Raw genomic sequence first — 144,179 nt, forward strand, 5'->3', positions numbered from 1 at the left:
AGTGATCACCTAATTAAAAGGACTCAAACAACATAGTAATCATTTTGGGTTTAGTGTAAAAAGTGTAAGGCAGGCGCAGAACATTAAATTCTTATAAGAGCTTTCCTTCCAACATGAACAGCTTTATCAGGAGATGAGTATAGACACAGAAAGGTGGCTTACAGACTTGAGCCTGACTGACTTGCTCACATATACACATCCACCATTAGGTCCCAATGTCAAAAGCAAAGTTCAAGACAGGTCTGGAGATGCAGGCTTTACATCTCAGCTATTGAGAGGCTGAGACAGGAGGAATACAAGCCGACATCTAGCCAGGACAACTTATTGAGATATATCCTTTCTCAAACTAGGAAAGTAGAGAAACCTGAGGATACAGCTCATGGTAGACTCTCGGCTTAGCCCTAGATCCAATCCCCAGTATTGCAATGATTCAATAAATAAAAATACAAATGTAAAGCTAAAGTTCCTGCTTTTTATTTGAAAACTCATGGCTTTGCACTCTTTGCATCAAGTTAAATGGAAAAATACAGAGGGCTGATGTTTGGATGAGAATTCTGATAACTACTTACTTTTATCAACATTTTTCTTCATTTTTCTGATAATTAAGCCACCAAATTACTATTATAAAATGGGTTTTTGAAAGTACAGTGAAGTGTTGAGTAAGAAAATGTGTTAAATACTTAAAGTGCTAATTTCAATTTTTATTCTGATATCTTGATTTCTTTTATGAAATGTTTTACTTTGCATAGTTCAGACATCATGGTCCACTCTGTGTGTCTCCAGAAATATATGAGAAGCCTTTGCTACAGGACACAACAACCCTTCTGCTCACAGACGTGCCATAGTGTTCATGTCCACATGCTTCTTTCTGGGCATGCACACTTTGGTGACCACAAGATTTTAAATGACAATGAGAAAGTCTCAGTGTAAGTTTTAAACTCACACTTCTTATTATTTCCTTATAAATAAATTGCTAGAGTCCCAGTGTCAAAGAACCACTCTTAATGATGCCATTTTATTGGCAGCTATTTGCCGCATGATTCAAAGAGGCTTTTCCTGGATCAAATTTTACAGGAGCCCAGACCTACAATAAATCCATCTTCTGAGAAGTCTCACATTCTCCCTCTGTGTGTTGACTTAACACGCCATGATGTCTAGCTTGCTAGACTAATTGGTCACTGAGTCAAGAGTTAAAGCACCATAGTTAGACTTTCCTGAGACCTTAAAATCACAAAATCTATTTTTCTTCTGAGCTTGTTTTCACTTGATGATTTATACTCCACAATTGATAACGTAAGTCGGACATGAGCTATGAGTCCTGTCCAATACCCAAAACAATACTTAAGACAATAATCGGAACTTCTCAGCGCTCATACTTGTGTACAGAAACCAAGCTGGGTGACAGTGAGATAAAAGTAATATAAAAGGAGAACATGAACAATTATGGTAGTGTTGTTTAAATTCACACATAGGGGAGGAGGGAAGATGTTTTAGCAGTTTAGAACATGTACTGCTCTTCCAAGGGACCCAGTTTTATTCCCCAGCACACACGTGGATCTTCTCATGTTAGCTTATAACTCCAGCCCCAAGGGATTCAATGCCCTTTTTTTGACCTTTGCAGGCACCTTCATGCATGTGGTGCACATAAACTCACCCAGGCACATACACATGTACATAAAATTTAAAAAATAAATGAACAAAGCTTTAAAATATAGAAAAGTCCTCAAGCCATTTTTAGTTCAGTAAAAGTTCAATACATTAAAGGACTTAGATCTTGAACAAAAAATTGCATTTACTTTAATCAATGAAATAGGAAAAGCACCAGATATTTTATTTTTCTCTTTAATTAATGGCACAAGTGAAATTTACTCTAGAAATTTCAAAGTTGACATTGAATATGAATGCAATATTTATTTCAATTTACTGGTAGTAAGAATTAATCTGCTCAGGCAATAAATGAACCTGCAAGGAATATTGCTGCTTATTCCTGTCAAAAGGAGCATACAGAAAAGAAATATGTTGTGGAGCAAGACAACCAGCTAGCACAGCTTTGGCAAGCTAAGCTGAAGCTAAATGCCAACTTCTCAAGGTCTTTGAAAGGAACATTTAGATAAGTGGGCACCAAGGACAATGCTTGGCATAAGGGAGAGGCACTGATAAATTTTAATTGTTAGCTCTCACAAATTTCTTTCACTATTTGCTAAGATAATTTGAATCATGTTTGAGACCTTAGCAGTTTGAGACTGAGTTTTTAATATGCCTTTAAACATTAATACATAAAGGTATAATACTATAAATGGCTCCCTGCCCATTATTATTCAATTTGAATGAAGTATTTTTCTCCTCCTAGGGTGAACAATCTGACCTAGATTGTAATTTTCTATAAATCTATCTACTTCGTTCCTGAAGTCAATGACAACCCAAATCTATTTCCATCTATATCAATGTAGGTGAATTTGTTCTCATGCTGGAAAGCTGAAATATATGATGTCAAGATGAATTCTAAAGCAATCACTCATGTTCAGTTTTAAAAAAATGCATAAACCTATCAAAGGTGCCGGCATGGGTATTAGCGGGAGTGACCACAAGCATGGTGTGAATTTATGGTTATTGTTCTGCCTTAACAGAAATATGCTCCCTCATCTCATCTATAAATCTCTTTTAACAAATTATGAGAGTCTATTCAATCTATAAAAATGACAGTTTAGTGTACATTGAGACTAATGTCAACATGAGAGAAAAATAAACGTGCTCAGTAATCCATAGTTCATATGTCTGTCAGACCTTCTAGATGCCAACAAAGAAAAAACTTATTGGCCTTCAACTAACCTGTGCTCAAATTAAAATTTCGATCTAACTAAATATTACTCCTAATATTTCTTAGTCTAGGAATATTCTTATTATTTGAAGTCTCTAATAGACTCTTTTATAAATATCGAGGATGATCACAATGTTTTATAATACATCAGCTCTATGAATTCCCATGGACTACCCAAGTCTGCAAAGTCCCAAGAGTGAGTAGACATTATAATTTTGGAAAGTTAACACAGTTAGGATTTTAGGAGTCATTAAAATCTAGGGCCAAGAGCTCAAATTCTAAACTATCAAATAATTGAGACTTGAGATAAGGAATATGGTACAGTGGACACATACATCTTCCTACACTTCAGTCAGTACAGTGAATAGAGAAGGCTCGAAAATGAGACTATAATAGAAGTGTATGTATCACATTCCTCAATAAATCAATCTTGGAACCTGCTGACCTGCTCTGAGTATGAGATAAGAAAAGCATTTTTGTACTCAGCCTTCATTTTCACAGGCACTGAAAATATCAATAAGGTGATGGAAGTTTACCAAAGAAGCATTCATGCAATCCAAGAAGGAACAGGTAATCCCATCATGAGAATGTACCATTTGTTTGTTTGGGGTTTTTTGTTTGTTTTGTTTTGTTTTTTTTTTTTCAGTCCCAGGATGATCAATTCAGTAAACCGGTATGAAAAATGGACTAAAATTCTTCTTCTTTTAATATCTAGGGATCTTGAAGAAACTTATTGATTGCATTGATAATGCAAACAGATTGAAAACTAAGAGGAGAGAGATTCTTGAGCAGAGTAAAGACTGAATCACATGGCAAATAATTTGTATTCAAAAACTGTTCGTGAGGAATGTTTCCATGTGGTTTGGTTTTGGATGATACTGTTATGAGAAAAACTGGAAATCTTGCAGTCACTCACAAGAAAGGGAAAATTAAAGCACGATAAGTATAATCAAGAGAAATAATATCAATAAGGGCTCTGATATGGAACATTTTCAAAAAGGGAGGGAGTAGAAAAGAGAAACTTGATGATTAAAGAAGCGTGGAATTTAACAACTAGAAGTTGCTAAGTGACCCCAAGGAAAACAGTTTGTCTGTAGTAATGGGTAAAGAAAATAGACCTCATTTCCCGAAGAGAAATGAGTGCTAAAAGCATAATGACTATTCTTTCTGTAAGTGCAATGAAGCGGGAAGGTTTTTAAAACAGAGGTCTGGAGTTGTTGTTTCAGGTATGAAACAAACCTGAAACAACTACATACACAGAGAAGACTTAAAACACTGCAAGCTTGTAGGTAATGGACAGACCGAGGCGGGGGAGCCAAGAATTGTCAAAGGCTGAACAGCAACAGCATCCTTTAAGAAGACTATTGGCAGTATGTTCACCTGCCAATGGAAGAGATATAAAGAGAAAGGAGAACATCTGAGACAGAGCAGAAAGAAATTGAGTACATTTTGTTAAACTTCTCACATTAGAAAATAGTTAAGATGGCACTCTTAGATAAAGTAAAATACACTACACCTAGTGACGTTTGAAATTTAAAAACACAGGTAATAACTTTGTATCAGGAATGTCTCATGAAACTTTGAGATGTACTTATACAAAAAAAAAAAAAAAAAAAAAAAAAACAACAACAACGAAAAACCCGACAACAATAACAACAACAAAACCAAATGCATTGGTTGTTTATCTGAAATTCAAATATTTGTACTGAACATGCAGTTTCAAAAAGTCATTTATCAGCCAGGTGTGGTGGCGCACATCTTGAATCTCAGCACTAGGGAGGCAGAGGCAGGCAGATCACTGGGAGTTCATGGCCAGCCTGGTCTACAAAGCGAGTGCAAGACAGTCCAAACAAAACAAAAGCCATTTATCTGAAACACAAATTTAAATGTGTATTTCCAGTATTCTTATATGGTAAACTGGATTTGAAATAGAATTGTTAAGTACAGGTTGTCTAGTAGCCACTAGTATGCTTTGGAACCAGATAACATTTCTATCAATGACAGGACACGGTATCAATGAAGGTTTGAATTCTAATTCTGCCACTTGTTGACTTTGTGATCTTCAGCAAATTTGTCTGGCAGAAGAATGAAATGAAACCTGTTAAAGGAGGTTTCAATTTCTGTGAAACCTCTGAGGAAACCTGTGAAAGGAGACTTTGTACAGTAACTCTTGAAGCAAGAGTGTCACCTAGTGGTTATGCAGCCAATAGTGTACAGCTAAGATCCCCTGGATAACAGTGGCTAGGCTTTATCCACGCAGAACTTGTTGAGCATAGGTCAGTGGTGACGCCAATAGCGAGCAATGGCTTCCATAGCCTATTGCATCAAGTACTTTCACTGCTTCATCAAGATAACGCATATTCCACCTACATGGGGCATAGTACCTTCCACACTTTTCTACTTTCTCTTGACAGTCTAACCAACTGTTGAAGAAATCTACTTCTGCCACTTGGGGGATTTTAACTATGAAACTAGCTGTGTGGATTTAGGATTATCATAGTTTTTACTAACTATATTATTCTCTGGAAACTGGCAGAAGGACAGGAGGTGTGGGCAGAGCTGGAAATATGAAGCTTGAGGTTTTACTCAATTACCAGCTTCGATTTTTCCCTTCTATTTAGGTTAGCAGTTTCTATTTTCTTTCTCACACTGTCAAGAGACTATATGATTTGGAGGCAGATGGAGTCCTTAATCCACATTAAGATATAAATATCCTAGTAGAAAATTTGTTTCTTTATTAATTTAAGACCAATATCTACTCTCAATATCGTACTATGGCTTCTGCCTCAAACACAAAGAGGAATTTTGTGTTTTCAAAAAGGAATTATTAATACAGCAGAGTCTTTGCACTCCCAAAAATATACAGAGAAGTTAACTGTCCCAAGTAGCCTCTGGGGAAATTTTACTTAGGCTCAATGTAAATGTACTTCTGAATATTCTAGATAAGAATAGACTAGTGATTAACAGTTAAGTAAACTTTGCATTGAAGCTGGCAATATGTTAACTCAAATATGGCTTGAGACTTATTAATCAATGACTAGTAAAACTATTTCCTGAGTTCTCTTGTGAGAAATGCAAATATATCGAAAATAGGCTAGGAACATTCCTTCTAAAGAGCCAGTCCCTTTTTTAGATATGTTTTTTAAATCTCAGTGATTTTCAATTGCCACATATTTCTGTGTCTTACGGCCCTTGTATGTTTTTATTTTCCACTCCAGAGTTCCCTTCGCCTAAATCTTTGACAAGTTTTCTACAATTGACACTGTTTCCCAATGGCCCTAGATGCTGGGAATTCTTAGTTCCCTCTTCTGTTTGCCCCTGACAGGGAAGAGTGAGGAGCTGAATGAGGAGACTTTAGAACTTTATTAGTTCATGATAATATTTCTGAAGTCCACTCTAAACATGAGTGGGGATATATTTCCACCAGTATTTTTTCCCATCTGTTGAAGGGAAAAATGCTCATGTTTAAGGCTTAAGAAAACCTGCTAGGACTAGAGACAGGAAACAGAGATACAATCCCTCTATATAGAAGTCCCAGGACCCCTTAATGGAGCCAGTGCTCTTAGTGCCCAAAGGATCTGTGGGAAATGAGGTCATAGGTTCATGCTGTGCCTGTTTGCAAGGCATCAGTGAGTGCCATGAGAAGAACTAGGAACACGCAATATTAGGCAGTTTCTCTTGAACTTGTCTGTGGATTGGCTGCCATAAGAATGGCTCCCTTGGGGTGAGCTTCAAGTTGAATATGTCTGAGAAAATTGAGAATTGCAATGACTGCTTAGCAATATCAGCATGTCTAGTCATCGAACGGAAAATTGTTTCCACACATGATCATTTCTCATTTGAAAAAAATAAAACAGACTTCTCATTCAGGTTTGACTGTTTCATTTAAAAGCATTTGACATTTCAACACTTAACATCCATGTTCCCCCATGAGGCTTGAGAACAGACTAGATTATGAATCTGAAAAGGAGTTGAGAGTGGGTGCCCACCACGTCCAAGTCTATCTGCTGCACTTCTTCAAAGCATAACAGAAGAGTTGCGCAGTGTTCACACTCACAAGAGCACGTGTGCAAAGAAACCCCTGACACAGAATCCAGTCACTGAAGCTGCCTGAAGCCCATCCTAACAATAGTGGGCTTCGCGCTAGTTTAAAAGGAAATGGGTCTCATTAAACCCAATGATGTCATGGAGTTCAAGAGCTCCAAATAAAATCTTGACCGAAACTCCACACTGTGAGGGTTAGATGTCATTTTAGGAGAGAAAGAACAGTTATCAGAGCCTTCAGAGAACTGCAGATTGTATTGAAGGAGACAAAATTAAATCAAGTTCACTGTGAAAAGGAATTCGAAATCCACAGCCAGTCAGCATGAAATCCATTCTCCTTATATGCCATTTAATGCATTTAAATACAATGTCACTAAAGCTTCAAGTGTAATACATTCTTGACGGTGGGAAAGAGAAGATCTGGAGGATAGAGAGAATAAAAAGGAAAGGCTGTAGCAGCGCTTCTAAGGCAAGGCTGGGCAAAAGAGCTAGAGTGCAGTGGGAACTCACTGAGAAAGGTCAGGTGTATTTAAAATGTAACACATCCAAGCAAACAAGGTGGGAGTGTTTTGCTTTTACTGAGGTATAGTGTGATTTGGGGAAAGTTGCTTTGCCTTTGAGACTCTCGGGAACATATTAGCATAAAAGTAGAGAAGACCTTGGGTTTCAGGGCGCTCTCCAGCACACCCTAAGGGGAAACCGCCTACTATCCTTTCACACTCTTCAGCAGCCAAGTAATTCACTCCGTTTTCCATTTATGACTCTTGTTCTTCCCCTGGGCTCATCTTGTGTTGAATTATTGCAAGAAACAGTCTGATGGATCCTAACTAGGCTGAAATAAATTAGCCTCTGTTTGATAGTTTGTTCTTCGTTAAAGTCCCACAAGGATACCAAAAAAAGAAATTTTAATTAAATAAAATCAAGCAAGACTGGGAAAATATCTTGCCAATGCAAGGCCCTCTCCACCAACTTGGAATCATTCCCAATATTTCTCAGTTCTCCCTGTGAACATTAAGCAGCATTCTTGGCTAGAGCCACCAAGCCTTAATTTGTTGGTTAATGACCAGCTTTCTTGGAATCACACAACTAAAGAGTCCCAAGAGATCACATCACTCAATCATCAGTATTCTCTAAATAGTTTTTCCCTTTAAAAAAAAAAAGAAGAAGAAGAAGAGCATTTCATTCAGAATGAAGGCTCTGGGAGCCTTCCTCCTGGCATGGAAAGTGTCTGCATCTTTCATAATACTCAGACGCATATGTCTTATTAGCAGACACCATAGGCTTCACAGCACAGCCCAACCAAGTATGTCTGGCGGTATCTTCACTGCTTCTTTCTCTCCTCTTGCTTCCTCAGGCATTGTGGTACTCTGTTCTCCAGATTGTGCCACCTTGATTTCTTTAGTGATTCTCAAGTTTAGCAAAACTCGTTCAACCAAAATTACAGATCGTATACCATGTGCCTCAGAAATTCAATGTACTAAACACAGAGGATGCTCCTCAGTACTGGAAGCAATATAACATCATGAAAAACAACTTTTTCAACAATGAATAACCCTTTTCTTAAAAAGTAAAGTTTGCAACCAGCAGTAAGATACCTGCTGTCTACTTGATAACAGACTGATATCTATCCCAAAACATGATGGATCACAACTCTGACTCCTAATGCAAACTGCCATATTCAAGATTTTTTTAAAAACACATAATAGACATATTCATTTGGTTAGAAATTACTCCTCTCTAAAAATGCATATATTACAAGCATTTACTTTTGTAAGTACTTACATCAGAACAGTGACACACTTTCCATTGTCCAACTTTTAAAAGGCATAAAGAGAAAAGTTAACTTGAGATTGGTTGATTACTCTGAGTGAGTAACTCTAGCCTGAGAACAATTTCTCAGTTTGGGAATCTTAAGATAATTTTATTATACTCTATAATAAAATTACACAGCATAGTTGATGAAGATTAAATACACCTAATTTTGTAAAAAAAAAAAAAAAAAAAAAAATGATGCAAAGCCCAAGACTATGTGACTAAGAAATTTTAATTAGATTTGAGAAGTCCGAGGTGGTGGTTCCAGATGCTTCTCTGGGCTCCAGTTCCTGCCTTGCAGTGAAAAAGAAAAAGAATGAGGGTAGCCTAATATGTGTTTCCAATAACATCCTGTAAGCATCTTTAATTTTCTGTATCTAAAACTAATTCTTTATTTCCTACCTACACCAAACCATTTTCTGAACCTTTTACCACTATGTGACACCCACACTTAGTGATAAATTTTATTCCTATACATAAGTCCTACACATAACTCTTACACATAAGCATTCATGCCATTGCTTCTGAAATAACGGTCCTTTAAATGTTATCTCTCATGTTCAGCTCCTATCAGTATTATCTCACCTATCATTTACCCCACTCAAGGGATAGACTGTAGGGTCTTTTCCTCTTTTCTTAAAATTTCCCTTCTCTTATCTCTCACTATGTTACTGTTAAGATCAGTTTTTCCTCTTCCTAGCATTCATTATAAACCAACTAGTATAGCTTCTAGAAATTCAAGGTACTGCCAGGGACAGCACAAGCATTGTGTAAGCCTCACTGGGCCAGGCTAAAACGCTCTCGTGTATAAATTCACTTAATCTTTACAATAACTTCCCTGATAAAGGAGTTCTCATTCGGTGCCACAGATATAGATGTGACAGAAGCCCAAAGAGGTTAGGGGCAATGCATATGGCCCTACTGCAGGATGTAGAGCAAAACATGCCAGAAACTAGTGGGAAGAAACAGGGCTCCAATCAGATGTCAATAAACTCCAGAGAGTGTAGGGTGGGAATTTCAGGACCCAGACAGAATTGTGTGATTTGAATGTGAATCATCCCACACAGGCTTATGTTTTTCATCCCACTGCTCTCCAGCAGGCGGGGCTGTCTGACAGGTGAAGCCTTGCTGAGGAAGTGGGGCAGACCTTCAGCAGTGTCACAGGCCAACTCCACTTCCTGTCCACTTTACTGCTTCCTGACTTCAGATGCATTGTAACCTGGTGCTCAAGCCACTGTGCCTTCCCTGCTAGGAGGAACAGCATCTCTTCACGCTGTAAGGCAAAATTAACCATTCTCCCTTAATCTGCTTCTGCTTGTAGATTTAGTCACAATGACAAGCAATTGGTGCAGAAAGTGACTAGATAAAGAGGACCATGAAGAAAAGGTGGCAGGTAGATTAGAGACCTGTAAAAAGGACAAAACAGATGTGAAGAAAATTGGACTTTGTTCGGAATTTAGCTAGAAGAAGCTATTGAATGTCTTTATGCTTTCGTGTATAACAACTTGTTTATAATAAACTGAGAGTGGCAAAAAAAAATCTTAATATGGAGAATTTATAATAAACTATTAGAGTTATGTTGAGAAATGCTACTAGGAAATAAAAAGAACATGATTTATCTTTTACATACAGTGGTGTGTGTGAGACTTATTTAAAAGGCAACATTTATGGTGGAAAACATCAGAATGATGGTTGACTTAAGAGGGCAAGGTTGAAATTTACTGTAAATTAGGGCTGCCACATAAAATATAGGCTTTGGGGATGAATTTGAATTACAGATCAACAACAAAAAATTTCTAATAATATAAATACAGTGTATATATTTTCACCTGTGAAATGCATGAAGGGCTGTGAGAGGAGTTTCTAAGGTGGTGGCAACACTGCACACCTAATAAGAGCTTCATAGTACATCTGCAAAAGCCATGTAGATTTAGGAATGCAAACATTAATGTAAGAAAGGCAATGGAGAAACTATTGAACGTAGTGATATACTTGCTGAATCATTGGAAGTGAAGCAAGCTAATTCAACAGGCATCCAAAGTAAGATATATTGGAAAAGTACATAGACAATTAGATTTTCTAAGAGTGGGTATAGTTCAAGAGCAGTCATTCTATGAAATGGGAAATTGAAGGAAAACACTCAGTTCTGTGGCAAAGTAAAATAGGAAACCTTGCAGACTTCACAGGAAAATTCTTAGAACTGATAAATACTCTCAGCAAAGTAGCAAGATACCAAATTGGCATGCAAAACTCAATGGCTTTTCTATATATGCAATTTATATGTATATATATGTGTGTGTGTGTATAGATATAAAATCAATAAGTTCACAGTAGTTTTTTAAAAATTTCCTAGGCATAATCCTTGCCAAAGGAATGAAGAAGTGCTATAATAAAAATCTTTCAAAACACTAAAAAAAGGAAAAAAGACAATAGGAATAATATTAATTTTGCAGGTTCCACACCATGGCTCTGTTGGATCAATATTATGAAAATAGTTTCACTATCAAAAGCAATCTTTAGTCAATAAAATTTATATCAAATTCCAATGACAGTCTTCACAGAAAAAAAACTTAGAACTCATACAGACATAAACACACACAAATATACTTATATATATATACACACATACAAACATATACACACATAAACATATGCATGTACAAAACAAACACGCACATACAAACACAATATACCCTAAGGCTTGTTTACTAATGAACACAGAGTAGTTGTAGTTGACTGCACAAGATGAAGCTACCCAACAAATCCAGTGTGCATGGGGCAGAGCTCCTGAGGCTCCACACACACCTAGCTGAGGAGCTACTGGAATGTAATGACCACTGGAGAAAGCAGAATCATTTATCTTCATGTATGTCACCCCTAATATGTTACAAGCTGCATGAATTAGACCCAGTGGGATATAAAAGAAAAGAAAGACAGTGACATAGAGGTGTAGGGGGCACTTGTTGGAAGAATCCAGGGGGAAGTGAAAAGGGAGAGTTGTAGGATAGATATGGTCAAAATAAATTGAATATTTGTATATGATGTTAGATTCATCTGAAAAAAATCCATGAGAAATTACTGAACTTTAATTTTTCCTAAACTACACATAATGTGTGTGTGTATAAATATAGAGTTTCAATTAAGTTATGCCACTTGGGCTGACAGACAATTAAATTACAGAGTGCTGTAGGAATGAAGAAACAGAAGGGAAGGGCTTTAGTGTTTGGTGGAGGAGCTTGCGACTTTAAATATGGTGGCTGGGAGAGCTTATTAAAGAATGTGAGAAAGCTACTGAGGAGCGGACAGCAATCCAGGCAAGGCATTTTGTGTCCCAAAATATGTACAGTGACAGACACTAGCCAAAAGAAACACATGTGAGATTCCTGGTTTTGAGCAGAGCGGAGCTATTCTGACTTAATGCAAAGCACCTCCCAAGCAGGCAGCAGTTCCCTGAGACCCCATCCTCGTGCAAGTAAGTTAGAGTGATGTCTTCTCTACAGGAGGCATCAATACATAAGTCTTGGGGACAAAAGGACCGCCAGTGGCCCTTCATCCATCCCTATGTGGAAGGACCGTCCTAGGAACCTCGAGGTTATTTGTTGTACTTGGGCCTCCCACAGCCTGAGAAGGCTCCCACTGTTCAGTGCTGGGGTTGAAGTGTAAGCTGCTCTGGGACCTTCTCAGAGAGAAGCGAGACCAAGTAACTTCTGGCCATGTGTCTCTCTCACAGAAAAATAAGCTAGACAAGGGCCATACAAAGAGGTATTTGAAGTAGACATACCAAAAAGAAAAAGATAAGGAAAAGGAAAAAGACATACCAAGAATATTTGCAAGTATTATTTATGGCTTTTGAAAGCTTTACCGAGTGATAAAAATCTACTTTCATTAGTACTTCTTTAGTTTAAAATTAAATCTTCAGTTTAATAAATATATTAGCACATTAGATAGCGTTTTAACATAGAACTTTCCAAACAGCTAATATCTTTCATGATTTATTACTTTAATTATAGAAAAATAATAATTTCATCAAATTAATTGGGTCTTTGACCTCTGAATCCTTTTTGTAAACTTGTTAAAAAATATTGAACATAGCCAGTACTTGCGGCCCACCTGTAATCGCATCCTAAGGATGCTGAGGCAGGGCTGGAGAGATGGCTCAGCTGTTAAAGACCAGGATCGCAACCAAAAATACAAGGATGCTCAGGCACCAGTATCTTCAGTTAGATTTGTTTGTGTTCATACATGCTACAGTGAGCATGTGCAGGTCAAACTCTTGGGGTGTGGCAGTAGGCATCACCACACACTGAGCTATCTCGCTGGCCTAGATCTTGAATTTGAAGTCAGTCTGTACTGCATAGTGAGACCCTGTCTCAAAGGAAGGAAATATGGAAGGAGGGAAGGGGGGAGAGAGGAAGAAATAGGGTTAGGATAGGAAAGCAAAAAGATGAAGAAGAAAGGATTGGCCATTTAAATAGAAAAATATTCATGTTGGAATATATATAGACATATGGACACAAATTAAGACTCAGAGGTGTTACGTGAATTATGTCTAGTCACTAGAGATATCGTCTCAATTAATAAATGATTCTAAAATTGACCTCTGCTTGAAGCTATGTTCTCAAAACACATGTGATAACAGTTTATAACAAGCAAAGAAAGAAATATCCTTCTTGTTTTTACTCTCCTTCTGAGGTAAATATGGGTGAAAATGGGAATCCTAGAAACCATCCATGAGAGAGAGAAAGGGGAAATACATCTAGATAATCTGCAATTTTTTCTTCTAGTGTCTGCAACTTTAGATAACAACTGGCCATAGCTGTTAGAAAATAACGACATTTTAGAGTGTTTCTAATCCCAGCAGCATTTCAAGTGTATTACAATTGTTAGGGAGATACATCATCCTTGCATGCATCACACATTGTTTGATTAGTGATTCAGAACATTGGGGAGCCCCCGGAACAGCCTCAGATGCATCCTTCCCAAGTGCTGTTTCTGTGGTGACAGTTACGCCTAATTACACATCCAGCAGCACTGCATATCTAGATATCAGAATGCTTATGTTAGAACCATAATATCAGAGCTATGATGCCAGAACAATGACGTCAGCTATTTCATCCTTTCTACTAGATTCTGGGCTGGGCTGTTAGCTCTCCATCTGCTCAACCATTGTTGCTTACAATGTTTATAGGGCTCTCTGCTTTACTCTTTCCAGATCGATGATAAATATCCCACATAAATATTATTCTCATCGTGCTCTATCATGCAAATCTGATTTTTACTTACCATATTGCTTCCAAATTGTTTCTCATTATCCTCTATTATGCCGAAATCTCTATGAAGGCAAAGTCTTGTTAAGTCTTTAAAGTCTTGTAAAGTGTGTTAAGTCTTGTTCATTGTTACAGATTTAAACCAGAGAACTACAGGGCCTGGTAGATGGCAGTCCCTCGGCAAATATTTGTTTAATAAGTTAATAAATAGGAAAAGAACAGTCTTAGAGAACTTCTGTTCTTCTTTAGTTATGTTGAAATTAAATAACCTGGAGATACAGGCCAAAGGTGAAAGAAGTGACAGAGTCAGTGATGGTTCTGGTGTGATGAGTGAAAGTAACTAACCCGGTAGGTGTGAGCGGATTCTTTCCTTAGAGAAAAGGAGGTACTTGGAGAGAAGAGAATGAGACCTGGTTAAGAATTTCCCATGAACTCTAGTTTTTAGTGAAAATCACAGAAGAGAATTTAAGTAAACAGGTAGGCAAGAGGGATTAACCTAAAGATGGAATTCCAGGGAAACAGATGCCTCATGGGGACGGAATCTGCGGGAAGGAACAGCCTCCCAGAGAAGCCAGGTGACCAGAAGGAGGGAAGCAATGACCTTGGAAAGAGACTTCTGTGGAATGATGAAGAGAAGCCACGCTGCAGTGACCTTCACATATGAATTAAACATGGCAGCAAGGGTAGAGAGAGGGAGCCTAGGTCTGCCTGTATATCACCTGAACTTCAAGAAAATACCTGAACCGCTTGTGGAGGAAACAATTGTATAGATGGGTGGGTGGATAGGATTTTCTATCCAGGAACAGGATGAGGAATAGATTGTGACTGAAGTCACAGGATTAAAATGATAGACAAACCATGTTTAAACAGTATAAACTTGATAAAAAGTACTTCCCTAATCAAATACAGTTTACTGAGTATGTTTTTGGTGACTTGTGTTTAGTGAACCCTGTTTTGTTCTCTGTTGTTTATTTTTGGTCAAGGTACATTCTTGTTTAATGGAGCCTTCTAAAAGTTACCTTGAGGTGGCTTTGTTTGAGTGGGACGTGAAATTTGTCCTTCAGAATTGAGAACCTTTGCTGTGCTCCATAGATCTCACTTGCCATTTATGTTAGAGGTAACTTTGATGCATAAAGAAATGTGTCCTGAGTTGAACTTATAAAATCCTTCACAAGAAAGGTGGCAGTGGGATAGGTATGGAAGAAGAGGCTCCACTCTGCCTTCTACCCAGGGGACCATCAAAAATCAAGTGAAATAATGTATTTTTAAGGGAGTTTAAACATAAAATTGTGATTAACTTTCTTACAAACTAGACTGATTTGTGATTCTCAAACTTAAACAAACCAACAAATTACCCAGAAGGCTACGGTCACAGAAACTGCCTGGCACTACTTACAGTCTCTGGTTCAGTGGTCCTACGGTAGGGCCAGAAAATTTGCTGGATAGTGCTGAATGAAAATCACACTTTAAGAGCCATTGACTTAGGCAAAAGGTAACATATTTTTTTATGTTTTCTTTTCCTAGTTTTCTCTTTTTCCTCAAAGAAAATGAGGCAACTTCTCATTTCAGCAATTTTCCTCACACTGATTAGTTTCTCTTGGGGAAGGATTTAAGAATAAAGACATCAAAGCTCTGTAAACAGTAATAGTACTGGGCAGTGCTACCCGTGACTTTCCAGACTTCTGCTCATTCTTAAGCTAAATGAAGATGCTATATCTTATCAACAGGTATTAGTAGCTGCAAACAGCTACCCAGCTCTAATAAGTATCTCTCTTTCAACACTGAAATGATCATCAGTGAAACTTGTTTCTCCATTAAACTCTCTTAGAATTTTCCAGAAAAGGGAGGTGGAACTCATAAAGTGATGGGACCAATCAACATTCATATGTCATGCAATTTAATGTTTTCCTGTGTTTAAATTTGTAAGCCACTAGGGGAAAAAAAGAACATCTAGAAACAACCATTCAGAGGCAGATGACAATGCTTTTTTATAATTGAGTAACTCATCTTCCTTGGCTTAGTACATTGACAAGGGTTAGGCAGGGAGTAGCATACAGGTGGAGCATGAGCTGACTTTGTGTAGAGCAGACAGCTGGCCCAGGGAGGCTCTGCATGAGCATCTCACCTGCTCAACTCTTCAACAATTCCAAAGACGTTAGGAGAGCGCTGGTCAAAGCATTGGTAGGAACAAAGTAGTATCCGGAGAGGTATCAGCTGTAGGTTTTTGCTTATCTTACAGTTCTAAAAAGAAAGACTAAAGGTCAACTTAAGATAGTCCCAAGCAGTAGAGTTAGGGGTGGGATTATTTTGTTTGGTGTTAGAAAAAGCTGAGGATTACCTTAAACTTTTGACTCTACTGCATCTACCTCCCAAATTTTAGGACCACAAGCAAGCGTCACTAAGCCTGATTTGTCTGTTAGGTTTGAGTAAAATATCCACTTTCTCAGAAGTTTCAGAACATTGACTTCTAAGGAACATACTATTCCATTTAGAGTGAATGTGTTCTTTTACCACACATAAACAAGTTTAACCAAATGAAAGAGGCGTATTTAACACCAACCAAAATTTAAACGACATATTTAAAATGTTTTGTTATTCAAGAAAGGATTTATCTGTGTGTAGCCCTGGTTGTCTTGGACTAACTTTGTAAACCAGGCTGGCCTCGAATTCACAGAGATCTATCTGCCCTCTGCCTCCCCAAGCACTGGGATTAAAGGTGTGCACCACCACACAAAGCTGATAAAAATGTATATATTATTTTATCCAAACACTACAACATACTCTGACCATATGGTGCTAAGGATGCCAGTAAATACCACACACTCTACATGAACTTGATTCCTTTTGAAAAGGGTTTTAATTAGCAACCAGGAAGTATACTGAACAGCTTCCTGATTTTGCCCATCTTCCATATAATTCCTATATTAAAATTACTAGTGTTATTTGTACATTTTCTGTAATGTTCATTAAGACCATCACTGGGTGGGTCTCAGTCAAGCTAATCAATACATGACTTAAGGTTTTCCAAGTATCTCTCATCATACTTCACCGTGCATAAAACAGATAGTCAAAAACTCTACCAGCCACCATAATGCACACATATTAAATAATCACAGCCCTGTTTGATCCCCACCATGGCAAAAAGGTGGAAATTAAACCTCTAAAGTTGACCTAGCACTCACTGGAGAAATCCAAAGCAGAGACATATGAGTAGAGAATTAATTGGTTAATGACACTATTTACATTCACCATAAAAGCTTCTGGCAAACTTCATCACAAACAACATGAGATATCTGATGACTGTTCTGTTCACTTTTCCACCAAAAAAGTTTGAAATCTTATCAAGATGTTTAAAAGAATACCATCCACTCTCAAGAGCAACCACTTTCTAGTGCTGTCACTGTATGAGTGGGAGAACAGAAGTCAAAGGTCACAGTATTATCATCCTCACACTGACAGTGACTAGGAAGAGCTGTCCTGACCATACAATAGTTTGGCTGTAGAAGCCTAATGTTTTCCAACAACAATGTTAATCAATCAGCAGGTCTTTCCTGGTCTCCCTAGTGAGCATCTTTCCTTTGCCTTTTTGGTGCTTATTTCCCACACTGATGGCACAAGAGCTCATCCTTTCCGCCCCCTCTGGATAATAAGTTCTTCTGTCTCCTACCTTCATACACACATTGGGAGAGAGCCATCCATTCCACTGGCTGGCTCAACCAGCTTTGGTCAACAACCTTCTAAGCACTGTGATTAGTCTAGCATAAGCACACAGAAAAGAAGTAGCTAGTAAAGCCAGAGAATATCAGCTCTGGACCTTTGGACCACTGACAGAGGAGCACTCCCTCTTCTGAAGGGCATCATTTAGCAAGTCCCTACTTGAAAATAAAGGCAAGATGAAGAATAAGCAAAGAATAAGCAAAGAGATAAATAGAAAAGGATGGATAATAATTAATAGATGACAAATTTGGGGTCCTGATCTAGCCAGACCCATTCTTTACTACTTAAATATGTGAGCTTTGTTTCTGTAACTTACAACCAAGAACATGGATAAATTATAAGTAACCTAAAATTTACATGACATTAGGCAAAGTGCCAAGAATATAAAAATACATAGCAAATAATCCCTACCTTAAGAATTTTCTCAGGATTTAGCTGGAATAATAAGAAATAAATACACAGAAAATAACTAGAAAAATATGGCTAGGCTGAGTAGTAAGTTCTACAATGACATAGAGGAGGAGGCACCACCACAGGCTGCATGTTAATCAAGTGTTTACAACATGAAGGAAAGGTGAACTGGTTTCAGAAGGATGACTTAGGGCGTGGTTACCTGCAGGGGAGTCAAAACCATTTCTAAAAGGGTGAACTTTAGGACAAAAATTCAAAACTATATTGAGCAACTTGGAAAAAACCAGGAAAACAATAAATGAATCACAAAATAATAAATCATGTGCTATAAGCAAGAAAACTATTCTTATTTTTATAATGATAGATATATAGAAGGTTTTAGGTCTCCTGTAGGATGGCATAGTATCACTTTAGTTTGTGTTAGGTGAATGTTGAAATGATAGCGTGAGATCTAATGGCAAAAATCAAAAACTTAATGTGCCTTTCATAAAGTAGCCAGGCCTCTGGTCTAAAGAAACATCTGCTCCATTATGGCATATTAAAAATAAACCATACCACATCTATTTTAATCAGCACTTATTTGAGACACTAAACAATTAATATAGCCATGAACCAAGAGATCATCAGGAAAAAGCAACATAAATCAAGGAAGCTATATGTTGGTGCTAGCGTGCTTTGTGCAAGTTTCTCCACGAGGGGAGAGTTTATAATAGAAACTCTTAATGGTGTTTCCTATTTCATCTGTGGTTTTTGCCATTTCCCTTGTGTCATTAAAAAACTGCCTGGGAAGAGTTGGGGTTGGCTCTTGCCACAACCAAGAAATGCAAACTTTCTTTATCCCTTCTCAGGGTAATGATTATTTATTGTTTAGCTGTTTATAATAGAAATGGATTGTTTACTTTGTACAAGTTTATTGTGAAAATGTCATTACCAGTTTTGCAGCAAACATAAACTTTGCTCTTTATTATTCTCTAATAATTTCTATTTGTGATACAATACTTCTCAGGGATATAGAGTGATTTCTGGAAATTATACTGAGAAAAAGAATTTGACAATTTCCTGAGGCTACAATTTTTCATATAAAATCATCATCTTCTGTGTTGTTTGTGAAAAAAAGAAATTCTCCAGTATGTTTCCAATGAATGCCGCTTTAAGTCCTTCCACTTGTAGCATCACAGCAGCTGTGTTTGCTGGTATGACACATGCCATATGAAATGACCATGTTACAAAGTAATGACAGTTCTCTTTCCCAGAAGCACCCTCCTTCATACAAGTGAATTAAGAAACCTTATAACTCTGTCAAAAATAACCATGTTGGTGGCTAGCTGATAAAGAGTAAAACACAAAATGTTACCATATAATGAGGGAGAAAATGCCCCAACTAGACAATTTATCCCGAGGAAAACCTCCAGTGGCAGGAATAGGTTGTGTATTGAATCCCTGGCCAAAGGAGTCCCATGGATCCCCTTAATATCACAGGCTAGGTTCAAAGTTGTTGGCTGCTCTCCACAACCTGGCAGTAAGGCTCTATTATGGAAGGCAACACTTATGTATGCCATTGAACGTGGAGAATTGGAGCTGGTACCTTCACCCCTGTTGATTAGCATTCGTGGTGTTAGAAGTTATTCTGTGTACTACCAGAGGAGAAAGCTCATCATCAATATTACCTAGCAAAACATGTGACCTGCAAGAGTGGCTTGCCTGCATGCTGTATTCTTTTAGAATTGTACCATTGTTATGGGACATCCTGGACAAGACAGCAATGCCTGTGGGTCAGTAAAGGGCATAAGGACTCTGGAGACATTTGCAGAAAACAACATCTGCTTTATTGCATGTGAGCAGCCACTTATATAGTGGAAGTCTATTGACTTTGATTGGTTAGCACATTACCTCAGACTGGAGAGTGACCGCCGGGGTCTCTGTGTGGAAGAAACACATTAAAGGAGACCTGAACAGTACAGACCCATGTACAGGTAGTTACCCAATACTCATGACACTCACGCTTCTCCAGAATGTTCTGACTTCTAGGGCACAGTGTGTCATGTTTCTTATTTAGAAAAACAGTGTTCCTAATAGGCCACCCAGCTATGTCTTCGTTTTCTCTTACAGAACTAAGTTGCTTGTCCCTTTTTGTTTTCTTTTTCTTCTTGTTTTCTTTTCTTTTTACTTAGCTTATATTTTATCTATTTATTGAGGGATAAGTTTCCTAAGAAGAATGTGTGAAAGTATTTACCTCTTATTACATAAATGTCAACCAAGAAAATTCTATAAACAGACTCCAAAAACATTATTATTAGACACACAACATCCCCATGCCACTTTAGTGAACACACCTATATATGACTGTGACAGGAGGCTACTCTAGATGAGGGGTCAGACGCAGATGATGGAGAGAAAGATGCTGTAGAAGAGAGTTTTAATTTACAAAGGGATGTTGAGCCTTCAGATGAGGAAGTAGACAGATGGGCTTGAGAAGTTCTGTGCTCTCCCTGAAGTACCAAAACTGTAACCCAGTGGACTCAGAGCATTCTTCTAACAGAGATTATCCTTAATGTGTATCAGATGCTTAAATAGGGGTTGAGATGCCAAAAAAAAAAAAAAAAAAAAGGACCTACTGTTATAGAAAAAGAAGATAAAGAAAAAGCTGTTGAGATATAAAATTTAAGATCTAGCAACTAGACACATTTTATTAAAGAAAAAAATGAAAGAAAGGAAGGAAGGAAAAAAGGAAGAGGGAGGAGAGAGAGAGAGAGAGAGAGAGAGAGAGAGAGAGAGAGAGAGAGAGAGAGAGAGAGAGAGAGCACCAGAGCACAAGCCTGCAGATTTGTAAGGCAGAAATGCAAATCACGTGTCTTTTTCCAGCGTTTGGTACTGTGGTAATAATGGATTTCTCCCTCCTGGAAGAGCTTTCTCTAAATGTAGCTAACTCTTTGTGATATGTTTATTATTGCATCTAGAATTCTCTGCTTTGTTGCCATGGATGGGATCGCTACTATCCTACTATAGCATGCAAACTTGGGTTGTTATTCATAGGAATTTTAAGGTCTTAGTTTATTATGATATTTCTCGTGAAAATAAAATAAAAGTGCTACTGACTGAAATTCTATTCCTAATCAAAACCCCTGTTTATTGAAAATTATAGTGCAAATTTAAGCTTAGTGGCTCTAAACTGTGATTCTTTTTTGTACTATTTATTTTTATTATAATTTATTCACATTGCATCCTGATTGTAATCCCTTGGCTCTTATCTTCCTCTTCCTACCCTCCCTCAGTCCTCTGATAGGCGGGGGTCCTCCTCCCCAAACATCTGACCATAGCCTATCAGGTCTCATCTGGACAGCCTACATCTCTTTCCTCTATGTGCCCACAGGGCCTCCCAGCCAAGGGGAAGTAATCAAGTTTGGGGCACCAGAGTTCATGTCAGAGGCAGTCTCTCACTCCCTACCCCCCATCTTCCCAACATGGAGAATGAGCTGTCCATCAGCTGCATCTGAACAGAGGGTCTAGGTTCTCTGCTTGCATGTCCTTGGTCAGTACATCAGTTTGTGCAGGCCCCCCATGGTCCAGATAGTCTCCATATGGAGCTCCTGACAACCCCACCCCGACCTTCCAGCCCCTAACTCTTCCATACAACTCTGAGTACTTTGCACAGAGTCCAGCTGCCACACCCGGCATCTGTCCTGATCTCCTGCTGGGTGGAGTCTCTAAAAGGACATCTATATTGGGCTGATAACCACCTATGAGTGAGCATATACCATGTGTGTCTTTCTAGGTCTGGATTATTTCACTCAAGAAGATCTTTTCTAGTCCCATCCATTTGCCTACAAGTTTCAAGATTTCCTTGTTTTTAATAGCTGAATAGTATTCCATTGTGTAAATGTGCCACAGTTTCTTTATCCATTCTTTGGTTGAGGGACATCTAGGTTGTTTCTAGACTCTGGCTATTACAAATAGGGCTGCTATGAACATAGTTGAGGAAATGTTTTTGTTGTATGGTGGAGCATCTTTTGGTTATATGCCCAGGGGTGGTATAGCTAGGTCTTGAGGTAGCCCTAGTTCAAATTTTCTGAGAAAGAGCCAATTTGAGTTCCAAAGTGGTGGTACTTCCATTGCTCCTCCTAGTTCAAAACGCTCAGAGTTATGAAAACTAGCATTCTCTTAGAGCTGCAGTTGTGTTCAATACATGTACTCAAGCCTCAGACACTCTGCAGTTTTAGTCTTTTTGTTGCAGAAATGAGCTTCATCTGCCCACTGTAGTCCCTGTTTCCTGTCACAGCAGCACTTTGCTTGAGCAGACAATCCTTGCCCTTCTATTACTGTCACTTTGTGGGCCTTTACTTGTGACATTTCTTGCAGAAATCAGCGAGCTTCAAGAACTTTCACTGCAGAACAGCACCATCCACAAATGGCACAAAGATTAAGCTGAATGCTAGGGAGCCTGGCCCATGATCCTACTATGGTCTGTGGACCCTCTCTTTTGTACATCACCAATGTCCATCAGTTTACATGAAAAATAACATTTGTAGATGTGGTTAAGGACCTTGAGGTAAGCAGTTTCTCCTGAACTATCCAGATGGGCTCGATGCAATCAGTTTTCTCTGGAGACAAGCACCCTAATAGGTTATCCAGTCACAAGTGGACAGCCCCAAACACATGTACATCTGAACTATACTAAATAAATTCAGTAGGTTGTTGGGTGCATGTGTGTATATGTGAAGAGATAGACAAATAGATGATAGGTGGATAGATAGAGAGATAGATAGATAGATAGATAGACAGACAGATAGATAGATAATACATATATCTAGCAACAATATAAAAGATATGAATTTGAGAAGAAAGAAAGAGATGGGAGGAATTGAAGTTGGAGGGGGAAAGAGAGTGGTTGAAATGATGTAAATATAGTATTTGTGTATGAAATTACCTCAAAAAATTTATGTAGAAGATAGAGGCAGGAGAGAAGGTCCAAATGATGCAATATAAAAGGACAAGATCTATCAGCATTGGCTTGAAGATGTAGAAAGGGCCAGGAGCCAAGAAATGTGAAAATCCTCTAGATCCTAGAAAAGGCAAAGCAATAGACACACATAGCCTTTCTGACCCACACAGCCTTGATTTCAGCTCAACGAGACCCATATTGAATTTCTAATATACTGAAGTATAAAACAATCTATTTTGTTGTTCAGATGCCAAGTTTGTGGTAACCTAATATAAAATAGATACCAACAGTGGTCTCATGTTCCAAATTAGCAGGACTTTCAAAAGTATAAAGCCTCCCTCTCCGCATGGAATCCAGATATTAAAAGATACTTTGCTTTAACCCTTTATTGATAAGATGAGGAAAGAAGTCCATATAATGAGAAGGCAGATGACTTAGGGAAGGCTCATCGCTACAGACCCAAGAGGACTAGAATCCAAGACCACTAAATTGTTGACTGTCATAGTACATCTCCAAGGATCCTTCACTAACAAGTAGTTTTGACCACCCATGCCGAATAGTCTAATGACATAACAGTTGGAGGGATGTATATATGAAGGCCACTGAAATGCTGGTCCCAGCCTGTGGTTAAGCACATTCACTTGAATTATCTAGACCTCTCTTGGCAATCAACATGTCTAAGATGGAACATACTCATTTGAGTTTTGTAGATATCACTTAAAATGTCAGCCGTCAGTGATAAAATTTGGGCAGTGCTTACAGAAAAGACTCCGCTCTAGATACATCTTTCTCCTTTGTATTCCTCTCTGACATTCTTCATGTACAATTGCCAATTTTTGTGATCTTTCTCGGGATGTTTCCCACCTTCGTTGTATTTCCATTACTACATGTTATCTATGCAGAAGACAATCACTTCAAGTTTTTAGCCCCTTTCTTCTTCCGCTTCAACTAATCCAGCACTCACTGCCAAACGATTCTAAAACATACCTTATTTTTTTTAATCATTAACTTGTTTGTACTCACTAGACTCCACTGACAGCTAAGGACGAGTCCATTCTTCTTAATCTATTGTGTGACAGGTTTATATAATTTGCCCCAGTTTTTTATAAAGTCTCCCCCTCCCAAATCTACTAACCAATCTTATTGCTTTACTCATAGCTCATGGCCATGCTGTTCTCTGGCCCTGACCTCTCCTCTCTGCTTCCATAATCAGGCATCTGAATTCCCTATTTGAAGAATGAATATCCATCTGACATGGATGTCCTCTAAGAGTCTTCACTCAGCTGGGGATCAGGAGAGATGCTGGGACTCACTATTAGAACTCCAGGTGAGAGGGGTATGGGAAAATGGGGAGGTATATATATAGTTCTACTCTAATAGGCAGTATTGTGCCAATACAACTCAATTTTAATACAAGGTTTACATACAATACCTTGAGAATGCTATTGCAAGCTGTATAGGATATTATACAAGTTAATTGTTCGTTGATCAAATCATGGGCATATCGATTACTCTGTCTATTTTTGTCACAAGAATATACATCCTAGGTGTAACAGATAGATACAGTTCTATAGAAAAATAAGGTAAAATAGTTAGATAAGGTCTTCAAAACCTCAGAGACATACAGAATATAGCATTTAAAGACATTTTTATTATATTAAAGGTATATTTACAATGAGACAGGTCAACTCCTGGCAACACCCAGCCTACCTCAAAGAAGATAATGAGCATCAAAGAATGGCTTCAAATGTGGCAAACAAGCTACTGGGCAAAATGTCCTTGTTTCTGCCACAGACAGAAATCTACCAAAAATGGGCAAGCTTGGATGCAGGTAGGGTCGACTGTCAAACTCTGCCAAGACAAGGTAGGCAAGCCTTCAATAGTTCCTGCCTCACAAATATATCTGTCAGATATATTGGGCTACAAGGCTGAAGATGATGCTCCAATGTTATAGAGAGTTCTGACTTATCAGGCAGTAAACTGTCTCTATAATTTTTTTCATTTTGGAAGCTGATAACCTGCACTTCTGTTTCGCTCAGGTGATTAAGTTTTATTCCTTCTCAAGTCTATGATGGGGTGGAAAACAGATAGTTTAGTCTTACAATTAAGTTTAGTTGGTTAGCAGTTGAGATGTTTTCAGATCTAGATAGATGTTTTAAGTTAACAGAGATGAGATATTATTGATATTGATTTTCATTTAGAATTTTAGATGCACCAAGATAGGAAAGATGTTTTCTTCAAGGTTGGCAAATATAAATAGCCAAAACACTGGTTGTTTCATGGTTCTTCTTGCTGTAAGTAGTTTATTGTATATATGTGTAATAATATAAATGTATTATTTAATAAAAATTTTAAAAGATTTTAAAATATATTTTGGACTGTTGTAAAAGAAGAAACTGCAAATAAAACAGAGTGAGCCACCACTGGGCTAACTGGTCTTCACTCCATTTCAATTCTGCCCTCTGCCACTCTGCATAAGACTGCCTTTTAACTTTCTTGTAGGAGAATCCAAGTTTTGGATTAGGAACACCTTTGAATGAATAAGCTAAGGCCGACTACAATTTCAAACCTTTCCAAGAAACAAAGATAGCAATGTAATTATAATTCTATGCCACCAGTTGAAGAACGAAGGAGAGAAGTCTCTGAAAGGGAAAGGGGACTCAGAATTGTCAGGAATGAGAATGATGACAGTATGCATGGATCCCTTTATGCTGTGATCATCTTCTGCTATTTTGTGACAAATTTAATGTGGAAGAAGAATTATTGTCTCAATTTTCTGAACAATAAATACATATTACTTTCATGACCATTTAGGACTTGAAATGGGTATGCTTTCTCATGTACTTGGTGTCTAATGCACATTAAATTGACTAACCACTGCACAGATGTATTAAGAACCACATTTACTTTCATAGCTGACTAGCTGAAATGATCAGCTTCATAAATGAATGTCATCAGTGGTATCTTAGCGGTAATAACTTTTTATAGAAAAGTAAGACTTTACTCCATAAGTAATGAGTAAAGTTATTAAATGTAACATAATAGCATGTCTCATTACTGGCAGATTGTCATGAAAAGGAATTAAGGTTAAAAGGTTTCATTTATTTTCGTAAAATAGATGAACGTTTTCACTCACTTATGCTGAGACCTCCTCACGCAATCTCTTCTGAGGAGAGTTTTAATTGCATTACATCACTCAACACTGGCCTGAGAGTTCATGTTCCAATCTGTTCCTGCCCTAAACTCTTCAACTTTAAAGGAATCTGGGGAGCTGGTAAGTTCAACTAACAAAACTATACAAAATGAAAACTCTCAGATGAAGATTTGGGGCACAGGATCACTCAAGAGTTTGGAAAGAACTTTACAAGTATATTTAAGTTACTTGATCAAGTGTGGCCCAAGTCAGTAGTAATTAATGGAATTAACCTGTTACTGTTTTAAAGATTCCTGCTGAAATAGCAATCAAGTTGAAGTTTCTTTATAAGGCCTAACAATTCAATTAATTACAAGATTTTGGGGGAAAAAAAGCATGAACTGAGTAAATTTTAGCACTGGCAGTTAAGCGACATTTTTTATCCATTACTTTCAAGTTCTCATCTCAGTATTTAGGAAGGCAAGCATGACATAATTTTACATTCACCTGAATAAAAGCCATTTCAAGTTTATGTTTTGGGTTTTGTTTGGGTTTTCTTTATCTGTTTTTCTACAACTACTTTGGAAATCAATCTGGCCCTTTCTCAGAAAACTGGGAATAGGGCTACCTCAAGACCCAGCTATTCCACTCCTTGGAATATACACAAAAGATGCTCCACCACACAACAAGGACATATGCTCTACCATGTTCATAGCAGCCCTATTCATAATAGCCAGAACCTGGAAACAACCTAGATGTCCCTCAGTCGAAGAATGGATTTTAAAAAACTGTGGTACATTTACACTAAGGAATACTACTCGGCTATTAAAAACAAGGAAATCCTGAAATTTGCAGGCAAATGGATGGAACTAGAAATGATCATAATGAGTGAGTTAATCCAGACCCAGAAAGATACACATAGCATATACTCACTTATAATTGGACACTAGCGCAACAGAGATGTCCGCTGAAACTCTTCACTTATCCAGAGATTGGGATAGATACTAGGGCTTCCTATTGGGACTCTAGGTGAGAGGGGTAAGGAAGAATGGGGAAATAGAAGGATCCAGAGAGTTCTAGAAACCTACAAGAAGATCATTAAGGCTGGAGGATTAGGACCCAGGTGGGTCAGCTCAAACTACTGTACCAACCAAGGTCAATGCATGCATTAAACCTAGAACCCATGTCCAGATCTAGCTAATGGACAGCACATTCTCCACAATTGTGTGGAGAGCAGGGACTGACATGGACATGAACTCTGGTGCCCCCTAATTGACCACTTCCCCTTGGTGAGGAGACCTGGAGATACTCAGAGAAAGGGTAAGCAGGCTACCAGGAAGAGACCTGATAGGCTGGGATCTTATAGTGGGGGACAAAGTCCCTTTCTGTCACAGACCTAGGGGAATAGGATGAAAGAGGGAGGGAGGGAGAAACGGGAAGATACAAGTGAGGGGATAACAAATTAGATGTAATCTGAATAAATTACTTAAATAAAAATTTAAAAAAGAATAAATACTCGTTTTGAGTTTTTTGGTTTGGTTTGGGCTTGTTTGATTGTTTTTGTTTTTGTTTGTTTTGTTTTGTTTTTTGTTTTTTCATTTAGCATCTCCCTCTTTTGAATGCAAACTTTGTGTGAAGCAGAACATTCTGTTTGCATGACAGTAGCCAGACACTGGCACTATCAAATGGGCTCTCCAGTCATGACAAATATTTACTGTAAGGGCCAGTGCTCGCCACTTGGAAAAGCAGTGTAACTCTGGAGGCTATTGGAGAGCAGCTGTTCACTGTCTTAGTTAGGATTTCTATTGTTGTGATGAGAAACCATGACCATAGCTACTGTTATAATGAAGAACATTTAATTGGGGGCTGGCCTGCCACTGTCATCATGGCAGGAAGCATGGTGGCATGCAGACAGACATGGTGCTGGAGAAGGTGCTGACAGCAGGCAGCCGGAAGAGAGAAACGTGGGGCCTGGTTTGAGCATGTGAAACTCCAAAGTCCACCCCAAATGACACTCTTCCTCCAACAAGACCATACCTATTCCCACAAAGTTAGGCCTCCTAATCCCTGTCATGAAGCACCACTCCCTAACGACCAAGTATTTAAACATATGAGTCTATGTGGGCCATTCCTGTTCAAACCACCACAATCACCAACATGGGTAATATCATTATCACCACCTCCAGGTATTTTTCACACATTTCTACACAGGGAACACAGAGAGGTACAAATAATATATGCTCTAATTGTCCATCTGGCCAGGTGCACTATAATCTCCATTTTTTTCAATTCTAATGTTAAATAACCTAAAATGTTGTTTATAATGATAATTAATTCATAATGAAGATGTTAAACATATAATAGTTGTTCACTGTCATATACTTAGTAAAGAGTGACTTTAATTTCTTACATTTTTAAAATTTTTTGCTGTGATAGATACTGGGACCACACACTAAGCAAGAGCTATTTCAGAGTTACATCATGCACCCACATCCTAATTTTTAATAGGGTTAAAAAAAAAAAATCAATGTTGTTTCATAACAAAGGAAACTATTTTCCACTTTTCTCAAAAAAAAAAAAAAAGCTAAGATTCTCATGCCTTTTAACTATAAGCTTATCGGGATATATAGGTATCTAACTCCAGATTGCCAGTTTGACATGGTGATGGGCTGAGGCAGGAGGATGTAGGAATTCAAGATCAGCCTAAGCCATATAGCAATTATAAGACAGCCAGAGCAACACATAAGATCTTCTCTCAAACAAACAAAACCCAATAGCAACAACACCAATAATTCTAGATTTTGAGTTATTCTCCCATTTTGCTCTAAAACCATCCTTTCATATTTGCCTAGCTTATCTTTCAGTTCACTGTCATTTCTTTGTGATATTTTCCTCATTTATAATTAGCTCTTTTCATTTATCTGTTATGCATAATTTTACCAAAATATGATTACATGTGGATTTGTACTTTTTTAATTCTATAGACACTCAGTGTGTACACCATGTCTTTTTTTAATTATTTGAATATTTTCTGCCATCAGCCAGAATCAAAGTGTCCAGTTTACTTTTGGATTATAATATTTTTAACCCATACTACATTCTTATGCCTTTCTGTTATTGGTTTTATACTTTATAATATACTTTAGGCATATTTAACTAGTGCAAATGAACTCTAACAGCCCTTCGAACTTTTTAATAGAAATTTTATAAATGCTAAATCTTGTCCCACTTTCTTTTCTATTCATTATTTCTTTGATGATATCCAATGTTAACATAATGTGTGTATGTGTGTGTCAGAATCCTATAAAATTATCTGATTTATCTGCCACAAATACCCATGGCTCTATGCTCTACAAGTCTACAGGAGAAAATCCTTCTTTCAAGAGCTAGAGCGGTTCCTCTGTGATAGGAGGCCCTTTGTTCCCATATGGCTTTGATCTTCAGCACTGAAAATAAGTTGAAGATAGAGAAAAAAAGAGGAAGGGGAGGACGGGGAGAGAGAGAGAGAGAGAGAGAGAGAGAGAGAGAGAGAGAGAGAGAGAGAGAGAGAGAGAGCACCCAGGCAGAGGCAGCAGGCCTTTCCACTTTCACATGATTAGCTTCTGATATGTAGACAGTCAATGGAACTAACTGTATAACCATCAATCAATGCGCATGCTGCCACACAGCAAAAACAAGCCCTAAGGTGATATGAGAAATCAGGTGTGCTGAAGGCTTAATTCTGTTACCTGACAGATTGTTTACTGAAAGCAAGATGTCTGGCTTTGTTTGGCCTTGTTATCGCAGCCGTGAAAGAGACAGTGAAAGCAAGTCACAAAGCTAGAGTGAGAATTTAAATTTCTTTCTCTTCTATTTCCACTCCTATTTGTTCTCTCAACTTGAAGCTGTTAGTATCTCCATAAATACCATGAAGTTCTGAATATAAGTGATGTCTAGATCCTCAGAGGACAGCCACGGTGAAGCAGGACCACACTGCTATGGATGAGTTCAGGGGAAAGAAATACCAAACAATGTCAAATCTAAAATAATTGGGTGAGAACACTCTAACACCTAGGCCTGCCTATTGTTAACTAAAATGAGTTTGTCAAAACAGATGCCGAACTAGATATTTAATTCATGTGATAGTTTGACTGTCAATTTGCCACAAACTAGAATTACCTAAAAGGGGAAGTTTAATAAAGGATTGTCTGAATTTGTTTAACCCATAGGCATAACCTATGAGGGATTTTCTGGGTTTGGGTGGTTGATACGGGAAGACCCAGCCCACTCTGGGTGACATCATCCCCTGGGCAGGAGATTATGGATTGCCAAAGAAGAGACACCCAGCTGAGCCACCATCAAGTAAGCAATCAAAGATACATACGTGCATTTGTTTCTCCCTGCTCTTAACTATGGATGTGGTGTGCAGAGCTATTGAAGTTCCTGCCTTGACTTCCCCCTGCACGATGGACTGTAATCTGGAATTATAACACAAACAAGCCTCCTATCTCCTGTGTTGATTTTTGAGCAAGAGAAATGGAACTGCAACAGTGTAATAAAAGAACAGCCAGAATAAACCTGCTCAGTGCACAGCTGCGCTTTTCAAATGCACTTTTCTGTGTGGTTCTGTCGCTGATTTTTCTTTTCACGGAATCCTGCCTTTGGCCAGCTCATTACAAGTTAGGAAGAAAGGCTGCAGAATGAAGCCTCTGACCCACTAATCTCATGTTTCTAGCATCCAGCAATCTTAGAAAACAATGTGCTGTTCTCAAAGCCCCCAGGTCTGTGGGGTAGCTTTTTTTCTCAGTTAACCATAGCTTGCAAAATTAAGCTCAAATTTCATATGCAATAGCCTTCATATCTCACGCTGCTTTTCTCTAACTGCGTCTTCCATAGCTTACCCCATGAGTTCACAGTTCTCAGGGAGCTAATTATTTCTACAGTTCCACCTTTGCTCGGGCAGTTGCCCACTGTTCCATCACGAATGCCTCCTTGTTCATCAACGCACATTCTCAAATAGTGTATACTATGCTGAGTTTAATCTTTATTATTGTACTAATTCTCCCTGTCCCAAAGACAAACACTCTGCTAGGCTGCCAAAGTTGAAAGAGCAACTTCAGTTGAGATGCCATTATAACGAGAATGTAACCAACCTGTCTCTCCTTTCTCAACCATTTACTATGCAATGCCCTTACCTGCTATGCTAAGCAGTATCTACATGGCCACTTGAATCCTTCGCCACAGCCCTGTGAGACAGGAGCTATTATTATTGCCTCTAAACAACTAAGGAAGCATCGCCTTGAACAGGAAATTAAGATGACATAGGCAGTAAGTTTTGTGGCTCACCATCAAAACTAGAGTTTCTGATGTTCCTAGGACGAAGTGATTTCTTTTTGGACCAGGATTCTACATTCCCTACAGCAGATGGACTACTATATATATCTGGAATATTATAGGGAAAAGTGAATTTGAGTAGATGAATAAATGACAGCAGAAGGCTCTTCAACACGATTGTCTTAAAGACACAGTCGCGTAAGTGAGGACTGGGCAGGCTGGGCTGCCTAGTTCATCCTTTCAGGTTGAGCACAAGGAATGACACACCCAAGTTCCTCCCTCTGGTCTCCAGTTGGAAACTTTGAGAACTTGGCAAAGTTACTGAACTTTTTCAAACTTAGGATTTCTCGTCAGTGTCCTGGGGTGTTTTAGACATTAACTGTGGTATTCCAGGTGACAGCACAGAGTTGGCTGTGGTTATTTTTATTAGCTGGCAATTTCTTCAAGAAAGACTTGAAATGAAACTAGCAGTTCATCGAATGATTTTGTGAAGGAGTCTGTCCAAGTTTAAAAAAAAAAAAAAAATGAACATGGCAAGTTGTCCCAGGTGTTCTGAACATAGCCAGAAAAAAGCAAGCTGTTTTGGCAACTTCTGCTAAGAAATTTGGCAAGTTTTACTCTTTATAGTTCCTTTGACTGTAGTGATCCATTCCAGACGATATTGTGAACTCTTTCAAATAGGTTATGCATGTGATCAGGATATTACTCCCATCTCAAGCAACAGGACACATTTCTATCTTCATTTTCCTAATGATGATCTTTTTTCTCTTTGTATCTAGCATCAGGCTGCTTTGGGCCTTTCTTTCTTTTCTAGCAATTATTTATATGTTCTTTTCTTGTGTACACGGTTAGCACCAGGGTTAGAATGTTTTCAAAATCATGAGACTATCCCTCATTGGCAGCAACTCAGACATATTTCTCTCAAGATACTTTGATGTAAGTTCATTAATAATAATAAAAAGAATAGGAGGAATTAAAGTTGAAACTCAACCTCTTTGAGTCAGTAAAAAAAAATATGTACTGGGCCCTGTGCTACTCAGTTTCTGTATCATACTAAACAGAGAAAACCAGCATGACTCTGCTGCGCTTAGGTGTGCTGGCAGAGACAGATAGCAAAAATCAAGTAAATAGATAATTTCAAGTTTTGCTAAGAGCCCTGAAGACTCTAAAACTTTCTACTATAAACACTGACTTAAACTAAACAAACTGCAATGGATGTTACCACTTCACAGATTTTTTTTTGGTAGGCAAAGATGTTTTACAGGCATTAGGGCACAATAGACATGTAAATGAACCGAGGATGTGGTCTCTGGTTAACCATTTCCTTCCATTTGTTTTTCTTAAGCACAAGTGGATATGCCTAATACAAGTGGAATTTGTTTACAGATGAACAAAAAAGAAAAAATATTATTCAATTTGCTCCAAAGTACTTCCCAAAAGCTCTTTTGAACTCCTTGTATAAATGCTCATGATGGTGGCATTATGGGTTTCTTAGGAGCAATTTATGTAAGGAAGGACATCCTCTTGCATTATGTGTCTTCTAGTTCCAATTAATCCAGGCAACATAACCCTACAGGCTTGGCCAGGGACTAAATCCTTCCTCAGTAGTGTGTCTGTGATATGGTCATCTGGGTAATCCCAGGTCCAAATTGATGACTAACACTAAAAGGGCAATAGGAGTGGAGTAGAATAGAATACTCCAGAATCAAACAAAAGAAGAAGAAGAAGAAGAAGAAGAAGAAGAAGAAGAAGAAGAAGAAGAAGAAGAAGAAGAAGAAGAAGAAGAAGAAGAAGAAGAAGAAGAAGAAAAACAAAACAAACCTGTCCCCTGCTAGTAACTTGACATTGGAGCCCCTGGCTTCCTGATCCCCAAGACAATAAAATTCTGTTGTTTAAAGTCCCAACACACTAAACTTTTGTCTGCAAGTAGAGAAAAGTATCATTAATAGTGTCAGGAGTTGGCTCTCTCCCATGGGATGGGTCTCAAATTGGGCCAGTCATTGGTTGACCAGTCTCTTCATCTCTGTTCCATCTTTATGCCTGCATATCTTATGGCAGGACAAATTTTAGGTCGAAGGTTTTGTGTGTGGGTTATTTTCCCTCTCTCCACTGGAAGTCCTGCCTGGCTACAGGAAGGAGCCACATCAGGCTCCATATCTCCCAGTGCTAAGAGTCTCAGCCATGGTCACCCTCATAGACTCCTGGGAGCCTCCCCCGCCCCATCTCAGGTCTCCAGCTAGTTCCAGAGATGCCACCCAACTAACTTCCACTCTCTCTACCAGCCATACACAACCTGCTCTCCCCACTCCCTCTCCTACCTCGTTTCCTCCCGCCATACACCTCTGATGTCTATTTTATTTCCCCTTCTGAATGAGATTCAAAAATCATCCCCTGGGGCCTCCTTGTTTCTTAGCTTCTTTGGGTCTGTGGGTTGTAGCATGATTATCCTGTACTTCATATTAAAATCCACTTATAAGTGAGTATATACCATGTATGCCTTTCTGGGTCTGGGTTACCTAACTCAGGATGATATTTTCTAATTCCATTAATGTGCCCATAAATTTCCTCAAGTTTTTGTTTTTAATAGCTGAGTAGTATTCCATTGTGTAAATATACCACATTTTCTTTATCTATTCTTTGGTTGAGTGACAATTAAGTTGTTTTCAGTTTCTGGCTATTATGAATAAAGCTAACTATGTCCTGACATAAGATATGCAGGCATAAAGATGGAACAGGGATTGAGAGACTGGCCAACCAACGACTGGCCCAATTTGAGACCCATCCCATGGAAGAAAGGCAACCCCTGACACTATTAAGCAAGTGTCCATGTGGTATAATGAAGCATCCTTTGGGTATATGCCGAGGAGTTGCATAGCTGGGTCTTGAGGTAGAACTATTTCCAATAAAGAGAAAGCACCAAATTGATTTCCAAAGTAGTTATACAACTTTGCACTAGCACCAGCAATGGATGAGTCTTCCCCTTGCTGCACATCCTCACCAGCTGTGATGTCACTGTTGTTTTTTATCTTAGCCAATCTGACTGGTATAAAACGGAATCTCAGAGTTGTTTTGCTTTGCCTTTCCCTGACAACTATCCTTTGAAAGGCTTCATCAAGCAGCTAATGAAAACAGATGCATAGACCTGCAGTCAAACATTAGGTGGAGTTCAGAGAGTCTTGTGGAAGAGTTGGGGGAAGGATTGAGGGAGCCAGATGAGACAAGGACATCACAAGAAGACATGCAGAGTCAACTAACCTGGACCCCTGGGGGCTCATATAGACTGAACCACCAACAAAGAGCATGAATGAGCTGTAACTAGGTCCCCTACACAAATATAACAGATGTGAAGTTTGGTCATCATGTGGGTTCGCTAACAGTTGGAGCAGGGAGCGGTCTCTGACTCTGTTGCCTGCCTATGGATCCTTTTCCCCTAGATGGGCTGCCTTTCCTGGCCTCAGTGGGAAAGGATGTACTAATCCTGCTGAGACCTGAGGTCCCTTGGTAAGCTGATACCCACAGGAGCCTCCCTTCTCTGAGGAAAAAAGGAGGGAGAACCCAGGGGAAGGGACATATGAGGATGGGATTGGGAGGAGAGGAAGGAACTGGGATGTAAAGTAAATAAATAAATTAGTTAACTAAGAAAAAAGTCCAAACAAACTGACGTATTACTCTTTTATGTCATAATATGACATGATTAATAGGTACATGAGTATTCATTTGGTTTGGATTGGTCTGCCCCTTTCACCAGGTGATCATCTACAGAATACCAGGAAATGCATCTGCCATCTATTTAAGATTATCATCAAGTACTATACTCTGTCGTCCCGTGAATGGCCAACTGCTTACTAATACCAGACAAGAAATTATAGTGTCAAGATCAAATGCTGGGTGGCCTAGAACATATGTAGGAAATCTAAGGTTCCCCAGGCACTGCCCATTCCACACTTTGTTCTTTTGACATGTGAGCTACAAATGCTTTAATAATTTTAAGTGATTGAAAAAAAAAAAAGAAGAAATAAATTTCACAACCTGAGAACATTATGTGAAATTTAAATGTAAGGGTCAAACTCGTTTACATAATGAGGACAGATGTCCACCTGGTACAAGACAGTTACATAGTTGTGATAGAGACTGCATTGCCTAACTCGAGTGTTATTTGGTTATATACGGTGAAAGACGTCTTCTGAACACTCGTGGACAACTTGCTTCACAAGCTATGTGATCTGCCCAAGGAAAGTGCCACATGTGACATGGGCCAGGTATGGAGGTGTTGGAGGAGAGTTCTAAGTGCTTGTGAAAACACCCCCAAAAAACAAGACAGCAGTCTTGTGACCTTGTGACCTCAGTTTCTTCAAAACACAGAAATGTTGCTTTTGGAATGTGTGTTTATGCTTCTTCCAGGTGCAGTGAATTGGAGTGAGTTTACTTGAGATTAATCATTACTGCTTGCTGTTGTTATCCAATTAAATGTTTAAACTACACATTAAATGCCTCTGTGGAAAAATATGCTTTTTCAGCATGCACATTGTCCTGTGACTGTAGACAGCTTGAACTCATGAGAACTTCACTCAAGTGACCCTCAGAGTATAAAGTGCCCAATGCTCTGAATAAAGATGGCTGTTGCAAGAGACTTTAGTCCATCTCATTTATCAGCTCCATTCTCCCAGGTGCTGGGGCCTCTAGTTAAGATTTCTTAAATTTCCATCGAAAGTAAAATGAGCTAGTGAATTTGCAACCTTTGCATCCCACCTGATGAATAGCAGCAGGTATGTGCCGCCATGCCCACTATTTATAGAATTTTGATGGAATGTATGTATTACAATAAAGACTTTAAATTCAAATAACATTAGGGATAATGATTATAACACACTTATTTGAATTTGCTTATCATAAATGCTATCAAAGAAGTCTATCCTTGGGTACAACTATCATTAGTAAGGACAAAAATATGAACCCTTATGCTTATATTCAGACAAATGGCACACTATTTACCTTCCATGGAGGAAAAAACTGAACACATTCCAGCCACTCAGATAAAAAGGGTTTTGTACACACTGCACATTTTTTGGCCTTGGAGATTGTGTCTTTGGTTTCTGGATAGTTCTCTATGTCATTCAAAATCAAAGGGTTGTTTTCTTCTAACTGAAGGAGGACAAATCTTGCTGCTATTTCCTAAATTAAAAAAAAAAAAAGCATTTTTAAAATTAACTCAAACTTACATATTACATTAATTCCTATTTTATTTAGCTCAAAAACCATGTCTAATTAATTATCACTTATTAATATAATATTCTACAACATATAAAATGGCATATTGCATGTGGCTGCCATTGCAAAAAGAATGTCTTTCACAAATATAAGAAGTGTGGGTACCTTCTACAATATTTATGTCTCCTACATATAGAACTCCAAGAGATAATAAATTTATATTATCTGTTTAATAAAATTAGATGTAATTTTTGTGCCTTTCATTACAATAAGCAGGAACTGCAAAACCATTCAAGCTGGAGTCAAAAAGATCCAATCATATCTGTAGGCTCTGAGTTTTGAGTGTCTGACAACCTGGTCAAACCTGCATCAGTTAAGGAGCACTAGTGTCTGTAAGCTAACTCCTACTTGCAGTCCTTGTTAAGCTTGGCCATACTAATGTGCAAAAAAGTTGACTTCATCCAACAACAGTACCAAATACTAAAAAAGTAATAAGGAAAGAGAAGTTGCCCCTCACTAGTACCATGAACATCATCAAATTAAAGTAAAACACAGCATATGATATATCAACTTTAATCTTCACTGACCTAGCAAAGGAAACAAGCATTTGCCTCACTCCCCAGATGTACCCCAATCCAGTAAGTCAGCATAGCATAAACAATGCTTGTGTTTATGAAGCAATGGGTGTTTATATAACATAGAAATCCTGTACCAATAGTACACAAATACTGCTTGAAATTTAAACAGTGTATGAGGACAGTTTATTTGGGACATATTTTCTTGACCCAAATGAAGGGTTTTCTAATCGTCCATATCAAGCTCTGTTAGTCATTATTGGGAATCTATACATATCAATCCTAATTCATGCTAATTGAAGTCTTTACAAGTATCAAGAACATAGAATTCCTATGAACTTTTGTGGGCCACTCTTCACCACACCTATGCTTGCCAGTGGAGGACCACCATCACACAGCAGAGCTCCCTGGGCTTGTGCTCCCTGTATGACTGATCCTCCACCAGCATAACCCTCTGGGTGGGACATGGCCAAGGTCAACAGAAAGAAGAAATCTAACAGCATGAATGCTATCATGATTCCACCCAGCAGAGGCTTAGTGCCACTTTTTCTCTGCCTGCTTCTGCAGAGCATAGTTTGTGATCAAAATCAAATGCTTATTTTACAGATACATCATTAGCTTATTAGACAAACTGGGCGGCTAGCTCTAGTATGCAGGAAATTCATGGACAAGGATTCACTTTCCAAACAGAAACAAGAATTTTCAGGGATACACAGACCTATAAATTGAGGCATATGGATTACTTTTACCATTCATAACTTCTGGAGCCAAATATGTTTGTTGGTTTCAATATAATGTTTGAGTATTAATATATCTGTAATTATTTATATTTTCCTTGAAGCCAACACATTACTTAGAAGAATAATGTATGTTGTTGAAATTTAATGCTTGGAAATGTGGATGTGACCAATAGTATCATTTAGGACACTTCTTAGATACACACTTTGTAAACTTTCAAAAACTATACTATTTAGTTATGACACCATTCCAGTGTTATTTTAAATCTAAGAAATCTTTCAGAGACATTTTATTTTGAATCACTTATATGCTATGTTTCTAATCCACTGTAAATTGAATGTAACTTCATGTGCATTCTTAAATGTTCTTACACATGATCATTTGAATTATATTATATATCCACAAATTACATCTATGTAAATATAAAGTTATAAAGCACTTGAAAACGACTGTGTAATGAGCTGCTACTGATTGGACAGGAGGCAGGACACACAGCATCATGGAAACGACTGTGTAATGAGCTGCTACTGATTGGACAGGAGGCAGGACACACAGCATCATAAAGCAGGGCTCTGGTCCATCATGTGAAGGGTTTCACACACTGGTTCAACAACGCATTGGCTGTGTGGCCTTGTTTGGACAAGTTCTTAATTTATCTGGTCCCAAATACATCTTGTGTAGAATTAGAGTTTTCTAGTGCTATGAGAGACTTTACAGAGCTGACATAGGCAAAGTGTCTGGCCTGTACCTTATTACCAGCATCAAATAACAGTTAATAAATTTCTGAGGTGAGGAAGGTTCTTAAGACATTTTGTTGGTACTGCCAGCACACTCCCACTGTGGGTTGAGGTAACCCTCACTTCGCTTTTAATGTTAACATAGAGTCTCACTAGTCAGTCAAGCCATCTTAGAAGTCACTTCATACCTCAGACAGGCCTTGGATTTGTGATGCTTCTGCCTCAGCCTTCCATGTAGCTAGAATTACAGACCTAAGAAACCAAGTATATACTCTAGAAATTCTCTATGAAGGCAGAGGCAGTTTCAAAGCTCTTTGCAACCTAAAGGAGTTTAACTGTTAACCAACAATGTTAACCAAATGTCTACTATAAATGACTGAGTCACCATTCTGATCAAAATTCATAGAAATTCTTTTTAAACCACTCAAATCATTTATATATTATAGGTAAAACTAGTCATTTATGCTATATGTCCATGCTATACATATCAATCAATGCAATATACATTGTTAACATATATACATATGTGCTCCTGGACCTTACATATTTGAAAATTAAAAGAAAGAAATGTTGTTCTAACATTCTTAGAGTTCTCTGAAATAAAGCTACTACATCAGATTAAATATTCATCTAGCCTCCTCCACAGTCAAAAGACAATCTGCCTACCCTTCTGTATCCTCTCCCTTAGCAACACTACAGTGTGGGATCTGGGGCCCAATGGTAAGAGTCTGTATCAATACCCAAACCCCAACACTATCTTCATGACTGTGAACAGTTAGTTAGTCTCCCTGGGGCTTAGTTCCTTTATCTATAAAAGGGCACACAATAAAGATACCTACCTCTTGATGGTTATCAAACTACTACTTTGTTCATAAGCACAGTACCTGTCCACAGAAACCTTAAAATAAGTAGCTAGAATCATTACTCTGCTATGCTTGGTGCAGGAGAAAAAAGAACAAGTTATGGAAGCTTAAATGAAATATGACAGTTTTACACAATTATTTTAATCAACTTAATTTTCAAATACAAATCTTCCATACAAAGCAGGAAATATTACTGGTTTTGAAAATAATAGGAATTTGAAAAAAGCTAATCTTCAAAAAAGGCAGTTCTTTTACTCTGCAATTTTATTCATCAAAATAATATGGTCATGAAAGAAATTTACTATGAATATGGTCAGTTTAGCCTCATTTGTAAAGATGAAAAGGGGGAACTATTAATGATCTAAACACCTAACAGTGAGAAAATACATGTGTCTATACTGCTTTCATGGTAAGAGAACAATTTTAATTTCTATCTGAAGCAATCTTGTATGTTCAGCCTTAGGCTTGAACAAATCTGGCAAATCAAAATTCATGATAGAGAATCACGCTCAACTGTGGGAGTGAGGACCCATGGCCGTTATCTTGCCTGGTAGTAAAGGAGTCCTGCAGGATTCTCCCCTGGCTCTTGTTTTGATATCAGTGACTAGTTTCATCAGACTGGACATGGTGAATTCCAGATCATATCCATGCACTCATTAGGAAGGGAGACAAGTGAGAATGGAACAGAAGCAAGAAAGACCCCACTAGCAGAGAAAAAAATAATACCCAGGAGGCTTAAATAAAAGCAAATTCCTTTTTTCTTTTCATCCAACAAAAAATTTCCACTTCTCTGCACTGAGTCAGCCTGGAAACCTGACAGGTTACCCTGGATTCTGTGAGCAACTCAAAACAATTACGTGGAGGATCCACACTCTTTATGAACGAGTGTTATGCATCTGCTGACTTGTCAAGAATGCTTTACATCTTAACCCATGGGTTTAGTGTGGAGGTCCGTGCTTATGAGCTAACCCTTCACCCGTAGAGTCCAGATGTCTTTAGGTTGGTTAGCAGAAATTGGCCGCTTCACGAAAAGTGGGTTTCCCTCACAGTAGAACTCTCTCAGCTTTAGATTCTGAAACTGAAAAGAAAGTCTTTATTACAAAGACAATAAACTTTACTTCTAAAGGCTCATTATAATTTAGTATGTACCTTCTACACTAGTATTCTAAGAATAGGAGATATTCTATCTGTGAGAGAAATTAAGAGTTTTAACTGGTCATGACCTTAGAAGGCATTAGTCATATCTCCCATATTGAATAGCTAAGGAAACCTGCTTATGGTCACAGAAAGAGTCAATAACAGAATAAGGTCTACTAAATCAAATTCTGGAAACATTTGTAAATGTGTGTTAGAAAACCAAGCATGATTAAAAAAAGAAACAATTCTAAAACATGCCATACTAAAAATATTAACTATTAGCCAGGCACAATGGTGCACACTTGTAATCCTCGCATTCAGGGAGGCAGAGGCAGATGGATCTCTGTGAGTTCAAGTCCAGCCTGGTCTACAAAGTAAGTCCAGGGCAGCCAAGGCTACACAGAGAAACCTCATCTCAAAAAACAAACAAACAAACAAAATTAACTATTGTCTTAAAATCTATTTTTCCTTAGTGAAGACAAGAGAAATAGAGAAACCTAAGTAGAACATTATGATAGGCAGATTTGGGCCCAGGGGTCCCGCTCAAACTAAGGCACCAGCCAAGGACAATACAAGTGGTAAACTTTAAACCCCTACCCAGATCTGGCCAATGGTCAGAACATTCTCCACACTTGAGTGGAGAGTGGGATATGACTTTCTCACGTACTCTGGTGCCTCACATTTGACCATGTCCCCTGGAGGGGGAGACCTGGTGGCACTCAGAGGAAGGACAGCAGGTAGCCAAGAAGAGACTTGATACCCTATGAGCATATACGGGGGGGGGGGGGTAATCCCCCTCAGGAACAGTCATAGGGGAGGGGAATAATGGGAAAATGGGAGGGAGGGAAGAATGGGAGGATACAAGGGATGGGATAAACATTGAGATGTAACAAGAATAAATTAATAAAAAAATTTTTAAAAAAAAACTAAAGATCTCATTATAAACTGTTATGAACAAGAAACGCCTGTGGCTCAGTAGTGTAGTGATTGCCCAGCATGTGCAAGACCCTGGGACTGAGTCTCAGCACTGCAAAATGAGGCGTAAAGCTGTGGAGAAATTCAAAGCTCACAGGGATACTTAGTCTATAAAGCAAATCCAAATCCTACTGGAACCTACTACTTAAATAGAAAAAGTAGAAATACCTCTGTGGTCATGTTATAGTTAGGGTGTCTTTCCTAGCACCTATAATGTAAGGAGCTACTTCTCAAAGACAAACTTCTTAGCAAAAAAACAAACAAAAAAGCAAAACCCAGGAAAAGAAGAGGGTATGTTCAGAGGCATGCTAGTAAATAGAAAGGCAAAGTGGGAATGGGAGAAGAGAGGGAAGAGAAGAAGAGAAGGGGTGCTGAGCTGGGTGAAGGGGAAGGGGAGAAAAGGAAAGAGAGGGGAGGGTGCATGATTAATAGTGCGTGTTGATTCAAAAGCATAAACACCCCTGCCACGACCGATTCAATTCACTGAACTGTAGAGTTGGAAAGACATGAAAAATCAACTCTCATGAGCCAGGGTAGGCTGGCTCAGTCACACCACTGCGTTTCGTGAAATTTATGGAAGAACTAAAGATTTATGTCATTTCACCCAAGGGTTTGAAATATAGCAATGATTAGTCAAATTTAAAAAAAAAGTAACTGACTTAATACATCTTTCTGGGGAATTGTGTTATTAAATTTTAGATGTTACAGCAAAGCTTATATAACATACATATGATTTTTTTTAAAACGAAGAACTCAAGGCTTCTTACTATCATACCTAATCCTGGCCAAACAACAGACATTGCAAATTTCTTGACTCAGTTTCAAGTATTCTACATGTCAAGGGACCTACTTTGAAAGTTAGAGCCAACTAACTTTGGGTGTTGGGTGTGTGAAAATGAAAAAGAGAATGTACTGAGCCTAATTTTCTACGCAGCTATTTTTTTTTTTTTTTTTTTTTTGTACTTCTTTCTGTCCTAGTAAATGGCAATGCATAACTGTACCTAAGTTCATTTTCATCTTAAAATAGGAGATGGAGAGAAGGCTCTGGAGGCAGAGCGCTTGCCATACAGCCAGGAGGACCTGAGTTTTGATTCTCAGCACCCACAAAGAGTATGCGCAGAAGTATACATCTGTAATCTTTGAGCAGGGAAAACAGAGACGGGAAAATCCCTTGAGCTCTCAGAGCAACCAGTCTAGATTGAGCTGGTGAACTCCAGGTTCAGTGAGAGATCCTCCCTGGAAAGATACAGTGGAGAGCAGTAGAGAACGCCCACTGTTGACCTCTGGCTTTCATGGGCACACATACATATGTGTATAATACAAACACATGTGAAAAAACCTGATTCAAACATGAATGTATCTGCCGATATCACTAATATATGTATATATTTTGCATTTATTTCCACGGTTCAAGGGCTATATACTTGCTTTTATTTTGTCGCTCTAGTTCTATCAAAAGTGATAACAGGCTCATAATGTGATCCCATTATGGATTACAGATCAATGACTCAAGAGCTCCCTCTGCCTCTGCCTCTCACATTCTGGGATTAAACATGTGCACCACCATGGCTGCATAGGAAAGTTATCTTAATGGAGAGAAAATTTAATAGCACATGTCTTGCAGAAGGAAAGTTTTATTAACCTAGAGTCACACGATCTCTCAACTTACATTAAGTATTCTTCAAAATAAACTCAAGAGCCTTTTTATTTATGCATTATTAGGCATCCTCCACCCAGCTTCTTCAGAGAACTAAGTATTTGGCTGCCCTAGTTACTCCACTAGGAAAATCAGCTGCAATTTGTTGTGTTACCAGGATTCACTATAGCTTCTCTCAGGTATTTTAAGTTTTATCCCTTCTCAAGACTCTGATGGGTTCAAAGACCAGATAGTTTAGTCTTTCAATTATGCTTAGTAGGTTAGGGATTAAGTTGTTTTTAGATCAAGATAGATGTTTTGAGTTAATAGAGATGAGATATGACAGATATTAATCTCCATTCAGAAATTTAGACCCAACAAGATAGGAAAGATGTTTACTTCAAGTTTGCCAAATACAAATGGCCAAATCACTATGAATGTAACATTTATATAATTCCTAATTGTCTTGTGGTTCTTCCTGCTGTATGTAGTTTATTTTACTCAGGTGTAATAATACAAATGTAAGCAACAGCCGGCAGACTGGGAAAAGATCTTCACCAACCCTACATCTGACAAAGGTCTAATATCCAAAATATATAAAGAACTCAAGAAGCTAAACACCACCAAACCAAATAACCCAATTGAGAAATGGGGCTTGGAACTAAACAGAGAATTCTCAACAGAGGAATATCAAATGGCTGAGAAACACTTAAAGAAATGCTCAACCTCCTTAGTCATCAGGGAAATGCAAATCAAAACAACTCTGAGATTCCATCTTACACCCATCAGAATGGCTAAGATCAAAAACTCAAGTGACACCACATGCTGGCGAGGATGTGGGGAGAGAGGAACACTCCTTCATTGCTGGTGGGAATGCAAACTACTACAGCCACTTTGGAAATCTATCTGGTGCTATCTCAGAAAAATGGGAATAGGGCTTCCTCAAGACCCAGCTATTCCACTCCTTGGAATATACCCAGAAGATGCTCCAGCACACAACAAGAAAATTTGCTCAACCATGTTCATAGCAGCCTTATTCATGATAGCCAGATCATGGAAACAGCCTAAGTGTCCCTCAGTAGAAGAATGGATAAAGAAACTGTGGTACATATACACTATGGAATACTACTCAGCTATTAAAAACAAGGAATTCCCGAAATTTGTGGATAAATGGATTGAGCTAGAAAATATCATAATGAGTGAGTTAACCCAGAAGCAGAAAGACTTAAATGGTATATACTCACTTATATCTGCATACTAGCCCAAGGGGCATGTCCCACGAAAGCCTTCACTTACCAGGAAACTGGGACAGAGGGGAGGACATCCTATTGGGACTCTAGATGAGAGAAGCATGGGAGAATGGCAAAGTAGAAGGATCCAGAGGGTCCTAGAAACCTACAAGTAGAACATTATGATATGCAGATTTGGGCCCAGGGGTCCTGCTCAAACTAAGGCACCAGCCAAGGACAATACAGGCGGTAAACTTTAAATCCCTACCCAGATCTAGTCAATGGTCAGAACAGTCTCCACTCTTGAGTGGAGAGTGGGATATGACTTTCTCACGTACTCTGGTGCCTCACATTTGACCATGTCCCCTGGAGGGGGAGACCTGGTGGCACTCAGAGGAAGGACAGCAGGTAGCCAAGAAGAGACTTGATACCCTATGAGCATATACAGGGGGAGGTAATCCCCCTCAGGAACAGTCATAGGGGAGGGGAATAAGGGGAAAAGAGGAGGGAGGGAACAATGGGAGGACACAAGGGATGGGATAACCATTGAGATGTAACAAGAATAAATTAATAATAATAAAAAATAATACAAATGTATATGTTAAAAATAAACATAATAAAAAAATTTTTTTTTAATTTACTGTAGCTTCTCAATGTCTCAGGGTGTGCCTATTCAGACCACCAGTATTTTAAGTTCAGTAAACATTGAGACAATTTTTCACTCTTTCCCAAGCCATGTCTGGATTTGGCCACATCTTTTGACACAACAGAGAATGTGGGGCAAGTGAACTGTGTGACTTGGGGAACTGGCCAGGAACAAGAGTGATGGGGAGAAGTGTCCAAACACTGAAAATCTCATCTTGAGACCAGCAAGATAAGGATCATTCCCTGCTTGTTCTGAACCTGCATGTCCTGGTGCACATAGTCCTGCAACCCCACCTCCCCCAACCCGTGAGGTAGTCACATAGCCTGGTTGCCAGGTTTCAGGTTAAAACTTCCTATTTCCTTATAAGGACAAGTCCAGCTAGCCCCTGGGTTCCTCTCCATGCAAATGGAGCATTCATTTTCACCAGCAGCAGCCAATGATGTACACTCACCTGAAAACCCCTTCCCACTTCCCCAAGGTCCATATAGACCTTATTAAAAAAAAAAAAAAAAAAAAAAAAAGACCTTATTCCCCGCAACAAAGAGAACTGTATCACTGGACGAGCTCTGTCACTGGAAGAGCTATATCACTGGAAGGGCTGTTACAGAGAAGGCTTTCTCCACTCCAGGCACTCACTGCCAATTGAGATCCTGCTAACCCATGGCCCAGCTAAGCATCCCTCCTTAGAGTCTAGCGTCAGTATGCATCAGTGCCTGGATGCCCTGAAGTTCAGAAGCAGGCCCCAGGCTCAGGAATGACAAGGGAATGTTCAGCAGACAAGTAGTCAGAAAAGGTCAAAGATGCTGCTAAACGTTCTACAGTACAGTACAGCTCTGGATAAAAAACTACCAAGCCAAATGTCTATAGTGCTCAATTTGTCGATCCAAGTTAAAGACATAAGAACAGAAAATGTCACGGACCTATCTGGTCTGGAGCCTCAATAGGCTCGGAAGGGAAGCTATGGTAAAATGCAAATCAGGATTTTCACATTTTTAATAAGAAACTTTGAGCCTGGAGAGATGGCCCAGTAGTTACGAGCATGTATTTTGCAGGAAACTTAAGCTCAGTTCCCAGCACTGATGTCAGGCAGCTCGCAACCCCATTTAGCTTGAGCCCCAAGGCATCTGACATGTTCTCCTGGACAATAAACACCTGAACTCAGCTGTACACTAGCACACATAAACACGCATACATATGCATAATTTAAAAGAATAAATGAATATGAGATCTGTGGCTGCTAAGGGGAATGGCTCTATGACTACAGTGCCCACTATGTATGCGTGGGGACCTAACTTTGGATCTGTAGCTCCCATATAAACACCAGGATGGCACTATGCACCTCTAATTCAGTGCAGAGACAGGCAGCTCTCTCAAGCTGACTGGCCAGCCAGCCTAGATTGATGAGCTCTAGGTTCAGTGACAGACCCTGTCTCAAAAAATAAGGTGAGAAAGGTTAAGAAAGGCAACCAATGCTGACCTCGGGCCTCTACACACACCTTCACATATGTGTATTCACACCGATGTGCACTCAATGACATGAACACACACGTTCTCCATACACACACACCCTCCCAAAAATGCACCTATGGAGAAAATAAAGGACTGTATCAGAAGATGGGAAAGAGAATAAGATCAGAAGAACCCAGGATGGTTGTTGAATGTTGTTATCTTCTCTTATGTTTTGTGGTCAGATGGCAGGAGGAATAACAGCATCCATAAATATTCGTGGGCATTCACCACACAGTCAAAGGACCCAGTTACGATCTCCTCAGTTTTCTCTTTGAAATAGAGAATAATATCATCTGCCTACCAATAAAAAGGAGGCAGGAAGAAAGTGATGAAGGCTGGAACCTGCATGTTTGCGGAGCGGAGCCTATGTAGAAATGGGCAAGCAGATTATACGGGATTGCAAAAAGATACTCTGAATCCACAGTAGTGTTTGCTCACATGAGCAGAGTGGTGCAGTTATTTTTAGCACTGCCATCCCTAGTTCACATCAGCTATGTGTAGTAAGGCAATATCAGAAAATACGGGAATGACACTACTAAATGTTATAATAATAATAACAACAACAACAACAACAACAGCTTGGATTGGTTTTGTGTGGACTAGACTGGTTGGAGAAAGAAACAATTCTATTAGATTATGAGCAAAAAGAGAAAGAAGGATGGACACAGGAAATTTCAGTAGCCTACATGAAAACACACAGATACAAAAACGAAAGGCCTGAACACAGGAAGAACATCAGTCAGACTCCATATTCAGGGGCAGCTCCCCAGACTCTGATCAGCCTAAGAAAGATGTCAAGATGTGGGAAAGGTCGAAGGTATGATTTAAGAAAGCAGGCAGAGAAAGTTCACGGAACCAGGGTGTCCTGATCACTGTTCTACTGCTGTGAAGAGACACCATGAACACAGCAGCTCTTATAAAAGACAGCATTTAATTGGGGCTTGCTTAAAGTTTTAGAGGTTTAGTCATTGTCATCCTGGCAGGAAGCACAGTGTCGTGCAGGCAGACATCGTGCTGGAGAAGTGGCTAAAAGTTCTAATCTGGATCTCCAGGGAGCAGGAAGAGAAAGCCACTGGATCTGGCTTGGGCTTTTGAAAGCCTAAAACTCACCTCCAGTGACACTATTCCTCCAACAAGTCCATATCCCTTAAAGCTTTCAAATAGTGCTACTTGCTGGTGACCAGCCACCTAAATCAAACTTTAAGAAATTTGTGTCAACTACCTTCAGCAGTTCTCTCTGCTCCTCCTCCTTCTTCTCCTCCTCCTCCTTCTTCTCTCTCTCTCTCCTCTTCCCTCTCTCCTCTTCCCTCTTTCTCCTTCTTTCCTCTCCCCCGCCCCTCTTTTCTCTTACATCAGTCTTGTCTCGGACACATATGTGAAAGTCCCATGAGCACATGAAGTTGAGTTCATTCTTCTCCTAAATTCTGCTTTTCCATTTTGTTCTCCACCCACATCAAATATGTCACTGTGTCCTATAAATGGATACCTTTTAATGTGTAGGGAATCTATCCTTTCTTTGTACTCCCTCACTATCTCGGCATGATGACCTTTTCCTCCCTCACGCAGCTGTTCTCCACCTCAGCCTTGATGGATGTTTCCTCTTATGTATATTATTAGGATAATGATCTGGAATTAGTACACGCTTTTGTTCCTACGCAAGGATTTTTTAATTAAAATATGGTTATAATATAACATATTCAGAGTACATTCAAAAGTCCTAACGTGTCATACTTGGCTCTTCTCAGTGTACTCCTCCCACCCGTAACCTGGCAAGCACTCCCATACTGAGGGTTTTTAGAGTTTTCACATCACCTCTCTTAACTGTTATTACTAGTTCTATGTTCTAAGTAAAATATGGGCCATCTAAGACTATAACATCACCTGTGTTCCCTCAGCCTTCACTACATGTGCTTGCCCTTTGTATAAAGAGCAGGGACAATCACCATGGAAAACTATTTCAGGCCTTGTTGCCTTTACGAACTATGTCTTGACAGCACAGGCAGGTGGAAGACCGGCAGAGGCTAGCTGGCTGCCTCACTGCGAAGGTGGGCGGATGCCGGTACAGTAAGTGGCAGAGAGATGGGAGACAAAGAGAAGCAGAACAGTTTGTGCACTCTGAAGTGACGCAGAAGTGTAGTGGCATTTTTGAGAATGTTGGTTTCTCTAAAAACACATAAATAGTTTAAGAAGATGCTTTCACGTTAATCCCAAGTATGAAGATCTGGGGCTGCTTTGGACTGTGCCTCAGCTGATTCTGATTTATTTCGTGCTTTAGAAGAGGTGTGTGTTTGCCAGCTGCAGATCGTTTCTGTGCTTATGTGATGTTTGGAATTCAGAAACTTTTCAAAGGGCATAGAAATGCTAGAGTCCCCAGAGGTGGGGTCAGTGGTTGTTGGTCATTCAGGGGGGTTGATTTTGGTTTGTTAGTAGTGGTGCTCAAAAAAGAAACAAATTAGATTCAGTAGTCTATCTCTCTCTCTCCCCTCTATCCTTCTCTTTCTCCTATAGTAAAAGTCCAGCTATAGGGAACTGGAGAGAGCGGTGAGGAAGAGCCGGATGTGAAAGGCCTGCACTGCCACCTGAGGCCATGGTGAGGGCCATGTGCATGGCCCTGCTGCAGCAGGGGTCTGTGTGGATGCCCCGGCCCATGTTGCCACCAAAGGTCATGGGGATGTCCTTGGTCTGGGCTGCTGCCTGCAGCTATGTTGATGTCCATGGGCCATGTGGAGCTGGCCCTGCTGCTCACCAGCCACTGCACAGTGGCACCAGTGATGTTATGGGCATGGAACAGCTGGCAGGCTGACCAAGTCAGCTACCACCCAGGCCCACCCCAACATCTATGAGCTGCTGGAGTGTGTGAAGAGGTTGGCCCAAAGTTGAAGGATTTCCATGACTCAGGCAAGCAGCAAAGCATCCATGAGAAGTCTCTGTGAGGGTCAAGTACTGATAGTGTAGCAGAAGCCAGAGGCTTTGAACGAGACCAATGACTCATTGCAGAAAACGTTTGCAACTAAAGCTTTTTGGGCAAAAGGATGTACTTCGGGACACACCAAAGCTTTCACAGTGAGATTTTTTTTTTCCTTTGAGGGGGAGGTTACAAGGGCAGAGGGTGGATATGGAAGTACTGGGGGAAGTGGGGTCGGGGTACATGATGAAAAATTCACAAAGAATCAATAAAAAATATGATAAAATAGAATTATCTTAACTTCATATTGCAAGCTCTAAATTTAGTATCAAATACACAGCAATTACTGATTATCTGGTAGTTGATTACTGATGCTCAATAAATAACTGATAAATAAATGAACATCAGAGAAATATAGCTCTACCTGGGCTTTCACAATTTGTAAAGTCCTTTCCCAGGCTTAATCAGTTAGTGCCAGGATTGATACAAAGCCACATGCTGCAGCAACACCATGGTGCATTTCACTAAGTCATGATGTCACTTCCGGCTAGCCTAAAGCCATGGGAAGCTCAGCAAGGAAAGTGTGCAGAAATAGTGCTTAATAGAGATGGGAGACAGGGACTCAAAGATAGAACTGATAAGCACTTTACATTAAATCACTACATGCTCTTGAGACCTTCCCAAAGCTCGTGAGGCTGCCTTGTAATGAGAACTGGGGTTTCTAAACAGACTTAGTTGAGAGAAGGATAAAATTTAAGTACAAAAACTATGACATCCAAAAAATTAAATTTAAGGAACACTTCTTTTTTTAAAAAAGAATACAAATAAGACTTGGCAGCCAATGGCAAATTAAACACAGAATGATAAATCTGATATATATATATATATATATATATATATATATATATATATATATATAATCAGAGTTGTGCAGTTATTTGGCTGGTGACATTATTTGTAGATAAGAATACCCAAAAAAAAAAAAAAAAAAGTCTATACCAGAAATCCCTCCTCTCTCACACTCTCCATAAGTAGTAGAAGGGAAAAGAGGCAGAGAGTGATATAAAGTCTTAATTCTTCATATCAGCCAAATAGCTGCCCAAGAGAGAATCCTTAGAGGGAATAAACAGAGGAGGCTCAGAGCCAAGCCTGGCAAAAAAGAGATAGCTGCACTTGCGGCCTATAAACACATGCAGAGAGAACAGGCAGGCGTCTTCTTCCAGACCAGAGACTTGACAGTACCTAAGTCTAGTTCCTGCCTTGCCTTCAACACTCTGGGCCTGGAGGAGCCTGAAGTAATTTAATGTAGATTGCTTATCAAGCCTATCTCTGAGTGAAACGCCAAGCACTCCACAGTGTCTCCAGTAACCTCTCTAAACATCACTGCAGCAATAAGTGATACAGAAGGGCTTTCTTGCATCACCTCACAGTGTCCCTCACATCCTTGCTTTAGAACACACTTCTGCCCTGCTAGGTCTGCTTCCTCTCTGTCCTGTCAGTGCCACTCACAACAGGGTGACTTCTTTACAGAGACATTCAGACCCCATCACTCATTGCTCAGAGCTATCTGACAGCCACTCACATCACTAGAAATATAATTCCTCATTATGGCTTTCCAGCTGTCACTATGTGTACCCTGCACTGGATCTCAGCCCTCATCTCCTAGTGTTTGTTTTCACTCTTGTTCTATTCTCTCTCCCTCCCCTAGGGTAAGATGGGCTTTTCCCTAAGCATTTACCTTCTGTTGTGACACTTTGGCCCCAAAGTTGTCCCGCTCTTTTAAGATGAGAATATGTAGAATAACACGTTAGTACTTTGCAAGTGGAAATCTCTTTTTGTCCCAAATGGGAAAGCCAAACAAGATCTCAAAAAGTATTTGGAGAAGCAACAATGAAGTCTTCTCCTATGGATCTTCACCAAGGAAAGTAATTCATTACATAGAGCAGATGAAAGAATAATTGCAAGAAATGAAAGAATGCTTTCTCTTCCTTGTCAAAATGCAAAGAACAAAGTTTAGAGCACCCACAGCCATACTGGGGAAAAAAGGATTAGGGAAACCTCTTTGAAAAAAATCACGTGTCAGGAAAAAAGGCTGAAAGTTATTCTTACTGTGGTGGAACAGCTCCTCTAGGAGGCCATCCAAAAGAAACCCTGCAGATGAGATCAGATGGTTATGAGGAAAATGCACTCCTTGGATTTAAAGAGAGCATTTATATATTATCACTAGTGGGGTTGCTCACTTGCGTGTCTAAATCTTCTGGCCATCTGTCTTTCACTTCAGCTGCCCTGAAATCCCTAATCATGGGACACCACAGCTCTCAGCCGTCCCTGTCCCCAGCAACCAGCAGGTGTCATGTGCAGAGCTACATCCTAGAGTTCAAAGATTCTCCATAAATCCCTCATCACCACCTTCCAGCTTCCCTCAGTGGCCCCTGGAAAGCTTACTGCTGCCAACATGCCCTCTGCACAACAAACGACTTCAATGACTTTTCCCAACTTTAATTCTTTTCCCAACTATGACCTAGTTCTCCCCAGAGTCACATTCTCTTTTCACTTGATCTTCACCCAGGACAATTTCACACACACCTAGGGCTGTCTCGTGGAAATATGACGGCTCTACATCGCACAGCCAACTGTGCACACACAGCTTCACTAAGTACGCATCATCTCACCAGCCCAAGATAGAAAACATGGCCATCTTAATGTTGGTATTTTCATGATTTTTTAAATGTATTTATTTATTCACTTTGCATTTCAATCATAACCCCTCCCTCCTCCCCCTCTCCCTGCTCCCCTATCCCAGGCTGCCTCTGCTGTCTAGAGCATGTCTTTCCCCTTCCACCACTCTTCAGACCTCAGCTTGGGTCACATCTCCTAGAGAGCCTTACCCAACCTGTTCAGTCTGTTCCCGACAGAACCAAATCTTTGTCTGTGAACGCACAGGCTTCTGTTCATAATTATAAGTTGATGGTGATAGTTGTTTGGCTAATATCTGTTTCATTATCACAGTACAGTTCAGAGGGAGTAGAGACTCTGGCTGGTTTCTTTATCACTTATTTCCTAGCACACAGCTTAACATATAATGTAAAATGTCAGTGTTGAAGAAGGGAGACTTACAAACCTCTTAACTACTAAACAACTAAGCTTAATTGTAAATTTAAACTATCTGGTCTTTAACCCCATCAGAGATGTGAGAAGGTATAAAATTAAATACCTGAGTATGCAGGGAGTGTAGGTGAGCAGCTTCCAAAATGAGAAGATGACAGAGACAGTTCGCTGGCTGAACAGTCACCCAACACTCTAAATAACGTTGGAGCATCATCTTCAGCCTTCTGGCCCAATATATCTGACAGACACATTTGTGAGGCAGGAACTATTGAGGAGTTGCTTACCTGTCTTGGCAGAATTTGGCCATCAACTCTGCCTGCATCCAAGCTTGCCCTTTTTTAGGCAGAATTCTGTCTGTGACAGAAATGAGGACATTTTGCTCAGTGGCTAGCTTGCCACAATTGAAGCCATCTCCATAAGGAGGTTCTTTGATGCTCATCATCTTCTTTGAGGTAAGCTAGTTGTTTAGGAGGTAAATGGCTTGGGGTCTGGGTAGATGATTTAAGTTGATAAAGAGGAGATATGATAGATATTGATTTACATTCAGAATTTTAGATGCAACAAGACAGGAAAGATGTTTTCTTCAAGGTTGCCATATACAAATAGCCAAAACACTATGAATGTAGCATTTATATAATTCCTGATTGTTTTGTGGGTATTCTTGCTGTAGGTAATTTATTATATATATATATATATATATATATATATATATATATATATATATATATATATATGTACATATATACATAGATATGTGTAAAAAATAATTTAAAATGAAATTTAGTCAGCAAATTGCCATTTATTCTCAATTCTAACATCGCCGCAGAAGAGGCTCCTCCCACGTACAGCAGTGTTCTATTTGCTTCCCCCACAGTTCCTGCCTCAGCAGACTCATCACTAAGGCACCAGCTTACTATCTACCCTCAGAAACTTAAATGCCTTGTCCCTGTTTTCCTGTCCCAAGCCCAGGATTCAGAATACTGCTTGGTTGACACTCAGCCACCTTGGGTAAAAATGAAAAAAAAAAAGAATGAATTCTGATGTGGATGCGTAAAAAGAAGGGCAGGGGGTTGGGGGAGACTTTAGAAGTCATTTGCCTTGTTTGAATTCCAGTTCCAAATTTAGTACCTAGGAGAACTTGTGCTGTTTATCAATGGATAAATATAGGTGATAATAATAGGCTATTTTAGGCTTTTTGGTTGGTTGGTTGGTTTTTTGGTTTTTCGAGATACAGTTTCTCTGTGTAACAGCTCTGGCTATCCTGGAACTCGCTCTGTAGACTAGGCAGGCCTCGAACTCACAAAAATCCGCCTGCCTCTGCCTCTCAAGTGCTGAAATTAAAGGCATGCACCACCACCACCCAACTATAAGAGGCTATTTTTATGGTAACTGTGATTATTAAGTAATATAATCCATCAAAGTGCTTAGAATAATATCTGTGGTAGAATAAACACAGAAGGTAGTTAACATTTTCGCTATTAAAAATTTCAAAAAAAATCAGCATGTGTTATCTGCTTACATTTGTGTTATAATAAAATTTAGTAGATATTTATATAATATACCAATATTCCTTAAGACTTATTTACAGTCCTGGCTAATAAATTTAATGATGCTCACAAAGTATCTTTAATGACAAAAGAAATCATGCTGTAACATTCAATAAGGTCAGCAGTATGCATATTATTTTTAAAGATATATTTTAAGACTTATTTAAGACTTATTTACAGTCCTGGCTAATAAATTTAATGATGCTCACAAAGTATCTTTAATGACAAAAGAAATCATGCTGTAACATTCAATAAGGTCAGCAGTATGCATATTATTTTTAAAGATATATTTTAAAGGTATTTCTTAAATATTAAAGCATAGATGTGTTAAAATGTTAATTGCAACAGTGGGGCTTTGTAGTTATTTGGTGTTTGTTTTATGGCTTTGTGTGATCCAGGGACTGAACTTGGGACTTTACACATGATAGACAAGCACCCTACCTCTGAGCTGTGTCTTAAGCCCCATAGTTACTTACTCAATTTTACAATTTTCTACATTTTCTAAATTTTTATTCTAAAAAATACTGATATTCCTTTCCATTTTTGGGTTTTTTTTTTTTTTTTTTTTTTTTTTTTTTTTTTTTTTTGCTGTATACAATTTTTTATTTTTCTCATATATTACACCTTGACTGCAGCTTTCCCTCCTTCTCCTTCCCCCATCTCTTCCTCATACTCTTCGCTTTCCCAGAACCACCCACCTCAGAAAAGAGCAGGCCTCCCAGGGACATCAACCAAACACAGCATAACAAGCTACAATAAAAGCAGGCACATACCATCACATCAAGGCTGAGCAAGGCAACTCAGTAGGAGAAAAAGAATCCCACAAGAAGACCAAAGTGTCAGGGACAACCCTCCCACCCCGCACGGTTAGGAGTACCACAAGAACACTAAGCTACTCAGCCAACGCATATATACAGAGGACCTGGGTCAGACCCCTCAGGCATCCTAATCTCTGTGAGACCCATGAGTCCCTGTCAGTTGATTCTGTGGACCGCTCTGGTTCCTCTGACCCTTCCTCCCCCTCATCTACAAGACCCCCAGGGCTCCACGCAATGTTTGGCTGTGGTACTCTGCTTCTGCTCCCATCAGTTGCAAGGATCTGTACCCCATTTTCTAACTGGATCATTTAGTTTGTTGCTGTCTCGTTTCTTCATTTGTATGTTGGAAGGTAGACCAAAAGCCAGCTTCTTGATGTGAAAAATAAAAAATAAAAAAACACTTCCTCTGTAAACATCAACTCTCATTTTTTGTGTGTTTGTTTTATTTGGTTTTTGTTTTTTGGATTTTTGTTTTGTTTTGTTTTGTCAATGAAGAGCCATCAGCATTCTTTACCTCTACGTTAACACTGCACAATAAAAAAGGATTCCTATTCAGGGCCTCCACTAACTTTCTTTAAAGTCCACATTCTTTCTTTCTTTTCTTTTTTTTTTTTTATTTTTTATTTTTTATTTTGTATTCATTAGTGGTTTTCCTGAATATATGTCTGTGTTAGGGTATAAGATCCCCTGGAACTGGAGTTACAGACAGTTGTGAGCTGCCATGCGGGTACTGGGAATTGAACCTGGGTCCTCTGGAAGAACAACTAGTGCTATTAACTTCTGGGCCATCTCTCCAGCCCCCTTCCTTCTGGCTTTCACAAGTTAAGTTGCATTTTTACATGGGTCCACTCGCCTGCTTCTTTCTCCTACCTATCTCCCTATAGCAGCCCTCTTCCTATTGAGTCTTTGCATTGTCTCGGCACTCCAAAGGTCTCTACATGCTCTGCTGAGTGAACCAACTCTTTAGCCTCTGACTGAGAAGACAGCCACGCTTGATATATATTATCTTTCTCTATATGCCTCTTCTGACCGACACAACTAAAGCAACGTGCACATCCTATCACTTAGTTTGCATGCCTATTATGTCACCTTCACCTGTGATTATGTTTCTGGTATACATAGCAAAGACTATTACAAAATGTCTCTAAATAAACATATATTTATTCTATAAAAGAGACTACAGTAATAAGGAAGAGAGATACCATTTCAAATCTGTCTTCTTTGGTGTTAGACATTTATATCTTTTTAAATTAGGTTCTTTCTGTACATAACTTGATTAGTAATGACTCTTTAGTGATATACTCTGTCTCTAAAAACTATTTTGTTTCTGAATAATTCATCTAAAAACATAAAAAATGTTTTCTCTGGCTGTTTAATCATAAATTGCTTAGTCTTCTATCTTATCCCATTCCATTCGGCATTAATATTTGAATCACTATTTAAAAACTCATAAAAAATAATCATATTCAGCTATTATACCATTAAGATTTTGAAAACATATCCTTTGAATACTCCTGTTTATTTAATTTATAATATGGTAGCCAACTGACTGGTGTCAAGCCTGTTCCTTGAGGTATTTTCCTTTCTTTCCTTTTCTCTTCCTCCTACTTTTTTACACAAAGACATTTAAAATATTGTTTGCTTTCTTCTTTTTCTTTTTTTCATTCTTCATCATTTCTACCATATTATCCTCCAATATAAAACTCTTTTTCTCTCTGATTACTAAAACTTCAGCACAAAATATCTGTAAGCTGTCAACATCCTTATCTTATGCTGAACTCCTACTCCTAAACTCTCACACAGTCTCCCAATTCTGACTGTTTTTCTTGCCTTCACTTCCCATATCTTTTCTGGGTTGTGCTGTCAGTCTATAAAGCTCACAAACCATGATAAAAGACATTCTGTGATGTTAGTGCATTGTGGAGAGTTTACAATATATCAAGTCTTTCCTAATTCTACTTTAAGAGATTCTAATCTAAGTTCTACTTGTCCTCACATGACTATGGGCTGGGCTTCATGACCCCCTTCTAATGAACAAAACATAGCAACAGCAATGTATACAACTTCAGAGATTAATTCACTGCAATTCCTCCTGGTCCTCTTGTTCTTAGATCTTTTATTCTGAAGGAATCCAACTGAAATACACAGTACACATGGTAACAAACTTAGGTTTTGTGCCAAAGCCTTGTGAGTACACCGTCTTGGAATCAGATCCTCTAGCCCAAGGCAAGCCTTAAGTCATCTTAAGATGACTGCAGTTCCAGATGACTTGATTCCCACTCATGAGAAACCTTAAGTTAAAAACACAGCCCACTCCTCTCAACTTTGTAATCAGCAGGCCTTATGTGAAATAATCCACATGTGCTGCTTTAGGCAGCTACATCTTCTAAGCACACTGTCATACAGTTACCGGTAACTAATAAAAATGGCACCTACTTTACTAAGCAAATCAACAAACATACTGATGATTCTCAGCATCTACTAATAATAGGACTCTAAGCTAAAAGAAAAACAATTATTGTAAAGTATTGAAGGCTGAGCTCTATCTTCAAAAGCTGACCACTGAGTCAGACCTACGACAGTGTAAAGATGTAAAACTTCACTGAACACACTGTCATACAGTGGTATGTTCCAAATTACATTTTAATATTATGTTGAGTGTTCACTCATAGAAACGCTAATTAAAGCAACTTTGAGATTTCATCTCACCACACTCAGAGAAAAGGTCAACAGAACAACTGGTAACAAATGTTGCTGCAGGAAAAAGGAGCCTTTCTTCACTGTTGATAGGAATGAAAATTGGTCCAGCCACTGTGGAATTCAGTATGGAGAATCTTCAAAAAAAAACCTAAAAATATACTATCCAATGGCTTATATTTATCCAAAAGGTTTGACATCCTACTCCATGAACACTTAGAATGTTCATTGATGCCTATTTACAATAGCTAGAAAGTGAAAACCACCTAAATGTCCTTCAGTATAGGAATGGATACTGAAAATGTGGTACATAGAGACAATGGAATATTATTGAGTTGTAAAGGAAAAGGAAATCAAGACATTTGCATATCAATTGATGGACCTAGTAAAGATTATATTAAGTGGGGTAACCTAGACCCAGAAAGACAAACACTGCATGTTCTCTCTCATCTGAGGTTCCCAGCTCCAAATCTTCAGGTGTAAACATACAACAGAGTAACCACAGAAACTAGGGAGGTAAGGGGGTGGGCAAGGGAAGAGCAGAATATAGGTAATATGGACGTGAGAAATGGAAAACCAGAGAGGGAGCCAAAGGACATGAGGGAGGGAGATAGGCAAATAACACCACTTGGGCTGAGAGCAGACTTATAAAAACCCTGAAACAGGCAAGAGAAACTTCATTTCAAATAGTTCTTCAGGGTAGTCCACATGGCTCCCAAAGCAATGTAGACTACTGATGTCGCCCCTGGCTGCCCCTCAGAGGTGGAAGATAAGCCCCTAGTGCTGAAGAAGCAGCACACTTAGGACCCAGGACTCAGATGACTCGAGCTTTATCTAACCTGAAAGCCTCTTTCCTGTTGTCTCACTCTCAGAACACTGGATATACTACTGCAAAGTGCCAAGGGAGGGAAACAATAGCCCTTCCCCACTGCAATGCCTATGAACCCAAACAGTGGCCATAAGGTGAAGTAAGTGGCACTCCAGTGCTGGTGGTAACCAACAGCTCTCTAATTGGACTCACTCAACAGGAGGGAGTGCACGCTTGGTACAGAAACCTAGAGAACTTACCAGGGGCTAGTGACATCATGAGCCTTAGAAAAGAATGTACTACGACTGATTTTCTAGACGAACACAACCACTTACTATATTCTAAATTTTATCCTTATACCCACAGATACATGTATCTACCACGCTCATCAATTAAGTTTTTCTTTACAGCAAATGGAGGCCATCATAGAGAACCACAACTGGGTGCAATGCAGAGATCAATGGATTGTAGGGAACCCAGCTACAACAGATACATCCTCATCACAGCTCCACTAATCTTTGATTCAAAGAACATTACAAAAGAGGGGGCAGAGAAAGGAGCCAGAATACTAGGGAAGTCTGCTGTAAAACAGTCTCTCCTAAAAATGGTTCCATAAGCAAGACCACAAAAATAGCAATATCAATGGGGAAATTTTGTGGAGTCCCACCCCTAGCCAAAGAACTGCAAGCAACTATTGATTGCTGGATGATTAATTAGCCTCTCCCAGTGATGAACCTCCTTATTGGTTACAAAGTGGCTGGCCTTGAACCCACATGCACAAACAACAAAAGCAGACTCAACAGGTTATGCTCATATATTTGTGCATACATATGCATGTGATTAACAAAAGCAATCAAAGAAAAACAGTTATCAATTTAATAGTGGATGGCAGATGGGAGGGGTTGAAGGGAGGAAAGAAAAGTGATGCAATTCTATTTTAATTAAAATGTATAAAATAGTAAAGTTAAAAATTTTTTATTTTAAATTTTAATTTATAAAAAGTCTAATTCTTCACTATAACTCCAGATATAGCAAAAGGTTAAGCTTAAGATGCACTCAAAACATGTCAGCCAAAAACACTGTTGCCAAAGTATACTATTTATCAATAAAAGGTAGTAAGTGTAGAGTCAAAAGATGGAGTCAAAAGATCAAAGCAGATGACAAGTCAAATACCTAAGAAAGTGTGTTTGCTTAACAAAAGACAGAATGAAGATGGAAAAGAGGATAGTGACTTCACACAGTCTGAGCAGTAGAGCCTTGTGCTTTGGGATGATATCTTGGAGTGAAGTAGACCCGGGTTCTAATCCCAGATTTCCTAATCCTGAAGGAAAACATCACTAGCTTCTATTTGCAGGTGCAGAATAGGATGTGAATGAATCACAAAAGCCCTAAATTTTACAAATTTACATGGGAAAGTGTTTCATCTGGATCTTAAAAACAAGTGAAGAGGCCAGGTGGCAGTGGCACACGCCTTTAATCCCAGCACTCTGGAGGCAGAGGCAGGCGGATATCTGAGTTGGAGGCCAGCCTGGTCTACAAAGGGAGTCCAGGACAGCCAAGGCTACACAGAAAGACCCTGTCTCAAAAAACCAAAAAGGAAAGAAAGAAAACCAAAGAAAGAAAAAAAGAAAAAACAAAACAAATGAAGAAACCATATTCCAGGGAATGAAAAGTGCCCTCTTACATTTATCTAAAACTACAGTTATCTCCTACCCCAGACAGCACATCCCAAAACTATTCTGGAATGCCCTTGGTTCCTAGAGGTCCCAAATAGGAAAACTCTGGGTTAAGCTCATATAATATGAAATGACTCAAATATGCAATGTCAAATGTCAGAAAACAATTATACCATAAGTTCTCTGAATGTTCCTTAAAGTGTAAAACTGACATCCGAGGAATCAATTGTAAACATTTTTCAGTGATTTATGTTATATGCACTAAGAATATCTAAATTTTTAGCACCCACCGAAGTCTAAGTCTTGTCATGCAAAAATGGCAGAGAAACAAGAGGCTAGTTACTTACCAAATATCTGCCTCAGTTTTATAGACACATGGTCGATGACTTAACAATGGTTCAACTGAAGATATATTTCAACTTATAATGGCGTTTTAAAACACTGTCTTTCAGTTTTAGTACAGTAGTAAATCAATTATATGATTTATTTTAAATTCAAAATATGCTTGTGATTTATAATCTGTGCAATTGTAGACTTAAATTCACGTTTTGAAACCATTTATGATAGGCTATTTAGATGTGATGTGTGGTAGTTCGGGATAGTAAATGCAGTTTCAACTTCTGCTGCATAGTCTCCTGGTGAGTTGATCATGATGTGACCCCATTACAAGCTGAACAACATCTGTGCTATCGATGTAGTCAGCAAAATCAAAACCATTTTCTTTTTTGTTGCACTGACCTTAAATCTTATCCTTCTATTAGACAGAAACCATCTAAGTTAATTACAGAAAATAAAAATCACCCAGATAGAGCAAGCTAATGGCTCTCAAATCTATTTAGTTTAAATCACGCAGGGAAAGGAGGGACCATGGTTTTTGTAACCTTCCAGCTTGCAAACAAAAATAAAATATGCCTCTAGTCCTGAACTCTTTTAAACCCACTCCATTCTTTCTTCCATGATATTTCATAACCTTTTTGTTCTACCACAGAAATGTAATGTATTCCTGGGCACAAAATAGGAATAAGAAACAGAAAATCATGTTAGAAGAGGGCAAAGCCTACAATGTTTGCAAATAGGTGGAAATTCAAAGAGAAAGCAGGACAGACTTTTAACCTGTGACTATTCTGCTACAAAGTACACACCATTTAATTCTCACTTTAATTTCTTCTCATTCCTTTATTTTCTCATTTTGTAAGGAAAACATAAATCAGTGTTTCATAAGCATGACTAACATGTCTACATAATAGCACTAGCGTAAAGAGACCCTAATAGCACTGACATCAAAAGATGGCTTGTTTAACAGGCAGAGGAAGACATTAGGAAAATTACTCCCTTCACGATAGTCACAAGCAATATAAAATATCTAGGAATAAACCTAACCAAGCAAGTGAAAGACCTATTTGAAAAAAACTTTAAATCTCTGAAGAAAGAGATTGAAAATGACATCAGAAGATGGTGGGATCTACCTTGTTCGTGCATCGGGAGAATTAACATAGTAAAAATGGCCATCTTACCAAAAGCAATTTACAGATTCAATGCAATCCCTATCAGAATACCTACAAAATATTTTGAAGATATTGAAAGAACAATTCTCAACTTCATATGGAGAAACAAAAAGCCAAGAATAGCAAAAACAAACCTATGCAATAAAAGATCCTCGGGAGGAATCTCCATACCTGATCTCAAGCTGTACTATAGAGCAACAGTAATTAAAACAGCATGGTACTGGCACAGCAATAGGCTAGTGGATCAATGGAATCGAACTGAAGACCCAGAGATGAATCCACACACTTTGGTCACTTGATTTTTGACAAAGAAGCTAAATCTATTCAATGGAAAAACGACAGCATCTTCAACAAATGGTGCTGGTCTAACTGGATGTCTACATGTAGAAAAATGCAATTAGACCCCTATTTGTCACCATGCACAAAACTCAAGTCCAAGTGGATTAAAGACCTCAACCTAAAAACAGAGACATTAATCCAGTTAGAGGAATAAGTGAGGAAGACTCTGGAACACATAGGCACAGGAGACAACTTCCTGAACAGTACACCAACAGCCCAGACCTTAAGGTCAACAATTAATAAATGGGACCTCATGAGGCTGAGAAGCTTCTGTAAGGCAGGAGACACTGTCAACAGAACAAAGCGACAGCCTACAGACTGGGAAAAGATCTTCACCAACCCTGCATCTGACAAAGGTCTAATATCCAAAATATATAAAGAACTCAAGAAATTAAACACCACCAAACCGAATAACCCAATTGAGAAATGGGGCTTGGAACTAAACAGAGAATTCTCAGCAGAGGAATATTGAATGGCTGAGAAACACTTAAAGAAATGCTCAGCGTCTTTAGTCATCAGAGAAATGCAAATCAAAATGACACTGAGATTCCATCGTACACCCATCAGAATGGCTAAGATCAATAACTCAACTGACACCACATGCTGGCAAGGATGTGGAGAAAGAGGAACACTCCTTCATTGCTGGTGGGAATGCAAACTAGTACAACCACTTTGGAAATCTATCTGGCGCTTTCTCAGAAAAATGGGAATAGGGCTTCCTCAAGACCCAGCTATTCCACTCCTTGGAATATACCCAGAAGATGCACTACCACACAACAGGGACATATGCTCAACCATGTTCATAGCTGCCTTATTCATAATAGCCAGAACATGGAAACAGCCTAAGTGTCCCTCAATAGAAGAATGGATAAAGAAATTGTGGTACATTACACTATGGAATACTACTCAGCTATTAAAAACAAGGAATTTCCGAAATTTGTGGACAAATGGATTGAACTAGAAATTATCATAATGAGTGAGTTCACCCAGAAGCAAAAAGAGTTATATGGTATATACTCACTTATATCGAGACAATAGTCCAAGGGGTATGTCTCCATGGAAAACTTTACCTACCAGGAAAGTGGGTCAGAGGGGAGGACATCCTATTGAGACTTTAGGTGTGAGAAGCCTGGGAGAATGAGGAAATAGAAGAATCCAGAGGGTCCTGGAAAACTACAGGTGGGTCTGGGCCCTGGGGTCCTCCTCAAACTATGGCACCAGCCAAGGAAAATATAGGCAGTAAACTTCGAACCCCTACCCAGACTAGCCGATGGACAGGACATTCTCCACCATTAAGTGGAAAAGGAGATCTGACTTTCACACAAACTCTGGTGCCCCATATTTGACCATGTCCCTTGGATGGAGACACCTGGTGGTACTCAGAGGAAGGATAATAGGTCATCAAGAAGAGACTCGATACCCTATGAGCATATACAGGGGGAGGAGGTCTCCCTCAGTCACAGTCATAGGGGAGGGGAATGGGGGGAAACGGGAGGGAGGGAGGAATGAGAGAATACAAGGGATGGGCTAACAACTTAGATGTAATTTGAATAAATTAATAATAAAAAAAGAAAAAAAGATGGCTTGTTTGTTAAATTAATATGAATTTAACACAATATGTTTGAATAACTTAAGTAATTATTTTTAGACAACTCTTGTTAAGTATATTGGTTCCTGTCATAGTTGTGTCAAATAAAATGGAAAAGTCCATAGAGTATTTATCTGAGATCATCTCTAAGAGGCAAGTACAATGGAAGAGAAAAGTAATCAGTGGTCAGAATTTAATACACCACCTTTGCCACAAATAGTTTAATAGAATAAAAAAATAATTTTCTAAAAACTGGCTAATCCCTACCCATTTTATAACTCTTGAATAAGCTGGTGTTCATATAGTATACATGCATGTGCATACAGGATATATAGCCATGGTCATATGGTATACTTACATGTACTGTTCATGTACCATATATACATGACACATATACTAGCCATTCACAGCTGTCATCTATGACATTAGCAAGTTAGTTCTTGATTATAGGATATTACATGTGTAAATAAAGTATTTCAAATCTGATGATCCTTTGCCCCCAAAACACCTAGCAGCATTTAATAGAATGATCTCATAGTTAAACAAAAATAAGCGTATGTAAACAAGTTAATAAGATAATTTAATATTGCAGATCCACTTAAACTGATTTAGTGTGGTGGCTAATTTTCTAGGATGATTTGATTGGGCTATAGGGTACTTAAGTATTTGTCTAAACATTATTTCAGTGAGGGCACAATGTATGCATATTAAATTATGAGGGTTGAAAGGGTTCAGTTGCCATGAAACTGGCAATTGAGTTGAAGAATTGAGTAAAGCAAGTTGCCCTAGCTGATGCCAGTGCAGACTGGCATCATGTAATCCACTGAAAGTGAACTAGAACAAGTGGGGGAGAAGGAATGACCTGCTCTGCCTGCCCTGCTAGTTCATATAGAAAGAACCCTATGGTCTTCCCGAATACCTGGCTCAAACTCCACCACATTGACAGCACTGTTTTCTTAGGTCTTATAGGCCCATGTGAAACAATACTGGTTTGTCTGGGCCTCTCCAGCTTCTGGGGAGCAAGAAAAGGGACATCTCAGCTTCTGGTATCAAATGAGTTTCATACTAAATCTAGATAGAAAGACAGACATTCTATAGACTGTCTCTGGAGAATCTTTATCAAATTAAGAATTAAATGGAAAAGAATAGTATCTGACACCAGAAGCAAAAAAATTATGAGAAGAACCAGGACAGTGGTTCCCTGTCTCTAGACACTGAATGAAGATAAGCATTGTTAGAAGATTGTTAAAATTGGTTTAAAATGCTATTTGTAAATGATACATTCTTGTAAACACTCTTTAGATTGTTCAGTTTCCTATAATAACCAAGGAGGTTTGATATGGGGGCCTTTGGCTCCTTAATTAGCAACTACTGCACAACTCAGGCGGCCTTGAGCAAAAGAATAGCAGCCTAAGAATCAGCTGGATTATCTTTATGCCAGTAGGAGTCATCTCAGGCTCTTCAGAGACACCTTGAGAAACCTACACAAAAATTGCAGCTGGTTGCCATGGCTCCTGAAAACACATTCTCAGCCTGGGCTGTTTGAAGCAGTTTGTACAAGGCTCTTTGTTATCACAAGTCTTGGTAAATGAGCTCCATCTTGTCCAGAAAGGTGGCCCTTCCCCTGGTCAAAGCACAGCAGTGCTAAGTCTATAAACATAAGGGAGGATCCTAGGAGCCAGAGATGACAAGGACACCAGGATAACATGGCCCACAGAATGAACTAACCTGGCCTCAGGGGCTCACAGAGACAGAACTGACAATCATGGAGCCTGCATGGGTCTGAGCTAGGTCCTCTGCATACATGCTCTGTTTGTTTAGTTGGAGAGTGTGGGACTCTAAAGTAGCAGTCGGGCATCTCTGAGTCCTTTGCTTGCTCCTCTAAGGCTCATGGGACCCTTTTCCTCCTACTGAGTTGCCTTGATTTATGCCTAGTCTTATTGCATCTTGTTATTCCATGTTCAGTTGATAACTCTAGCAGGCCTGCAGTTTTCTTAAGGGAAACAGAAGAGCAGTGGATCTGGGGGACAGGCTAGGTAGTTTAGGGGGGACTAGGAAGAGGTGGAGAGAGAAGAGGCAGCACTTAGGATATATTATATGAGAGAAGAATAAATATTTTTAAATGCATATGTTTTTAAACACCTTCCAAACAAATAGGAGAGATTTTACTGTGTGTGTGTGTGTGTGTGTGTGTGTGTGTGTGTGTGTGTGTGTGTGTGTGTAATATCTGATTATGGTTTCTCCTCCCACAACTCCTCCGAAATCCTCCTCACCTCCCCTCCCATTGGATTCCATACCTTTCTGTCTGTCCATCTATATTCTGGCCAGGGAAGCAGGCAGACTAACTCTAGAACTGTAACTCTCCATCCTTTCCTCCAAATCCATTCCTGAGTCCCATCCCTAACTCTGTAGCAGACCACCTGCTGCAGCCTCCCCTTCCTCTCAGTCCCTACCTCCAGTGGATCACACAGATCTTACCCTCCAAACCGCCTTCCCATCCCAACCCCATTATCCCAACTCCAGCAGGCATTTCCTGGGAACCCTCAGCCAAGTATGCCACAGAAGGAATTAGGCCAGCAAAGCAGGTAGGGGAGCTTCAGATCTTCACTGTCCTCATAGCAGCTCTGTAGCACACTACCTGCAGCAGCCTCTCCTCACTCTCTGCCCATATTTCCAGGGGACTAATCAGATTACCCTTGAAACATCCTGCTTTCCTCCCTCCTGTACACCCCCTCTACTCTCCCTCCTATCCTATCCGCATTTGTAACTGACAGGCCCCAGTACATAGAAACACATTTTATTGAAAAAAAAAACAAAAAACAGGTACCACACTTGGAATTCCAGAAAAATTCCCTACCAAGCAACACACAGCCACCACATCATTTCTAAGACCCAGAGAGGACAAGAGAAACCAAGGAACACAACACCCACTCAATAAAGACCAGATATCAGCACCTAGAATTACTATCTAACCAAAGTCAGATGCCTGGAACACCAGAGTAAACACAACAACAAACCACCCTGGGTATAAGCAATCCTACCACAAGAGGCCCTAAGTATGGCAGCATAGCTGAAGCATAATGCAAAGACCATAAAACATCCTTTATAGATATGATAGAGGTCCTTGAAGAGGAAAACAATAAATCACTTAAAGGAATCTATGAAAACACATAAAAACAGTGGAAGAAAATGAATAAAAGCATTAAAGACCTGAAAGTGGAAGTAGAATCAATTAAAAATAAAAACCTAAATTGAGGGAAATCTGGAAATGAAAAATTTAGTAACTCAGAGGCAAACCTCTCAGAGGCAAGCCTCACCAACAAAATACAAAAGATGGAAGAGAGAACCTCGAGCATTGAAGACACAATAGAAGAAATCAACACCTCAGTTAAAGAAAGTGTTAAATCAATAAAACAAAACAAGCAAACAAAAAATAACCCTAGGAAAAATATTCAGAAAATCTGGGATATCATGAAAAGAACAAATCTACAAAAATAGAAATAGAAGAAACTCAGGCCAAAGGCACAGAAAATATTTTCAAAAAAATCATTAAAAAAAAATTTTCCCTAACCTAAAAAATAGGAGAAACCTATCAAGGTAAAAGATGGATACAATACACCAAGTAGACTGGATCAGAAAAGAAATTCTCCTTGGCACATAATAATCAAAATACTAAATATACACAACAAATAAAGAATATTAAAACCTGCAAGAGAAGAAACCAAGTAACATATAAACACAGACCTATTAGAGTGATACCGGATTTCTCAGTGGAGACTTTAAAAGCCAAAAGGGCCTGGACAGGTGTTCTACAGACTCTAAGAGACCACAGACTGGAAGTAGAAAATAAGATATTCAATGATAAGTCAAATTCAAACAAACCCAGCCCTACAGCAGGCACTAGAGAGAAAACTCCAACCAAAAGAGGTGAACTACACCAAAGAAAAGACAGAAATACGTAATCCCAAACCAGCATTTCAAAAGAGGAGACACACACAGAGAGAGAGAGAGAGAGAGAGAGAGAGAGAGAGAGAGAGAGAGAGAGAGAGAGCGCAAAATAACAAGAATCTATTAATGCATCTCAATTTCAATGGTCTCCATTCCCCCAATAAAAAGACACAGAGGAACAGAATAAATGTGGAAACAGGATCCATATTTCTGCTGCATCCAAGAAATACACCTTAGCACCAAGGATAAATATCACCTTCAACTAGAGATAGAAAACAACATTCCAAGCAAATGGACCTGAGAAACAAGCTGGTGTAACCTTTTTAATATTTTAGACTTCAAACAAAAACTAATCAAAAGAGATATGAAAGAACACTACATACACAAAATTTAAAAATCTACCAAAAGGACATTGAAAATTTTAACATTTATACACAAAACACAAGGGCACCCAAGCTCATTAAAAAAAAAAAAAAAAAAAAAAAAAACCACTGCTACAAGTTATATCACATATTAAGCCTCACACACTGATAGTGGGAAACTTCAACACACTACTCTTGCAATAAAACAAAAACAAAAACAGATTTTCCAGGAAAAAACTAAACAAAGAAATGATGAAGCTAGTTGATATTACAGACAAAATGAACCTAACAGGTGTTTACAGCACATTTCACTCAAACACAAAAGAAAATACCTTCTTCTCTATACCTCATAGGACTTTCTCCAAAATTGACCACATATTCAAATGCAAAGCAAGTCTTAACAGATATAGAAAATTGAAGTAACATTTTCCATCCTATCTGACAACATGGATTAAAGTTGGATATCAACTCTAGCCAATGGATAGACATTCTCCACAGTTGAGTGGAGAGTGGGGTATGACTTTCTCACGTACTCTGGTGCCTCATATTTGACCATGTCCCCTGGAGGGGGAGACCTGGTGGCACTCAGAGGAAAGATAGCAGGTTACCAAGAAGAGACTTGATACCCTATGAGCAAATACAGGGGGAGGTAATCCACCTCAGGAACAGTCGTAGGGGAGGGGAATAAGGGGGAAAAGGGAGGGAGGGAAGAATGAGGGGATACAAGGGATGGGATAACCATTGAGATGTAACAAGAATAAATTAATAAAAAAAAAAAAGAAAAAAGTTGGATATCAACAACAAAAACAACAGAAAGCTCATAGAAACTGAACAAGTAAATCACTCCTGAATGAATAATGAGACAAAATAGATATGAATAAAGACTTTTTACAACTGACTAGAAATTAATAGATAACATATTCAAACTTAGGGGACACAATGAAGGAAGTTCTAACAAGCAAAACCATAGCACTGAGTATCTACATAAAAATGTTGGCAAGGTCTTATACTAGTAACATAACAGCACATTTAAAAATCTCTAGAACAAAAAAGATAGAAAGAAAGAAAGAGAAAGAAAGAACAAAACTAAAAAGAGTAGATAACCATAAATAAACTCTGGGCTGAAATCAATAAAATAAAAACAATACAAATAATCAATGAAAGAAAGAGTTGGTTCTTTGAGAAAAATCAGTAAGACTGACAAACACTTATCAAAATTAAGTAAAAGGCAGAGAGAAAATACCCAAATTACTGAAATTAAAAAGGAATAGTGGAACATAACTACAGACTACAAGAAATCCCAGAGAATCATAAGGATAGATTTTTTTTTCTAGTCTTGTGAAAATACTTTTTCTTTTTTACTTTTTTAAAATTTAATTTATTCAGATTACATCTCAATTGTTTCCCCTCACTTGTATCCACCTGTTCCTCCATCACTCCCTCCCATTTCCACCCTATTCCCCTCCCCTAGGTCTGTGACCAAAGGGGACCTCCTCCCCCACCATGTTGACCAAGCCTATCAAGTCTCATCTTGGTAGCCTGCTTATCTTTACTCTGAGTGCCACCAGACCTCCGCGCCATGGAGAAGTGGTCAAATATGGGGCACCAGAGTTCATGTCAGAGTCTGTCCCCGCTCTCCACACAACTGTGGAGAATGTGCTGTCCCTTGGATAGATCTGAGTAGTGGTTAAATGTTTACTGCATGTATTGTCCTTGGTTGGTGCAGTAGTTTTAGCAGACCCCTTGGGTCCATATTCGTCTGTCATGATGTTCTTCTTGTAGGTTTCTAGGACCCTTTGGATCTTTCTATTTCCCCATTTTCCCATACTTCTATCACCTAGAGTCCCAATAGGATGCCCTCACATCTATCCCAATCTCCTGGTAAGTGAAGACTTTCATGGGACATCTCTTTTGGACTAGTGTCCAATTATAAGTGAATATACACTATATGAGTCCTTCTGCTTCTGGGCGAACTCACTCAGTATGATCATTTCTAGTTTCCTCCACTTGTCCACAAATTTCGGGATTTCCTTGTTTTTAATAGCCGAGTAGTATTCCATAGTGTAAATGTGCCACAGTTTCTTTATCCATTCTTTGACTGAGGGACATTTAGGTTGTTTCCAGATTGTGGCTATTATGAATAAGGCTGCTATGAACATGGTTGAGCATATGTCCCTGTCGTGTGCTGGAGCATCTTCTGGGTATATTCCAAGGAGTGGAATAGCTGGGTCTTGAGGTAGCCCTATTCCCAGTTTTCTGAGTAAGGGCCAGATAGATTTCCAAAGTGGTTATACAAGTTTGCATTCCCACCAACAATGAAGGAGTGTTCCCCTTTCTCCACATTATAAGGATAGATTTTAAAAACCTGTACTCCACCAAATTGGAAGATCAAAAAAAGAAAAAGAAAAGGATCATTTTCTTGATGCATACCATTTAGCAAAGTTAAGTCAAAATCAATAAGCAATTTAAAAAGACTTATAAAACCTAGTGAAATAGATGTAGTCATTACGTCTCCAAACCAAAAAAGCCCAGGGCCAGATAATTTTAGTGTAAAATGCTACCAGATATTCAAAGAAGAGTTAATGTCAATACTCCTTAAATTATTTCAAAAATTAGAAACAAAAGGAATATTGCCCAATTCATCTTATGAAGCTGCAATTACCCTGTTACCCAAACCACATAAAGACTGAAGAAAGAAGCCAGGCGATGGTGGCACATGCCTTTGATCCCAGCACTTGGGAGGCAGAGGCAGGCAGATCTCTATGAGTTTGTGGCCAGCCTGGTCTACAGAGTGAGTCCAGGACAGCCAGAGCCACACAGAGAAACCATGTCTCAGGAAAAAAAAAAAAAAAAAAAGGACTGAAGAAAGAGAATTCCAGACCAATTTCCCTCATGAGTATAGATACAAAAATTCTTAATAAAATACTTGCAAATCAAATCCAAGAAAACATTGAAAAGATCATCCAGCAAGTTCAAGTAGGCTTCTTCCCAGAAATGGAGGAATGGTTCATCGCATATAAATTGACAAATGTAATCCACCACATACCCAAACTAAAAGACAAAAACCATGTGTTCTTCTCATTAGATGCAGAAAAAGCCTTTGACAAAATCCAATACCCCTTCATGATAAAAGTCCTCAAAAGGTTGGAGATCTAAGGGACATACCTCATAATAAACATAATAAATTCAGTTTATAGCAAGTCCATAGCCAGCATTAACTTAAATAAAAATTCAAAGCAGTTCCACTAAAATCATGAATAAGGTTGTCCATGCTTTCCATGACTATTGAATATAATACGTGAAGTCTTAGCTACAGCAATAAGGTAATCAAAGGAGATCACAGAGATAACAGTGGAAAGGAAGAAGGTCCAAGTGGAGCAAAGACCTAAGTGTAAAGCCAGATACACTGAATCCTATAGAAGAGAAAGCCTTTAACTCATTGGCACAGTCAGAGACTTTCTAAACAGAACATCACTAGCACTGGCACTAAGATCAAAAAATTAACAAATGGGACAACATGAAACTTAAAAACTTCTGTAAAGCAAAGGATATTACCATTCAAACAGCAGCCTACAGATTTTCACCAACTGCACATCCAATAGAAGACTAACTTCCAAAATATATAACGAACTCAAAAGCTAGATATCATGAAAACAAATAACCCAATTAAAAGTGAGGTACAGATCAAAACAGAGAATTCTCGAAAGAAGAAACATGGGCCAGGCATGGTGATGCACACCTGTGATCCCAGCAATCAGGAGGCAGAGGCAAGCGGATCTCCTCGAGTTTGAGGCCAGCCTGGTCTACAGAATGAGTTCCAGGACAGCCAAGGCTACACAGAGAAACCTTGTCTAAAAAGAAAAAAAAACACAATTGACTTAGAAACAAAGAAATCTTCAATATCCTTACCATCAGCAAAATGCAAATCAAAACTACTTTAAGATTTCATTTTACACCTGTTAGAAAGACTAAGATCAATATAACAAGTGAGAGCTCATGATAGCAAGGCTGTGAAGTGAGAGGAACACTCCTCCATTGCAGGTGGGAGTGCACACTTGTACAAACACTATGGAAATTGGTGTGGTGTTTCCTCAGGAAGTTGGGAATTGTTCTACCTCAAGATACAGCTATATCACTCCTGAGCATATGTTCAAAGGACAAACCATCCTACCACAGAAACACTTGCTCAACCATGTTGACTGTTGTTCTATTCATAATAGCCAGAAATTGGAAACAATCTAGATGCCCAAAAGATAATGAACAAGAAAATGTGGTATTTATTTACACAGTGGAATATTACTGTCATTAAAAATGAAATAATGAAATTTCCAGTAAATAGAGCTATAAAAAAATTGTCCTTCATGAGATAACTGACCCAGAAAGACAAATATTGTACACACTCACTTATATATGGATGTTAGTTGATATGTATTCAATAAGCAAACTACAACCCATATCACTGCATGGTTAGGTAGATACTAAAGGACTAGGGGGTAGGGATGGATCTCCCTAATAAAGGGCAATAGAATAGATAGCTATGGATGGACAGGGGATTAGATGATGCAGTCATTGGAATGAGAGGATGAAATGGAAAGGGGAAGGTAAGAGGGAGTGAGGGAAGGAATATGAGGAGGGACAGCTAAATTAAGGACCATTTGAGGTATAGTATTGAAACCTAATACAGTAGAAGTTTACTAAATAAGATACGTGGGGGATATTAATAAAATTGCCAAATGTTGGGGAAGAAGGAGCCCCAACTGGGCATCTCTCTTCATCAAATGAAGATTCCAGTATTGAGCATGAGTTACATCTAATCAAGTTGTTAGCCAAAGGGATCCTGTGGGAATCCCCAAACAACCCAGGCTATCACCAAGGTTATTGGTTGTTGTGCACAAACTGACAGCAAGGCCCCATTGCTGAAGAAAAACCTATACAACTCATTGAGCATGGAAAAGGCCATGCTGGCACCTACACAGAGCCTTCACTAATACTGGCTGAGTGTTGTTCTTTGGTACTGGAAGGTACTTCGCATACTCCCAATGGAGAAAGGTAACACCAACCCAGCCACGAACCTTTTCATCTACAATGGTGTCCCGCCTGCAAGACATGCTAGCACAATGGTGACACAAACTTGTGGGAGTAATCAATCAATATCTGTTGGATTTAAGGCCCACTCCATGAGATGGAACCCATCCCTGACGTAATTCAGGTGCCAAGAACTGAGACCAGATAGGCCAGGGACCTAGAAGAAGACCAAATAATACTGTTCTGCTAAAGGAATGTAGCAATAAAATGATTCTTAATGACATTCTGCTGGACTCTTTAGTGTCCTGCTCAGCCACCCTCAGAGAAACTTCTCCCTGTACCAGAGGGAAACAAATACAGAGACCCACAGCCAGACAATGAGCAGAGAGAGGCCTTGAAACATTCAGTCCTAGATGGGATATCTCCATCAAATCCCTCCCCTCAAGGGTACAAAAAACATTGTGGATGAGACTGCAGAAAGAGTAAGAGTCAGAGAGGATGGACGACAACAAGGAAACAAGGCCTTCTGAGCACAGGAGAGTGATGCACATAGGAACTAGCAGAGCACAGGTCTGCACCAGACAGGCTCCCTTCATTAAGAGAAGTGGGCACAGGCCCCCATTCCTAACCCAAAAGCTACCTCCAACTGATTACATTCCCAAATGAAAGATTAATTTCTCTAATAGAATCCCCCTGGGGAAAGAGACCACTCTTAAGGGTGGTCCCTATGGCCAGTAAGAGATGCAACACAAAATAAATGCCATGGCAGCTTTGGAGATTCTTTGTCTCATAATGTTTTGTTAGGGCTTTTAAATTTTTTAATTATTTTCTAACTTATGGGTCCTTTGCTGGTTTGTGGGTTTTTAAAAATATATTTATTTATTACATATACAGTGTTCTGCCTACATGCAGGCCATAAGAAGATACCAGATCTCATTATAGATGGTTGTGAGACACCATGTGGTTTCTGGGAATTGAACTTAAGACCTCGGGAAGAGTACCTAGTGCTCTTAACCTCTGAGCCACCTCTCCAACCCAGTTTTGTGTTTTTATGGAATTTCTGTGTGTATGAACTTGTGTGTGTGTGTCTGTGTGTGTGTGTGTGTGTGTGTATCTCCATGTGTTTCTTATGCTTTTGGAGCGGGGAAGTCTTTTTCTTGTTTGTTTGTTTTGTCCTATCCCATATAGTTTTATTTCATTTATTAATTTTAAGGTTATTTCATTTGTATGTGTAGGTATGTGTGCCTAAGTGTATGTATGTGCACCACATGTGAGAAGGGGCGCATAGAGGCCAGATCCCCTGGAAGTGGAGACACTGATAGTTGTAAGCTGCTATGTGAGTGCTGGGAACCAAACCCAGGTCCCCTAAAAGAACAGCAAGTACTCCTAACTACTAATCCACCTCTCCAGCAACCCACCATAAGATCCTCTGTACTCATCCCTGTTTAAACTTAGTGAAAATCCATTATCTTGTAATCAAAGAGCCAAGAGAAAATGTGTACAGCAATTTCCACATGTGATCAAAAAACCCTTCATATATGCATTTATTTGTCCATTAAAAACATCTAAGTCTACTCCGTTTTCTTAATGTAGATAAGATTTCCTTTCATTCCTTACCCCTCAGAGAGTAAGATTAAGGTGTCTTAATCTATTCAAGTTCTAGTAGCCAGTTACATAGTCAGCACCTTTGCGCTGGAGAAGGGACTCATATTCATAGACACTCCTCCTTCCTGCACACGGCTTCAGAGGGCAGCAGGCGAAGGGACCTGTGTGAAGACTCCAAGCAGCCAAAATCCTGTCTGTGTGTTCTGCAGAGCCTGGATCTAACACTGGCCAGTTCCATCTTAAAACTTACCCAATCTAGGCAATGACTCAGAGCACGGAACTAGGAAAAATATTCAAAGATTTATATAAAAAAGCTGTTTCTGGTTTGAGAGCTGGTTGTGGCTCTTTGCTCTTCCATTTTTCTGAACCGGACAGGAAATTAAAATTTGAGTGGCCAGATTCACAAAGAGAAGTGCAGGGGCAAATGTCAGTTTGCAGATCCTAAATTGATTTTCACCCATGCAGGCCCCAATGTGGTTTTAAATAAACCCACTTAAAAGTGAAGAGCTCTTAATTTCATTCAGTGGATTTTTGTTCTTTGCTCAAACTATCAGTATTTCAAAGGATGGCTGCTAAGTTACAAATACAATTTAAAAGAAAGAAAAGTAGTTTTAAGCCTGTCTCAAAGTACTTTTAATTGTGTTTTAGATACACAAATAGTTACAATATTTCTCTTTCCCTTTTCTCATTCCAAAACCTACTATATGCTGCTCCTTGCATTTTTCAAAGGTGTGGCTAGCAGAGATATGTGTGTGTGTGTGTGTGTGTGTGTGTGTGTGTGTGTGTGTGTTCCTACATACATAAGTACAAGCTGCACCATCTGTATAGTGTTACTTGTATGCATGTTTTCAGAGCTGACTATAGAAACACTCCTGGTAGTGTTTCACATAACTTAATCTATATGTAACTATGGACTGAGAAACTCGTGGGTTTCAAGGTGAAGGCTCGGTGCATATCCATGTCTTGTACACAACCTCCTCACTATGGAATACTGCTCACCTATTAAAAACAAGGAAATCCTGAAATTTGTGGACAAGTGGATGGAACTAGACATATTATACTGAGTGAGTTAACCCAGATGCAGAAAGACTTATATGGTATATATTCACTTATAATTGGACACTAGCCTAAAAGGGATGTTCAATGAAAGTCTTCACTTACCAGGAGATTAGGATAGATGTGAGGACTTCCTAATGGGACTCTAGGTGAGAGAAGTATGGGAGAATGGGGAAATAGAAGGATCCAGAGGGTCCTAGAAACTTACAAAAAGAACATCATGACAGGCAGATATGGACCCAGGGGGGTCTGCTCAAACTACTGCACCAACCAAGGACAATACATGCAGTAAATATTGAACATGTACTCAGATCTAGCCAATGGACAGGACATTATCCACAGTTGTGTGGAGACTGGGGACTCACTGACATGAACTCTGGTGTCTCATATTTGACCACTTCCCTTTGGTGGGAGGCCTGGTGGCACTCAGAGAAAAGATAAGCAGGCTACCAAGATGAGACTTGATAGCCTGGATCAATATGGTGAGAGAGGAAGTCCCCTTTGGTCACAGCCCTAGGGGAGAGGAATAGAGTGAAAGAGAGAGGGAGGGAGAGAGGAACGGGAGGATAGAATGAGGGGGAAACAATTGACATGTAATCTGAATAAATAAATTAATTAAAATAAAATAAAATAAAGTGTCTGAGCCTGTTTGTATAGATAGAATAGCAGTCACTTCATTGAACTTCAAACACCAAATAAAGAATGTGTAAAGTGCTTGATAATCTGTACATCTTTCTAGAAAAATAATGTAATCAACTAACCCACAGCCCAGCATCTAGAGTAAACAAACTGTGGGGCTTTTTTTCCCCTCAGCAGGAAAGTCATGTTGGAATCAACAGTTGTTTGTTTCTTCATTTTTATTATTGTTATGATCTTATTTCCAAAATTTTTATGTTGACATATAATTCCAAAGTTGATAGTATTGAGAAATAAATGGTAATGAGGGCCTTTTCTCATAAATAGGATTAATGTCCTTTACAAGAGGCTCCTGGGAATGTATGTATCTTTTTACCACAGAAGGACCCATTAGACAACATCATCTTTAAAACACAATGAGTCTGCACTAGATTGCAAATCTCTCAGTGACTTGATCCAGGATGATTTACAAATCATCTACATGAGGTATTTTACTAAAGCAGGTTGAACAAAATATAAACACTGATGTCACTAATTCATCTCCACCAGACAGGGCTGAAAGTAATTTTGTACATTTCAGGTGGATAAGTAAAAGGTGGTTCCAGTTTCAAGATGGATTCAGCGCATTCAGAAGTCTCCCTCCATATTCCAAATCCTAGACAAGATTCCATGATAAATAACAGTAAATAAATGGCTGCCTAAAGTCACAGAGAGCAATTCCCACAGCAATAGTAGCCATGTGAGGACACTCAGCAGAGAACGAAGTAACAATCAAAATGAATATGGAAGGTAGAGGAAGAGTTACCATCCAAAATCAGTTGAAGATTTTCTTTTCTGGTCTACTCTATTTGATGTTCTGTAGGTCTCTTGTCGGATGGATCAGGGTCCAGGGGGGGTCTACTCAAACTATTGCCCTAACCAAGGACAATGCAAGTAATAAACACCGAACTCCTACTCTGGTCTACCTAACGGACAGGACATTCTCCACAGTTATGTGGAGAGCAGGAACTGACTCTGATATGAACTCTAGTGCCCCATATTTGACCACCTTCCCTTGGTGTGGAGGCCTGATGGCATTCAAAGAATAAGCAAGCTACCAAGATGAGACTTGATAGTCTATGACCATATAGTGGGAGAGGAGGTCTCCCTCGGTCTTAGACCTGGGGGAGGGGAATAGAGTGAAAGTGGGAGGGAGGGAGGAATGGGAGGATACAAGTGATGGGATAACAATTGAGTTGTAAGCTAAATAAATTAATAAAATTAAAATTAAAAAAACAAAATTAGTTGAAGAAATGCAATCCAGAGAGGCAATAGAGACTTCATAGAAGAACATGATGGAGACACCATAGATAGTGTCACTGCAGTATGCTCAAGAGAGGCAGCACTGTGGATTCAAGGACTCACACGGCACCCCATAGTACTCTCCACCTCCTAGTACCTCACTTTCTTCCCCTGACCTCCAAACTTCCATAGCCTTCATGGCCTAACCAAAACTGTCTTTGAGCAGGAAGGGAAGGAATTGATTTTGCCCTGGTGGCTGGCAACCTCAGGGAAGAATCAGATTTACCATACTGACTAGCATATTTCACTTTGAGTCAGAATTGCAGGAAAAGCTGTCAATTTTAGAGAAACTCTCAAGTGCTCCAAATTAAATAGCTTTTTAAATGAAGTTATCTGATTAATCACTGAATGCCAACATCATTAAAGAAAACAGAAAATTTCATGTCAAAGAAAGCAGAATAGGACAATTATATACTATATGCAAATATGTATGATTTTTGATTCACGAACTGTAATATCCAGAAGATTTTGTAGGGGACTAGAAAATGATATTTACAAAGATAAACTGCACGAAAATAACTGAAAGTATTCTTATTAACTACATAGTCTGAAATGCCTCACATGGCAAAAGCTTGAAGGTTGTTTAATTTCATGCACACATAAACGTTTCACAGATATGATAAATAATGATGTAAAAAAGTAAATCAGGAGAAAATGTTTACTTTTAAATTAAGTACACATTTTAAAGCATGTATGTATTACAACAGCAATGTGTATGATGAATTTTAATAATATACATGCTTGAAAATTCCATCCCTATCTGTGCATGTTATAAACATATGTTTATGGTAAAGAAATAAAGCAGTGTGTTGATGGTATAGATCCTGCTCCATCATGCTGGTCAGATTACAGGCAATTTCATTTTTCTTCTTCATTTATCTATATTTTCCAAATAATCAACAATGAAAGAAGTTTTTTTTTTCTGGAAATAATTAAAATTTACATTAACCTAGTTATAATTCCTAGTACGCAAAATTCCTTTCTGTCTGTCTGTTTGTTTGTTTGTTTTTCAAGACAGGGTTTCCCTGTGTGTAGCCCTGGCTATCCTGGAACTCCCTCTATAGATCAAGCTGGCCTCAAACTCACAGAGATCCACCAGCCTCTGCCTCCTGAGTGCTGGGATTAAAGGTAAGCACCACCACCTCCCAGCCATGCATACTTTCTGATGAAGGTAATTTCTCAACTGACATTTTCTCTTCCTAGTTAACTCTAACTTATGTCAAAAAAGAAAAACTAACCAGTATGCATATTTTATCTAATAATAAAAATAAATCATGCAGTCCCACTACCAAAGTTTTCTTGATAATCCTTAGGCAATGAAAATATAATTAACAATTCATTTGAATTAATAAGATGCCATATTGTTTTTGCATGGGAAAGAATAAGTGGAACTATATCATCTGAGGCTTCTAGGCTTTTTTTAAAATAATTATTCAAATGTAATTTCCAATATATAACCAAAATTAACCAAGTATATGTGAAAAGGTGCACTAACTTGAACAGCACTTTTGTGGATAGTCATGACTGACAGAGATGACTGAACCTGCACTAACAACCAGATAAGCCAAGTATAGCCAATATGTACCCTAAATATTCTCTTTCATTATTGCATTTATTAGATTAAACATTAAAGTCACTACAATTACCATTTTTAGCAAATAAAGTTCAGTTAAAAATGTAAATGGTAAACTGGGCTTGGTGGAGCACGCCTTTAATCCTGGCACTCAGGAGCAGAAGCAAATGAATTGCTATGAGTTTGAGGCCAAGCCTGGTCTGCAAAGAAAGTTCTAGGACAGCCAGAGCTACACAGAGACCCTGTCTCAAGGGGGGAAAAAAGTAAATGGTAGCATTGTAGATTTTAAAAGGGAAGAACCAGAAATTGCACAATGAATAAAGTTGCGGGGGGAGGACAAATAACTAAATTTAACAATATTTAAGTATTGCTAAAAAGTAAATTATAGGATACCCAGCCTACCTCAGAGATGATGAGCATCAAAGAACCTCCTTATGGAGTTGGCTTCAAACCAGCCATTGGGGAACACGTCCTTGTTCCTCCCATAGACAGAATTCTGCTAAAAATGGGCAAACTTGGATGCAGGTAGAGTTGACTGAACTCTGCCAAGCAACTCCTCGATGGTTACTGCCTTGCAAATATGTCTGTCAGACATATTGGGCTAGAAGTCCGAAGATGATGCTCCAATATTATAGAGAGTGTTGGGTAACTGTTCAGGCAGTAAATGTCTCAGTCCTCTTTTCCTTTTGGAAGCTGCTAACCTGTACTTCTGGTTCACTCAGAGGTTTTAGTCCTTTTCAAGTCTCTGATGGGGTTGAAGACCAAATAGTTAGTCTTACAATTAAGCTCAGTTGGTTAGTGGTTAAGATGTTTTTAGATCAAGATAGATGTTTTAAGTTAATAGAGATGAGATATAATATTGGTTTTCATTCAGAAATTTAGATCCAACAAGATAGGCAAGATGTTTACTTCAAGTTTGCCAACTACAAATAGCCAAATCACTATGAATGTAACACATAATTCCTGATTGTCTCATGGTTCTTCTTGCTGTAGAGTTTATTTTATTCATGTGTAATAATATAAATGTATGTTAAAAAAAGAAACATAATAAATAAGAGAAAAAATAAATTATAGGATTACAGAAATAAGTGAGAGAAATATAGCATGAAGCACACAGAGAGGAAAAGGATGATACACAGAATGCAGCTGCAAAGTAGACACAATGAGAAGTTATAAGACATATGACGTTGAATTACTGGAGGAGAAAAGAGAAGAAACAGTATTGAAAGCAAAGTGACTAAGACCTATCCAAAGTAGTGAAAATCACAGTACCCTAGTTTGATTCCTATGGCTTTGGGAAACACCAGGATCAGAAGCCCCAGGCAGGAAAAGGCTTACTTGGCTTACAGGTTATGGTCCATCGTCTGGCGGGGACCGCAGACCTGGAGACTGGACTGGAGGCAGGGACAGTGGCAGCACGCTACTTACTGACTCACTCTCGGTCGTTTACTCAGTTTGCTTCCTTACGCCACAGACCCGTCTGTCCAGGGATGGTACTCCCTACCCGCCTGTCCAGGGGTGGTACTCCTCCCTACCCGCCTGTCCAGGGATGGCACTCCCTACCCGCCTGTCCAGGGATGGCACTCCCTACCCGCCTGTCCAGGGATGGTACTCCCTACCCGCCTGTCCAGGGGTGGTACTCCCTACCCGCCTGTCCAGGGGTGGTACTCCCTACCCGCCTGTCCAGGGATGGTACTCCCTACCCGCCTGTCCAGGGATGGTACTCCCTACCCGCCTGTCCAGGGATGGTACTCCCTACAATGTTTAGGGCCCTCCCGAATCAATCAAAAGGCAGACCTGCCTGTGGATCAATGTGATGGAAGCAGCTCCTCATTTGAGGCTCCTGTTTCCCAAATGACACAAGTTTGTGTCAAGTTGATAAAGTCTAACTAGAACAACACTCATCCACATATTTAAGCGGCTGCAGGCAGGAAAAATGAAATAAAATAAATGTAAAGAAACAGCATAATTGAAATTAATAATAAAACTATAAGGAAAAAAATCTCAGAAGCTGCCAGGAAAAGAAATACAGATGCTAGGAAACAGCAGATGAAATCTGAAATGCTGAAGGGAGTGGAAAGCAATCGTGTTAATTTGGATCCTACACACAGCAAAAATTATTCTTCAAGAGTAAATACAGGATTTTAGGTAAAACTGGGGTAATGTAACCTCGTACCAAAGGAAAGGAAGAAGATGCTTTGAGCTGAAAGAGAATAGGATTTCTCTCAAAGATTAGAGATAAGGGAAGAAATGGCAGCAGTAAAAAGGATCAGTCTGAAGGAATCCCACCATGTGTCTAACAAAGTAATAAAGCCTTGAAGGTACAAAAGCAGTTATGATACTCAACAAAACATCCTGAAATGAACATAAAATGAACCTCAAAATCATTTGACTTTTGGTTGGTTTTTGTTTTGTTATGTTTTTGTTTTCTGTTCGAGACAGGGTTTCTCTGTGTAGTCGTGGCTGTCCTGGACTCACTTTGTAGATCAGGTTGGTCTCAAACTCACAAAGATCCACCTGCCTCTGCCTCCCAAGTGCTGGGATTACAGGAGTGCACGAGTACTCCCAACTCCAGAGCCTGCCTTTATTTATTTATTTATTTATTTATTTATTTATTTATTTATTTATTAGTTTTGGTTTTTTGAGACAGGGTTTCTCTATGTAGCCTTGGACTCATTTGTAGACCAGGCTGGCCTTGAACTCACAGAGGTCCACCTGCCTCTGCCTCTGCCTCTCTGGATTAAAGGTCTGTGCTACCACACCCAGCTTCCAGAGCCTTTCTTTAGGGAATTTTCCCCTTATTTTAGGCTATGCTGGAGATCAAACCCAAAGACATATAAACATGAGGAAAGCATTCTACAGCTGAGCTGTACACCGCCAGTTCCGAAGGCCCTTAAGTACTTTAACATAGTTCCTATTTATGAGCAGGGTTAGTCTCGAAAACATACTGACTCTGATTTTCAGTCATCAAACTTCACTTTTACAGCAAGATGAAGGAGGAGGAGGAGGAAGAAGAGGAAGAGGAGGAGAGGAGGAGGTAGAAGAAGAAGAAAGGAGGAGGAGGAACAGAAGGAGCAGCTCTGATTTTCTAAGTAAATGGCCCAGTTCTCATCCCTCAATGAGGCGATGTTACTTAAATATTGGAATCTCCATTTTTGGATATAAGTGAGACATCTTTTTACTCTCATGAGTTAGATCATTACAACCTAGTAAGGAACCTCATATTCTAAAGTGTTTAGCTCGTGGTAAATAAACATGATCTGCCAAGCACCATGTCCCATGGAACAGGATCCTTTCACAGATTTCCATTTTATAGGCACCAGCCTGTTCTTAATTCTTAAAATATCACATATAGATATAAAACATTAGAACTCAGATATTAAGTTTAGCTAAGCAGAGAAAAACAGCCACACCACCAAATTTAATTGGTCACTCAATTTTTAAACCTGAGTTCTAACAAAATGATCGCTGTCTCCAGAGTGATGTTCTATGAATTTTCTCTATGCTTTCATCTCAAAACAGGCTATCTCATGAAACTGTAGAATTGGAATAGTAAGTGAAGCATGTAATTCAGCACACCCCTCTTCTTCCACCCCCACATGAGGGATGGCAGAACATGAGCTCAGCCTCATAAAAGCAGAAACAGGGAAAGCATCCAGTCCAGCTTTGGAGCTTACTGGTCCATGTTGGCTAAGCTTACATCACTCACATAAAACCAGATCCCACAAGGGCTTCACATTAGTAAAGCACTGGCTCTTGTCCCATTTCTATTAAAGGTCACAGAACGTTGTTTTAAATGTACATCTCCCCCTAAATTCAGCCATGGGAAGGAGCACTGACAACTGAAGAAAAACATGTTGTTTTCAAATCAAGGTCAAATTTTAGAAAAGCATTTAAAGGGATTCAAGGGCAGGGTCTAGCTTTCTCTAATATTCACGAGGCAAAAATAGATGATAGATAGATAATAGAAAGATAGATAATAGACAGACAGATAAAACAGATGAATGATAGACAGATGGATGCTCTCAATATGGAGTCCAAATGCCAAATGGATCCTTAATATTGCTGCTGCTGAAAGGCAGACTAGCTAGAGGGCAAGGTACATGAGTCGGGTGTCTCACAGCCCACAGCAAATTGGAAGTTTCAATGCAAACCGCCACTTCATAGACATATTTGGAGGCATTCTTGACCACAACTTGATGGATATTTCCTTGCATAGCTTTCTTACACACTGTGGCTATTTTTTAAATACTTTCTGAAAAAAGTTTTAAGCTCCGGATAGGAGTTTGGATATGAGCCAAACACTGCAATTTCACTCTGTGAATGAGTCTCTTTCCCAGAACTCAGTTGTGTTTTCCAGACTACTTTTTAAAGATATGTTTAATCACGGACATGGTAATATTGGTAATGTACTAGTCATTCTCCAAGCACTCCAGGTCACAGTTCTATATAAATTTATTAACTAAAATTAAGTGGTTCTCCTTGGAAGGCATGAATTGCATTAACATATTTGTTTATAACCGGTCATACCTGGACATTACTCTAGTGAAGGCAAGTAACCTCATTTTGAAACAGTAAGAGCCATTCAGAAATAAAATGGGGGTGTGGAAGATGGTCCAGCAAGTAACGATCTTGTAGCATAAGGGTGAGAGCCACAGTTAGGATGCCCAGCACCCACTTAAATACCTAACTGTTACCCCAGCACGTAAGAGGGGGAGATAGGGCTGTTCAGAGCATGCATGCTGGTTATCTAAACTAGCCAAATTGTGTCTGGGCTCTTGGTTCAGATGAAGCACTTTGATATATTGATATTAGGGTTGAAATAATAGAGGAAGACACCTGACTTCCACCTCTGGTCTCCCCACATACATGCACAGGCATACAAACGCACACGTGCACATACATACAAATGCATTAATTAATAAGATGGTTTTCTTTACTTTGAATAATCACAAAAGTTTTATAAAATGACTAAAGATATGAGAAACATTCGTGAAACGTTTAGGCTTCATGAATCAGACAAGCATCAGGTGGAGATTAAAGTAAGAAGTCTACACCATCTAGCAATCAAGCCAGAATCTGGGGTCCAGGACAACTCAGAAAGCTTTTCTCAGAGTAGAACAGATCAAAACCAGTTAGAATTGGCCATGCGTAGGAAAGTCACTTTTTAAAACAGAAAATGACATCAAGGTAACTAGTTGCCAACAGTCTGAGAAGGACCTAACGTAATGAAATTCAATGACATAGGGCTCTATTTTCAGAGGCAGTCTTGCAATTAGAAACCTCGTGTTCTACTGGAGAGTGCAATGAGACATACAGGAACAAGCAGAACTAAAGTTAACGGTCCTGAGTATGAGGCTCCTTCAGCAACATAGATGATTGCGTCCATTTTATTACATAGCTGAATTAGACCACAAGAATGCAAATGTATCTTCAGAGAAAATAGTTATGCAGGCATCAGTCATGGAGACGTGCTACTGCAGTCGTACTTCATGGACCTTGTATCACAGTTAAGACCCAGGTAGCTGCAAATTGGGATCATTTGTATTGTTGTCTGTGCTACTGATGGTGGAACCTGGGCCCTGGATTTGTTAGGCGAGCCCTCCATCACCAAGATACAGCCCAGCACCTAATCACACACCTTTGAAAGTCTGAAAACACATTCCTAAATATGGGCGGCAACAATGCAGCCACCCATGAAGGTCCTGATGACAGCGGGAAAACAGGCTACACGATACCACCCCGCAAGCCCCCACCTGTCACGTGTAAACTTTCTGAGCATGCTTATGTACCTCCTGCTCATGCGCTAGGTAGTTTATAAAGGGAATTCCTACCGTTTCTTTCTCTCTCTCTCTCTCTCCCTTCCTCCCTCCCTCCCTCCCTCCTTCCCTCCCTCCCTCCCTCCATCTAGCAGTCAAGCCAGAATCTAGGGTCCAAAACAACGCAGAAAGCTTCTCTGTCTCTGTCTCTGTCTGTCTGTCTGTCTGTCTGTCTGTCTGTCTCTCTCTCTCTCTCTCTCTCTCTCTCTCTCTCTCTCTCTCTCTCTCTCTCTCTCTCTCTCTCCACCCCCACGTGTATCTCTGGAGATGGTCTCTGTATTCCCCTATTAAACCTCTTAAGTGGATCTGTGGCGTGGCGTGAGTCCATCCCTCGGTACAGCTTTTAACATGAGTGACAGACAACTCTCACTAATCCTTAAAAGAAATCCTGAAAAGAAAATGTATTCCACTGGTAGAGCACAGTACCTGCCTAGTAGGCATGGTTACCTGGGATCAACCACCCAGTACCCCAAAACATACAAGAACATATACTATCCAGTATATGTCAGTACACTAATAAAAGTTTTAGAGATAGCATCTCAATTGTTTGCTGTTTCTATTGTTGCTGACCACCAAGTATATGCCAGGCACTTTCCTAAGACAGTTATCATACAGTTTTTAATACCACCAATGCCTAGAGGAAAAGATGGATATTAGAGTTAACATGCTATTGTGCCCAAGGACAGAACAGCAGTAACTGCTGAGCTGGGGGAGGAGGCTGTTTAGGAACAGTGGATTTAAACCTCCTCACCCTTCACATTATTTGTGTTTAAATAGGTATTGTTCCCCTTCTATTTTTTTTATTTATATTGTAAAAGAGGAACTGCTTTGACCATCCCCAAATTTGATTTATAACTAAAGAATTCTTAAGGAGCACTGATGAGATGGGAAAGGTGCTGTGGCAATGATGTACCTCCCCTAAATAGTTAAAGCATCATTTTTCTCGTGGAGTTGCTATAGTCTACAGCTTTTCTCCCCCCACATCACACACATATACTACAACACAGGCCTCAAAACCTTGGGGAATACAAATACTGAAAGGTCTTAACTCTCACACAGACTGTTTACAGAAGATACAGCACTGAAGGAACATTATGTCAAGGATTTGACATTGACAGCAAGCAGCAACTGTGGCAAATGAACTGGCTGTGACCCCATCTTCTTAAGCACATTTCTTGAGGGGGTACTCTTAGAAAAGCACTTTCTCACATCCTGTCACGTTGACGTGTATCCATATAAACGTTTAAGATAAATCTCCCATATCCAAACTGCATCTAATTAATGTAAATGGGAAATTTTTTAAAGATAATCCTCTTAAGCTATTAAAGACACAACATGGCAAAGATCTGGCCTTCCCAAAGATTCTCTAAAGAAATTTCCTGTTTAATTCATATGCTAAATACACAGCCTATTTTTAGATTGGGTGAAAATAATAACAGATATATATTGCATCAGTGACATGTAAGTGTCACTGGACAACATATAAATCTCTCACTATGCCTTGCGTTCACATAACAAAACCCTGGTTTTCTGGGTGATATATTTTCAGCATACATAGGAACTGCATTATTCAACGAAGGCTCTTTCAGTATCATTTGACTCAAGGTCATAGGGAAACTCTCAGAAACTGAACTCCCAGGATAAGAAAAAGAAGTATTTTATTTGTGTAACACAACAGGAACATAACACCTCCCACATATCACTGCTAAGACAGCCAACAGATTTTGCACAGACTCTGTGCTAAGATGGGCAGAGCCCGAGCTTTTGGCAGTCTTGAGTGCCAGGTCTAGAGCCACATTGCTCTGTAATTCAGGCCTGTGGCTCGCCATCTATGACCGCCACACTTGCAGCATCAGCATCACCTGAGAACTTCATAGGATGCACATGCTTGGGCTCCACAGCCGTCTGACTCAGAAACTCTGGGAGCGGAGCCCAGCATTCTGGGTTTCAACAAGCTATCCAAAGGATTCTACTGTGTGCTCAAGTTGGACGGCAGCTTCTACTAGCTAATTCCTTCTCCCAAGTCTTAACACATTTAGTCCAAAATAGGTCTGATGTCCAGACCTATTCGCCAAGGGATTGTGCAACATCAAACATTTTATTATGTGAAAAACTGTTTCAAAAACTCGTAAAGTACTAGACAACTATAAAGTATTCATACAACAAGGTAACGTCTTGCGTTATTTCCAGATCTTAAATGTCACGATAGTTCGGACGAGCAGAAGGATCACGGTTGGAGTCTGACAAGAGCGTTACTGAAGTATAAAGCCTCTTGTCGATTCTGCAGTGCTCAACAGATGAGAATGTATTCTAAATTTCATATCAAAGGCAGACCTCATGATGCCTCCTGCTGATGTTCATCAGAACGTTTTGTCAGCTGGGCATGCTGGTGTACGCCTTTGATCTCAACACTCAGCAGAGGCAGGCAGGTCTCTGTGAGTTCAAGGCCAGTCTGGTCTACAGAGCGAGTTCCAGGATGGTCAGGTCTTTTATACAAAGAAACCACATCTTGAAAAACTAAAAGAGAAAAACCCATTTTGTCACTTTTATTAGGCCAACTTCTATTTCAAATCATTTTAGTTTTGGGAGAGAAAAGCTAGGGGAAAAGATGCAGATAAAAAGAGTCTTAAAATTATTTCAAAGGAACTAAAAATCTCGGGAATTCACTTTTCTCCCTGTTGAAATAATTAAGCCACAACTGCTTTAGAGACTGAGTTTCCTATTTCTTTTAAAATATGGAGAGAAGCATTGGTAGCTCTCGCCTCTCATGAATCCCACTGACACCTCATCCAAAGTTCTCAGTAGCAAATTAACAGCAACATTTTCCTTCCCCATGATCAACAGTCTCAAAAGATGCAAAAGTGCATCTAGCCACTTTTCCCTTCATATTTTGAAGTCATAATGAATTACTACCTACAGGGTGCCCCTCTTCTTTCCAAGCTAATGTCCACTACTTCAGTGGCCCTACTTTTTTTTTTTTTTTGGTTTTTCGAGACAGGGTTTCTCTGTGTAGCCTTGGCCATCCTGGACTCACTTTGTAGACCAGGCTGGCCTCGAACTCACAGCGATCCGCCTGCCTCTGCCTCCTGAGTGCTGGGATTAAAGGTGTGTACCACCACACCTGGCTAAGTGGCCCTACTTTTAAATGTCTGTATTTCTTCCGTTTTGAGTACTCCAAGGCCCAACATGAAATTCAATATCAATCACTCTTCATTAATCTCACTAGATTACTATGATGATTATTTTATTTTATTTTGAGGGGGCCAGCATGCTTGCTCGGTGACTAACACACTTGCTTGCAGGACTGATAACCTGAGTTAGATCAGGTGATCTATCAAACAGCAGTAGCCAGCCATGGTGGTGCATGCCTTTAATCCCAGCACTTTGGAGCCAGAGGCAGGTGGATCTCTACAAAGCAAGCTTCAGGACAGCCAGGCCTGTTACACAGAGAAACCCTGTCTTGAAAAAAAAATAGCAGTGAAATAAACTATTTAAATGTAACCTATAGAATGTAATTCCAACATTGGCATTCATAGTGTGCTTCAAAGTAACAGATGCTTAGCTTTCACTTTGCTCTTGTATTTTTCATATTTTTCAACACCTGTAGATAGTTATCACCTGTGCATAGTGACTGAACACTATACTTGCTTTCCCAATCACTACTTCCATATTACCAAATGTTCCACATATATTCATTGTTAAAGTAACTTCCATTTTCTTGACACTCTCTCTAAGATGCTTTATAATCATTTACCAACTTAACACGCTCATGAGGCTGGTGGTTGTAAGAGATAACTCAAACAACTTGTCTGAAATCATAGTTTAGTAAATAAGAGCTTAGGAATTTAAGCTAATGAATATATGACTCTAAACAAAATCAATGTCCTTTATTTTTACACCTCATGGTGTTTGTTGTTAATGTTCATGACCCTTACTTTGAAACTGAACTCTATAACATTTAGAACTACACGACAGAGCCAGCGATTTATCTACATTCATCATGTGTCCAATCAGATGGCCTCATCTCTCCATGTGAGAACTGATTTTAAGTGAGATGTGCTGGTTAAAATTTATTGCCACTTTGATGGGCTCTAGAATCACCTAGAGGCAATTGTTCGGAGATGTGTGTGGGACTGTTTAGGCTGATCAGTCTGTGAACAATTTTTGTGGGCAATTATTTAGATTTAGCTTGCAGAGGTGAGAAGACCCACTCTGAATGTGGGCAGCATCATTCCATGGGCTGGGTCCCAGAATACTTAGAGACAGCTGAGCGGTAGTGTTCAGCTATGGACACATACGACCAGTTGCTTCACCCTCCTGACACCATACCTTCCCACCATGATGAACTATACCCTTGGCCTGTAGGCCAAGACAACCCCTTCCTTAAGATGCTTTTGCCTGGTAAGATAAGGAAGATAGAAGAATACAATAAAAGATTTGAAGAGAAGATATAATATAGGAAATGACTATAAATTCAGTAATTCTGAGTATATATCTAGAGAAATTGAAAGTGAAAACTAAAACTTAATGAACAAAAACCATGTACAGCAAAGTTTGCAGCAGCATTTGCTCACAGTAAGCAAAAGACAGAAGCACCCCCAAGTGTCCATCCACAGAGCAATGGAAAGCAAAAGACACACAGGCATGTGGTATGAGTGTCTGTGATTCGGCCTAGAATAAAGAAGGAAAATCCAGCTCTTTATACCAGGGAGGAACTTTTAGAGTGGCCTTGTGCTAAATCAAATAAGCCAATCACAAAAGGATAAATGTCAGCTAATCCTACCTTTGTAGAGTGCACAGAGGAATCAGATACATGGAGACAGAACGTAGAGCAGTGGTCTCCAAAGGAAGGAGAAATGCCTTACTTTAAAATGCTATGATAGATGCTAACAAGAGAATTAGAGATTTATATAATTGGGAATTTGTCTAATGATACCATTTCAGTTGGCAAAATAGCAATGGCCACAGACAGAATATTGCATATATTTTCCTAAAGTATATAGGAAACTACACTGTGAATCAATCAATAAGAATAAAAAGAATGGATCCATGGGTATTTAATGAACACTTTCTGGATTAATAGACTTATAATTATTTTCTAGACTATTTCAGTGTGCTCATTTGGATATAAAAATACAATATGAAAAACAGCTATTTCTTTCCCCAAAGTTAGAATTGCCAAAAATGAACTGTCTCTGTTATTTGAAATAAACAAAGTCAAAATTCACCTCCAAGTGGAAAGGAAAGTGCATTTTCATAACTGATGGCTTAAAAACAAGTAACAAAAGGGTCACCTCTGGATTAACTATATGGGATAAAATCTTACGCCCAATAAAATGATCTTTTCAAAAAATCAGAGGTGACCAAAAGTGGTGTGTAATAACAAAAAAATTTAATCATAACTGATAGGTTAAATATTTTGGTAACAATCAGAGTTCACTTAGTTTAAACAAGTTCAGCAGACACAGAACACAAGAAAAGGATGCAACAGAATGAGTTCTGAAATTCTAGAACAAAACAAATCTTTGAGTCATTATACAAATCAAGGCTCCAATTACTACAACTTTAACTGGCTACTTGTATTTTCTATTCTTAATAGTATAAACAAAATAATTTTTTTTCTCTTTTTTTTTTTTATTTATTAATTTATTCTTGTTACATCTCAATGTTTATCCCATCCCTTGTATCCTCCCATTCCTCCCCCCCCCATTTTCCCATTATTCCCCTCCCCTATGACTGTTCCTGAGGGGGATTACGTCCCCCTATATATTCTCATAGGGTATCAAGTCTCTTCTTGGCTACTTGCTGTCCTTCCTCTGAGTGCTACCAGGTCTCCCCCTCCAGGGGACATGGTCAAATGTGAGGCACCAGAGTACGTGAGAAAGTCGTATCACACTCTCCACTCAACTGTGGAGAATATTCTGACCATTGGCTAGATCTGGGAAGGGGTTTAAAGTTTACCTCCTGTATTGTCCTTGGCTGGTGCCTTAGTTTGAGCGGGACCCCTAGGCCCAAATCTGCCTATCATATTGTTCTACTTGTAGATTTCTAGGACCCTCTGGATCCTTTTATTTTGCTGTTCTCCCATGCGTCTCTCATTTAGAGTCCCAATAGGATGCCTTCCCCTCTGTCCCAGTTTCCTGGTAAGTGAAGGCTTTTGTGGGACATGCCCCTTGGGCTAGTATGCAGATATAAGTGAGATGCTCCAGCACACAACAAGAAACTTTGCTCAACCATGTTCATAGCAGCCTTATTCATAATAGCCAGAACATGGAAACAGCCTAAGTGTCCCTCAGTAGAAGAGTGGATAAAGAAACTGTGGTACATATACACTATGGAATACTACTCAGCTATTAAAAACAAGGAATTCCCGAAATTTGTGGATAAATGGATTGAGCTAGAAATGATCATAATGAGTGAGTTAACCCAGAAGCAGAAAGAATAATTTTTAATTATAATAGAAACTGACTATACTTACGCCCGCTGGAAATATCTGAATAACATTTCCAGCTATGTCCAGGATTCTTAGTTTTTTAAGGTGACAAATTCCCTGTGTCAGAAGACAAAAGGAAGAGAGGTTTTTATATAAAATTATAAGTATTGACTTTGTTCAGAGTTGATAGAGGTGCCCCTCCATCAAGACAGTCTTCCCCGAGTAAGTCTCTAGAGATGACCAATAACTGGATACTTATTTCTCCTCAGCACTCCAAAACAACATAATCTATTCTAGGTTAACTATTTCTAGGTCTAACCCTACTTCTCACTGTTACTAAGTGTAGACACAGGCGAGTTCCTAAGTACATCTTTGTGTTTTAATTCCCCACTGTCTACTAAATAGAAAAGTATGTACACTTGTGCTTGTTTACCGTATTACCGGAGTTACCAAACTCAGCCCGATATTCAGTCAGCACTCTTAGGTGCGAGCTATTATTAAAACAGAAATCCTGTGAAACAGGAACCAGCTGTAATCATGGAATGATAATTTCACCAGAATTTATAGTACATGTATCTTTTGCTTAGCAGTATGATAACACAACCCTTTCTTCATAAAAGAAATAAAGCTCATGACTTCATCTACCACTACCTTATTTCTAGTATTTCTATTAACAAGCAAATGAAAACTAGAGTTTTAAAACCTGGAAACTTAAAAAAAAATCTTAAATTAAAACACGGATGTATAATTTATTAAATGACTTCAACTATTGTAGCAATGTTTCTGAAATGCTACTATTATTTTGGTGGCAGAGTTTCTCCCTGTGAAAATGGTGTATCTCTTTAACCACATCCAGGAGTCCCCATCTTTTATTGCCTGCTATCACAAGTTGTGTCCTCTGGAAGCAGATGATGAGGCTGTGGTACTGAGTGTACTTTAGATTTCCATCTTTGTAAAAGCCAGGTCAACATGTAGACATGGACAGAAATTGTTCCATAAGGAGAATACCATGACTGGGATACAACTGCAGGAAGAGTGGGGTGTTAAAACGACAGAAAATGACCAAAGAGGACCGACAAAGGAGACATCAGAATACACACACACACACACACACACACACACACACACACACACACACACAAGTGTTTTGCTTACATGAATATATGTAAACCACATGTGTGCCCAGTGCCCACAAAGGCCAGAAGAGGACATCAGATACCCTATAACTGGAGTTGTGGATGCCTGTGAGCTACTATGTATGTGCTGGAAATTGGAAATTGAAGCTGGGTCCTCTGTAAGAGCATCAAATTCTCTGGACCACTGAGCCATCTCTCTAGGCCCTAGATGTGGTTTTCATTCCTACTTAACAGGTAGAAAGACTACATTTATCCCCATCAGTCCATCAACCTCATCCCACTTACCTAGCTTGAGTCTTATGTCCAGTGTGAAGGAATATTCTGATTTGGCTAAATGGCCTGAGTAGTGGGAATAGAGCAACACTAGCCAAACCCCAGAGACTCAGAGGGGAAGGGAACTTACAAGGCCGTAATGCAGAACAATTATCAAAGCAAAAGTAAATGGATGGTAGACAGAGAAAAGAAAACATATCTTACTACACAGCAGGCACAAAGCTAAAGGTTAGCATTCCTTATGACTAGGGAGAGCATGAATTATACTGGAATTTTGAACAATTTTCATTTGTCTGCCATGGCTAATACAAATGTCAAGGCATTGACTAAGGAAACTCAACTTTAACAAAGTTAAGAAACTTGGCTGTGGGACCTGTCAGTACCTTTAACATGTGAATATATTTTGTAAATGTTCAAAAGAGGAGATACACTGGTCCTCTGTAACCAAGAACTATGAATGAGAAGTCTAGGAAACAATGATGTGTTCTCACCTCTACAGAATGTAAAAGTCTAAGGTCGGGGTGTCAGTGTGGTAGGGATGTAACAGGCCCTCTTCTGAGTTTTAACTGGCAACTTCTCACTACACCATCACATGATGGGAAAAGCCCTTTGTCCTTATGCAGACTCTGAAGGTAGTGTGATTTGGTTTGGTTTGGTTTGGTTTTAGATTTGGTTTTGGTTTTGGTTGCTTGTTTAAGACATGACCTCATATTCAACACCAGGTTGGCCTCAATCTTGTCATGTAACTGAGAATGCATCAGAACGTTTGACCCTGAGTGTTGGACTGTAAGCATGCCCTAGCACACCTGGTTGGGGTCTCTTCAGTATGGGTGACAGCTTCATTCATGAGGAACCCATGCTCAGGGTGCTGCCACCTCCTGCTCCATCACACTAAAGTTATGAATCATTCAATGCATGAGCATCCTGGACCACATAATACCTCAAAGGCGTGTTCTGGACGTATGCTTCTAGTGCACTGCTTTGGGAAGTGACACGTTAGTCCATATGCTAGCGTTCTCATCCCAGTTCCTAAATTGCATGCCTTCTTTTAAGAATTCTGAAATTCCTGGTTGGACTTTTAAGTGCTGGTGTCATTGTGACCAGCTCACAGAACTTGCAGCTTTATTTCTGCATCAACAAGAAATATCCATCTATATTTCAATATAGGATTCAAATGCATTTCCTAAGTAGTAAGTGCCACTTCTGCCTATTGGACTGGTTTTATGAAAGCCAGCTCTTAAAATTAAATCAAAGCTTTCTCTACAAGACTTCAACTCTCAAAAGGCAGTGCAAGTTTTTTGTTAAGATTATTCTCCAAGCTGGGCGGTGAGGCACACACAATTAATCCCAGCGCTCGGGAGGCAGAGGCAGGAGGATTTCTGCATTCTATGCCAGCCTGGTCTCCAGAGAGAGTCCAGGACAGTCAAGGCTACACAAAGAAACCCTGTCTCAACTATCCCAAAACAGAAATCCCCCCCCCAAAAAAAGACTATACTCCAGAAGTCCTAGGTCCATCTTGTACTCAAAGGGTTCTTTTCTTGTCCCCTAGACCTCTTTACTGAAATTAAAATAGAGCCCATAGGGAATGTAACAGAAAATATACATTCATACACATGCAGAGATATACACATAATTCATAATGTACTAGTGATTCACACCTCTTTATCAAAACAAATGAACTGTGAAGTGCTTTAACATTAGTAATGCAGGCAGAAAAGGATATAGTCTCGCTCAAACCACCTCCCATTACAATGAATGAGCAATGATAACAAAATGAGAGACTCTTTTTTTCCTTACCTCTGGCATAACGTCAATGTTGTTCCGAGCCAGGAAAAGCTTCTGAAGATTGTGTAAGCACTTGATCTCGTCAGGGATGCACATGAGCTGATTGTAGTTAAGATACAGTACTGAGAGATGCTCAAGGGAACAAAGCTCAGTAGGAATCCTGGTGAGCTTGTTATGACTGATGCTTAGGTAGGTAAGATTCCTTAACCTAAAACAAGAAACAGACAAAGCCCCTGATTCAAGCCCATCAAACGAAGAAAGTCCATTATTAAAGTGCCACTTACTGTGTGTCAGTTTTCCTTGGAGCCCCTCTGAATCTTACTAAGTCAGGTGTTTGAAACTACTGTAACTCTTCTGAGCATAAAAGGTATTTAATGGAGCTTAGTTTTAAAAATAATTTATAACGAGGAAGCTATGCAATCATCTGGATTTAGGCAAAAGAGAATTCTTCCAGTGTGGTGGTGCGTGTCTGTGATCCCATCATTGAGTGGCAGAGGCAAGTGGACCCCTATTAGTTCAAGGGCAGCCTGGTCTACATAGTGAATTCCAGGCCAGCCATGGCTACATAGTAAGACTCTGTCTCAAAAACAACAAAGTAAAAGGAGACTGGGGTCGGGGGGGGGGGGGGAGAGAAGAAGAAGAAGAGGAGGAGGAGGAGGAGGAGAGAGAAAGAGAATTCTGTATTCATTCCTTATAAATGTACATTGGCCAAATGAGCAAGAAAGCTAGAGGACAAGGAGGACACACACACACACATACATATGCATAACTATACATGCTATAAATAGATACATGCATAAGTACAGACGTAGGAAAGGATATAATACCAGAAAAGAAAAGAGGAGCAAATAGTTGTAATGCCTTATTGTTGCAGAAGATGAAAAGGTGGATAGGCCACACATGCTGCCCTTTTGGACAACACAGTGTAGAAAGAAACACTAAGTACAGACAGAAAATGAAGACAGAAATTGCTACTAGGAGTGGAAAGGCATGTGAATGAAAGAGAAATAGGGAAAAGATCAGGGAGAAAAAAACAAAACCAAATGTTGTTTGAAAAAATTATCTATAACCAAACCTAACCCATTGCAAGCTAATAAAAAAAAAATGTTAGTAATAAAAAAATGTTCAGCCATTAGACTGCTCATGATTAAAAACTCTGGCCCCTTCCAGAACAGAATCACATTGTTAAACTTTTAAAGCACTAAAGCTAGAGAAAGAGCACACAAAATCGATATTTTTAAAGCCTATTCTCTCTACATGTAGCCATAAATAACTAAAGAGAAGGGTTTTAGAAATGCCATTCATAGTAACATAACAATAAAGATCACATAAAATAAGAAAATAGCTAACAAACCACATGAGAGACCTGAGAACATGTGAGAGGCACTAACTTAAAATTTTTTATCAAGCTCAAATGAAGAAAAATGCTTATAATACCAATATAGACATGTAGATCTAATTTAAAAAATTCAAAGAAAACTCTTAATTTTTGGATAGAAGAAATCAATTTTTAAATGTACATAGAAATTTAATTCTTATTTTAAAAGAACAAAGACTAGAGAGATGGCTCAGAGGTTAAGAGTACTGGCTGCTCTTCCAAAGGTCCTGAGTTTAATTCCCAGAAGCCACATGGTGCCTCACAACCATCTATAATGAGATCTGGTGCCCTCATCTGGTGTGGAGGTATACACAAAGGCAGAACACTGTATACATAATAAGTAAATAAGTAAGTCTTTTTTTTTTTTAAGGAAGAAAAAGAAAAAGATTGTAACCTAATGATCATAAAAATTTCCGTGTTTATCAAAAGTACCATGACTATATATGTATATTTATAAAAGTTGCCATTTTGAAAATTAAGACAGGCCATGGCTAGAAGAAACATCTGCAACGCATATACTTTTCAAAGCACTTATACTCAAAATACACAAAAAATGCTTACAATGTTCTAACAAGGAAGCAATACAACTTTTAATGAGCAACATGATGGAAACAAACACTGTAGAAATGAACACACACACATACACACACATACACACACACACACACACACAAATACATATCAACAATTAAAGACAAAAAGAGATCATGAATTTTAGAGACTGCAAGATGTAATATGTGGGGAAAATTGAAGGAAGGTTATATTTTAACTTCAAAAACTAAGACAAATATTTTAAACATAGAATATGGATACCTTGGGAAACCGGGGTAGGGGGAGTGTCATATAAATGATGAGACGAGCAGGAGAAGTTACTTAGCATCATTAGTCATCCATGAAATGTAAACTGAAACTCCATGAGAATTCATACTCACGTGAATAAAGAATATTTAAATTGCTGATTGGAATGTAAAATTACATAGCCCACTTTGCTGAAACATGGCTTTAAAGTGACATGAATACTTGCTCTAAAACCCTACTATTTTGAGGAATTGGACTAAGAATTAAAAATAGCTCCCCAAAACAACTTGTACATGAATATTTGGCACAGAGTAATTCTTGGTCCCAACTAAAAACAACCTAAAGATCAATAAATATGAGTAAGGATACATGATTTATGATACATCTTTACAATAAAATGCTAATTAGAAGGAATGAAAAATAGATAATAATTACAGCAGTAAGGTAAATCTGAAATGTACGTGCTGAGCAAAACAAGGCAGCACCATGTGTACATGAGGGCTGGAGATGGCTCAGTGGTAAAGTGCACCTCTTATAATTAATAAATACATGTTATTAGAAAATAAGAAAGTGTATTGCTCTATAAGTAAATTAAATTTATTCTGAAATATGTACAAACTAATTTGTTAATCAATTGCATGTGAGAGGTAAGAAGCCCTACCAGGGACTGAGCAATCTTCTGGCTTGTATGAGATATTCTGAGTAGTTTTAGCATGTATAGACTTGTCATAACTCTCTGGATTGCAGGTGCATGAATCCGGCATATCCGCTCACTTTAGGCTATTGAAGTGATATTATTGACCTCTTGATATCATGTAAGGTAGAATCAAGGGCAGAAGATCATTTTCAAGGAACTAAGCAAGGAGGAAAAGTTACAAACGAGAGAGACAATGAGGGAGCCGGAGAGACAGCAGAGAGATTTACCAGTGGAAACCAAGAAGCTGACCACGTCAATTGGTTGTGCAATACCAAATGGCCAGCCATGAAAACATACATACATACATACATACATACATACATACATGTAATACTAACTAGAATGAGCAGTTTGTATGTAGGAATAAATATATTATATATATATATATATATATATATATATATATATATATATATATATATATATATATATATATAATATATAACAACAATTAACCAAAGAATAGGTCATGAATTTGAAAGAGAGCAAGGGGAAGTGTACGGGAAGATTTGGAAGGAGAAAGGAGAAGCAGGAAATGTAACCTCAGAAAAATAAAAGAAATAATTTTTAAAAACAAAAAAAAGGAAGTTAACTTACAGAGGGATAGAGTCAATGAAGAAAATCAATCACAACATTGAAAAGGAGTGAAGGCAGGGTGGGGCAGAAGACAGCCTGAGACCGCAGGCCCCCACCAAGCCCGGGCAAGCAGCACTATGATAAGCAAACATGTGCTGGAAAGATGGGAGACAGAGAGAAGGGAATGCTTTGTGCACGATGAAGAGAGGAAGAACTGAAAACACAATGTGAGAGGCCTGCGCCGCCACCTGAGGCAATGGTGATGTCTGGGCCTGTACCAATCTGAGTGCCATGGCTGAGGGTCTGTGGAGCGACTGCACAGCAAGATTCTGTGTTTGATGCCCATGGCCCACATCAAAAGCCATGCAGACGTCCCTGGTCTGGGCTGCTGCCTGAAGCCATGTTGATGTCTGAGGGCCACAGTGAACTGGCCCTACCCCTTGCTGGGCAATGCGCAAGAGCTAGACCTGGTAGCGAAGGACTGGGTGAGCTGCCCCAGGACATGAGTGGGAGAGCTGGCCCTGCCCCTTGCCTGCTGCAGCACTTGCATGAGCTAGCTGGGACAGTGCCGGAGAGCTGGCCCCAGTGGCACAAGCCAGGAGAGCTAGTGGGCAGACCAACTCAGTGACCACCCAGGCCCATATCCAGGATTTTGAGTTGGCCCACTCCAACATTTATCCCATTTATTAGCTGCTGAAGCACATGAAAGGGCTGGTCCTTTGCATGACCAACAGGAGCCAAACGCATCCAGTCCCCAACCAGCAACACACCTATCAGGGCTCTAGCATTTATATACCCTCTAAAAAGTCCCCAGAATTCCAACCGTCACACAATCGCAGAAACTATCTGCACCTGGAAAAATCATGTCTCTGCTAAAGCATGAGGCAAATTGTAGTCACCTGATACGAAGCAGCCTATATTGACACACTTAGGACTAAAACAAAAACATATTCCCATAGCATTTCTGGCAGGGGAGGCTGGTTTGATTTGGACTTTTGGGGTTTTTTTTTGTTTTTGTTTTTTTGGGGTTTTTTTTTTCCCCTGAGAAAGGGTTTCTTCACATAGCCTTGGCTGTCCTGGGCTCGCTTTGTAGACCAGGCTGACCTCAAACTCACAGAGATCTGCCTGCCTCTGCCTCCCCAAGGGATTACAGGTGAGCGTCACTGCGTCCAGCTCATTTCTAAGTTTTTAAAGAAACCAAAATGACAAATTCTCACTACAAGAGACCTTGAAGCAGACCAATACAATGAACATTTGCAAGTAAAGCTGCTTGAACAAAAGGGTACACTGTGTAAACACACAGTGGGATTGTGTTTGTTTGTTTGTTTGTTTGCGGGGTGGGGGCTAGGTTATAAGGTTACAGGACAAATATGGGAGGACTGGGAAATGAGAGGGGTTGGGGTGCATAATGTGAAATTCACAAAGAAGCAATAAAAAGTTATGGGGAAAAGGGGGATGAAAATGCATGGGATCTATGGCGAAAGATAGAGCACTTTCTTCATTGTTCAGTTGAGTGCTTTGTGTTACCATTGAGACAATGGTTCTTTTTCTCTTCTGTCTGACCCCCCACATGCCCTCCCTCCCCCGCTCCAAACCCTATAACAGGCCTAGAGCTTAGTGCAAATGTATCTGTCCTGTATCTGTTTGTCAGGAGAAGGGGAGTGAACTAGGAGGGAAGCCTGAGGAGCACTTGCAGCTTCTCCTGGATCCTCTTCCTCCACAGAGGCTGACAAGTGAGAAGGGTTGAGCCTTTGATTCTTCCCTTGCTCCCCCTGTCTGTTTCAGAGTCTGTGGAAGTGCCTACTGCCTTCTGTGCTGCTGTGCATCGCTGCTCACAGCACACTAGTCACACAGGCTCCAAGCCGCTTTGAGGCTTAGGATATCTTAACCAACAAATTCTTCTCTACCCTCCTAGGTTCTGAACAAATTGAGGAGACAGGTGGACAGAAGACAGGCATCTACAGAGTAGGCACAGCCCATACTTGCCCTATTTTGCTATTTCCAAAATACACATGCATAATAATCTTTCACCTCTGGAAAGGAATGAATGTGAAGAACACAAAACAGCTGGAATAAAAAGCAACTCATGCGGAGAGTAGGGTCTACTTCGGACATGAACTCTGGCCACTGAACTTTGATCACTTCCCAATGGCAGGGTGGCCAGAGGAAAAAGTTACAGTTATCCAGATGAGACTTGATAGGCTGAGGTCAGATGTTAGAGAAAGAGAGCTCCCCTTTCTGAGGACTAGGGGAGGGAGGGAGAGGGTATGAGGGAAGGAGGAGAAATCGGGAGAGAATGAGGGAGGGGGATACAATCGGGATATGAAGAATTTAAACTGCAGAACAAGCAGGTAACTTATATTGTTAATTTCACTATATGGAATAGCTCTGAGACTGGCTGAGACATGAATGTCTAGGCAGAGACAATGCTTTTTGTTGGCTACAGAACCCATATGAATTACTCTGAGATGCCATTCTTCATATGGCATGAATGAAGATTTACAGATGTCTTCTTTTTTTTCTGCTCATTAAAGAGCAGAAAATCAGCCTTAATTGTTCTGTGCATCACAAACACTTTATACACTTATAATTTTAGGACTGAATAGTGCTTGTGTGGAATTATATGTTTTCTGAACAAAAGAACCAGAAACTGACATTGGATCAGACCTGACAGGATTCATTCATCCAGCATGCTGGACAGTGGCATCCTGCATCCTTCATGTCCCAGGACCAAGTGTTTCAATTGCTGTTCCTCAGAACAAGACAGCTCCCAGACCACCTTCTAATTGCAATTGGCCCAGCATTTCAGACTGTCCCACACAGGACTCTAATTAAGCCTGGAAATTAGAAACTGGACAACAAATGCTATTCCTAGCTTGTTTAACCATTTCTGCAATTTTATTTTGGTCCCTATAAAAGTATTATTCGCCCCAAATCAGCCAGAAGAAACCTTGAGAAAACGATGCCCCATTTCCTTTAAGGGAGGTCGGGTAGGTTTTTATTGCTTTCTTGGCCTATAGAGGGTTATTTTCAATGGAAGTTAGTTATAAGTTTTTATTGGTCTTCTTTAGAGAGTAAACAAGGTTAGACTCAGGGATGTCTCTCTTTTCCTTTATCTTACATTCTTAGGTTTGGAGATAGGGGTTGAAAAGAAAGAAAGGGGAATATAAAAATATATAAGAAACATAGAAAAAGTAGATTAGTGAATCTACTCCTCAACTTAATGCCTCAATTGTCACTCACAAGGTTATTTTTAATTCACTGGTATAGAATTTTGTATATAGGTAGAAATATGTTTAATTCTAGATACAGTGGTATAGAATTCAAATGTAAGATTATTCTTCACACACATTATATATATTTCTACTCTAATATGAGGTATTGTACCCATATAACCAATTATAAAGCAAGGTTTAATTCCAATACTTTGAAAGTGCTATTGCAGGCTGTTTAGGGTAAATAAGATATACAAGTCAATTGTTAGTTGATCATATCATGGTCATATCAATTACTAGTCTATTTTTAATCACAAGAATATACATCTTAGGTGCAACAGATAGATATGATTCTATAGAAAGATGAGGTAAAATAGTTAAGGAAGGTCTTCATAAACCTCAGAGACATACAGAATTTGGCATTTTAAAATGTTTTTATTATTTTAAAGATTCACTGACAATGAGACAGGTTAAGTCCTGGCAACACCTGGCCTACCTCAAAGAGGATGATGACCATCAAAGAACCTCCATATGGAGATGAGTTCAAATGTGGCAAACAAGCCACTGAGCAAAATGTCCTCATTTCTACCACAGACAGAATTCTGCCTAAAAAATGGCAAGCTTGGATGCAAGCAGAGTCGACGACCAAACTCTGTCAAGACAGGGTAAGCAAGTCCTCAATAGTTCGCGCTACACAAATATGTCTGTCAGATATATTGGGTCAGAAGGCTGAAGATGATGCTCCTAGAAAACCATCTCTGTCATCTTCTCATTTGGAAAGCTACTAAGCTGCACTCCTGGTATACTCAGGTAATCAATTTTATTCCTTCTCAAGTCTCTGATGGGGTTGAAGACCAGATAGTTTAGTTCTGCAATTAAGCTTAGTTGTTTAGGGGTTAAGATGTTTTTAGGTCTAGATAGATGTTTTAAGTTGATAATGACAGGGTGTGGTAGATATTGATTTACATTCAGAATTTTAGATGCACCAAGATAGAAAAGATGTCTTCTTCAAGGATACCAAATACAAACAGTCAAAATACTATGAATGTAACATTTATATAATTCCTGATTGTGTTATGGTTCTTCTTGCTATAGGTAGTTTATTGTATATATGTGGAATAATATAAATGTATATGTAAAAATAAAAAATATTTTTAAAAAATAAAACTGCTACAGTGAGAGGAATAAAAAGCAAATAATAATAATAATAATAATAATAATAATAATAATAATGAAAATCTTACTGAGAACTTATTCTTAATTTTTGTCCCATTTCTTTTTAAAAATTTGGAAAAGTAGGAGAAAGGTAAAAGTACCTAGAAGTGACAAAATCTCCACAAGAAGACCAAAAGAGCCAACTAACCCAGGACCCAGAAGGGTCTGTGGAGTCTGAATCACCAACCAAGGACCATGCACAGACTGGACCTATGTCCTTTATATAGAATTAGCCACAGCTCAAGCTCCATGTGGGTCCACTAGTAAGGGGAGCTGGGACTGTCTCTGATGCCTTCTCTTTGGACTCTGCTCTGATGGACTCTCTTGCCAGCTTTTCAAATACTTCTTCATCTTGGAGGGACTGCCTTGCCAGGCCACAGGGGAAGAGGACAAACTCAGTCTTGATGAGACTTGACTGTATGCATCTGCACTACAGGCATTCAGGTACCCACAGAAGACAGAAGAATGAAAAGCACCTGGACTAAAGTCACAGGTGATTGGGAGCTGCTAGATATGGGTGCTGGGATAGGAAGCCAGGTCTCCTGCAAGAGGAGCAAGAAATCTTAATAGCTGAGCCATCTCTCCAGAGCCCAAGAACTTACTAAATCTTAAACAGCCCTTATAGAAACTACTGAATCACAAAACCACCTAATGAAGTAAATACTATTATGACCGTCTTTGTAAAGATGTAAACCTTTAAGGTATGGGAAGGTAAAGAGATTTCTCCCACTGAGCTAGAGAGATAGCTCGGCAGTTAAGACTCACATACTGCTCTTGCAGGTGACCCAAATTTGGTTCCCAGAATCCAAGATCAGACAGTTCACAGCTTCTTGTAACCCTAGCCTCAAAGAACCCCATGACACTTCCTGGCTTCCCTGGGCACCTCTAATTCCCGCCCACACATCCACACATAGACACACATACATCCCAACAGTGTTCTCTAAACATACTACCATACACATGATCTAAAATAAAATCAAAACCTTTAAAATAAAAGGAGCTTCTCAAGGATGAGAGAGTGAAATTCCATTAGAAAGGATGACCAGTTGGTTTGTATCTACGGCCTGGTCGGGACACAGACAGCCTAGAGAGAGCTACAAAGACAGCAGGGGCCTACAGAGTCAGGGTCCTACTTTTCCTAATGAAAGCTGTCCTTTTAGTTTCTTGTATATCACCTTCTGTCTATACGCTCCTTAAAGCAGTGCACACCCCAGCGCTGACACAGACAGCTTCTCAACCTGGAAATGCATATCATCACCACAATGCTTTGAGGCTCAGCTATTCAAAAGTCTCCCACTAAAGGGGAAGGAAGTGAGATCTAGGGCACTTAGCTGGCTGACCCAAGGTCATAGGGCTAGTTGAACAAAGATATATCCTGAACCTGATTCACAAGGCCTCTTCAACATGTATTTTTCTGTTCACTGTATCGTCATCAGTACAGAAAGCAACTGATTGATAAAACTGTGAAAAAGCAAGCAAGCAACTAGTGGCACTTTAATCATCATAAGTATTTCTTTTCCAAAGAAATTAGATTGCTCCATTTTCTTCTTATTCTTCTACTTAAAATACTACCTTCACTATGAAAGTATTTGGAAAGATGTTGGAGTGACATCTTTGTGCACTGTGCAAAGACTTTCTGTATTATTCCCATGCTGACTTCTTCGCTGGCAGAGATCTGATTACAGGCCAGAATTTGGTGTTGTCACTATTATGGAGCGTCTCTAGCCTCGGTATTTGTGAACATTGCTCTCCATTACCTTCTGATTGGTTACGTAAAGAGCTGAACAGCCAATAGCTGGGCTTCTGAGCCCAGTGAGAGGGTGTGTGTGAGAGAGAGAGTCACTATCAAGACCTGGAGAAGCAAGTGCCAGGACAAACTAAGATGGACGCAGGCCAGGCCAGTATTGCCGGGTTAGAAAGCTGAGTATCTGCCCAGCGATAGTACCTAAAGCTTACAATAAATATAAAGATTGCCATGTCCTTATTCAGAGCAAGGACAGGCATAGGAAAACCATATGGTTACAGAAAGAGGCGCAGACAAGGGAACTGGGACAGCTTAGGCTCTATGAACAGTCCTGCGTTGGGGACTGCTCTCAGTTTCACGTTCTCTCTGAAGCCTCCAGTGGCTCTTGCTTTGTACTGCACATGTTTCTGTTCAGTAGGCCATAAAGAGTCTCAAAGGAAAGCTGAGCAAGAGTTCTCTCCATCTGTCAGAGAGAAAGCTCAAGAGTATGTACTGCCTCAGAAGGACAAGGCCTTCAGCTGGCTTGAGAAAAAAAAAAACTTTAATGATAGGCTGTCTGCACAGATGTGCAGGGTAAGGGAAAACAACATATTTTGGTTGTTGCTAATGATAATAAAATATGCCGTTTTTTATTTAATGAAAATGACATCGTAATTTTAAATCCTTTGCTTTTATATGACCTTTTCCCATCGAGCTCAAAATGGTTTATGACACTAGTGAAATAAAATTTAATGTCCCCAATCTGTGTCTGAGCAAGCTCCAAGAACCCCTGAGCTAGCATATCAATAACGTCAGATTTAGGACCTTATGTTTCAAACCCTCACTTTTACTCGTACATTTCCTGCTGTTTCTCAATTCTCTCAAGTAGATGAGGAATCATCTGCTTAAACTTTGGTGATTGAGGGATGGCTCTGCTGGTAAAATGCTTGTTCTGAGAGCACGAGGACCTGGGTTTGGAGCTCCTTCAGCCCAGCATAGTGGCACGTTGTATTCCCAGAGCTAAGGGTCAGAGATAGGTAGATATCTGGGACTTGCTACCCTCCAACCCTCACCCCCTGCCAATCAAGCCCAAAAGGGTACACTCCAGGTCCAGTGAGAGACTCTGCCTCAACAAGTAAAGTGGGAAGTGACTGAGGAACACATCCCAACCCAACATCAGCCTGTGGTCACTACACATGCTACCATACATATGTGCACACACATGCGTACACTGTATACACACAAAAGAGAAAGAAGAAAACTTCAGGGGCTTGCTTCACACTTCTGATCTCCCTCTGCTATTTGTAAGCACCCCGACTAGTCGATGCTGGTCTAATACCACCCAAAGATGGGGTTTGGGCAAGGAGAGGAGTGGAATGTTTACTCAAGCCTCATTACCCCATATTTGACCATGTCCCTTGGATGGGGACGCCTGGTGGCACTCAGAGGAAGGATCACCGGCTACCAAGAAGAGACTCGATACCCTATGAGCATATACAGGGGGAGGAGGTCCCCCTCAGTCACAGACATAGGGGAGGGGAATAGGGGGGGAAGCGGGAGGGAGGGAGGAATGGGAGGATACAAGGGATGGGCTAACAACTGAGATGTAATATGAATTAATTAATAATAAAAAAAGGAAAAAAAAAAGAAGGTAACCATTAGAATATTTTAAAAAATAAATAAATAAATAAATAAAAATTAAAAAAAAAAAGAAATGAAATTACCTGCTGATTTCTTGAGGAAGACTCGTAAGTCGATTGCCATTCAGATTAAGCAGAACCAATTCTTGCAAGCCATCTGTTAGAAAATAATTTGTCACTTTAGCCATCTGGTAGGAAATAAGTTTTAGCCTTTCTACATACACACACACACACACACACACACACACACACATACACACACACACACACACACACACACACACACCTTTGGATTCCTTTTGGATTCTTGCCTTGGCCAAGGTTCTGTTGGCTGCTGAAAACAGACACTCTCATAAACTAGTTAAGGTAGAAAGAGGAAATGTATCACACAGTTACAAAGCTAAGACACGGCATCTGAGGACAAAGACCAGAACCAGGCTCACCGCAAGCTGGACTCGTGAAAAGGCAAAACCAGAAGCAGAGTTTCCTTTCTCCTGAGAGCATCTCTCAGCTTTCCCATGGATAGGGTCTCCGCCTCTGCGTGTCACAACCTTTCTTTCTCATGAACCTCCCGGATCTATTTTCCACTCACATGTGGCCACCCCACAACTCCTATCCCAGCCATGGCAGAGTTCTCAACCAGAAACTCGTGCAGTAAATCATGACGTTCCTAAGCGTCTTCATGCAGGGCGACCACCATGAAAACAGCTCCTGGAAATTGTTACAATTTAGGAATGAAACTGCATTTTTGGCTTCATCTTTATTTAAAGCAAACAGAAAGGAAAAAATGTCAGATTTCTAGGCTGTTTTTCCACACCCAATTCAAAATATTTAAAAGAGGAACAGAATAGACGCACTTTACTTACAAACTAGATATCCTATGTGAGTCTGTTTGTCTCATGTCATGTGATTTTTTTCAGGAAAAAAAAAAAGTTAAACTGTTTTAGTCCTTCATAAATCTAAAGAAAGGAAGCTTATGGTTGACTTAGCTGTGGAGTAGGTTGGTGAGCTTAGTGAGTCTGCTCTGCTCCAGCAGGGTTATGGCTATGAAACACAGGGGTCTGGAGGATGGATTTTATCAAAGCACATTATATTCACGTATAAAATTCTCAAACAGTACTGGAAAAAAAAAAACCTTAAAAATGCTGGGCATGGGGGTGCACATTTTTGATCCCAGCAGTTGGGAGGCAGAGGCAACTGCATCTCTGTGAGTTTGAGGCCATCTTGGTCTACAAAGCAAGTTCCAGGACTTCCAGGACTATTACACAAAGAAACCCTGTCTTAAATAAATAAATACATGAATAAATACAATGATAAAAAAATTATTAAAAATGTAAGTGTTGCTTCAGAAATTCCTTAATCACTGCACCTTTCTGTATGAAATTAATGAGCATGAGGGGTTAAGTGCAGTGCTGCATCCTTACTAACTTACCAAAGACGCCAGGAGCAATTCTACAAATCCTGTTCCCAAACAAATGAAGCTTCTTCAGGGATTTAAGGTGTTTCAACTCTTCAGGAACTTCTTCAAAGAGGTTGTTTCCCATATTTAGTAATGTCAACTGTAAACATACAGAAATAGAAAGTATTTGCACATTTTCTGCTTCCAAATGGGAAAAGCAGTCAGTTAAGACCTTTTGCTAAGATCTGTATAACTGAAGAAAACATAAAGATATTATTTGTATCCATTTTCTTAAGTTGGCATATAATTTGTTTCGTTGTAGCATTTTCATGCTTGTACTCACGCTAATTAGTTCTTATTCATTCTCCTTCCCCACAGCCCTTCCCTTCTCTACCCCTTTTGTTATCCATAATTCCAGCATGTATTTCCTTTCAGTTTATTATTCATGTATTGTATTACCTTCTCCCAGCCCCAGCTGCTCCGTCTTACAACTTGTTCTTCTCTCATGGCCTCCCCTCTCTCCCCTCTCTCTCCCCTCACTCCCCCCTCTTTTCCTCTCTCCCCTGTCTCCCCGCCCCCCTTCTCTCTTCCTCTCTACACACACACACACACACACACACACACACACACACACACACACACACACACACACACACACATTTAAACCTAGATTCTGCATATGAGAGAAAATATGATATTTGTCACTCTTAGGCTGGCTCATTCCACTTAATGATCTCTAGTTTCACCCGTGTTCCTAAAAAATGTCATAATTTCTTGTTGTGTTTTTTCTTTTTCTTTAATGGCTAAATAAAATTTCATTTTGTATGCAGCATATTTTCTTTTTAAAAATGTTCTCTCGTATATTACATCCCAATCACATTTTTCCCTTCCCTCCACTCTTCCCAGCCTGACACACACACACACACACACACACACACACACACACACACCCCTCCACATCCACTCCTCCATTTCCGGTCAGAAAAGGGCAGGCCTCTCAGGGATATCAACCAATCACGGCATATCATGTTACAATAAGACCAAGCAGCTCCCCTCATATCAGGGCTGGACAAGGCAACCAAGTAGATGAAAAGGGGTTCTAAAAGCAGACAAAAAAAAAAAAAAAAAAAAAAAATGTCAGAGACAGCCCATGCTCCTAATGTTACATGTCCCACAAAAAAACACAAGCTACACAACCATAATGTATGTGCAGAGGTCCTAAGTCAGCCTCACGCAGGCTCCCTGGTTGTTGGTTCAGTCTCTGTGAGCCACTACAAGCCCAGGGTAGTTGTTTCCATGGGCTTTTTTCTTGGTAGCACATTTTCTTTAGCCATTCATCAGTTGATGACACTCAGAACAGTTCCATGTTTTAACTGTTGTCAATAATGCAGCAGTCACCATGGATGTGCAATTCTCCATGCTGTGTTCACTTACAGCCTTGCAAGCACATACCAAGTAGGAATATGGTTGAGCCATACACTATGTTTTCACTTTTTTGAAAAAACTCCATACTTATTTCCATAATGGCTACAACCATTTTATACTCCCACCAATGGTGAATTAGTACTCCCCACCACACACACACACAAACACACACACACACACACACACACACACACACACACACACACACACACACCAACCACTTTGCTGGCATTTGGTCTTGTTTTCTTGGGGATAGCCATTTATAGTGAGATAAGCTGAACTCACAAAGCAGCTTTAATTTCCAAACTTTTTGAAGACTTGACATTCCAAATATTTGTCGTTCATTTGTGTTGGTTCTTTTGAGAAGTGTCTGCTCAGCTCATTAGTCATTTGTTTGATCTGGTGTTTCATCTTGCAGCTCTTTATGTACTTTGGATGTTATCCCATGTTTGATGTAATCAGTAAAGAAAGTTTTACTGTTAAGTTATCTCTTCACTCAAATGATTATCCTTCATTGCATTTATCAGTTTCTAAGAGGTTTCTGGTACAGGCAATCATTAAAAATATTTTAAGATGGGATCATGTCATGCAAATAAGAATGCTTTGTTCTCTCCCTTTTCTGTTTGTATCTCTTTGATTTTTTTTCTCTGCTCTTGTTTTATTGCTCTATTAAGATTTTAAGGTTGGGCCTGATGGTACATACCTTTAATCCCAGCACTTGGGAGGCAGAGGCAGGCGAATCAATGTGAGTTTGAGGCCAGCCTGGTCGACAAAGGGAGTCTAGGACAGCCAGGGCTACACAGAGAAACCCTGTCTCAAAAAAACAGAAACAGAAACAAAAACAAAAAAAATATTTCAAGCACTGGGCCAAGAATAGTGGTGTACCTCCAATTAAGCACAGCACTTGGGAGGCAGAGACAGGTGAATCACTATGAGTTTGAGGCCAGCCTGGTCTATGTAGTGAGTTCCAGGCCAGCCAGAGATACGTGGTAAGATCCTGTCACAAATAATAAAAAAACAATAACTTATTGTCTTTGAGCACTATATTAAATAATAAAAGTGGGTGTCCTTATCTCATTCCCAAATTTAAAAGAAATTCCATTTATCTTTTAGTAATATCAGGTATAATGTCTTTGCATATACCTCTTAATATGTTAAGATATGTTCCTTGTAGTCCTGTATTCTTCAGACAAGGCCTTTCCTGCATCTACTGAGATGGTCTACTGTCATTTCTGTGCTTATGTGTTATACTCTATTGTTGGTTTGGGCGATTTTGAACCAATCTTGCATCCCTGGAGTAAAACCATCTTGGCCACGATGTGTAATCTTTTGAATGTGTTCATGAGTACAAAATGCAAGAGTATTATTGAGAATCTTTGTTTAGGGTCATCAGGGAAACTGATGTATAGCTTTATGTGTGTACCTAACCCAGTTTGGCTTTCAGGGTAGTAAGGATTTTATAGAGTAAGTTTCTCAATATTCCTTCCCCTTCTGCTTTGTGGGAAACTGTGAGGGGCACCGCTGTTAAGGCTTCTTTGTAGGTGTTGGAGAATTCAGCAATGAGTCTACTTGTTACTGCTTCTAGCTCGTCACCTGCTATAGATTTGTGTACTTTCCTTGGATTAATTTTGTAGGTCTTTCATGTCTAGAGATTTTAAGAAAAGAAAAATTTAGGCAATTTACAATTTACATATGCCACCTAATATGTGTTAGATCTTTTAATGACATAGTGAAACATTTTTTTACTATTAAGCAAGCTATCTCTTCACTCTGATGACTATATTCTCTACTTTTCTTGAGTGACATAAACAAATATAGAAGAGTAGACAGTTTTCTCAATAAAAATTCTTTTATAAATAAACTATGAACTTTAAAAATATCATTTGATTTTATCATATTATATTCCATTCTATTTTTATCCCTTAGATGCTTGCTTGTTTTCTAATGAGAGACAGAAAGAGGGTGGATCTAAATAGAAGGGGAGGTGGGGAGGAACTGGGAGAAGTAAAAAAAGAGAAAACTACAATCAGAATATACTGTATAAAAAAACTATTTTTGTCACTTGATTTTTGACAAAGAAGCCAAATCCATTCAATAGAAAAAGGATAGCATCTTCAACAAATGGTGCTGGTCTAACTGGAGGTCTATGTGTAAAAAAGTGAAACTGGACCCATATTTGTCACCTTGCACAAAACTCAAATCCAAGTGGATTAAAGACCTCAACATAAAACCAGAGACACTAAGCCACTTAAAGGAAAAAGTGGGAAAGAGCCTGGAACATATTGGCACAGAAGACAACTTCCTGAACAGAACACCAACAGCCCAGGCCTTAATGTCAACCATTAATAAATGGGACCTCATGAGGCTGAGAAGCTTCTGTAAGGCAGGAGACACTGTCAAGAGAACAAAGCGACAGCCTACAGACTGGGAAAAAATCTTCACCAACCCTACATCTGACAAAGGTCTAATATCCAAAATATATAAAGAACTCAAAAAATTAAACACCACCAAACCGAATAACCCAATTGAGAAATGGGGCTTGGAACTAAACAGAGAATTCTCAACAGAGGAGTATCAAATGGCTGAGAAACACTTAAAGAAATGCTCACCCTCCTTAGTCATCAGGGAAATGCAAATCAAAACAACTCTGAGATTCCATATTACACCCATCAGAATGGCTAAGATCAAAAACTCAAGCGACACCACATGCTGGCGAGGATGTGGGGAGAGAGGAACACTCCTTCATTGCTGGTGGGAATGCAAACTAGTACAGCCACTTTGGAAATCTATCTGGTGCTATCTCAGAAAAATGGGAATAGGGCTTCCTCAAGACCCAGCTATTCCACTCCTTGGAATATACCCAGAAGATGCTCCAGCACACAACAAGAAAATTTGCTCAACCATGGTCATAGCAGCTCTCAGTAGAAGAGTGGATAAAGAAACTGTGGTACATATACACTATGGAATACTACTCAGCTATTAAAAACAAGGAATTCCTGAAATTTGTGGATAAATGGATTGAGCTAGAAATGATCATAATGAGTGAGTTAACCCAGAAGCAGAAAGAATCAAATGGTATATACTCACTTATATCTGCATACTAGCCCAAGGGGCACGTCCCACGAAAGCCTTCACTTACCAGGAAACTGGGACAAAGGGGAAGGCATCCTATTGGGACTCTAAATGAGAGACGCATGGGAGAATAGCAAAATAAAAGGATACAGAGGGTCCTAGAAATCTACAAGTAGAACAATATGATAGGCAGATTTGGGCCCAGGCGTCCCGCTCAAACTAAGGCACCAGCCAAGGACAATAGAGGAGGTAAACTTTAAACCCCTTCCCAGATCTAGCCAATGGTCAGAATATTCTCCACAGTTGAGTGGAGAGTGGGATATGACTTTCTCACGTACTATGGTGCCTCACATTTGACCATGTCCCCTGGAGGGGGAGACCTGGTGGCACTCAGAGGAAGGACAGCAGGTAGCCAAGAAGAGACTTGATACCCTATGAGAATATATAGGGGGAGGTAATCCCCCTCAGGAACAGTCATAGGGGAGGGGAATAATGGGAAAATGGGGGGGGGGAGAATGGGAGGATACAAGGGATGGGATAAACATTGAGATGTAACAAGAATAAATTAAAAAAAAAAATGAAAAAAAAAAAGAACTGCAAACAGGTATACTGTATGCTAAAAAAAACTATTTTTAATAAAAGAAAAAATGTCACTTGAATTTTTAATATTTTTAATCTTTTTATATGTTTGGGTGCTTTGCCTACAAAAGCATCTATGCTCTGTACACACAGAGGACTTACAAAGGTGTTGGGTCCCCTGGAACTGCGGTTGGAGATGGCCGTGAGTCTCCGCATGGGCGCTGGGAATTGAATCTGCGTGCTCTGAGAGAGCAGTCCATGCTCTTAACGTCTGAACCCTCTCTCTGAGCCCTCAATTTTTAACTTTTACCTTACTGCACACTTGTTTGTACATGTTTGTAAATTCAGCAAAGTTTCATATCCTAATTATTCATAGTAAAGATTTGCCTCCATGTATATTTTCAACTGAGAATTAAATTATCTTCTGTTTTAAAGTCTATGAGCCACCTTAGACAATTTATTCAGGGGGTGGAGTTAAAATATACGCACCTAGCAATTTGAGGGGAAAGATTTAACACGGAGTCTGCAGCTGAGTCAGTTTTGTATTACTAGTATAATTCATTGTCACCACACATCTTTGCCTGGGCTCTTCCCCGCCTTGGCAACCCCATTCCCTCCCTTATATATACTCCTCCAAGAGAATTGCCTTAGTAAATTCCAGAAGTTTGTGTCTGAGACTTTCCAAAATATACAGTGTCACAGAAGTCATGGAGAAAGAAAATGAAAACTCTTCTAAGGAAGGAAGGTATGCATCAAATCCCCAGGGATGGTGAACTGAAATCAGAGCAGAGAAATAACCACGGATTTAGTAAGACAAAAAGTCATCAGTTACTGTGATGGCAGGGGGAATGTTGGGGAAGAAGTCTGTAGGAGTGGGCTGTGGAGAAAACAAAAGAACAAAGACAATGACTTTTGAGACACTTTTGTTATTACAAGAAACAAGAGCCGATGACATGGCTCTGAGGAAAAGTGTTGGCTTACAAGCAGGCCACTTGGTGACTGGGGAGAGAACTGACTCCCCAAGTTGCTTTCTACACATGCAGTGTGCGTGTGCGTGTGTGTGTTGCATGTGCATGTGTGCGTTTGTAATAACAAAGAAAACAGAGCCCATGAATTGGAGACAAGAGAGCAAGGAAGTTGGCTGGATGGGATTGGAGGAAGGAAAAAGGAGAAATCATTTATAATTTCAAAAATAAGATTCTTTTTTAAAAGAAAGTTTTGTTGTTTTGAAGACATTTTATTCTGTAGCCCAGGCTGACCTATAAAAATGTCTCAAAGTCATTGCAATCCTCCTGCCTCAGCTTCCCACATCTAGAAGATCAGAAGTATGAACCACCATGCCTGCCCAAAAGGAAGTCTTTACTTGATTTTAAACTTGTAACTATCTCCTAAATGCCAGGCAGCAACAACCATACTTTGTCACCACGAAACTATGCTAAGGTTCAGCATAAACTACTAAAATTATATAGGAAGTTCCAAAGACTAAGGCAAGGATTAAATTATGGTTGAGAAATGCCTCCCCACATAGATGTCTCATCAGTTCACTTGTATTTATTTTATTTATTACCTATTCGTCACTCTCTTGAATGCTAGCAGTGTTGCCATAAATAAGATACTTAAGAAACTCTGATGACCTAGTGTTGAAGTAAGACAGACAACAAGTTTAAAAAACTCATTTATTTCTGTTAGTATTAAGTGCTAAATATGCAGAAAACAGGGTAGAGATGCTCAAATGACTCAGAGTTGGACTGGAGTCACTGGGGAAGGGCTCTTTGTAAAGGAGTTGTTCAAAATGGAAATTTGGGGCTTCTTTGACAAGGCTGATCCTAGCATGGGTTTCAGTGACACACCATGGTTACATATGGCTTCTAAAGAAGCTTTTTATGCACACAACAACCAACTTGAAGATCTTTGGCTTGCATTACTTCAATAATTATCTCCAGAATGAAGTTATACTGGTATTCTCTCAACAATCCGATCTGGTTGCAAACCCCAAGTGATGGCATTGCTATCTTCATATTTTTCATTAGCACATTATGTAGAAATTAGTGCATCTAACAATTAGAAAAAACTTGTGTAAGTCACATAACACGCAACTGTAGCTTTTATCTCATTAGTATCTCTCTTCCATCCATCAGTATTCTTAAATTTTGTGTTACATTTAAAAATTAGGTGAGGGTGCACATGCCACAGAGTCATAGGACAACTTTCTGGAGTCATTTCTTTCCGGGGATCAAACTTGGGTTGTCAGGCTCGGTGGCAAGCACCTTCCCTCACTGAGCCATCTCACTGGCCCATCTGTCACCTTTTGGCGCTAAGCTATAGCACTCGGTACCTCTTACCCAGTTCTTCCCACAGAAACCATAAACCACAGCTGTATTCCCACTCCTCTTATGTAATATTTAAAAATGTTGAAGAATTGCTATCATGCTCTCTGAATTTGATCCATCTTTCCCTTTATTTTCCTTAGGACATAGTTTCCAGACCCCCCCTGACCACACTGGCCACTTGCTAATCGCTGCGAATGCTCCTCTCAGGAAACATGCTGTCTAGGGTGACAGGGACAATTAGTTGGTAGGGCAAACGCTGGAGACAGTGCACAAATGCTTGGGCAGATGAGTACACTCTCATGAATGCAGTCTAAAGTCATATACTCTTGGCAGTGGTGGCAAGCACTCCATTCACTGAGCCATATCACTGGCCCATCTGTTATCTTTTATTAAGCTATAGCACTCTGTACATCTCACCCAGTTCCCACGGCAACCGTAAACCACAGTTTTATCCCCACTCCTCTTACATAATGTTTAAAATTTTTGAAGAATTGTTATTGTGTCCCCCAAACGTAATCCATCTTTCCCTTAACCATTTATTTTCCTTAGGACATAGTTGTTTTATTTATTTAAATGAGGCACATTACTTGTGCATAATTTTCCCCCCTGTGACCAAGAATAACACCAACAAGCCTATGCTGTCAAGCATATTACCCACATCCTGGGCTTGTGCAACGGATTCCTTTCTTAACCTAAATGTAGGAATTTACATTTATCCCTGTAAAAACTGCATCTTGTTGCCTTTGGCTCCTAAGACATCTCCAGTGGATCACGCTTAGATCAAATTCTGAAACTTGGTGATACCCATGAATAAAGAGGGCCAGCTTTTCCCTTCCCTACTTTTGATAATATACCTGTGCTGGCCAAACTGTAGGGTCACCTAGAACTTTTGTCAGGAATCAAATCCTAACATCAACATTCCTCATAGGTGCAAGTCTCATGCTCCATTCCAGTCACCCTTATTTCCGGCCTGCCTCTCAGATGCTCAGCTGACTTTATAACGAATGTTACTGCTTAAGTTAAGTCCTCTTCCTAATCCTACTAGAGTATGTCTAAACAACTATTCCCATAATCAGTCCATACAGAGGTTGTTGTCCATCAAATCCTGTTTCCAAATATAAAGACCCAGAGCCAAACATGAGAAGAGAGACAGACAGACAGACAGACAGAGAGCTTGGAACACTCAGCCCTAAACAGTATGTTTCCAGCAAATCCTTCTCCTCAGAGCTCAGGGAACCCAATGAAGAAGAGGTAGAAAGAATAAGAGGCAGCGGCAGCAAACAAAGCCATCCAAATGAGCAAAGCCATGGGAGCTCACAGACTGACGCAGTGCGCACAGGGCCTGCACAGGTCTGCACCAGGTCCTCTGTGCTTATATTATGGCTTCCAGTTTAGTGTTTTTATGGGATGCCTGAGTGTGAGAACAAGTGTGTCTCGAATTCTTTCATATGCTTTAGTTTTGTGAGTCAGGGTTTCTCTGTGTATCCCTGGCTGTCCTGGACTTGGTTTGTAGACCAGGCTGGCCTTGAACCCACAGCGATCCACTTGCCTCTGCCTCCTGAGTGCTGGGATTAAAGGCGTGCGCCACTGCACCCGGCTGGGTCTCTGATTCTTGCACTTTCTCTTGGGCTCATTTCCTTCTATTCGTTTGTCTTGTCTACCTTTCATGTGATAGCTTTTGTTTTGAGGTAAGAGGGTTGGGGGCTTGACTTTTTTATTATTTATTTACTTTACATTCCAGTTGGAGCTTCCCCTCCCTCCTCTCCTCCAAGTCCCTCCCTCTCACCTCCCCTTTCCCCTATGCACCCCTCCTCCCCTTCTCCTCCATATTCCCTTTGCAGTGTTCTTCCACTTACTGACAACTCTCCTACGCCCACATTAGATTCAGGGCTCTCTGTCTCTGTCTCTACGTCTGTCTCTTTCTGTCCCTTCCCTTCCCTTCCCCCCCCTCCCATAAAGCACTCTAAAGATAGACCTAGGATAAAGAAGCCTAGGTTCAAATCACTTCACTTTATATGATTTCTTAATACCAAGCATTAAACTAAGCCAGTTCCCTACTGAAGAAATTGAAGGGAATAACAGAAACAAAAAAGATAAGAGTCTCACCGGGTGCAGTGGCGCACACCTGTAATCCCAGCACGCTGGCTGGCAGAAGCTGGCAGATCTCTGTGAGTTCAAAGCCAGTCTGGTTTACAAAGTGAGTTGAGGGCAGCCAAGGCTACACAGAGAAACCCTGTCTTGAGAAACAAACAAACAACCATAGAGTTTTACCTACCAGAAGGATAAGAAAACAATAATAGAGCCACAAAAAGAAGACAAAGTCATGACATGTAGCTCTGGAGGTTTCTTTCCTGAGCAAGTATACTTTGTAACATGTGACTTTTTACTATGCAACTATTACTCAAATATGAAGACATATTATAGACATTTGAGATATGCAAGGGACCTAAATATTAACTACATCATAGCCAGACTAAAATGATATATGGAAACTGTATTGTAGAAGAAAGGTAGCCTGCTGGTGACGCAGGCACATGGTTGTAATTCTAACAATCCTGAGGCAGCAACAAGTGAGGTAATAGGAGGAAAAAGGTAAAGGGGAAAAATGAGGAGGAAAATACAGGTTTCAGAAAACAGCTGAGCCCACTGTTGGGTGAGAGGAAGTGATGCCCTGGACTACAGCACCCAGCAAAGCCAGAGGACAGTCAGCTTAGTTAAGGGCAGGAGAATGGAGGCTCCCAGAGGAAACTACCACAGAGAACAGGTGCATTTGAACATTATGTGACGTCACTTTGGGGAGAAAAGAAAGGAAGCGGTGACAATGTGAAGGTGCAAGGATTAAAGGATTAAATGAGGCAGTATAAAATAAAGTGATCTAATTTTTTTTTTTTTTAATTATAAAGAAAAGACAAGAAGGGTCAAGGGACAAAAATGTATTAACTGACTCTGAGTAGCAATGTACATTGTAGAACTCTCTAAGGCAAAGTAAAGGCTTGATGATGGTTACAACTGAACAAGATGTCAATGCTATAAAACTTATAATGGGTGATGATGTCACCAAAGCAAGGCCAGAGTGGATTGCGCATGCTGGTACTGGCAGCTTACACAGGGGGGAGTACAGAGAGGTTGTGACCACTGAAACGGTCTAAATGTGTTGTCACACTAAACTGATGACAACTATAAAGAAACTAAGCTTGTCATGTACTTGCACTTGGAATTTTAAGAACAGGAATTAGAGCAGGGCATGGTGGCGCACATCTGTAATCCCAGCACTTGAGTGGCAAAGTCAGTCATTCTGTGAGTTCAAGGCCAGCCTGGTCTACAAAGTGAGGCCAGGACAGGCAAGGTGACACAGAGAAACCCTGTCTCAAATACATTTTTTTAAGTAATTAAAATGGACAAGCCAAAGAAAAAATCAATTATACACTGAAGTGAGGACTGGGACTGGACATGGCGTGAGAGAGAATTTTAGAATAAGCTTTTTAACAATGAAATTGTAACATTTTTTAACAACGAGTTTTCTTATAACAACATGCAGTGCTTTTTAATAGAACAAATTCAAGCAGGAAAACAAATCAGTTCCAAGTTTTTAGTGAGAGCTCAAATTCTTTTGCTTGCTCATCTGTCCAGAAAAGCACGAGTCCCTGTCTTAAAGCTGTAACTACACCATTTGAAGTCAATGTAACTACCATACTATCAGCCCATTTCTTTGGAGGACATAGCTGAAAATTACAGAGTAAGTGGTGTCAAAGGTACAGGAGGCAGTGTGAAAACAACACATCAATTCTTTAACCTTTAGTAAGTGGCAACGACTGAGGCCTTTATAGGCTCTTTTGGTGTTGACTGTGAAGAAGTCAACAGCAAGAAAACTGCAAAGTTTGCCTCCTCCTAATCTCAAGATTTTTAGCAGCTGGAATCAGGCATTACCAGGCAGAACCGGTTAACACAAGCATCTGGAACTCATTCATGTCCACTGCTGCTCTTTGAGAAGGGTACTCTATTTTAAATATTAACCATCTTCTAAAGGCTGTCTTAGAGGGAGAAATTCCTTTTCTATTCCTATCAACCCTCCACTTGAAGTCCCAGCCAGCTCTAGGAAATGAAAAAGTAATTCCCTCCCCAACATGTCTTAATTCCATATGTAAAGACTTCAGGACAGTGCCCCCAGGGGGGTGGGCACAGTCTTGCCTGAACCCTCAAAGCCTATTTCCAGATGTGAGCCCCAAGGTAGACTGACTACCAAATCCAGGCTTCCAACCTCTTTCCAGATGACAGCCTGAAGGAAGATGAGCATAGCAAGGATCTAAGTCTGATTCCAGATGTGGGCCAAAGGGCACAGGAGTAAATTGCAACATCTTTCCTACCATGTGTAACGCCCAGAGCGAGGGCAGCTACTCACGCCTCTCCAACAACACTTCATATGGTCTCCAGAGAGCTAAGCCTACAAAGGTCGTGCCAGTGCTCCGTCACTCACCACTTTTATCTGTTTTAAATCCTCAACACACACACCCCTCGAAAGAACTAAGATTCCTCACCTTGGTCAAGGTGCTTAGCTCAGGGCACACTTTACAGATGAAATTATTTTGAAGATATAGAGTCCTCAGACCAGGCAGCTTTTCTAGTCCTGAGGGCATCTTTGTCATCTTCTTCCTACTCAAAGTAATGATCTTAGTGTTAGTGCCTCCCTTCAGTGCTGTTACCAACAACCTCTCAGCCATGATTTTTCAGGAAGTGGCCATTGTGGAGGTGTGTTTATTATATATCTTTAGAACATCTAATTGCAGAATTGTTGTGTCATAGAAGCAAAACCACTCCCCATTATGATGAAGGAGGAGGTGTTGGAGGATTTTCTGGGTTGAGGGAGGAAATAGGCACTGCAGATGAGGCCAGAAAACATACAAGGCAAGGCTTGTGTACCTAGACGTGTCCATGCCAGACACATGGCTATTATCAAATACTGAGATCACATCAGGATTCCGGGCCAGCTTTGGGGGTTTTCCACCAGTTTGAGATGAGGAACACTTAAACATTTGGGGGTTTGGGGAAGTAATGTAGAATGGACTGAAACATTTCCTAACACTGAGGCCTTGGAGCTCCTAACAGCATTTTATAAAAGGATGGAAAAACTCATTAATCATACTTGGAGTGGGTGGGACATCAGCTTAGTCTAAAAACTAATAAAGGAGAAATGAATCAAGCATTTATTATATTATTCCAATACACACTGCATGTCAGTATATTCAAATAGTTCATAGTTTTCATTCATACCAAAATTGAAACTGGTAAATAAACTTTAACAAGCCTTAGAAAATTCATCATTTCTCCAAGTTCTAATGAAATAAAGAACTTATGCAAATATCATGATTGCTAGTTTGGTAGGAATGAATTTAAAACTGAAAGTTGAGGCTGGAGAGATGGCTCAGGGGCAGGGCACTGACCGCTCCTCCAGGAGTCCTAAATTCAATTCCCAGCAACCACATGGTGGCTCACAACCATCTATAATGTGATCTGATGCCCTCTTCTGGCCTGCAGCTGTATGTGCAGGCAGAGCACTGTATACATAATAATAATTAAATCTAAAAACAAAAAACAAAAAAACAAAAAAACAAAAAAATGAAAGCAAAAGGCTTAGTGGTGGCATGTCTGTAATCCCAGCCTCTGTTGGGGTGCATATCTGTAATCCCAGCATTCCAGGAGGCAGAGGCAGGTGGATCTCTGTGAGTTCAAGGCCAGCTTGGTCTACAGTGAGTGCAGAACAGCCAAGGTTACATACAGAGAAAACTTATGTCAAAAACCAGAAATAGGTAGGTAGGTAGGTAGGTAGGTAGGTTGAGGGGGGAGGGGTGGGGAGAAAGAAAGAGAGAAATTGAAAGAATCATGTGGATGAAAGGATCTGATAGGATGATGCAGCAGAGAGTACAGCTGAAATGTTCTTGCATAAAACTAAGCCTGCACCTAACAGTGGTCTTGTGGTCTAACAATACATACAGAAAAGTGAGGCATGGAGAGCAAGCTAAAGTGACCCTCAGGGGATCATTCAGCCACGTGGAAAGTTCTAGAGCAGTGGTCCTCAACCTTCCTGATGCTGTGGTCCTTTAACACAGTTCCTCATGCTGTGGGCGCCCGCCCCCCCAGCCATAAAAGCACTGTTTGCTACTTCACAACTGTAATTTTGCTAGTTATGAACTGTAATGTAAACAGGGGATTGCCAATGTGAGTGGTGACCTACAGTTTGAGACCTGCTGCTCTATCAGGGAAAACTGAAATGAAGTTTCAGTAATTGCATAATTAAAAATGGAAAGTGTTCTGAAAATGAGCATTAAATAGTAGCCAAATACAGTGTATGAATCTGGACGGAATCTTGATTTCAATTAAAACAGGAATCTGTCAGGGAAATGTAATGATGAGCTGGGTATTGTGACAGTAATCTGTGATTCTCTTGCATATAAAATGATATGGTATTAGCAATAGGTTTTATACGTAGTCAACACTGAGAAATGTATATTGAAACTGGAGGAAGTTGTGGAAGAAGCAGACAGACACAATGTTGATAATTATTGATGTTGAGTAACAAGCACACAGGGCTTCTTAATACTAGTCTCATGGTTTGCAAAGTGGGGTGGGGGTGTATGTTCAAAATTATAGGAAGAGAAGGCTGTAGCCGGTGACCTTTGATGATTAGAATCCCATCTAAGCCTAGATATGAGGGTTTGAAGGCACTTTGGTTAGATAGGTCTGTTCCAGACCTAGATTATGATTTCCAAATATTTAAACACTATAAATGACACTCTGCCTTCAAAGTTTTCAGAAGACAACTCTAATGCAGGAACTGACTATACAGCAGTAAATGAGGAGCTAAAGGGCGTGGCTCTCAAAGAAACTACAGTCCATCTGTAGAAAGCAGGTAATCATGACGGCGATGGAGACCTCTCTTGTCTAGATGAGGGCAGCTGCTTTGTGTAAAAAGTGAAGCAGGAAAGAAAAATGAGTAGGAGGGCGTTTGCAGTTTTAAATACGGACAATAGGGAAAAGCCTCACCAGGAGGATGCTATTGAGGCAAGAAGTTCCCAACAGGAGAACAGCAGGTACCACAGTTCTGAAACAGGAACACCAACCTTACAACAGTATGACAGATGTTGCTATCATAGCAACAAGACAAGCTGGTCACTAGTGACTTCCAGTTGCTGGTATAGACAGAACCATTATCAGCCACTTAAACAATGCCCTTCCTGCCCCGCCCCTTCACCCTTAGTTTTATAAGAAAAACTGTTAAACAAAATGTCTGCAGGGCTTTATTTTTCAAAAGTTTTACTCTTAGGGATGGAGAGAAGGTTCAAAGGTCAGGACCTGAATTTGGTCCCCCAAACCCGTGTCCTGAAGCTCATGACCACCTATAACTTCATCTTCATATAATCCAACATGCTCTTCTGAACTCTGAGCACACCTGCACTTGTGCATGTGTATGTGTGTGCGCACACACACACACAAAAGAAAAACAATAAAAATTACAACTAAGAAAAATCATACTCTGTTTTCTCCTGACATTGTATAAATCTCTCCTCTGGAGACAGGCTGGTGAAAGCACTTGCTGCACAAGCATGAGGGCCCAAAGTTCAGATCTCCAGAAGCTAGTAACCCCAATGCTAGAAAGGCAAAGATTAGGAATTCCCTAGGCAAACTGGCTAGCCAAAGTAGCTATGTAGACCCTGCTTCAATGAATAAGGAAGAGAAAAGTAGAGAAAGACTGCCAAAGGCAGCCTTGGGCCTTTACATGTGCGCACACGTACACGTACACGCACACTCACACATACTCCCTAACATATATATAAACATGAGTACACACATGCACACATACACAAAAACGAACCTTTTAAAAATCTGTGGCACCATCACCTCTTATTTGTTTATTTGTTTATTTATTTATTATGTATACAGTGCTCTGCCTGTAAGTATATCTGCACACCAGAAGAGGGCATTAGATCACATTATACATGGTTGTGAGCCACCATATGGCTGCTAGAAATTAAACTTAGGACCTCTGGAAGAGCAGAGTGCTCTTAACCTCTGAGCCATCTCTCCAGCCCTTGCAACATCACCCCATAAGTGACTATTGTGTGTCCAGATTGTAGATGGTACTTAAACACTGGAAAATTGCTAAGCAACCTAAAGAGGAAAAGAGGGCACTGCAACCTGATCCTGCTTTCTATTAATTTGACATAGACAGCAATGTAAACTTTGACTCCTTCTTCTATCATATATAGCAGGTAACCAACAGTATAAACACAACCTGCTCTGGTTATCTGTTGTTATGAAACCACCGCACAATTATTTATAACACTTACTTATTCACCAATCTTCATTTAGGCCAAGCTTATGTTTGCTCCCTTTGGTGACCACTGTAGCAGCACAAAGGCTAGACCAGCAGAAATCAGCTAAAAGTTCACTTCCCAGCATCTTGCGAGAGATGCTGGTTTTTGACTAGGACCTTCTGGTGCTCAGCATGGACATGTGGCTTGGCTCTAAGTATCAGTATCTCAAGACAGAAAGGAGGGTGGAAACATGAACTCCATGGCTCAGCTTGAAGTCATGGGGCATAGCTTCAAAAACAATCTTTGGGTTAGAAAGAAGCAAGTCACTGACGTCTGCCCATATCTCAAGTGAAATAAATTAAATGCTCTTGGCAGCAAGTAAGAAAAATAAAGTTGTGGTCATGTTTTAAAAACCAACCATAACCCTTCCTAATCTTTCATATATATATAAAGCTTGCTTATGTTGAACACTATAGAGACAAAATCTTGACTGGCTTCTGAGAATAACATTTGCAAGGCTTATCCATGCAAAAGCACACACCATTGTTTAACTTTTGCTGCTAAATAATATTCCATTATACTTACTTTTCACTTTTGACTGACTCATCTTTTCATCTGCTTCAAGGGCATTTGGGCTGTTTCTGCTTTTTGGCTATTAGAGATAACACTGATTGAAGGAAGCATTAAAAGTGTAGACATTTTCATTTAACTAGGGTATAAAGTTAGGAATGAAATCATTAAGCCATACCGTACTAGTGCACTCTTTTTGAGGCATTTTCATGGTAGTTGTCCCATTTCATTGTGGTAGGCACAGTCAGACCAACAGGACAGTAAGGTTTATGTTTCATTTAGCATGATTCCTTTCTATCCAAACTGACACAAATCTTTTGAAAAACTTCAGTGGGTCTTTCAAACGTGTTTGGCAAGCTCTGTCAAGCAAGAGCTACATCCACAGCTGCCTCCAGCATGTGCAGTCTCTACCTTGGATTTCTTTTTGTTGTTGTTGTTGTTGTTGTTATGTAGTGCAGTGATGCACACCTGTAATCCCAACACTCAGGGAGGGAGAGGCAGAGGCAGGCAGATCTCTGTAAATTCAAGGCCAACCTGGTCTACAAAGCAGGTCCAGGACAGACAATGCTACATAGAGAAACCCTGTCTCAAACAAACAAACAAACAAACAGAGTGTTATAATAGGAGGGTGAGGAGAAGCACCATAGCATGCATATGAAGGTCAGGGGTCAACCTGTGGGAATCAGGTCTTTCTGTCCACCTGTAGGATCCGGGGACTGAACTCAGGTCACCAGCCTGCTGGCAAACACCTTTCTTTGTTGGGCCGCCTCATCTTGGATTTCCAGGTGAAACTGCTATGGAATTGTATCACTAAGATTCCAGCCATTCACTTGTGCTCTTTCATCTTCCTGTGTTCTCAACAAGCTCTATACATCATCAGCTTCGTCATCACGCTCCTTTACAGTTTCTTAGATCTGCCCTATCTGGAAGACATGTCTTACTCTGAGCATCATGTACTATCTGGAGAGACTAGGTACAGGAAAGAGAGCTGATAGAATGTTACAGGGATTTATTAGAGTGCAGATCAGCCTGCGGTTGGACTCATCCAACAATGGCTGCCTCCCAACAAAAAGTCCAAGAATCCAATACTTGCTCATTAGGTCCAGCACGAGGCCAGAAGTCTTAGCTGGACTTCAGTACGTGTAGGACTCCTTTAGAAGCAGGCTCTCCTGCAAGTGAAGAAATGGCCTTGACTGTGAGAACAAGGACAGGCAAGGGTAAAAAGCAAAAGCTTCCTTCTTCCGTATCCTTTATATAGGCTGCCACCAAAAGGTGTAGCACAGATTTTAAGGTGAGTCTTCCCACCTCACAAGACCCAATCAAGAAGATCCCTCACAGGTATACCCAGTAGCTTGGGTTTTAATTAACTCCAGCTTTGGCAACTAAGTATAGCCACTGCAGTAGAAATGAAAGGGTTTATTGTTCAAACTCCCAAAGTCATGCTCCTCTCTATTTAAAATTTCTCATCTTCCTCATCTTTTACTACTATCCTGATAGCATTCTTGACAAGACTTAGAAATCTCTTACCTACAGCATACAGTTGGTGACAAATGTTCATTTCTCACCGTTAAAGCAACTAGCCTTACTACACTTTCTGCTACATAGACGTTAACCTTTTTTTTCCTCAGCTCTTTAACTCTTCACCAGTAGCCTCCTACTATGACATATCTCCCATTCATAATCTACACAAGACTCTTCTTAGACTTGAGGCCCACTCCCAAAACTCACTTCAGTATTTTTGTTATAGCAGCAATTTAATTTTTAAAAATGAGACAAAAACTAGACACTGTGCAGAAAATGGGATTTATTGTGTAAACTTAACCTTGTGTAATTTAGGAGGCACTGGGGGCTATTGCCTCTGCACCCAGTGCTGTGCCTACCCTAAAAAGATGAAGGAAATCTAAGGGAAGAGGAAATGCAAGCTCCACAAAAATACACTGCAACAAGTCAGACAGCAAAATAGCAAGTACATGCGGTGCCTTATCAGGCAGGCTTCTCTAGAGAATCCTGCCAACCAACCGTGTATGTGCTACATATGGGGATTTAATAAACGGTTAGGGGTTAGGGAAAAGGTAGCTTAACAATGGTTGTCCTTAAGATGACGAGGCGGAGGCCAGGAAGCCACTCAGTTTGTCTCCGTCTGACACCGAAAGCCTGGAAGCTCTCTGGAGAGTTCACGCAGGAAGGTCACGGAAGCTGGAGTCTGATGGCAGAAGAGGGTGACAGCCAAAGGAGCAGGAGAGGCACCAATGCCGGAAAGAGCCGCATAAGAAGACACAGCTTTTCCCTGGGCCCTCCACTTTTGAGGGCAGGCCTTGCCCCTCCACTAATCCTCTCTGGAAACGTGTTCACAGACATGTCCAGAATCATGCCTGTAAGGTGCTTCTAAATCTGGTCAAGTTAACACTCAAAATGCGCCATAACACTCCTGCAACAACTGCTGTTTCCTAAGCTGTAACAAAAGATTTCTCCCACCCCACCCCACGTGTGTGTGTGTGTGTGTAGCCAGAACTGGCCTGAAACTACAAAGGACTCTGTGCTAAAACTCTGGCTTTAACAAATGCTGAGACTCACTGCCAAATTCTGAGGTGGAAAGCTGGGAATGTTATGGAAGAGCTGTGGGACAGAAGGACCTGGAAGGGACAGGGCCTCCACAAGGAGACCAACAGAGTCAACAAATCTGGGCCCAGAGGGACCTGCAGAGACTGATGCACCAATCAAAGACCATGCACGGTGAGGACCTAGACCTCTGGCTCAGATGCAGTCAATAGGCAACATAGTCTCCTTGTGGGTCCCATGATACGGGGAGTAGGGGCTGCCTCTGACATGGACTCTGGCGCCCACTTGTTGATCATGTCCCCCTGGTGAGGCAGACTTGCCAGGCCACAGAGGAAGAGGATACAGGCAATCCAGACGAGACTTGATAGGCTGGGGGCAGATGACAGGGGAGGGGGGCTCCCCTTTCTGAGGCTAGTGGAGGGGGAAGGGGTATGAGGGAGGGACAGCGCTCCTATAGGGATGTAAAGTAAATAAAGGTGTTTCAGCACAATGCCCCCACTATCATATTCCTACCTGTCTGCCTTCTCCCCTCACAGTTAACAACAGAAAGCCACATAGCCTCTCACCTGGATTGCTTTATATTTACCCTCCACAGTCTCTGATCAAACTACACTGTCCATCACACATCTGTCTTTTCTTATTCTTCTTTCTGGGCAGTGCTGAGGACTGAACTCAAGGCTTCACCCACACTGGGCAACGCTATACCGGTGGACATCCCTAGCATCAGCTAACTCCCTTTCTACAATACAATCTGCATATCTACTGTAAAGTAGTCCATGGCTCTTCATTGCTTGTCTGTTAAAATATGCCCAATAATGCTAAAAATGCCTGAGTCTAATGTCATGTACATAAGAGGCCTCAGGCACACCCACCGCTTTGCTCATGCTATTCATTTGGCCCGTAGGGCCTCTGCTCTAAGAATAGTTTCCATAAAGCAGACTTCAAACTCCACTTAGCCGTTTGGACCTTCTACTTTTTCTTTTCTTTTCTTTTCTTTTTTTGTTTTTTGTTTTTTGTTTTTTTGTTTTTCGAGACAGGGTTTCTCTGTGTAGCCTTGGCCATCCTGGCCTCACTTTGTAGACCAGGCTGGCCTCGAACTCACAGCGATCCACCTGCCTCTGCCTCCCGAGTGCTGGGATTAAAGGCGTGCACCACCACGCTCGGCTATTTTTTCTTTTCCTACTTCGCCCTTGCTATTATATATACTAAGTGGCATAACTGACAAGAGCAGACACTCAACAGACGTTCACTAAGCTTAGGTGAACCAACAAAAATGAGGGTCCAACAATGTTAGAGCATCAAGAGACTACCCAGGCCCTGCCCAAAGCACATAGTGCAGTTTACCACTGTTACTTCCAGCCCTCCACGCGGTGGCTCCTGCATGGTGTTTGAGACAGGAGGACAGAGATGGGAAGCTGGGTTAGAGCTGTGGGTGAGCCTGTGCCTGCACCTGGTCCTCTGTAGGGCCATTCGATAACAACTCAGGGTGTGAAGGGAGAGGGTACGTAGGTTTACAGTTAGAAACCTTAAAAATGGGATTTAAAAAAAAAAAAAAAAAAAACAGTTTGCTTTTTCAGATTTTTGAGTTTGGACCTGTATGTTAAATACACCCCCATGTGTGGGCAGCTACAAATGAGAGGGTTGCTGAAATGCCTGCTGCAGAGCCTCATGGAATGCTGGCATTAGGAGATTTCCCAGCAAGCAGAAATCAAACCATTTGGCAAGAAAATTGAAAAATCATCAGCTTTTTTAAATGCCAGCCTGCGAACCCAGTACAGGACCAGAAGCGAAAGCTGGATGCTAAGCCAGACCAGAGTTAATGACTTACTATGTGAACTTCACCAAGCAACTGGCTCTATCTCCGTCCTCATCAGTAAAACAACAAGAGAATACCAGTCTATTCCACAGAGACGCGTGGGAAATAGCTTAAAAAATGGTTATAAATGACTTCGGAAATAAAAAGTGATGTGAGAATGCTAAATTATATATCCTAGAATGTCAAGATCCTTAAAGTGAAAACAACCATTCATTTCACTAATACAGAGAAGGTTTGTTCCACTTACTAAAACTCTGTGATACAAAAATACCTAGCTAATTCTGAGTGTAACAAAGACCCCTGTGACAAATTGACAGATTTTTGAAAGCCAGGGAAATAAACGAAAAAGCAGGAGTTCATAAATACAGATTATGAAAGAAACCAATGCATTTACTTAACTTGTTTTGGCAAGCTTATTCTGTGATTAAAGTGTGGTCTGGGACTTCGGGTAAAAGTTTTCAAACTAGCAGATGCTTCATGTACTCAAAACTGCGATAGAAATTCTCTGTCCTATAATAAATGGCATTGGTTTCTCTTGGTTCACTTTTTAAAGCAAATATGGAAATAGAGGGTTTGATAGTAGGGCCTTGTATACCCACAGGCCTTCCTTCCCCTGAGAGACTTACTGAGGACTAGCCATGTGGCATGTGCAAGTAACTCATGTCTCTTCAGTCTCATCCTCCTCGTTATCTTTACAACAGGGATGGAAATCCCAAACCCTGCACTGAGGAGGGAACAAGCCCATGCATGTAAACTATTTAGAACAGCTCCTGGCACAAAGAGTGTTCAATAAGTTCTGTTGGCTTTTGTGCAATCCTATATGCACAATTAAATCACAATCTCCACTGTCATTTAACACTGAGATGTAAGCACCACTCAGGCTGGCACTGGTGAAAACATGCACACTGCTTCATGTGCCTGCCTCCCTGCTGCCACCCACGGAACAACAGCCTCTTCTTTATCCTTCTCTTAGTTCGAGGAGGTCTTACTGTGAGTGGTCTAGAACTCACTCTGTTCCAGAGCTGGCCTTGAACTCAGAGATCCACCTGCTTCTGCCTCCTAAGGGCTGGCAATAAAGCCATGCACCACCATACCTGGCTACCCACTTCTTTATCCATCACTGATTCACTACATTAAATAGCTGAGTGCTTAAGTATCCTTGCTAAACAAGTTCAAGTGAAGAAAGGCTAGATGGGCGATGTCAGAAATGGTACATAAAGAACTTTACGCCGAGCGTGGTGGTGCACACCTTTAATCCCAGTGCTCGGGAGGCAGCGGCAGGCGGATCTTTGTGAGTTGGAGGCCAGCCTGGTATACAAAGGGAGTCCAGGACAGCCAAGGCTACACAGAGAAACCCTGTCTCAAAAAAACTAAAGAAGAAGAAGAGGAGGAAGAGGAGAAGAGGAAGGAGGAGGAGGAGGAGGCGGTGGAGAAAGAAAGAACTTTACATGAGTTAGGAGACTGGCTCTCTATGAGCAGCTCATAAAATTTAAAAGACCAAGTCAGTGATGAGAGCACAGAATTACCGACTCTTAATGCTAAGTGAGGCCATTTCTAATGCTTCCTCGCCAAGTATGACCAGCATAGTTACATAAATGAGGCTTCTAGTTCCTCTGATAAAGAGTAAAACCTTCAACCAACTTCCCTTAAGTTCATGAAGCATCACAAAATTTGCCATCTTACACTAAGTTTCGTTATTTTGCCAATGGGACCAGATTCCAGAGATGCAACTTAATTACCATCTATTTAGATGAACTGCTCTAAAATCTATTAAAAACATACAAACAGATGTATATATTTTCTACCAAATATTAAAAACATACAAATCAAAAGGAAACAGCCAATAGAGGTGGGAGGTAGAAAATAGGGCACTGATATAAAACCAAGGCCAATCAAGTACTGAACATCTACAAAGGCCAATTAGGGGGAATAAACACAACAAAATAAGCAGCACAGGAGGGAATGGTTTACAGCAACGCCAAGACTGTGGCTTGGACAATGAGCATGTCTGACTGAGACAAGCTGGCAGACACTAAGCAGATTGCCTGTCCTCCTGTGGCCGATAGCTGCAGCCAGGTTCCCACCACGTGCTACCAAAAGGGAGCCCTGGCTCAGCATCAACAACTCCTCTGGTCTTTTCCTTGAAAAGGTGAAAGCAAAAATTTTTCAGTGAAATCTTGTTTTTAAACTACCAAGTAATACTTCTTTTAAAGAAAATTAAGTCAATACATGGGCCAAACAAAATATAACTGCCGTATTCAGTACATCTACTTAAAAGGCTTTAAAGTAGTGCAAGAAAGAGTCATGAATAATATCCAGAAAATGACCAGAAAAGGGCTGGGGCCAGAAAAGATCCCACAGAGTTAGATGCAACAAAGAGCAGAGTGACAGAAGCAGATAATTTCAGTGAGGGAGTGATCCACAAGGTTAAAGGCAGCAGTGATTTCCACTAAAAACAAGAGTCCCTGGTGGTTTTCAGAAGCATTTCTTTCTGCATGTGGTGTTGTGGGTGGGGCGGAGGTTTATATCCAGACTAGTGAGTTTAGGTACAGAACTCAAAGCCACATTGTCAAACCACCATGTAATTGTGACATACTCAGAAATAATTAAAACAGGTGTTGTCAATTTTTCTATTTCTAAGAAGTATGCCATTGAATATTCATTATGAACTCAGAAAAGGTGTTTTCCCAATTCACACTGATTGGCTCAGAATAACCTGAATTTAAAATTCATTTAAGAGAATTATCTTAACCAGCCAGGTGTGGTGGTGCACACCTTTAATCCCGGCCCTCAGGAGGAAGAAGCAGGTGGATCACTGTGAGTTCAAGGCCAGCCTGATCTACAAAGTGAGTACAGGACAGCCAAGGCTACACAGAAAAACCCTGTCTTGAAAAACAAAACAAAAAAAAAAACAAACAAAAAGAGTATTATCATAACCAAACCTGTATATCCCTCTAAATCAATCAAGACTTCTAAACAAAGTACATAAAAATTTGATGTATTAGTTAAGAAAGCATAAGAGACTTGCTGTGATTTTTACCTTCTATCACTCGTGTGGTCTCATCCTGACCACCAGGGGCAAGTGTAGCCTTCCTTTTCCCTGGCCTCTCAAAGTTCTAATTTAAAACTGTCTTGAGTTTCGTTTTCCAAGAGATTGATGTCTCATTATGGTTCTGCCTCCCTTCACAATGATCAAGAGCAAAGATCACTCATAGAATAACTATTCTTAGAAACAAAAATCACATAGAACATGCTAAAATGCTACGAATTTTTTTCTTTTTTTAAGGAATAATAGCTTCCCAGGAAGTCCATAATCATGTTTTTTAGTTATGCATATCTATGTAAGGGTATATGTGTATGAGTGTAATCGCCCTCGAAGGCTAAAGACACAAGCCCTCCTTGAGCTAGAGTTCCAGGCAGTTGTGAGCCACCCCACATGAGCACTGAGAATGACACTTGGCCCTCTCAAGTGTGGAACTGTGAGTTCTTAGGCACTGAGCCATCTCTCTAACCACATCTTATAGGTCTTGTGATATTGTCAACTTGATATATCCTAGAATTATCTAGGAGACAAACCTCTGATCATGCTTCTAAGGAAACTTCTAGACTGATTGGGGTAGGAAGAACTACCTTAAGCAGGTGTGGCACTATTTCATGGGACAGGGTCTTTTAATCAAAAGAAAGCAATTTCAGTTAAAGTAGCCACCTACTCCCTTCCCATGGGGCAATGTGACCCGTGTTCCTGTCACCATGCATTGCTAGTCATGGACTAAACCCTCAAACCGTGAGAGAAAAAAATAGATAAACAAAAAATCAAATCAACAAACAAAAACACATTATCTTTCTGTTGCTTAACTATTTTGTTGCAGACATAAGAAAAGTTAAGTAACCTAGTTCTAGTAGGGACAAAGAGTTCCTGATTATAAGCAAGAGGTATAAAAAGTCTGAAATAAGACTCACTGTTTGATGTCAAACTATTTAGTACATGTGACAAAGCTTAAAAACAGGCATTAAACATCCCAGTCCCATCTTATGACTATTCTTTTGGATCCTTTTGTATTGGCCTGAGGTCATGGAGCCAATTCCAAACTACACAGTTTATCTGCTGAAGTATCTAAGTATTGTCCTCTGGCAAGGCCATGAGCAAGAGACAACCCCAACAACTCATCCTACAATGTAAAACAAGGCAAGTTTCTGTCAACCTGTAAGCTGAAAGGCAGTCCAGAAATGCTCCTTTGTTGAGAGAATTCTGTAAAATGTTTCATTTATCACAACAGTAGGGAGTGAAGAACACAAGATTCAAAAACAACCCTTTTTAACATGGTCTTTGTATGTCTTACAAACACATACTCTGGAGTTCATATTCATCCCCTCGGCAGTACTGCGCTGGCTGAAGCTATAAACAAGGGTGATACAGAAATAACAAGAGACCTTAATGTTCCAAATTAATACTTCACCAGCCTTCTAGAAAGACAATGACGTACTTCAGTAAGTCATACAGCCATCCGAACTATGCTGAAATAAGACAACTATAAACTTCGTGTGGCACATCTGAAGTCAGGAGGACAACTGAAGATCAGTTCTTTCCTTCTACCATGTAACATGGAGATTGAACTCATGGCTTCAGACTTGGTGGCAAGCGCCTGCACCCACTGGGGCATTATAGCTTAATTTCACTGGCTCCTATAAACCTTTCTATGAGCGCTCTATCAAAAGCTTTTAATAATGATTTAATCTACATCCTCTTTACATTGTGAAGAGTCATTAAAAACAGGCATTAACCTCGCTGATAAAGGTAAAGTCACAGTTACATGTTACAGGTTGAGGCTTCTTTAAAATAATTATAGACTGTTTGCCTACACATAATCAGCTTGAGAACTGGTGTCATGTTTATGTTTCTTATCTATCCTACAGACTTCCATAGTCCAAGTCATTTTGTATAATATTTTTTCAAATTTTTTTGTACATGAAACCTGAAGTCTAACGTAATAACTTTTTCTATTTATGGTGATAGTGCTCAAAGTTCTAAATTTTGGAATAATTCAGATTTGGGATTCTCCACCTAGGGATACCTGGAAAAGGAGGAAAGAAAATGCTCCGAGGCTGTTCCTTTCTCCCTTTCAACTGATCAGAAGATAAAGGTAAGATAAAGTAGGAAGCACTCTCGTGTGAGCAAACACAATTCTATATTGTCGCTACTTACACCTGCCAATGGGCTTAATGGCAACTCCTTGATTGTGTTCACTCAAAAGATATCCAAAGACACTTGGCAAGCATTTATAAGCATTTATAAGCCCTATGCTAAATCTTTTAATGCTGGTTAGCAAGAAGCTATTTCTAAGCACTTAAACTAGGGGAAAAATAAACAAATGCAAGTACCTGGTTCTCAGTGTGTAGGCACTAGAATCATACATTTGCCCACCTAGCCTGGGTGTGAGGTATAGAGACGTGTGCCTAAGGAGGTTCTGTTTAACTGAAAGCAGGTAAGAGGTGAAGTGGGTAAACCACCTGCCTCTGCATAAAAGTTCAAAATCTTTCAATAAGGTGAGGATAAGGGTAGGTGTTCAGTGAGAGGAGTGAGGCTGAGTTCAGTGAGACAGGATGGTGGTGGGTGGGCAGAGTCCAGGGTGGGTGATCAGTCAAGAGAAAACAAGAGTGGATTCAAGGGAAAGAACTGACGCTACAAGAGGTTATAGATGGAGAAAGAAGATTTTAAAATAAGACTTAAATCAGAAAAGGATAAATGCACCAAACAAATGGAGAGAGAAAAAAAAATTGATCAACTAATGTTAAAAACTATAAAGTTAAGGGCTGGAGAGATGGCTCAGAGGTTAAGAGCACTTACTGTTCTTTTGGAGGACCCAGGTTCAGGTCCCAGCACCCACATGGCAGCTCACAACTTCAAGATCTGACACCCTCACACAGATGTACACGCAGGCAAAACACCAATACACATAAAGTAAAAATAAATAAATTATTTTAAAAACTAAAGTTAAAGTTATGAAACCAGCAATAACATTCTCAACAACCCACTCATTTGCTCCTTCACTGGCCCATGACAACTGGACCAAGAAAACAATTGTGTACCGGTACACGATTTGCAGGCACTAATTGACACAGACATGCCTCTTACTGATATCTTTTTTTTAAAAAGTTAAAACAAAAACAAAAAAGTTGTAAATCTTACAATGTTTTGAGAATTTACTGATCCAAAATAAGCATCCGTTGATGATCATGGTCCTAAGGTGACCACCTCATTTCTAAAAGCAGTAGCTTAGCTGGCCATTACTTTACTATCGTTCTTTACTTTGTGCAAACTGATATGCTCATATATTTATTCCAAGTCCCTTAAATACCAGAATCTGTGACTTTCTCTCAATATGTGAAAATAAAAGCTGGATAAAGTGCTAAGGCAAAATGAGCTCTATTTCTAAATTCTGAAACTGTTTTTAAAAAATGACAATTTAAATATATACGTGGCGATTCAACCCCTTTATCATTTATTCTTTTGGCAAACATCAGATATGAGCAAAGCTACCTTGCTCACAAGAGCTCCACACTCTTTGTCTTACTTTTTACAGGCTATCAACATATCTAAGTGGATAAGATTCTTAGCTGAAGACACATTGCAGAATTTTCACATATATTTTTCCAATCAGACTAAAGAAAGCTTGTGGGATTCCCATTAGACCAGCAACAGCAGCAGCAAACTGAATTCCTATGTATTATTTTTACAAAATAATACATTTTTTTTTTTATAAAATAAGCCATTTTTGTTGTTTTTTCCAGACAGAGTTTCTCTGTGTAGCCTTGGCTGTCCTGGATTCCCTTTGTAGACCAGGTTGGCCTCGAACTCACAGAGATCTGCCTGCCTCTGCCTCCCAAGTTCTGGGATTAAAGGCGTGCGCCATCATGCCCAGCACATCAGCCATTTTTTAAAAACTTTTTTTCACTTACAGCTAAAATGGTAGAAGTTGACCATACATTTTTATTCATAAATATAACTGGCCATCTTAAAATAAAACATATAAACAAAAAATAAAGATACATAATTAAGTACATTTGAACTCTTGTAAAAAACAGTTGAGTTATTTCAGAACACCTTTGTTGAAACTGGAATTTGCAGTAACTAAGCTTCATAATGTGTTCTTCTGTTACTCCTTAAGGATGACATATCAGCATGAAGATAACTTTTCAAATAATTCAAAGCATTTATTTTACAGCTTCATTCTTTTATAAATTCCAGAGTAAAAAATCACCGGTTGCAAGGCAGACACCCTTCAGAATACCCTGTGCGGCAGGCGGAGGGTGTTTTAGTGGCTGGAATGATCTCAGGAAGTCCTTGCTCTGCTGAGCACAGCCTCTGCCAGCTTGCCACACAGTTCCCATTATTTGCTTACAGACAACAGACAAAAGCCCAACGATTATAAATGTGATGTCTAATTCTAGCTATAGTTCTAACTGGAATAAAACAGATCAAACTAAAGTTTCATTTTCATAAATTTGTTTTTTTTTTTTTGTGGTGCTTCATGCATGATAGGCAAATATTCTACTAGAGCTGTGTCCCCATGTGCTGTGTTACAACTCTCTTACAAAGAGCACTGCTGTAAGTGATTTAAAATCCCAGTTACATAAGTCATTCCACAGAAAACGCTTCTGTATTGATTTTACCATTTAGTTCTCCACTCTTGAACAGTAGCCTTCAACGTTACCTATACATACTATATAATAATCAAATACTTGAATCAAAAAAGGGAGTAATAAAATATGTAAAAAAAATAATAATAATTTGTAGCCAGGGTTTTCTATGGAACCTAGAAAGTGAGCACAAGCAGAGCTCTTGTTTGGAGAGCTGGAAAGGGGGAAGACTTAAAGAGAGAGTGGCCAGGGCCCCTTCTGCATCACTACAGCGTGACTTTGCACAGGTAAGAGGCCGCCAGATGCTTCCCAGTGGGAAAGGCACTAGGGAAAGCAAAGCAGCTAAGTAATGCTGGGGAAATGTAAAAATTATCAATTAGAAAGAGAATGAAGATATGACACTAACTCCAGCCTCACACTGAAAAAGCAGCAATGCAGGAGTTACAGACTGTTTAAAGCTACACACACAAAAAAGGGAAACCTCCAATTTGTTAGAAAGATTCAAGATGGAAACAATGAACACCACTGATTCTGTTTCATTTCTTTGAACTATACTGATTCTCATGTAAGTATCCAAAAATTCTTAACTATTAAAGTAGCTTCTTCTTAGCAGCAGAGAGGTGCTGCGTAACAAGTGTCACAGCACGGATCCTAGTGGTGCCAAGTCACTGTGACCACGCGCATCTTATAAGCATTAATAAATCTGCTGTCACTACGATATGATGACGGAGACCAAGTCTCCATACTTTAAGAAAAATTACATTGAAATGCTTACTTTTGGAATATAACGCTGTGGGGCCAAAATTTAAAACAAAATTTATTCCAATCAGAATGTCCAGGATAACTACAACTAGTGAGAGAAGTAACACCTTGGCCTACAAATGATGTTCTTTCTCCACAATAGACTTTAAGTTCTCAGAATGCCACTAAGAGAGCACTGGTTAAAGTTAATCCAATATATTTCTAAAATGCCTGTTCATAAGCTTATTCATAAAACTGATTCAAGGTAGCTGTGTTTTTCAGTAGCATTTACAACAATCTACACTTGGTAGGAATATGCAGATTGGCACACTCTAAAAACATCATGTAACACTTTTGTAAACTAGCTGCAATTTTCAGTAGCTGAGTTCACCAACCGTGTAACAGAATTATAATGTTCTCCTAAGCCATACGCATGCCTCATGTATCTGAAATAAAAAACAAATTGCATTTTGGTTAGTTATTTATTATCTATAAATATGTGGTCTACAGACATGTATACTAAGCACTCTGAATGTCCCAGTCCACAACGATATCATTAATTGACTATTACACGCATATTCATTGGGAGCTCTCAATATCATATGGCAAGTTCGGCAGTTAGCACACAGTCCAATCACTAGAGGCACAAAAGCTAAGATATTGAGGGCTCAGTGAGCTCAAAGTTTCACTAAAATTCGAACCATTAATGGTAAGAATAGCTAATACACACGCACACACACATACACACACACACAAACTAGAGAAATAAATCCTCCATGCCAAATGTGAAGGGCCAACTCTCTTATCACACAAATACATTCACAACATGAAGGGCTGTTTGAATAGTCCCACCTTTTGTGCCAGTTAAAACTTAGTGCTGTTAATGTCAAGCCGAGCAAAACAAACATTTAGTCCTAAAATTTCACAGCGTTTTGAAAGGACTTTACTCTTAGCTCATTAAAAAAGGGGAGGCAATATGTAAATCACACGTTCTGATGCTTTCTAGTCCTATGACTGTCTTTAACATAAACAGAATTAATTCAACTAATTATAGCATTTTGATTAGCCAGTATATACAACCTAACATCTTTTCACATCCTCTTTTGTCTTAATTATGGAAAATAACACAATGAAACTTCCTAGGTACTTACACCAGTACTAAAGGATTCCTTGGATACTCTTCACCAACTACAATCGGAGGAGCATCTGCCTGTAGTATCTCAATTGGTGTTTGTAAAATGTGAGACAGAGCTCTTAGCTAGAGGGGGAAAAAATGGATTAGCAAGAAAAACAAAAATGTAAGTCTTATTCAAATCACAAGTGCATACACAGAACATGGCAACCAGTTAGAGCAAAGATGTGTTCTGATCATATAGTACCAAAAGCTCAGGTGAGTGGATACTTAGCATTTGGTGAACTGATGAAAGGATGGATGGGTAGACGAATAAATGGATGGACGGATGGATGAATGGATGGATGGACGAACGGATGGATGGATGAACGGATAGATGAACGGATCAGACAGACAGGCATACAGACAGACAGGTAAATTACAGCATCAACAGCAGAAGTTTCTCAAGCTTTGGACACATTGTAAAAATACTGATGTTAAACTTGGTGAAGTGTAGACTGTGCTTATTACAGACTCTGAAGTTGAAAGCATTCCAGTTTTCATAATACTACATTTTTTAAAGTATTCCTGGCTAAGCATCAGACCAAAGTGTTACCACCCAAAGGAAAGAGGGTAGGGCCTGGCAAATCGTGAGCTTGGCTTCTAAAGCCTTCTCAGATGATGCAGATGCAGTCAGTATCAAGACCCACTACTCTGCAACTTTCAGCAAGAGCAAGGTAAGTTTAAGTATGTGAATTGTTCTGCCCTGTGCTGGACTCTCCATCTGGTCAGCATGCCCTACTGCTTTAATTTTATAACATGCACTATATCCTTAGAGCTTAAAGCTGCTACTAAAAGTAATGCAATGACTACTGACATACTATGGCCAGGTATTATAATCATGTATACTCCTTATGTGGATTAATTCATCTAGTCCTCCTAACTTTAGGGAGCAGATACTGGGGAGGAGTTGGGGTTTCTGTTGTTGTTTTGTTTCTGTTGGGAAGGGTCCTTGTTTGTTTGTTGATGTTGCTTTGACCCAAGGTCTTATTATGTAGCTAGTTAGGAACTTACTGTGTAGACCGGGCTAGCCTCTGCCTCCCAAGTACAGTGTTACAGGTGTGAGCCATCATACTCACTCTACTGTTATTTTTAACACGTGGACTCTGAGGTAGGATGCTGAAAGACTTCTCTGGGTCAAACAGAAAATCAAGCGACCTATGTTGAACTGAGGAAGCTGAGTCGAGCTAGAACCTGAGTTCATAAGCAAATCTATCAGCGCCAGCCTTCCAACACAGATTGCTAATTTATACAGCTGCCCCAACTACAGAACTTAACACCACAAACCTAACCTTTAGATTTTGAAAGAATATTAAAAATTACTTCAAGAATAAATGTGGAAAGAATTCTATGCTACATAGAAAAATAATGAAATAAAATCCCATATTCTACTTTGCAAAATGTTCCTTTGAAGCACTTTTTTAAAGGTTTTTCTTTTTAATGTACGTCAGGACTCTATCTGCATGTGCACCTGCAGACCAGAGGAGGGCATCATATCCCAGTACAGATGGTTGTGAGCCACCATGTGGTTCCTGGGAATTAAACTCAGGACCTCTGGAAGAGTAGACAATGCTCTTAACTGCTGAGCCATTTCCCAAGCCCCTGAAACATATTTTTTAAAACTAGTACAGAATAGAGTGTGTAAAGCAAGAGCAATGTCTTCAAAATGCCATATAGTAGGGCCAGTGAGATAGCACAGCAGGCTAAGGCCTTTGCCACCACCTCACAACCTGAGCTTGAGCCACATGGTGGAAAGAATATCAGCTCCTGAAAGCTATCCTGAGTACCACAGTGCACTGTGGCCCACCTGTGACTAGACACACACACACATACACACATACACACACACACACACACACACACACACACACACACACACATGATTTTCTTTGGCTTTGGTTTTGGTCTATAATATGTATTTATCCCACTGAAAGAACAACTTGTACTTCAAAGGAATTCACAAGTAATGAATGAGCAAATATCCTTCTAAAGATGTTTTTAAAAACTGTCTCAAATTATCTCAATTTAAAAGAATTAAGCACCCAACACCATCAATTACTTTATGAACCTTTTGAAGTAGTTCAAGTCTCTTCACTCCTGTCACTAGAAGGCAGCGTTTGTTGTTTTGGGATCCGGAGATAAACTAATGGGGATGGCTCCCTCTGGTGGAGAGGTCCACCTACAGCACTGTATGAACAAAATGCTAAGGAATATTTACATCTTGTCAAAGAGCTGGAAGGGTCTCCTGAGGCACTATCGTCCTTCATGTAACACTAACAGCGCTGGAGCTGTTCGCCTGACATCTCAGGTCACAGGGGTCTCACTGAATCATTTCAGAAGGAGAGGTCAAGAAGTCGGGGAGTCATCCAAGGTACAGAGGAAGTCAAGCCATGAACCTAAGACTGGCTTCTCAACCTTTCTCTACCACCTCAGTCTGTCACCACCAGGCCCGACTGGATGTTTTGTTGTAGTTTAGCAAGGTTAACAGTAAATTTTAAAGATCAGAACTCAAAGAAATTAAATTAAGTTTCTACGTGTGTCTGAATATATTGTTTCCCCGTCAGTGCACCAATTTACAGTCTTCTCAGAATCCACTATCAAGGAGGGATTCAACAGATAACTGTAAACGGTGTGCTGGGATAAGCTCTACACAAAATTCAATTTTATTTTGCGTAGCCTGGGCTGGTCATAACGCTTCATTCTCCGCCTCAGTCCCCCTAGTTATGGGACTCCAAGCACAGAAATCTAACCCTGGTTCATTTCTATTTCTGATATGAAAGAAAATTTGTTTTTCCAACGTTGAACTACTTAGATTAAAACTTATTTCATGGAATAAAATCTACTTTTCTTTTTAAAACAGGGTGTCCCTATGTAACTCAGGCTAGCATCTAAGACTGCCTACCAACTGCCTGGATTACAGGTGTATGCCACACATCAAGGTAGTCTTCATTTTTTTCTTAAACTCAGAAACATCAAACAGACTGACCTGCTGGGACATGGTCTGGTGCTTTGTATTTGATCGCTAATTCTTTTCCCCCTGAGGTCTGCTTGCTGTCTTACAAGCAGACACTCATATACTTCAAAATGACATTTGTAACCTTGCCTAAGAAATTATTCCTGATTGGCAAAATTAAAAGGCCTAAACCTGGGCAGGGCAGAATGGGGTGGGTATGGCCAAAGTTCGAAGGCTTTGAAAAAGAGACAGATCGTGGGAAGAAGAAGGACAAGTATCCGAGGATGAAGAAACGAGCAGGGATGGGTTAGTATGGAGGGGAGACATGGCCAGGTCAGCATGGATGGAGGAAAGCAGCCAAGAATAAGCAAGTATCTATGGAATTACGGAGGTTGCAGATGGCGTGGGATGGAGGCTGGGAGATAACGGAAGGCAGCTTAGGAGGTGATAGCTGCCTTGCCCCAAGTGAAATAAAGCTACTCTACAATCTATCAGGTGTCTGTGTCTTTACTGATTGTGACAGTGGGTTAATAATACCACCGGAATAATTATAAGGCTAGTAATAAACATTGCTTAAGCCACACTTTTAAATTAACAACAACACTGACTATGGAAGCATCATAAATGACAGCATGCAGATGCAACAGCAGCTTCCGTTAAGTCACAAATCTAACTCTGGGCTATTTAAGAAGACGCCATACTTCACTTGCTCAAAGGCACAAGAATGTCAACTGGGCTTAGCTGAGAAACATATAAAACAAGTGAGACTCAGAAGTAGTTTAACCCCCACAATCAGGCTTACCTCAAGCTGACCGCCCCACGCAGCTGTGTTCACAATATCGTCACAGTACTTTGCGAACTCTTCTGTGGAAAACAGATCAGGGTAACTTATACTCTCATTACGCAATCCCTTTTGTAGCTCCCACCATCCCTGAGGACAGCATCCAAGTAGAGAACATCTCCTTCCTCCATCACCTCCCTTTAGAATTTCCAGAAGTACTTTAAATACACAAACCCAACTTCCCACCATCTTTCTATGCAAGAGCAAAGCATCTCTGTTTCTCACCTTAAACTGGAGACCCAGAGACATCTGTAATTAACTTCTCTCATCATCTAATGCAGCGACGCCTAAGAGTGTCAAAAATTGACTATCATGACAAGTGTTCTAAAGCCAAACTGCATGCAAAACGCCTCACAAGGTTAAAGCAAGTAGTAGCCTCTCTATACTTAGGCTTACTGTATGAGCCTGTAGAAAGTGAAAGTACAAACGAGTTAAATACCCCAGGGGCAGCAGCAGTTTCTCTGCTTGTCATTTTACGTATCTTTACATGATTTGTATCAGCGTCACTTTTGGCCAAGAAAGAGGTTTTTCTGAATGGGTCCTAAAAGAAGTAAAAGGCCTAATCTCTGAATTTACAAAAGGCCTATTACTGCACATCACACTGTTAAATGAGGCATATTAAAATGGGCTAAACGGGAGATGGAGAGATGGCTCAGTGGTAAAGAGCATTTCCTGCTCTTCGAGAGAACCAGAAGTTAAATTCCCAGCACCACAAAAAAGTTGACATCTGCCTATAACTCCAGTTACAAATGATCTGATAACCTCTTCCAGTCTTCAAGGACATAAGACACATACACATATACACACACACACAGAAGCAGGCAAAGCATCCATACATATAAAATAAAAATAAAATGGGGCCAAACATCCTTCCTGTCCAAGGATGGGAAGAAAAGCTAAAACTAAAAGAAAAGTATGTGCCATGGATTAATCTCTTTTGCTATTGAGTCTTCGTTGTTCAAACAATGCCTAGAATACTTTGTACAATCTGGCCTTCAGTAAAAACTGACTTATTGAATTAAAGCTTGTCTTTTTCATTGATGCAACATGAATTAAATGCTTCACCACCTGCAGAGATGGGTAAACAAATTCAAGAATTCTGATACATGAAGCCACACTTGAGATCTATCCAGATACTAATGCATGCCTTGCTCACCACAAGTGGTCCACTCCGCCTTCCTAGCTATGACTTATTGAAAGTAACATTATGCTTCTCTAAGTATGATTAACTTAGTTTTCATAGTCATTTTCTGCTCATGGTTTTAAAGCCAAATACATGCATACTTACAAAAACTGATCATCCCTCTAACTTTGTAAAACAAGAATTAACATACCTCTTTCAATAATGACTAATCCTACTCCTGTCTTATTTTCTTCATGACTTATATAGGGTAATTAGTGTAATTTAACTACAAAATTGGTGAGTGCTGAAGAGATAAAAATATATCTACATCTATTCACATTACAGAAAATAAATTGCCTAAATTTTAATTTTTTTTTTCTTAAGAAAGGTCTTACTTGCTACATTTGGAAAGCATTTTAGTTGAAAACCAGAAACAAGCACACCTTAATCTCAGCACTAAGGGAGGCAGAGGCAGAAGCAGACAGATCTCTATGAGTTTGAGGCCAGCCAAGAACAACAAAAACAAAAAAACAAAAAACCAGAAACACTAACACCATGTAGTGAAGAAACCTAACCTACCTGGAGTATACATATCTCCTGTGTTGGGGTTTGTTAAAAAGGGCAGGAAATCTTCTGAATGGCTTTGCATATACTCAGCAGTCTGCCTCCGGAGGGCAGCCACAGTCAAAGCACAGTCCTGGTCTCTCAGCTGATCCTCAAGTGCTCCATACATACAATGGCCATCAGATGGAATATGTTTAATTTCCAATTCTCTGGCTGCCAATATTTGAGCAAGTTTTTCACTCTCCACATGTCTGGCTCCAGATAAGTTCTCAATTTCAGCCTCAGCTATCCTTTCTTCCCGCTCCTTTTCCAATGCAGCTTTCTTTTCCTAGAACAATATAGAAAAATTAATCAAGAATAATTAGGATGAATTCACATTTGATGAGAATGGAGATAAAATGTGAAGATTTTTACCATTTTCTTTCTCTCACAAGCATTGTCATTTTGATCATCTCAGCAACTCTAGAAGTTCTAACTACAACTGTAAGAGGAAAATTATCTCATTCATCTGATCCCTATGTTCCCAGCACCTCGCTCTGTACTAACATGTTTTTATAGCCAGGTGCAGTTACACAGGTCTGTATCTCCACTTGGGAACCTGATACAGAAGAATCACATGTTTGCGGTCAGGTTGAACTACAGAGTTCCAATGCACCCTGGTCTGCATGTGTGCGCTTGTCTCACAAAAGAAAATGGGGGGGGGGGCAGGGGGGGGCGGGCTTGCTACAGTAGCCGAGGTTACCCTATCTATACTCTCCACCCTCCTATCTCAGTCTTCCAAGAGTTGGGATTAATGGCATTTGCAAGCACACCTGTCGTCATAAAGTCTATTGACAAACATGTCAACAGCTTGACTAGCTGATTTTAAGGTACTGTCTTAAGATCTGTTGTCCAGTGGGCATACTGGCACACGCCTTTAACCCCAGGACTTGGGAGGCAGAGTCAAGTGGATCTCTGTGAATACAAAATGAGTCTGGTCTACAAAGTGAGTTAGTTTGTGGACAGCCAGGGGTACAGGATAAGACTCTTATCTCAAAAAAATTAAAAAGATTAAGCTGTCCTCAGCCTTAAAGTACATGCTCATATTTAAGTCCAAACTAATACAAGGTTGTATCACCTCACTACAGAGGATTTAGTATGTTAAAGCCACCAGAAAG

General features: G+C 39.7%; 2 protein-coding genes across 2 annotated transcripts in view; both read right to left on the minus strand.

Moving 5' to 3' along the window:
- Positions 1-4,812: 4,812 nt before the first annotated feature.
- Positions 4,813-119,598, minus strand: Lrrc69 (leucine rich repeat containing 69). Its single transcript, XM_051155892.1, has 10 exons — positions 119,273-119,598; positions 107,365-107,491; positions 106,017-106,089; positions 94,703-94,898; positions 91,542-91,613; positions 40,552-40,653; positions 36,447-36,626; positions 16,067-16,182; positions 13,958-14,006; positions 4,813-4,959 (listed from the first exon to the last, which is right to left on the minus strand). The coding sequence occupies exons 1-10, from the start codon at positions 119,453-119,455 to the stop codon at positions 4,813-4,815; spliced, it is 1,245 nt and encodes a 414-aa protein (XP_051011849.1). The 5' UTR covers positions 119,456-119,598.
- A 16,740-nt stretch (positions 119,599-136,338) lies between these two features.
- Otud6b (OTU deubiquitinase 6B) overlaps positions 136,339-144,179 on the minus strand; it is a 16,166-nt gene continuing 8,325 nt past the window's right edge. Inside the window, exons 4-7 of the mRNA XM_051160566.1 lie at positions 143,038-143,350; positions 141,297-141,358; positions 137,522-137,628; positions 136,339-136,816 (exon numbers count right to left, since the gene is read on the minus strand). Coding sequence (XP_051016523.1) covers positions 136,732-136,816; positions 137,522-137,628; positions 141,297-141,358; positions 143,038-143,350 — 567 coding nt within the window. The 3' untranslated portion in view covers positions 136,339-136,731. The remainder of the gene's footprint in view (positions 136,817-137,521; positions 137,629-141,296; positions 141,359-143,037; positions 143,351-144,179) is intronic.

The sequence above is a fragment of the Acomys russatus genome, chromosome 2, assembly GCF_903995435.1.
Source record: "Acomys russatus chromosome 2, mAcoRus1.1, whole genome shotgun sequence".
Lineage (NCBI taxonomy): Eukaryota > Metazoa > Chordata > Mammalia > Rodentia > Muridae > Acomys > Acomys russatus.

Coding starts and splice junctions, on each gene's coding strand:
- Lrrc69 (XM_051155892.1), bottom strand. CDS start 119,455: ATGGCTGAGAGGTTGTTGGTAACAGCACTGAAGGGAGGCACTAACACT. Junction 107,492..119,272: donor AGCTAAGCACCTTGACCAAG/GTGAGGAATCTT, acceptor GTATGTTTACAG/TTGACATTACTAAATATGGG. Junction 14,007..16,066: donor ATTGTTGAAGAGTTGAGCAG/GTGAGATGCTCA, acceptor TTGCCTTCATAG/AGATTTCGGCATAATAGAGG.